The sequence below is a fragment of the Melospiza melodia genome, chromosome 4 (genome assembly GCF_035770615.1).
Source record: "Melospiza melodia melodia isolate bMelMel2 chromosome 4, bMelMel2.pri, whole genome shotgun sequence".
Classification (NCBI taxonomy): Eukaryota; Metazoa; Chordata; class Aves; order Passeriformes; family Passerellidae; genus Melospiza; species Melospiza melodia.
Window position 1 is genome coordinate 1,190,060 of NC_086197.1, and position 123,477 is coordinate 1,313,536.

At 51.5% G+C, this 123,477-nt stretch overlaps 6 protein-coding genes and 1 long non-coding RNA gene across 10 annotated transcripts; 2 read left to right on the plus strand and 5 right to left on the minus strand.

Moving 5' to 3' along the window:
* The first annotated feature begins 2,543 nt into the window (after positions 1-2,543).
* LOC134417898 (basic salivary proline-rich protein 3-like) lies at positions 2,544-4,695 on the plus strand. Its single transcript, XM_063155769.1, has 3 exons — positions 2,544-2,633; positions 3,653-3,756; positions 3,996-4,695. The coding sequence occupies exons 1-3, from the start codon at positions 2,544-2,546 to the stop codon at positions 4,693-4,695; spliced, it is 894 nt and encodes a 297-aa protein (XP_063011839.1).
* Positions 4,696-10,828: 6,133 nt separating this feature from the next.
* Positions 10,829-11,887, minus strand: LOC134416975 (uncharacterized). Its single transcript, XR_010027480.1, has 3 exons — positions 11,868-11,887; positions 11,781-11,823; positions 10,829-11,724 (listed from the first exon to the last, which is right to left on the minus strand). It is a non-coding gene; the product is annotated as an uncharacterized LOC134416975 (long non-coding RNA).
* A 939-nt stretch (positions 11,888-12,826) lies between these two features.
* Positions 12,827-62,258, minus strand: UBE2H (ubiquitin conjugating enzyme E2 H). 2 transcript variants are annotated; one of them, XR_010027479.1, is made up of 7 exons: positions 32,888-32,964; positions 32,321-32,395; positions 21,759-21,798; positions 21,440-21,492; positions 18,060-18,188; positions 14,301-15,025; positions 12,827-14,237 (listed from the first exon to the last, which is right to left on the minus strand). XR_010027479.1 is itself a non-coding variant. In XM_063153615.1 (7 exons), exons 1-7 carry the CDS (start codon positions 62,218-62,220, stop codon positions 14,901-14,903), a joined length of 552 nt encoding a protein of 183 aa, XP_063009685.1. In that variant the 5' UTR covers positions 62,221-62,258; the 3' UTR covers positions 12,827-14,900. The 2 variants fall into 2 exon arrangements, 1 of the variants encoding a protein (XP_063009685.1); XM_063153615.1 differs by adding an exon at positions 62,168-62,258 and having other exon boundaries at positions 12,827-15,025.
* Positions 62,259-65,363: 3,105 nt separating this feature from the next.
* Positions 65,364-82,216, minus strand: ZC3HC1 (zinc finger C3HC-type containing 1). The gene is made up of 10 exons (XM_063153617.1): positions 82,080-82,216; positions 79,485-79,596; positions 75,954-76,104; positions 72,938-73,021; positions 71,813-71,940; positions 70,503-70,663; positions 68,220-68,418; positions 67,284-67,490; positions 66,953-67,162; positions 65,364-65,492 (listed from the first exon to the last, which is right to left on the minus strand). Exons 1-10 carry the CDS (start codon positions 82,214-82,216, stop codon positions 65,421-65,423), a joined length of 1,461 nt encoding a protein of 486 aa, XP_063009687.1. The 3' UTR covers positions 65,364-65,420.
* Positions 82,217-82,634: 418 nt separating this feature from the next.
* Positions 82,635-100,536, plus strand: KLHDC10 (kelch domain containing 10). Its single transcript, XM_063153618.1, has 9 exons — positions 82,635-82,764; positions 90,281-90,502; positions 92,497-92,651; positions 94,177-94,325; positions 94,955-95,039; positions 95,629-95,695; positions 96,203-96,250; positions 97,847-97,986; positions 99,021-100,536. The coding sequence occupies exons 1-9, from the start codon at positions 82,635-82,637 to the stop codon at positions 99,228-99,230; spliced, it is 1,206 nt and encodes a 401-aa protein (XP_063009688.1). The 3' UTR covers positions 99,231-100,536.
* Positions 100,537-103,036: 2,500 nt separating this feature from the next.
* On the minus strand, positions 103,037-108,564 carry LOC134416978 (uncharacterized). 2 transcript variants are annotated; one of them, XM_063153620.1, is made up of 20 exons: positions 108,463-108,564; positions 107,957-108,103; positions 107,756-107,877; positions 107,548-107,656; positions 107,348-107,464; positions 107,141-107,208; positions 106,956-107,069; positions 106,638-106,823; positions 106,456-106,558; positions 106,232-106,373; positions 105,969-106,152; positions 105,786-105,885; positions 105,569-105,687; positions 105,393-105,430; positions 105,081-105,193; positions 104,598-104,746; positions 104,338-104,432; positions 104,034-104,112; positions 103,676-103,784; positions 103,037-103,348 (listed from the first exon to the last, which is right to left on the minus strand). In XM_063153620.1, exons 1-20 carry the CDS (start codon positions 108,521-108,523, stop codon positions 103,275-103,277), a joined length of 2,229 nt encoding a protein of 742 aa, XP_063009690.1. In that variant the 5' UTR covers positions 108,524-108,564; the 3' UTR covers positions 103,037-103,274. The 2 variants fall into 2 exon arrangements, with proteins under 2 accessions (XP_063009690.1, XP_063009689.1); XM_063153619.1 differs by having other exon boundaries at positions 105,975-106,152; positions 108,463-108,546.
* A 2,659-nt stretch (positions 108,565-111,223) lies between these two features.
* TMEM209 (transmembrane protein 209) lies at positions 111,224-121,668 on the minus strand. 2 transcript variants are annotated; one of them, XM_063153621.1, is made up of 15 exons: positions 121,559-121,668; positions 120,260-120,399; positions 120,087-120,145; positions 119,315-119,446; positions 117,824-118,062; positions 117,528-117,732; positions 116,857-117,032; positions 116,606-116,677; positions 116,120-116,216; positions 115,032-115,157; positions 114,111-114,208; positions 113,102-113,216; positions 112,894-112,991; positions 112,462-112,535; positions 111,224-112,345 (listed from the first exon to the last, which is right to left on the minus strand). In XM_063153621.1, the coding sequence occupies exons 2-15, from the start codon at positions 120,394-120,396 to the stop codon at positions 112,291-112,293; spliced, it is 1,683 nt and encodes a 560-aa protein (XP_063009691.1). In that variant the 5' UTR covers positions 120,397-120,399; positions 121,559-121,668; the 3' UTR covers positions 111,224-112,290. The 2 variants fall into 2 exon arrangements, with proteins under 2 accessions (XP_063009691.1, XP_063009692.1); XM_063153622.1 differs by lacking the exon at positions 115,032-115,157.
* Positions 121,669-123,477: the final 1,809 nt, after the last annotated feature.

A 123,477-nucleotide genomic window follows, 5' to 3' on the forward strand; every position in this document is an offset into this window, starting at 1 on the left:
GCTGGGATGGTGGTGTCACCCCCTCAATGTCACCACGCTGGGATGGACACATGGACACCCCCTCAGTGTCACCACTCTGGGACGGTGGTGTCACCCCCTCAGTGTCGCCATGTTGGGGATGGACAGACGGACACCCCCCCCCCATCCCAGCAATCCCAGAGGCGTTCCCAGCCCCCCATGCCAGCATTCCCACCCCGATCCCCGGCGCTGCTGCTCCGTCCCCGTTGCTGCTCTCCCCGCCCTCTCCCATATTGGCACTACACATAATTGCTCAAAAGCTACAAATCAAAGCAAAAATGTGCTAGTGCCAAAACGGGCCAGGCGGCGTCGGCGACGGCCCCGCGGCGCCCGCGGGTCTTTCTCTGCTCTGTTTATGGCCCTATGGTAATTCACTGACCGCGGGGTTGCACAGTGAATTCTACCAGTGCCATACACAGAACAGGAGTAGCGAGCTCGCACCTGCCCCTTTTCCCTGCAATTCCACCCAAATCCTCCACCAGCAGGAGCCCGACGCCCCCGGAACGGCGGCGGGAAAAGGGGAATCGATTGTTGTTGATTGGCAAAGTCATTTGGGAATGGCTGAGCGAGGGGAGATGCTCGCCCTGGTGGGGAGGACCCGGGCCCCAGCTCAGCTGGGGGATTTTTGGGATGGGGATGCTGGAAGCCATTTCCCACCCACTGCATTTCCAGGGTTATCCGGGAATCCCAGCCCCAGGTTTGCCACCCCCCGGGAAGGCTGCAGACCCCTAAAATGCTCCCAGACCCCCAAAATGTGCCAACCTCCCCCCGATGGCCACAAGCCCCCCCCAAAGCGGTCCCAGATCTCAAAATGTTGCAAAGTTTCTGGGTGGTTCCACAGCCCCCAGAACGCCACGATCCCTCCAATTAATTCCAAACTGTCCAGACGGCTGCAGCCCCCATAAAATGCTTCAACCCCCCAAAAGGTTGCAACCCCTCTGGATGACTGAAAGCCCCCCAAAATTTGCAGCTCCTCTGGATGGTTGCAAGCCCCCAGAAGGTTAAAACCCCCCTGAATGGTCATAGACACCCCCAAAGGTTGTAACCTCCCCTGGATGCTTTTGAAGCATCCAGATAAACTTGAATTCCCCTCCGAAAATCCTAGTGCAGCCCCTCTGAAAGGTTACAAAGCCCCTGAATGGCAGAACCCCCAAGAACATTTGAGAAGACTTTTGATGGCTTCGGACCCTCCAAAACTGCAACACCCCAAAAAGGATGCAGATCTCCTGGATGGCTGCAAACCCCCAGATGGCTGCGAGCCCCCCAAAATGCTGAACCACCCCCAGATGGCTGCAAGCCCCCCAAAATGCTGAACCACCCCCAGATGGCTGCAAATCCCCCAAAACTTGCAGACCCCCTTTGCTGCTGAAGATCCTCCAAAAGCACGAGCCCACCCAAGAGGATGCAGATCCCCTCGAGTGGTTGAGACCCCTGGATGGCTGCAGGACCCCCAGGAATTTCCAGCCCCCTCGGAGGGTGGCAGAGCCCCCCGGATGGAGCAGACCCCGGCTGGCAGCGACACCGTCCCCAGAGCCGCGGCGGCCGCGCCGCAGGAGGAGGAGGAGGAGGAGGAAGGCACAAAGTCTCCTTTGTGTGGCAAAGCCGAGGCCCCAGCAAGCCCAGAGGGCCGGGATGAGCTCGGATGCGGTGCTGGGAGCTGAACCCCCTCGAGGACACAGCCCCCGGCCCCTCACACCCATCCGGCCTCGAATTTGGGGACAAAGAGGGGCAGTGACCCTCGCTGGGCTCAGCCACCCCCGTGGCGTGGGAGTGTCACACACAGAGGGGTCAGCGCCAGCAGGGACAGTCCTGTCCCCAACCCACACCCACCTCTGGGGCTCCAGCAGCAGCACCCCCAGGAATCACCCAAAACTCCTGGAGAAACCCCAAATCCCCGTGGGGCTCGGCCAAGCAACCCAAGGGGAAGAGGAGCAGAGAACCCCCCATGACCACAGCTCGGTCCTCACCTGGGGGACACCGCCCTGGCGCCGCGGTGGCCTGGGGACAGGGGGACAGGGGGACAGGGGGACAGCAGGGACAGCGGGGACAGGGTCCCGGGGGACGCGGCCAGGCCGGGCCCGTGGCCATCCTTGGCCATCCTTGGCGTGACTTTGGGCGACGCCTCGGCCCCGATCCGGCCCCGGCCGCCCGCGTGGCCCCGGCACCGCGCCAGGCGGGACCCGGGCACTGCCCCCGGCCTTGGGGTGCCCCCTTTGTCCCCGTGCCCCTTTGTCCCCGCCGCCCGCCCCCGCCCCGGCCGCTGCGGCACCGGGCCGGGCTGAGGCGGCCCAGCCCCTCTGCGGAGCCGCCGTGACGTGCGAGGCCGGAGCTGCCGCATTGCGGATGGGCCCCCCCGGCCCCCCCGGCCCCGCTCCCGCTGCCCCTCCGGGGACCCGCACCTCCAGCTGGGGACAGCGGGGTCCCCCGGCCACCACCCGGGGGCAAAACGCCGTCCCCGGAGCCAAAAGGCCACCGGAGCCACCGGCGGAGCCGCCTGCGATGCTCACGGCACCGGCTGCGCCAAGATGGTGCCTGGGCACAGCCCTGGCACGGCGAGGGACGGGGACGCGGTGGTGGCTCCTGGATGGGGCTGCCCTGCCATGGGGACACTGGGGGTGGGCACCAGAGCGGCCTCGACACCCTGAAACCAGGGCTGGATCCATGGGAATGGGCAGGTGGGGATGGATGGGGACAGGGACAGGATGGGGATGGGGACAAGGACAGGGACAAGATGGGGATGGGGACAAGATGGGGACAAGGACAGGGATGGGGACAAGGACAGGGACAGGGATGGGGAATGTGATGGGAATGCGGACAAAGACAAGGACAGGGACAAGATGGGGATGGGGACAGGGATAAGATGGGGATGGCATGGGGATGGAGATGGGGACAAGGACAGTGACAAGATGGAGATGTCATGGGGACAAGGACAGGGACAAGATGGGGATGGGGACAGCGGCAGGGATGGGAATGGGGACGTGGATGGAGATGGTGGGGATGGGGATGAAGTGTGGGACAAGGAGAAAGAGGAGAAGGAGAAGAGAAGGAGAAGGAGACAGGGATGGGCACGGGGATGGGGACAGGGACAGATAAAGATGGGCACGGAAACGGGACAGAGACAGAGACAGAAATTTTTCAGGGGTAGAGACGAGGAAGGGGATGCGGCTTGAGCTGGGGACAGGGATGGAGACAGAGCAGGACAGGGACGGGGAGAGTGACGGAGCAGCCGGGAGCTCCATGTCGGGCCGAACCGGGCCGGTTTGTGCCGCAGTGCCCGCAGAGACACCGGGCACGGCCCCCGCCCAGCGCCCGGGGACGCCTCCTCAGCGCAGAGCAGCCCCAGCCCCGGGCAGGACCCACCCTGGCACCCCGGCCGAGGTTTGGGGTCCCCAGACAGGGCTGGGGGACAGCCTGAGCCCCCCGCAGCCCCGGGGGGGCAGGGGGTGCGCACCGGGGATCGGGGGGCTCGGACAGCCCCCCAAAGCAGCCCCGCCGTGTTCCGGGGTCCCCCCGAGCCGGGCTTTCGTTAGCGGCACAATTCGGGACGGCGGAGCCGCCCCCGGGGCTGCAGAGCGGGCACGGAGCGCACCGGGGGCGGGGGGGGCACCCCGGGACCCACAGAGAGCCCCCCCAGGGCCGGGGGCCGCGGGCGGCGCTGCCGCCCCCCGATCTCGTTGTCACCCGCGGCGCCCCCGGGACGGGAGCGCGGCGCCACCGCCCCGACGGGAGACGGGCGAGGTTGGGGGGCCCGGGCGGGATGGGGGGCGCCGGGAGCGGGGCAGGCACGGGGGGCTCGGCCCGGAGGGTTCGGGGACCCTCCCGTCGAGGACAGCGGGGACAGGGGGAGCGCAGCGCCGGGCTCGGGGCCCGCCGGGAGCGGGAGCGGGAGCGGGAGCGGGAGCGGGAGCGGGAGCGGGAGCGGGGGGGGAAGGGAGCGGTTCAAGGGGGGTCCCCGAGCCCCGGGGGGGTCCCGGCAGGACCCGAACCCCCCGGCCCGAGGGCCGCACTTACCTGAGCGACCATCGCTGCCTCGGCTCCGGGCGGCCCGACGGGGGGGTCCCCGCGGGCTGGGGGCACGGACGGGCACGGACGGACACGGACGGACACCGGACCCCCCCCCGGCACCCCGCACATCCCCGGGGGGGCCCGCCGCGCCCGCGGCCCCGGCGCTCGCACAAGTGGCGGGGAGCGGCGGCGGCGGCGGCCTTAGCCCGGCCGGGGGACCCCCCCTGCGGCTCCCAATTGGCCCAGGTGCCCCGGAAGGTGGAGCCGGGCCCGGGGCGGGGAGGGGGGGACGGGCTCACCTTGGGCCGCCCCCCCTGCCCCGCTCCCCACCCCCGGGGCCGCCCCGCCGGGGCAGCGGCGCTGTCCGAGCCCCCGCTCCGCCCCGGGGGCGATGCCGGGACCCCCCCGGGCTGGGAGCGGAGCGGGGGCTCCGAGCGGGCGGAGCCGCCCCCGCTCCATCCCGCGCTGCCCGCGCTCCGCGGGGCGGAGGCGGCGCCCGCCCATCCCCGAGCCCGGGGCGGCTCCGTCCCGGCGGGCAGGGCCCGGGCACGGCTGAGCCCCGGCCGGCGCTTCCTTCCCTTGGGGGGGCATTTTTATAGCCGGGGCCGGCCCGCCCCGGGGCCGCCGTCGGGGCCGCTCACCGGCTGTCGGACACCGGAGCCGCGCACCTGAGCCGCCCCGACAGCGCCGATCCGGTTTCCCGCGGCCGAGACTCCCCCCAATCCCCCCGCGGGGCCGGGGGGGCGAAGGAAACCGATCCCGACCCCCCCCCCCGCACCCCCGGGCACCGCAACCCGAGAGGCGCAGCTGCCGCCGCCCGCCCCGAGGGGCTGGGGCGGGATGGGATGGGATAATGGCATGGGATCCATGGCATGGGATGGGATCCATGGCATGGGATCCATGGGATGGGATAATGGGATGGGATCCATGGGATGGCATGGGATCCATGGGATGAGATGGGATGGGATGGGATCCATGGGATGGGATGGGATCCATGGGATGGGATGGGATGGGATGGGATCCATGGGATGGGATCCATGGGATGGGATGGGATCCATGGGATGGGATCCATGGGATGGGATGGGATCCATGGGATGGAATAATGGCATGGGATCCATGGCATGAGATCCATGGCATGGGATCCATGGCATGGGATCCATGGGATGGCATGGGATAATGGGATGGGATCCATGGGATGGCATGGGATCCATGGGATGGGATAATGGGATGGGATGGGATGGGCGGGGCTCGGGGGGCGCGATCCCCACTGTGGGTCCGTGATGGATGCCGGGGTTGGGAAGCGCTCCCGGTGGTCCCGGGGTCCCCTCCGTGTCCCGGCGCTGCAGGGATGGGGGACACGGAGCAGCCCGCCCCGAATCCTGCTAAAATCATATCCCACCCGCCAAATTCCGTTTCTGGTCCCCACATTAAACCCCCTCCCCCAAATCCCCCTCAAATCCCCCCCAGCGCAATAACGCAAGTTCAAACCATCTGTACAAATATAAACGAATAAATAAAAACACAAATTTATAAGGATAAAACTCTCTCGGGGGGGTCAGTGCCGCCCCCCCGGCAGGCGCGTGTGCAGCGCGGGCTCCAGCGCCGCAAACCAGCCCGACCAGTTTGGGGCCGGGCCCGCCGGGAGCGGATCGGGTTGCGGGGCCGGGATGGAGGCGGGAGAAGCCACCGGGGCTGCCCGGGGGTTCTGTGGGGTGAAACCCCCCGGGCGGGGGGGCACAGGGGAACCCCCCAGAGGGATGGAGGGGACGGCAAGGACAGGAGGAGGGGCTGGGATGGGAGGGGGATTGGCGGATCCTGGGATCGGGATGCCCTTGGGACGCTGCTCTGTGGTGCTGGGGAAAGGAGGGCCCTGGGATGGTCCCCAAACCCAGGGAGGTCCTGGAGCCTGGGGGCGCCTCTGGGGCTCCCCAAGACCTGGCGTGGCCCCCCCCCAGCCAGGGGTGGTCCCCAGGGGTGGCTGCCAGGCAGGGAAGGAGCTGGGACGGTCCCTGCATCCCATCGGATGCTTGCCAGGATTCCAGGAGGGTCTCAAGCCCAGAGGGAGCCAGGATGGTCCCAAGGCGCAAGGATGGTCCCCAGGAAGGTCCTGGAGACCTCAAGACACTTCTGGAGCCTCCAGGATTGTTCCCAAGGAAAGAACAACCCCAGATGGTCCCCAGAAGTCAGGATGGTCCTCGGGACCCCAGGATGGTGCCCAAGAGCCTGGGATGGTCCCTGAGACCCCAGGATGGTTCCTGACACCCCAAAACTGTTCCCAAGATGGGAAGCATCCCAGATGATCCCCAGAAACCAGGGTGATCCCTCCCCATGATCCTTGGAAGGTCTCCAAGCAAGAAAGAACCTGGAATGATCCCCAAGAGCCCGGAATGGTCCCTGAGATCCTGAAATGATCCCCAAGAGCCCGGGATGGTCCCTGAGACCCCAGGATGGTCCCTGAGTTCTGGGATGGTCCCCGAGTTCCTGAAATGATCCCCAAGACCTCAGGATGGTCCCTGAGTTCTGGGATGGTCCCCGAATTCCTGAAATGATCCCCAAGAGCCCAGAATGGTCCCTGAGTTCCTGGGATGCCCCCCTGAGGACGGTCCCCAAGACCATGGGACGGTCCCCAAGCCAGGAGGCTCCCGGGGCGGTGCCCGTGCCAAGGGATGATCCCGAAGCTGGGACACCCCCGTGCCCTGCACGGTGCCAGCCCCAGCAGGGGACGGGGCCCTCACTCGGGCTCATCCCTCTCCTGGCATCCCCAGCATTTCAGCTCCCCCGAGGAGCGGCCGGAATTTCCCCAGTCCTCGTCCCGCGTAAGCCGAGCGGAGCCAACGGCCCTGTTTAAAAATTTACATCTCCTTCTTGTGTTCCTGGGCCCAGGCTGGGATGGAGGGGCTGCAGGAGGCTCCGGGAAGGCGGAGGGGCCGGGCAGGGCAGCGCTCAGTGGGGCCGGGCTCGGGGATGGATGGATGGATGGATGGATGGATGGATGATGGATGGATGATGGATGGATGGATGGATGGATGGATGGATGGATGGATGGATGGATGGATGGATGGATGGATGGATGGATGGATGGATGATAAGAAGGATGCAATATTGATGTGCAGGGAGCTGCATCAGCCAGAGAACCCTCCCAGGATGTTCCATGGCCAAATCCTCCCTGCTCCATGAGATCCCTGCTCCAAAATGGGGTGGAAGCTCAGGGAGAGGCAGGGGGGAGCCTGGGTCACCCCGGTGGGCACCACCCCGGGCTGGGATGAGCAGGGATGAGCATCCCATTCCTGTGGGTTGGGGATTTTGGGGGGCTTTTGGTCTGGAGCTGTTGGATTCAGCATCACCATGCTCAGGTGGGGAGAGGAAAATGGAACGAAGGGAGGAGTTGGGGGAAAAGAGCTGAAAATTGGGAATGAGGGAGAAATGCCGGCTCTAAAAGGCTCAGAATCACCCGTTTGGGGAGAACAGAGACATTTGTCACCAAATGTGCCCTGAGCTGGGAGTGTTCTCTGCAGGAGCCCTCCTGGGTGGGACAGGGCCGGTGGGATCCATCTGGGAAGGTCCATCCTGGTCCAGCCCCACCATTCCAGCCGGGCACACACACGTGTCCCACTGGCCATGGCTCGCTCGGTTGGCACATCCCGAGCTGGAATTGGGGTCTGGATGGAGGAGGAGGGAGCCAAACCCTTCCCCACAGTCTGAGATGGAGCCAAACCCTTCCCCACAGCCTGAGATGGAGCCAAACCCTTCCCCACGGCCCGAGATGGAGCCAAATCCTTCTCCACGGGCCCGAGATGGAGCCAAACCCTTCCCCACAGGCCCAAGATGGAGCCAAACCCTTCCCCACGGCCCGAGATGGAGCCAAACCCTTCCCCACAGCCCGAGATGGAGCCAAACCCTTCCCCACGGCCTGAGATGGAGCCAAACCCTTCCCCACACCCCCCTGCCCTTCCCGGGTGGGATGGGGCCGTGTCCCTCGGGAATGTCATGCATTAGTAATGGCCACCGATCCGATCCGCCCGCGCTGACGGCATTTCTTCCAGGGGAGCAACAATCGGGCGTAACCGGAGCCGCACGGGGCCGGCGGGAGGCTCAGGTGTCCCCCGGGGACAGCGGGGTCACCACGCGGGGCTCGGTGCGGCTGGGTGCCTGCGGGGCTGGGGGCGTCCGGATGGACACACGGACGGACACACGGACGGACACAGGATGGACACAGGATGGACATAGGGATGGACACGGGGATGGACGCAGGGATGGACACGGGGATGGACATAAGGATGGACACAGGATGGACACAGGATGGACATAGTGATGGACACAGGGATGGACACACGAGTGGACACAGGATGGACACAGGATGGACACAGGGATGGACGCAGGGATGGACACAGGGATGGACACACGAGTGGACACAGGGATGGACACAGGGATGGACGCAGGGATGGACACAGGATGGACATAAGGATGGACACAGGGATGGACACAGGGATGGACGCAGGGACGGACACAGGGATGGACACAGGATGGACATAGTGATGGACACAGGGATGGACACAGGGATGGACACACGGGTGGACACAGGGATGGATGCAGGGATGGACACACGGATGGACACACAGATGGACACAGGGATGGGCACACGGGTGGACACAGGGATGGATGCAGGGATGGACACATGGCACCGCCAGCAGGGCATCCCTGAGATCCTGTCACAGGGGCTGGGGGGTGGCACCAGCCAGAGCCTGACAGGCATGGCACCCACAGACCCTTGGGGGTGGCATCAACCAAAGCCTGATGGTGGTGGCACCCAGGTCCCCACAGGGATGGCACCAAGCAGAGCCAGAGCCCAATGGAAATGGCACCCAAACCCCTTTGGGATGGCACCCAAAACTCCACAGGGAGAGCACCCAGATCTCCAGAGGGTCCTCGGAATTCCATGGGGATGGCAGCACCCAAAGCCCTGTGGGAACCCAGAGACCCGTGGGGATGGCGCCCCAAATCCCTTAGGGTGGCACCCAGGGAAATGGCCCCAGAGCCCCTCTGGGGTGGCACCCAGAGCCCAATGGGAGTGACACCAAAATCCCATGGGAACGGCACCCAAAGCTCCTTGGGGACAGCACCCAAAGCCCTGCGTGGTAAAAGCCAGAGTGCCATGGGAACGTCACCCAAAGTGCCATGGGAATGTCACCTGGAACCCCACAGGAATGTCACCCCACAGTGATGCTCCCAGAACCCCTGAGGTGTCACCCACATCCCCGGGAGCCCCAGGCTCGGGGCTTTGCCCTTTGACCCTGTCACAGACCGGGCACGGTGACACCTCTGGGTGTCCCCAGGGCAGGAGCAGCACCTGCCACCAGCTCTGTGTCCCTGTCCCCCCGTCACCCGAACACTGCCCCCCCAAACCACAGCCACGCCCCGAGGGGGACAGCGGGGACAGAGCAGCCACGGGGACACTGCCGGGGGACAGGGAGGGCACCGGGACCGCGCCCGGCTCTGCCCGGACTGGGCGGGCACTGGCGGGGCACGGGGGCCACCTGCCGGGCGGAGGGGACAGCGACAGTGCCACCCCCTGGCCCTGGAGCCCCCGAGGGAGGGGACACAGCCGCGGGGGCGGGACTGTCACCTGGAACCCCATGGGAATGTCACCCAGAGTGCCACGGGAATGTCGCCTGGAGTCACATGGGAATGTCACCTGGAGTCCCACGGGAATGTCACCCGGTATCCCATGGGAATGTCACCCAGAGTGCCATGGGAATGTCACCTGGAACCCCATGGTAATGTCATCTGGAGTCCCATGGGAATGTCGCCTGGAACCCCATGAGAATGTCACCGAAGTCCCATGGGAATGTCACCCAGAGTGCCACGGGAATGTCACCTGGACTACCATGGGAATGTCGCCTGGAGTACCATGGGAATGTCATCCGGTATCCCATGGGAATGTCACCCAGAGTGCCATGGGAATGTCACCCGGTATCCCATGGGAATGTCACCTGGAGTCCCACGGGAATGTCACCTGGTATCCCATGGGAATGTCACCCAGAGTGCCATGGGAATGTCACCTGGAGTCCCATGGGAATGTCACCCGGAGTCCCACGGGAATGTCGCAGGGGCACAGCCCGGGGACAGTGGGGGTGGCCCGGGCTGGGACGGTGTCACAGGAGGTGGCCCGGGCGGGGACAGTGTCGCAGCCCCGCTGGCAGCAGGTGGCACTGGCGTGACACGGAGCGTGTCCCCAGGCTGGTGACAAACAGCCCCGGGCTGGGGAGGAGGAGGAGGGTGGGGAGGAAGGTCGGGCTCAGCCCCAGCTGCGCGGCGGCAGCTGCAGGGTCGGGGCAGGTGAGCGGGGACAAGGGACAGCCCTGTCACCCTCCCCAGACACCCCTGGAGTCCCCGAGCTGCTCCCCCGTTCCCTGCACGCCATCACCCAGCAAACAGCCCCCGTGCCTAATTAGCACCGGTAATTAATGACCCACCTGGGACAGCTCCAGCTCCAAGGACACCTCGGGATCCAAGGAATGGAGCAGGGGGTGCCTCGTGGTGCCTCATCCAGCCCCAAAATCATCCTAAAAATCCTAAACCTCAGCTTGGGGGCCGTGGCTGTGCCTCAGGGATGGAGGGACATCATCACCTGAAGAGCTGCAAGAAGAATGGGTGAGGGTGGAGGAGACCCGCAGGACCTTCAGCCTCACCACCATCACCTCCAGGTGCCCATTCCAGGTGGTGCCTCTGGAGCTGCTCTGGGATGCAGAGCCCAGGATGGGGCCCAGGATGGGGCCGTCCCTGCAGCCCAAACACCAGGCACGTCTCAAGGTATGTACAGATTTTATTAAAAAAAAAAAAAGAAGTTTACATTTGAATTATACACAGCTATTGGAGAGGTTACACCCAGAGGAGAGGCAGCTGTGCCACTCTAGCAACCAACACCAGGAAAAAAAGAGGAGAAAAAAGGAAAAATAACAAAAACTCAACTCAACCCAAGGGCAAAACCAGATCTCTGATGTGCCAGATCTCTGCTCTCACCTGACAGAAACCCAGCACGGGGTGGGCATTGTGGCTGTGGCAAAGGGGCAGCAGGATGTGGAGGGGGAAAAAAGGGATAAAATAAGAAAAAAATATAAAATTGTGAAAGATCTCCCAGGTGCAGGGAGGAGGGAAGGGGCACGGCTGAGGGATGGCTCAGGCTGTGGCACAGCTCTGCTCCCTGTGCCACCATCCCCAGCTGGGGACAAGGCCAGCCCTGGTGGGGACAGCAGGGCAGAGGGGCCTGGCAGTGCCCACCCGGCCTCTCCTTCCATGGAAACCTCGGGGAGAGAGAGGAGAAACAGCGGGGGGAGAAGGCAAAGGCTGCCCCAAAGCAGCTCCAGGGCTGTGGCAAAGCCTGGGGAGCCCATCCCAGGGTGATGCCAACGCTGAGGGTGAAGGAGAAATCACCCTGAAAACGGGGAAAAAAAGGATTGGAGATGATCAAATAAAGCTCTTACACCTTTCCATCCACATTAGGTGGGTGAAGTTTTACATATTTTGGGGAGGGGAGATTTTTTGGGAGGAAAAGGGAGATTTGGGGTGAAAAGAAAGAGGTGGGAAATGCAGGAGGGGAAGCAGCAGTGGGGTCTGAGGGGGGACAGGAGAGACCCCAGCCCACGCTGAGCACCTTCACCTTCACCCAGCTCCTTCACCTTCACCTTCACCTTCACCCAGCTCCTTCACCTTCACCCAGCTCCTTCACCTTCACCTTCACCTTCACCCAGCTCCTTCACCTTCACCTTCACCTTCACCTTCACCCAGCTCCTTCACCTTCACCTTCACCTTCACCCAGCTCCTTCACCTTCACCCAGCTCCTTCACCTTCACCCAGCTCCTTCACCTTCACCTTCACCTTCACCCAGCTCCTTCACCTTCACCCAGCTCCTTCACCTTCACCTTCACCCAGCTCCTTCACCTTCACCTTCACCTTCACCTTCACCTTCACCCAGCTCCTTCTCCCAGCACTTTTGGCAGCTGGATTTTCCTCCCAGGACAAGAGCTGGGTTTTGGCTCAGCCTGGGAAGTGCTGGCAATGTTCATTTTTGGGGCTGAGCCACCAGCCTGGAAAGCTCAGTGAATCCATCCTGTTGTGTCTCACACAGCCAGCTGTGCTTCCCCAATTTTTGGGCATTATTATTTTTTTTTTTTTGGAATCCCAGCTTAGTGTTTCCCATCCAGCCCTAAATCCACATGAGGGGAATGATGGAGATGAAAAACCCTGCAAGGGAAGGGGGTGAGGGAATTAGAACACTGTTTTTATACAATATTGAAAAAATACAAATTTTTATTGTGATTTCTTTTTTTTTTTTTTTTTTTTTTTTTGGTTGCCTTTTTGTTTTTTTTGTTCTGGTTGTTTTTTTTTTTTTTTTTTTTTTTTTTTTTTTTTTTTTTTTTTTTTGTGTGTGTTTTTTTTTTCCTCATTTTTTGAAGCTTTTTAAACTGAAATCACCACCCAGCACTTGACTCTACTCCTAAGTAGCACCTACAAGTAAAGGTTTATAGCACAAGCAAAACTGCCAGGGCAGCAGGAAAGCGAGTTCAACGTGGCCCCTCCCTCCCCAAATTAATGAGCAAACAACGTGCTAGATAAGAGTTAATTACATCATTACATGTTAAATAATTAATATTACCCTCCAACAAGCCACAAATGCTAGATAGAGAACTTCAGCACAGTACTAGCCACAGCCCTACACCACTGCTGGGAGAGGATGGGGAGGAGGAGGAGGAGGAGGAGGAGAGGGAAATCCTTTGCTTCGTGCCCGCAATTAACAGAAAGGAAATTCATGGTAGGATTTTTATTAAGGAAATTCATGCCAAAGCCAAGTGGGACTTGATGGAGTTTTTTTGTTTTTCTCCCCCAAAAGCAACAGAAATAAAAGGAACTGATTGTGCTTTATGAATCAGAGGTGGGGTGGGCTCTGCCAGCCCCAGCTCGGTGGAGTCTCAAAGGAAAAGGAAACAAAGGCCAAGAATTCTGGGGAAATGGCAAATGTACCAGTCTGACATTCAACACTCTGCTCCAGAGTCGCTCAGGGTGGGTTGATTTCTTCCTGCAGGTCGCATCACAAACAAAAAGATCTTGTCCAAACCCCTCCAAAAATCCCCAAAAGAAAACAGCAGGTAACATTCAGCTTTAAAAATCCATCTCAGCTTGAAGCTCCGACGCACAATTATCCCAATTCAAGTATCCCAAGGAGACATTTACTTATCAGATTTCTAGGAACAACAGCAAAAAAAAAAAAAATTAAAAATCTCTCAGTTTGCTGCAAGACACCAGGAGAAATCCAACATTCCAATTCCCAAACATCCTGGAAAAAAACCCAAAAAACCAAAAAAAAACCTAAAAAAGAAAACCAAACCAACCAATGAAAAACCAAAGAGTGAATTCATTTGCTTCCTCAATTGGTGCTTTTTAGGCTTTTTTTTTTTTTTTTATTCAGCTCAAATTTTGTGTGGTTTTTTTTCCTAGATATTTTTCTTTGTTAACTCTTAAGGAATTTTTATCCTGTTGTACACACACACAAGCAGATGGGAACCAAGCTGGTGCAGAAGGGGGGAGGAAAGAAAGGTTTAAAAAGAGACCAAAAAAAAAAAACCCAAAAAGGAAAATGCAAATCGGTGCCGATGGATTAGTGGGCTTGGGCCAACGGGACAATTCCGTGGAGCTGCAGCTCTGGCAAGGCCAATCCATCTGGTCAGAGGAGAATTCCCAGGACACAGCCACGTCTGTCAGGTGTCTGAACCACACTTCCAGCACAAGAGGGAGCGGGGAAAAGAAAGGAAGAAAAAAAAACCCCCCAAAAATGGCAAAGCCAAGCGGGAGCCATGAAGGGCAGCAGGTTCCAGAGGGGCAGAGGAAGGAGCAGCTGGGCTCCAGGTGCATCCCAGCTCCAGGAGCTTCCTCCTCATCCGTGGTGGTGCTTCTGGGTGGTTCTTCCCTCGCAGGCAGGGAGCAGGAGCATGCCCAGCCTCTGCAGAGGGGGCAGCAGGGCAGCTCGGTGCCCACGGCTCGGGAGGGCAGGGGCACCCACGGCTGAAATCCCAGCAGGAGGCTCTGCAGGGCCCCAGAGCTGCACGCCCTGCTCGGGGCTGCTCTGGGCTCAGCCCCTCCGGCTCATTCTCTAAACACAGCCCGGGGGAGCCCCTGAACCCCTGCACCCCAAGGGCTGGACTTGGAGGGAACACCAACGTCTCAGGTGGAATCACCAACACCTCAGGTGGGAACACCAACACCTCAGGTGGGAACACCAACACCTCAGGTGGAATCACCAACGTCTGAGGTGGAATCACCAACATCTGAGGTGGAATCACCAACACCTCAGGTGGGAACACCAACATCTGAGGTGGCAACACCAACACCTCAGGTGGGAACACCAACATCTGAGGTGGAATCACCAACATCTGAGGTGGCAACACCAACACCTCAGGTGGAAACCTCGAGCCGACACCAAATCCTTCTCTTTTTTCTACCCTTTGTTTGGATTTTGGGGTTTTTTTGCTAATTCCCTCCCTCCCAGGGCAGCTGTTTGGTAGCACACCAAAGGTGACTTGGCCAAATGGAAAATCTCAAGGCATGCATCCTGCATATTGCTACCAGAATGGAATGTTGGGAATGCTCTAATGCACCTCGGGAACCGGGACATGACCGAGAAAATCAAGACCTAAAGGGTGATATATATATATTTATATATAAACACACACATATATATAAATATATATATATAGCTCAATGCTAGAATTCATAAAAACCTTGTTTAGTAATAAAAAAAATTGCTTTGTTTAAATATGAATATTATAGTCTGCTTCTCATGGTTAGGAAATTAGAGTCTCTCTGAAAAGCAGGTGCCTCCTCTACTACAACTCCATGTCCTGAGCCTCATCTTCAGAGAAGTCAGACATGGAGCTCTCGGATGAGCTGTCCCCGGTGCCTTCTTCCTGCTCTTTTAGTGCTTCTTCTGTTGCATATTTCTGGATGTATTCTGGAGGGGAGGGAAAAAAAGCAAAAAACGGGATAATTAGGGATGGGTAATCAACAGCTGTGGGATATTGGATAAATCAGATAAATGATTTCTTATAGAATTGTTGTAAAATAAATATCTATATCTATATATCTATATCTATATCTATACCTATATCTAACCTATATCTATAATATGTATAAAGTATATCATATATATTTAAATATATTAAAATACATATATTTAAATATAATATATATATTTATGTTCTAAAATATAATTGCGAATAAAAAGTATTATGCAATATGATAAACGACCATAAATAATCACAAGAATTAATACTGATAAATCATGTAAGTATATAAATTATAAATGGCATATTTGATAAATCAGATAAATGATTTCTTATATAATTGTTGTAAAATATATATGTATCTATATATACATACACACATATATATACATATATATATAATATGTATAAAGTATATAATATATTTAAATATACAAAAATAGATTATATATATAATATATATGTTTATGTTGTAAAATATAATTGCAAATAAAAATTATCATGAAATAGGATAAATGACCATAAATTATCACCAAAAGTAATAATGATAAGTCATGGAAGTATATAAATTATAAATGGCATATTTAATCAATCAGATAAATGATTTCTTATAGAATTGTTGTAAAAAATTGTATAAAAATATATAATATATATTTAAATATAAAAAATATACATTTATATATAATATATATAGTTATATTGTAAAATATAGTTGTGAATAAAAATTATCATGAAATAGGATAAATGACCATAAATATAACAAAAATTATTACTGATAAATCATGGAAGTATATAAATTATAAATGGCATATTTAATAAATCAGATAAATAATTTCTTATAGAAGTGTTGTAAAACATATGTATAAAAGAAAATCTATGTATAAAAATATAATATATATATTTAAATATATTAAAATATATATTTATATACTTTATATATATATATATACTTATGTTGTAAAATATAATTGTGAATAAAAATTATCATGAAATAGGATAAATGACCATCAATTATCACAAAAATTAATACTGATAAATCATGGAAGTATGTACATTATAAATGGCATGTCTGACAAATCAGATAAATGATTTCTTGTAAAGTTGATAATATAAAATGTAATTGTGAATAAAAATGATAAAAATTATTATGAAATAGGATAAATGACCATAAATTATCACAAAAATTAATACTGATAAATAATGTAAATTATAAATGGCATGTTTGATAAATCAGATAAATGACTTCTTGTAAAATTGATAATGAAAAACAGAACTGAATAAAAATGATAAAAATCATCATGAAATAGGATAAATGATCACAAAGTTAATACTGATAACTGATACAAGTACATAAAGGATAAATTTTTTTATAACAATTCTATAAGAAATCATTTATCTGATTGATTAAATATGCCATTTATAATTTATATACTTCCATGACTTATCATTATTACTTTTTGTGATAATTTATGGTCATTTATCCTATTTCATGATAATTTTTATTTGCAATTATATTTTACAACATAAACATATATATTATATATATAATCTATTTTTGTATATTTAAATATATATTATATGCTTTATACATATTATATATATATGTATATATATGTGTATATGTATATAAAGATACATACAGATTTTACAACAATTCTATAAGAGCCCTTCAAGCTTCAAATGTCACTTTTTATTAACCCAGGAAAGCTCCTGGGCTGGGTTTATTGGAAGGTTTAACTCAGGGAAAGTGAAATTTCCAGGGAGTTTCCATGCTGAGTGTCACATCCATTGGGATTTGTGTTGGGATTTGTGTTGGGATTTTCAATCAAGGGAAAAAAAAACCCCAAAATATCTAAATAGTGACAAAAGGTGTTCAGGAAGGGGAACCCTCATGGCACCAATTCCTGCCAGGAAAACCCCTCTGGGTTCCTGTGTCACGAGCTCAGCTCACACCCCAAGGGATCCCGCTGCAATTCCAGACACATGGAGTAGGACAAGTGACCCAGAGGTGTCCTGAACTCCAGCAGAAACTCAGCCTGGACACCTCCAGCTGTTCCTCACCCTCCCAAGGGAAATGCCCTGAGAAATCTCCCAGACAAGAGGAGCAATTACAAATTCTGGGGCACGCTCCGTGCCTGTGCCCCCTCCCCGTGCCCCAGGAACACTCCCTGTGCTCCCAGCAATGAAATCACCAGGAGCAGCAGCAATAAATAAAATATTGGATTTGCACTCCCAGGGCTGCCAGGATCCTCTGCAGCACGTTTAACATGTCCAAGGTTATTTTTTGGAACAGGGCATGGCAGAGTTTTATCTCCATCCCATCCCTGTCACGCAATCCTGGCAGGAGCTGCTGCACTCAGGACTCTGGGATTTCTGGAACGTTCCAGGCACTCCCAACTCCTTCCAGATCATCTGTACCTGGCTGCAGGGGTGGGAATGAGGGAGCAGGTTATCCCTTCATCTCCAGGATGCCCTCAGAGCTTCCTTGGTGAAATCTGTTTTCCTGGCTTTTTTCCAAGGGTATTTTTGGGTTCTAGGCTGTTTTCATGAAAGCCCAGAGGACTCTCAGTGCTGGCACTGGAGATTTTATCTTACAAATTATTGTTTTGGATGCAATTTTTTGCCCTTCCCTGGTATAAAAAAGCAGGGAATGGACTTTGGGATTCTGAGCAGGGCAGACCTGCAATGAAGTCTCCACAATCCTGTCAGAGGAATCAGCCAAGGGAGGCTGAACAATTCAATATTTAAATCAAATTTTGAGAGCTCTACCCTCAAAAAACAGGAAATTCACACCAGGATTTATTTTAACTCCTGGGTGGCAGAGCTGATCCCAGCTTTTGGGATTCCTGAGCTTTCCCAATTTCCTCACCCCTCCCTCCTTCACATATCCCATGGAAGGGGCAAAACCCTTCAGAACCTGCAGCCAAGAGCCATCATTGCCTCGGGATGGAATCCCAATTAACGGTGCTAATTAGGCCTCACCTTTAATTTTCTGTTTGTACTCTTCTGGTCGGTGGAGGTACATGGCTGCAGCGTCCCCATTGAGAGGATCTATGGGGTTGGGATAGGCCAGCAGCTGGGGCAGGAACGACTCAAAAATATTGGTGAGATCTGCAAGGCAAACACAACCCTGGTGTCAGTGTCCCCAGGGCAGAGCCACCCCAAAAACCCACCCTGAAACACCCAGACAGCAGCAAAACTCTGAGGGAAACGCTCTGGGAATGAGGGGAAATAAAGGGAGGAAAATCGAAAATGAAAATAAAGGTTGATGGGATCAAAAATGAAAATAAAGGGAGGAAAACCAAAAATGAAAATAAAGGGAGGAAAACAAAAAATGAAAACAAAGATTAATGGAATCAAAAATGAAAATAAAGGGAGGAAAACCAAAAATGAAAATAAAGGGAGGAAAACCAAAAAATGAAAATAAAGGTTGATGGAATTAAAAATGAAAATAAAGGGAGGAAAACAAAAAATGAAAATAAGGGTTAATGGAATCAAAAATGAAAATAAAGGGAGGAAAACCAAAAATGAAAATAAAGGTTGATGGAATTAAAAATGAAAACAAAGCTGATGCTGCAGCTCCTCACAACTCCTCATCCCTACACACACATGTTGATACCCATGGATGGTGCTGATCCCAACCCTAAATCCTGCCTGGATCTTTGGGGAAAAACCAAATGAAGGGTGGGGAACACACTGGGAATGAAACATCCCTTCCCTGACACTGCAGGAACATCCTCTCCCTGCATTCATTCCCAAGGATTCACCCCCAGCCCCATTCCATGCACACAAACTGCCCAGGCCAAGAGCAGCTCCATGGAAATTCTCCTTTTTTCCTGACCCAGGAAAAAGCACAATTCTCTGCTCCTTTACCTGAAGTGTAAATTCTCCTGTGCCAATGAAAATAAAACTCCTCACAAACTCCTCACGCTGATTTCCATGGGTTAAGCAAGGAGGGGGATGGAATTTTCCTGATTTTTAATCCTGGCTGGAAAAATTAGGAAAAACCCCAACAGACAGTGCTGTGCTTTGCCCTTCCCTGGATTCTTTACCCCTTCCAATCCTATTTAAATGGAAGTTCTCTGCCCATGGAGCAGGGCTGGAGCTCAGCCTCTGAGGGGCTTCCAGCCCAACCATTCCCTGGGAAGCACAAAGCTCTTCCAGAGCTTTCCATGATCTGGTTAACAGCAACCAGCACTAAAAATGAAACAATTAAACAATTCAGGGGATGTGCAGAGCTCCCAGGAACTCCTCAGTGCCAGCAGGAATCTGTCACCAAATAATCCACAGCCCAGGAGTGCACAAACCCCTCTTGGGAACCCCCAACTGCCCATTCCAGGGACAGGGACAGGCAGGAACCAGCCCTGAGCCATCACCCCTCCTGGGCAATGCTCCTGGTGTGGGGGTTCCTGTGGGAATGTTCTGGAAATCTCTGATCTGTCTCTGTTTCCTCGTGGCAGGGAAATCCTGGGGGTGAGCATCACCAGTGTGGCCACCTCCCCCTGTCCCTGCTCCTGGAAAAAAGCTGGATCCCATTCCTGAGCCACCACAGAGCTCCTGAATTTAATTCCAGAGCCCCCAACTTCCCCAAAATTCCCCAAAAATGGGGAAGGAGATCTGCAGGTGCTGTCCCTGTGCAAAGAGCTCCTCCAGCTCTGGGATGCAGTCACAGAATTCCAGCTCCAGCTCTGGGTGAGGTGTCCAGGTTTGACAGGAGCTCCTGGGATGGAGCAAAGCAGCACCTGGAGAAAGGATCTGAACCCCAAAAAGGATCCCAGGAAAGAGCAGGAGGGCTCTGGGTGGGAATTCCCTGGATCTGAACCCCAAAAAGATCCCAGAAACAGCAGGAGGGCTCTGGGTGAGCATTCCCTGGATCTGAACCCCAAAATGATCCCAGGGAACAGCAGGAGTGCTCTGGGTGGGCATTCCCTGGATCTGAACCCCAAAATGATCCCAGGGAACAGCAGGAGTGCTCTGGGTGGGCATTCCCTGGATCTGAACCCCAAAATGATCCCAGGAACAGCAGGAGGGCTCTGGGTGAGTATTCCCTGGATCTGAACCCCAAAAGGGATCCCAGAAACAGCAGGAGGGCTCTGGGTGAGCATTCCCTGGATCTGAACCCCAAAATGATCCCAGGGAACAGCAGGAGTGCTCTGGGTGGGCATTCCCTGGATCTGAACCCCAAAATGATCCCAGGGAACAGCAGGAGTGCTCTGGGTGGGCATTCCCTGGATCTGAACCCCAAAATGATCCCAGGGAACAGCAGGAGTGCTCTGGGTGGGCATTCCCTGGATCTGAACCCCAAAATGATCCCAGGAACAGCAGGAGTGCTCTGGGTGAGCATTCCCTGGATCTGAACCCCAAAATGATCCCAGGCCTGAGGGCTCCCGAGGCAGCAGAGCCCTGAATCCCCTGTGGCTCACAGGACACCCAGAAAATGAGTTTTTCCTGAAGGAACCTCTCTCAAACTCCCAAATGTGATTTCCATGTCCCAGCAGAAGGTGCCCCACACCTGAATCAAGAGATAAATTTTGTTTTCCAGCTGGTTGTGCAGGAATTTCACCCCCAGCACTGAGGAGCTGCTGCTTCCCCAGGAATGAGCAGGAATTGAAGGTGCTCAGGAATTTTTTGTGGATATTCCAGGTTTCTCCCACCTTGGTTGCTGCTGGAATTATCTCACCCAGATCCTTTACCAGCTCTGCTTTAAAGGAATTGAAAAATTCCTTTTTTTAAAGGCAAAAAAGAAAGGAATTATTCCCCCTTTTCCATTTCTTTGTGAGGTGCTGTTGGAATCTTGGGGCACAAAACCACTGGAATTATTCATTTTTATCCTTTTTGTGGAGAAGCCAATCTCCCACAACAAATCCATGCTGGGATCCTCATCCTCCACCACATGGCAATTCCAGAATTCCAACAAGGAATTCCAGCTAAAATCAGTTTTCTAGGGAAGAACCTGAAGGATGTGATGTGCACATTCCCCTGGATTCCTTCCACAAAGCAAACCTGGAATATCTGAAATTCCTATTTTTAAACAGAGACTCAGCTGTGTTCCTTCTAGCAATTCCAGCTTTAAGTTCTATTTTAAATTGATTTGGTTTTTAAATTGACCTGGGGCACTGTGGTAAAAGTTTATCCCTAAAAAGTAGATTTATCCCTAAAAAGCAGATTTTTTAACCAGAAATGAGCCCATGGAAACCACTCTGCAGCATCAGAGGCAACACCACCTCCTAACCTGTAAAAAATCTTATTTTTCTCAAGATCTTGGCTCAGGGAGGAGTTTCAAATTCAGTAAAAAAAGCCCAAAATCAAAGGGAAAAAACCTCCAAAAATGCCAGAAATCATCAGGATAACGCCCAACTCACCGTAGAGAGCTGTCCAAGTTTGATTGATTACATCTAGACATACAGTTCCTGACCTGGAACACATGGAAAAAATGGAATTAACACTGCAAAAACACTCTGGGAACTGATAAAACTGCCCCCCAACCCTTCCCCAGGGTTTGGGATAAACTCTGATTTATTCCTATTTATGGCCTTTAACCACCTCCATCTTCCCACTCTGCCCAGGAGAAAATAAATGGGAATTTTACTGCCAGGGAAGCTCCACACAGCCAAGAAATGATGGGGAAATATTTGAGATTTTGGAGGATTTTCTGCAAAGATGAAGGAAGGATTTACTCACGCTTCGTCAATGTTGGGATGGAAGATTTTATTCATGAATCCTGCAAGGAGAAACAGAGGGAAATCAGCAAAAAACCACAAAAATTCATTTTTTTACATGAGAAGTCTGGAATTTATGGACCAAGGACCCAAAGCCATCCCAGCCATAAGTAACCTTTAAAATGGTTATTTTAAATATTTTTAAATTTAAATTAAGTAGGCACCATTCTCATCCAGGGGTCCAAATTCCAGGGAATTCTGGAGTCAGGAAATCCAGGAAAAATCTGCAGTGCAACCACAAAGCTTTTGTTGGATCCTGAAAATTCCTGCCCAGGAGCCCAGTGGAGCTTCCCCATGTGATGAAGTGGGTTTAGAAGGGCAAATCTGAACACAAATTTTAGCTCAACATTTGATTTTTAAAATAAATTTTGTATCTATTTTCTATATATTATATACATAATATAAATATATTTTTCCCAACAGAGATTTTCTATAAGCTTGTTATCACAACATTAATCTACAATTATGAGCCAGAGAGGTAATAATTGAAATTTTCCATCAATACAGCAATTAATTCTCCTGTTGGTGCCTCTGGTCTCCTAAAAAACAGGTTCAGGAGGAGGGAGCTCACTGTGGCTTTGTCCACATTTGAGAGGGATTTTTTTTTTGTTGTTCTGAGTTGCAAATTAAATTTTGAAATAAATAAAATAAATTTTGAAATAAAAAATTAAATTAATTTATTTTGATTTTTTAAATTTTGAATAAAAATTTTTATTCAGAATAGATCTGGAAATGGTTTCAAGCCTGACAATGTCCCCTACACTTTTCCCTATTGTGCCACCTTTTGAATTGAGAATTTGCCATGAATCCTCCTTTTCCCTGTTGTGCCAACTTTGTGGATTGAGAATTTGCCACAAATTCTCCTTTTCCCTGTTGTGCCACCATCCCACAGCCCAAAAATCCTGACAAACACAGCCCAGGTGGGAATTTCCCTGAATTCTGCGGGAATCCTTTTAAATGTTTTATTAAGAATTCACCATAAATCCTCCTTTTCCCTGTTGTGCCACATTTTGAATTGAGAATTTGCCATAAATCCTCATTTCCCAGGTTGTACCACCTTTTGAATTGAGAATTCACCATAAATCCTCCTTTTCCCTCTTGTGCCACCTTTTTTATTGAGAATTTGCCATAAATCCTCATTTCCCCTGTTGCACCATGCTTCTGAATTGAGAATTCACCATAAATTCTCCTTTCCTCTGTTGTGCCAACTTCTTGGATTGAGAATTCACCATAAATCCTCCTTCTGCCTCTTGTGACACCTTTTTTTATTGAGGATTTACCATAAATCCTCCTGTTCCCTGTTGTGTCACCTTTCTGAAGTGAGAATTTGCCATAAATCCTCATTTTCCAGGTTGTGCCACCTTCTTGGATTGAGAATTCACCATAAATCCTCCTTCTCCCTCTTATGCCACCTTTTTTATTGAGGATTTGCCATAAATCCTCCTTTTCCCTGTTGTGCCACCATCCTAAAACCCAAAAATCCTGACAAACACAGCCCAGGTGGGAACTGCCCTGAATCCTGCAGGAATCCCTTTAAACCAACAGCAACCATTGCTTCTGACAGGGATAAAAACAGGGAGGGAATTCAGGGCTGGGATATTGCCTCCATCCATGGAGAAATCTCCTTCCAGGACCCAAAAAACATGCAAGTTTTCTTTTCAGAGCAGCCAAAAAAGGCTAAAAAAAAAAAAAATCCATATTTAACCACTGAAATGCTGCCAAGCTCCCCCAGCTCCATGTAAGACATCAGGGGAGGCACTGGGGTGTCCTCCTGCCCAAAGGAGGAGCGTGGAGCCCAGCTGGGGCTGAAATCCTTCCCTTGTTTCCCAGGAATTGGGACACAAACACAATTCCAGCTTTGCTTGGACTGGGGAATTCTGCACAAAGCCAAACCCGAGACAGTGGCCAAAGCCAGAACGAGCTCCACGAGAAGGAGAACTCCAAACATCCCCACGCTACCAAGGGAAAGTCAGGAAGAGCCTGGCAGGACTCAGCTGCAGGAGCTGAAGCGGATTTACCCAGGGAAGCTGGAGTTCCATCAAATATTTACATTCTGCAGCTCCCACAGGTTTAAATCGGGTCATGGATCCATTTTGCTGGAGCTGAGCTGCAGCCAGAGCTGATCCCGACCCCAAATCCTGCCTGGGCCTTTGGGGGAAAGCAAATGAAGGGTGGAGAGGGTGGGGAACACACTGGGAATTAAAAACAAACCCTAAGAGCTGCATAATCTGGGAAATGTGGGAGAGTCCCACCCTAATACCTCAATAATTGGGAAATGTGGAAGATTCCCACCCCAACAGCTCAATAATTTGGGAAACTTGGAAGATTGCCACCCTAATACCTTGATAATTGGGAAATGTGGAAGATTCCCAACCTAATACCTTGGGAATGGGGAAGATTCCCACCCCAATACCTGGATAATTGGGAAATGTGAGGGATTCCTACCCTAATATCTGGATAATTGGTAAATGTGGGAGATTCCCACCCCAATACCTGGATAATTGGGAAATGTGAGGGATTCCTACCCTAATATCTGGATAATTGGTAAATGTGGGAGATTCCCACCCCAATATCTGGATAACATGGAAGATTCCAACTCTAAAACCTGGATAATTGGGAAATGTGAAAGATTCCCACCCTAATACCTTGGGAATGTGAGAGATTCCCACCCCAACTCCTGGATAATTTGGAATGTGGAAGATTCCCAACCTAATACCTGGAAAACATGGAAATGGGCAAGATTCCCACCCTAATAGTTGGGATAACTTGTGAATGAGGAAGATTCCCACCCTAATACCTTGGGAATGGGGAAGATTCCCACCCCAAAACCTGGAAAATTAGGAAATGTGGAAGAGTCCCACCCTAATACCTTGGGAATGGGGAAGGTTCCCACCCTAATACCTCAATAATTGGGAAATGTGGAAGATTCCCACCTCAATACCTCGATAATTTGGGAGGAAACCTGGAAGATTTCCACCCCAACTCCTGGATAATTGGGGAATGTGGAACATTCCCACCCCAATACCTTGAGAAACATGGAAGATTCCCACCCTAATACAGGATAACTTGGGAATGTGGGAGATTCCCACCCCAATACCTGGATAACATGGATGATTCCCACCTTAATACCTGGATAATTAAGAAATGTAAAAGATTCCCACTCTAATACCTTGGGAATGGGGAAGGTTCCCACCCTAATACCTCAATAATTGGGAAATGTGGAAGATTCCCATAGAATCCCAGAGTGGTTTGGGTTGGAAGGGCTCATAAAGCTCATCCAGGTTCCACCCCCTGCCATGGGGACATTTTCCACATTTTCCTGGTTGTTTTCCACCATCCAGGCAGAACCCACAATCTGGGAGCTGAGAGGGAAGAGTGACATTCCCAAAGGGTCAGGGTTGGGTTGGGTTGGGTTGGGTTATCCCAATCCCAAAGGCACATCCATCCCAATCCCCCAGCCTTGCCCAGGATGACACCAATGTGCTCTGTGTTTATCTGGGCAAATAAACAGGACAAACTGAGCACAAACACCCATGAAAAATCAAATTCCAGGCGCAGTTTGGGATCAATTCAAGAGCATTTCCCACTGGATGCACCTACCATCCCAAACCCCCACAAACATCCATGAAAAATGAAATTCCAGGTGCAGCTGGGGATCAGTTCAAGAGGATTTCCCACTCTATGCAGGTTTCTATCCACTACCCATCACAAACCCCCACAAACATCCATGAAAAATGAAATTCCAGGTGCAGTTTGGGATCAATTCAGGAGGATTTCCCACTCTATGCAGGTTTCTATCCACTACCCATCACAAACTCCCATAAACATCCATGAAAAATGAAATTCCAGTTTGGGATCAATTCAGGAGGATTTCCCACTGGGTGCAGGTTTCTATCCACCCACCCATCCCAAACCCCCACAAACATCCATGAAAAATGAAATTCCAGTTTGGGATCAATTCAGGAGGATTTCCCACTCTATGCAGGTTTCTATCCACCCACCCATCCCAAACCCCCACAAGCACCCATGAAAAATGAAATTCCAGGTGCAGCTGGGGATCAGCTCAAGAGCATTTCCCACTCCATGCAGGTTTCTGTCCACCCACCCATCCCAAACCCCACACATGGATTTGCTCACGGATTGAGGCCAGCTGGACACTTCTCTCCCTCCCCAAACACCCAAGGGAATTTTTGTTTTTTAAGCTGAAATTTTGAATTTTTAGCCCCACTTCACACCAATTTCAGGGTTCCATCACAAGAAGGTTGAGGAGCCATGGCAGGAGGTGGGGAGAGGGCACCAGGACAAATGCTCTGTCCCAGTCCCAGCTGGTTCTGCCCCTGGATGTTCCCATTTCCCAGGGATGTTCCCACCCTGGAGCTTCACTCCCTGCCGGGTCAAGGAGCCCTCCTTGGTAGAGCACAAACTGATTTTTGATGGGATCTGAAGTGAGGAGCACTCACTAACACAAGGAGTTCTCATCCCTCAAATCCCAGCAGCTTCCCACAACAATAAATGAAGCACAAGCCAGGAGAAATCTGTGAAATCCTGGCTGGAATTCAATGAAATTTCAAAAAAAAAAATGGAATTAAATCCAGCTGCATTCCTGCACCAGCTGCCACAATGCCTCCTTCTACACAATATATATATTTATACATATATATATATTTTTATATATATATATATTTATATATTTCATATGTTCTGTGCATACACCAGGTGTTCTGTTTGGGAAAACACTTGGAAAAAAGGGAAAACAGAAATGCAAGGGAAAACAGAAATATCTGCACCTGCAGTAACTGGGACAGAGATGGAAGAAAATGAGAGCTGGGTGTGAAGATACAGAAAATATAATAATGCAGGTAATATAATATAGAAATGAAAATATAAAGTTTATAAATATAGAGAAAAATTATAAATGTAGATAAAATTTATAAATATATATAATTTATAAATAGAGAGAGAATTTATAAATACAGAGTTTATAAATACAGAGAATTTCCATATAATAATGCAGATAATATAATATAAATATATAAAATGTATAATATAGATAAATTTATAAATATAGAGAAAAATTATAAATATATATAATTTATAAATATAGAGAAAAATTATAAATATATATAATTTATAAATATAGAGATAATTTTTTATAAAATATGTAGCATATATAGAATTTATTTGAGATATTGAGGATGTGGGTGTTTTGAATGTAAATTTTCCAGTTGTGGTATTTGATTATTAACAAACCCTGTGCTGCCCTAATCTTCCTGCAGATTTTAAAATAAATAGTAAATAAATAGTAAATAAATAGTAAATAAATAGTAAATAAATAGTAAATAAATAGTAAATAAATAGTAAATAAATTCCAGGCTGCTCCTGTACCCAAGCCAGGCTGGACTGGATTTCCTCCTGTTTGTGCCATTAAAGGGAATTTATCTGCAGGAGCAGGGAGTGATTAAAACACCAAATTCCCACAAATTTCTGTGACCTGGGAGCTCCAAGGAGCCCCCCAGTCCTCCCCAAATCCCCCGTGGGAAAGCAGGAAAGGCAGAATTTCCCTGAAGATTTAAATCCCAGGGAAAGGAGAGAAACAGAAACCTCAACAGGGAAAAGGAGAATCCCAAACTGGGAAAAGGAGAGAAGAAAAATCCCAAACTGGGAAAAAGAGAATCCTAAACTGGGAAAAGGAGAATCCCAAACTGGGAAAAGGAGAATCCCAAACTGGGAAAAGGAGAATCCCAAACAGGGAAAGGAGAGAAGAAAAATCCTAAACAGGAAAAAGGAGAATCCCAAACAGAGATTTCCACAGGAGACTTCTTCCCCATTAATTACAATTATTTTCCAGAGCTCAGGCAGGGTTAGGAATGAGAGAATTCTCATTTCCATCACCCCTAGTCTCTAAAAATCAGAGATTTTCACAGAGAACTCCTTCCCTACTAATTATAATTATTTTCCAGAGCTCAGGAATGGGAGAATTCTCATTTCCAACACTCCCAGTCTCTAAAACTCAGAGATTTCCACGGAAAGCTCCTTCCTTATTAATTATAGTTATTACCCAGAGGTCAAACTAGGTTGGGAAGGGGAAAATTCTAATTTCCATCATTCCCAGTGCTCCCAGTCTCCAAGAATCAGATACTTCCACAGGAAACTTCTTCCCTATTAATTATAATTGTTTTCCAGAGCTCAGGAGTGGGATAATTCTCATTTCCATCACTCCAAGTGCTCCCAATCCCCAAAAATCAGAGATTTCCACAGAAAACTCCCTCCCTATTATTTATAATTATTTTCCAGAGCTCAGGCAGGGTTAGGAAGGGGAGAAATCTCATTTCCATCATTCCCAGCCTCTAAAAATCAGAGATTTCCGGATGTAACTCATTCCCTATTAATTACAATTATTTTCCAGAGCTCAGAGGCAGGGTTGGGAATGGGATAATTCTCATTTCCATCATTCCCAGTCCCTAAAAATCAAAGATTTCCACAGAAAATTTATCCCTATTAATTATATGTTTTTTTCCAGAGCTCAGGCAGGTTTAGGAAGGGGAGAAATCTCATTTCCATCATTCCCAGCCTCTAAAAATCAGAGATTTCTGGATGTAACTTATTCCCTATTAATTACAATTATTTTCCAGAGCTCAGGCAGGGCTGGGAATGGGATAATTCTCATTTCCATCATTCCCAGTCCCTAAAAATCAAAGATTTCCAGATGTAACTTATTCCCTATTAATTACAATTATTTTCCAGAGCTCAGAGGCAGGGTTGGGAATGGGATAATTCTCACTTCCATCATTCCCAGTCCCTAAAAATCAAAGATTTCCATAGAAAATTTATCCCTATTAATTATATTTTTTTTCCCCAGAGCTCAGGCAGGTTTAGGAAGGGGAGAATTCTCATTTCCATCCCTCCCAGTGCAGCTGTTATCAGCAGAGATAAGCAGCACCCCCAGGAGCCCTCACCCAGGCCTGGCTCTCCCAGATAAGCTTGGCTGGGCAGCAAAAAATGGGAAATAAAGGCAAAACCCCTTCCCTGCAGCCCCCTGGGAGCTTTTCCTGAGTTCCAGAACTTTCCTTGGGGCTCCCCAGCTTTTCCTGAGCTCTGCTCCAGCAGGGATTCGATCCAGCCCAACCCTTGTTTCCAGCAAGGGGAGATTTTTAGGGGGGAAAAATGGGGATTTTCAGCAAGAGCCTGAGGAGAAAAATTGAGTTTTTCAGCAGGAAGAAAATTTTGGGGAAGGAAAAAAGCAGATTTTTTCAGCAAGAGGCAAATTTTTGGGAAGAAAAATATGAGGTTTCAGCAAGATCTTGAGGAGAAAAAAGGGATTTTTCAGCAAGAGGAAGATTTCGGCAAGGAAAAAAGGGGTTTTACACCAAGAGGCAGTTTTTTTGGAAAGAAATAAAGGGATTTTTCCAGCAAGAGGAAGATTTTAGGAAGAAAAAGGGTTTTTTCAGCAAGAAGCAGGTTTTTTTTTTAAAGAAAACAATTAGGTTTCAGCAAGAGCTCAAAGATAAAAAAGGGGTTTTCTACAAGAGGAAGATTTTGGGAAGGAAAAAAGGGGTTTTACACCAAGAGGCAGTTTTTTGGGAAAAAAAAAAAGGGATTTTTCCAGCAAGAGGCAGTTTTTGGTAAGAAAAATATGAGGTTTCAGAAAGAGCCTGAGGGAAAAAATAAGGGGTTTTCTGCAAGAGGAAGTTTTTTGGGAAGGAAAAAAAAAAAGGATTTTCCAGCAAGAAAAATACTTTGGGAAGGAAAAAATGAGGTTTCAGAATGATTTTTAGGAGAAAAAAGGAGTTTTTCAGTAAGAGGAAGATTTTGGGAATGAAAAAGGGAGTCTTCAGCAAGAGGAAGATTTTGGGAAGTAAAAAAGGAGTTTTACACCAAAAAGCAGTTTTTTGGGAAGAAAAATATGAGGTTTCAGCAAGATCTTGAGGAGAAAAGGGTTTTTCAGCAAGAAGAAGACTTTGGGAAGGAAAAAAGCAGATTTTCCAGCAAGAGGCAGTTTTTCAGGTAGAAAAGAAAGGTTTTTCAGTCACTTGAACAGAGATCATAGGGTGAGGGAAGCTCCTCACGAGGTCTGGGATGAACCAGTGGAAACACAACAGATTTACACAAGAGAGGGATGGAAAACTGAGAGAAAAGCAGCAAAATCAACCTGAAAAGGGCCAAAAGAACTCAGAGATGTGAGCAGGAACAGCTCCCTGCACATGGCCCTGCCCCTGATCCCTGGGATGGCCAACCAGGCTGGACTGGGGCTGGAGCAGCCTGGGATGGTGGCAGGTGCTGGGGCTGAGGTCAAAATCCCATTCCCTGATTCCATCAGGTTTAAGATCCCATCCCATTATTTTATGAGCTTTAAGATCCCATTCCCTGAATCCATGAGGTTTAAGATCCCATCTCATGAGGTTTAAGATCCCATTCCATTATTTTATGAGCTTTAAGATCCCATTCCCTGATTCCATGAGGTTTAAGATCCCATTCCATGAGGTTAAAACCCCATTCCATTATTTTATGAGGTTTAAGATCCCATTTCATGAGGTTTAAGATCCCATCCCATTATTTTATGAGGTTTAAGACCCCATTCCATGAGGTTCAGGATCCCATTCCATGAGGTTTAAGATCCCATTCCCTGATTCCATGAGGTTTAAGATCCCATTCCATGAGGTTAAAACCCCATTCCATGATTCCATGAGGTTTAAGATCCATCTCATGAGGTTTAAGATCCCATCTCATTAGTTTATGAGGTTTAAGACTCCATTCCATGAGGTTTAAGATCCCATTCCATGGTTCCATGAGGTTTAAGATCCCATTCCATGGTTCCATGAGGTTTAAGACCCCATTCCATGAGGTTTAAGATCCCATTCCATGGTTCCATGAGGTTCAAGACCCCATTCCATGAGGTTTAAGATCCCATTCCATGGTTCCATGAGGTCAAGACCCCATTCCATGAGGTTTAAGGTCCCATTCCATGAGGTTTAAGATCCATTTCATGAGGTTTAACATCCCATCCCATTAGTTTATGAGGTTTAAGACCCCATTCCATGAGGTTTAAGATCCCATCCCATTAGTTTATGAGGTTTAAGACCCCATTCCATGAGGTTTAAGATCCCATTCCATGGTTCCATGAGGTTCAAGATCCCATTCCATGAGGTTTAAGATCCCATTCCATGGTTCCATGAGGTTCAAGACCCCATTCCCTGATTCCAGACTGGTTTGGGAAGGGGGAAGGACCAAGGACAGGCAGCAAACAGGGAATTCCCACGGGAATGTGCCTCTCCAAGAGGGAGTTCCAGAGCTGGCTCAGGAGGAAGAAAAGGCTCCTGCTGAGAGCTGCAGATTGCTGCGCTCTCTCTCAGAAATATCTGCACATCCCTGGGGTTCACAGAAGGCTCCAAACCAAAAAATAAAATTAAAAGAATGTAAAGGATGGTGTATGGACAGCAGCAGCCTCTCCCAAAAGGCACAATTCCCACTGGAACAGAGATTCCTCATCCCACAGAGCTCCCCAGTAAAATCTGAGCCTGAGGGGGTGTCTGAAGGAGGCAGCCAAAGGAGGATGATGATGTTGCAAAGGGTTTCAGCCCCTGGAATGGCACCTGAAGACACCTGAGGTGGTTTCCTGCTCCCCAGGGATGGATCCAAGCTCAAACCATCTCGTGATGGAATTTCCTATTCTCCCCAAGGAGAAACAGGCCTGGCCAGTGAAGCCAGCAGGTTTTTGGTGATAAATCCCTGATTTTCAGTTCTTCCACATGTGTATTCCCTGCTGCAAGAGCATGGAGGCTGCAGTGGAAGAACTTCCACCACTTTTGGACAGAAAACCCCAAAAGTTGGGTTCACCCCAACGCCAAGAACTGTGTGCTCCCTCATTCCACAATAAGTGGAGCTAATTATTAAATTTTAAAATTTAATATAATCAAATTTAATAAATAAATAAACTCATCTATAAATTTATATAAATTTTAAATAAAAATAAATTTAATAAATTTAATAAACTAAATTTAATACATTTTTAAATGTAGCAATTTAATAAATTTTTAAATTTAATTAATGTATTAAATTTAATAAATTTAAATTTAATTTTTTAAATTTAAAATTAAATTCTTTAATAATTAACTCCACAAAAAGTGGAGTTAACTACTAAACTTCTAAATTTAATAAAATTAAATTTAATAAATAAATTTATATAAATTTTAAATAAAAATTTAATAATTTTAAATTCAATAAAAATTTAAAGGTAATAACTTAATAACTTTAAATTAAATTTTTTTAATTTAAAATTTTTAATAATTAATGCCACAGTAAGTGGAGTTAATTATTAAAAAACCCCACATGGAACAGAGATTGAATTGATCAACACACATATATGCAGCCAAATCCCACTCCCAGCTCCTCCTCCTCCTTCCAAAGCCCAAAATTCCTTTCTTGAGATCTGAAATCCCATAAAAATCCTTGTATTACACTGGTACCACTCCAGCTGCAAAGCTCAGGCCCAAATCCCAGATTTTGATGCAAATGAGCATTTGTTACCTATAGATGGGGATTTGAAGGGGTATTTGTCAGGAAGGTCGACTCTAACTTTCCATACTCCACCTTCATAGGGTGCTGCAAGGGAGGAAAGCAGGAATTAGACATTCCACAGCCGAGAGAGCACAAACAGAACCAGAGAATTCAGGAAAATTATCTCTGGAATAACCCACAGCTCCACTGGGGGGAGATTTCAAAGCCTTTTTCCTGTTCTGCCCCACACATTTGAACAGATCCTGGGGAAGATCTCAGCACAGAGACACCTGATTAAAACTGAGGGATGATCTCCTTACCTTTGGAGATGGTGCTAAATTAAGGTGGAAAAGCCATTTTAATGACAAACTCCATGGAAACTGCCATGAGTGGGGCAGGTTTGGCTGATCTAGGAAAGCTCAGGGTGCTGAAGGAGCTTTCCAGAGCTCCCAGGGATGGGGTCTATCCATGGCCACGCTCCCACCCTCAGAATGTGGATTTCTCTCCATCCCCCTCAGATCTGCTCATCTGGAATGGCATTTCCCTATTCCCCAAGCCAGAGACTGCATTCCTGGAAGGGCAGGGACATGAACTTACTTCCTTGTGGTCCATAAAACTTCACAACAAATTCGTTGAGTCCTCCTAAGATTGTGACTTCGTGTTTGCTCTCGATCCTGGTGCAGCAAGTCAAGGAAAAACATCCAAACCAGGAAACAAAACCCAAGGAATGCACTCAGAGCCCAATGACCCAAATATTCAAATTATCCCAAGCCCCACGTGGAATTTGAGTGTCCTCAAACATCTGAGTGACCACAGTGACGTTGGCAAAGCCAATTCCCCACCCTCCCCTGCCCTGAGGAACCTTGGGGTGAACCCTCAGAGTTTTCCATTTTACATCCCCTCCTGCACAGAGCAAGCTCAGATTTGGGGGAGCACTGGGACGTGTTTGAAGTAAATCCACTGCTCCAATGAATTCCATTCTCCCATCCCTCAGCTCCCGTGGAAATCCTGGCAATCCCAGGTTAATCTGACTTGCAGGACCAAAAAACTCCTGAGTCTGGGGAGAAATGGGGGGAAAGAACAACAGGGAGAATCAAAGTGCTTTGGGAGGAAGGGAACACAAAGGGAAAGGAGGGAATAGAAAAGGGAAAGGCAGGTGGGAAAGAAGGGAATAGAAAAGGGAAAGGAAAACAGGGAAGAAGAGATTAGAAAGGGAAAGTGGGAAAGAAGGGAAAGACAAGTGGGAAAGAAGGGAATAGAAAGGGAAAAGCAAGTGGGAAAGAGGAAAATACAAAGGGAAAGACAAGTGGGAAAGATGGGAATACAAAGGTAAAGGTAAATGGGAAAGAAGGGAATACAAAGGGAAAGGCAAGTGGGAAGGGAACAGAAAAGGGAAAGGAAAATGGGGAAGAAGGGAACACAAAGGGAAGAGCAGGAAATCTTCATTCCAAGCCAGGCCCAGTTCAGACAATCAGTGGAGGTGTTTCAGCACTGAAGCTTGATAAGGAATTCTGCTGTAAATCAGGGTTAATGGATTGGGAATAACATCCTACAGCAATTCCCTTTCATCAGTGCTGTGGGTAGGAATTCCAAGGGAAGCAGGAGAAAATCAAAGGTTTGTTCCCAGCTGAACTCTGGCTCTGCAGCACTGAGGCTGCTCCCATCTGAGGGAAGGGACAGGGAATATTTCATATAAAGATCCTTCAATCACAGCAGGAATGTTCCAGCTGTAGGGAACTGCAGATTCCCCTTTTTCCCCTTTGGATGGAGAAGCTTTCCTGCTTTCATGGCACCAAGTTTGCCCAGGATTGCAGGAATTCCACAGACCCTGGGCACACACTGAGATGTTCCTAATCTAGGAATTCCCAAAAACCACCAGGAATAAAGAATTCCCACCTCAGAGCCCTCATTTTATGTGACGACCTATGAAATCTGCTGGATGTCACCACGGGCTGGGTGAGGCTCCTGCATCCCAAAGTGCCAACTCCACTCTGGCAGTTTTTGTGAGGAGATCCCAGTCTGGGATCCCTCAGGATTTACTGCGATTCCTCAGGCACAACAACTCCTGGATGGGGCAGACTTTTCCCACAGAGTCAGCTCCAAAAGGGTTTGGACATAGGAACCTCCTTCCCCTCATTCTCACAGGGAGAGGGAAAAGTTTACAGCTGTTTGTTTGGCTCTGGAATTTTCTGGGTTCAGCAGGAGCTGGCTCTGCCCTAAAACTCCACAGCAGGGAATTTCACTTGCTGCACCCACCCAGGAGCAGCTCCCAAAGGGCAGAAATGCCCTCAGTGCTGTGATTTTCCTGCTGAAACCCAATGGAATCTCTGGAAAAGCAGCATCGCTCCAGGTGTGTGGTGAGGAGCCTCCCAAGGAAGGGTCGTGCCTGAGGGACATTTGTCACCAGATCTTTCCATGGCACTCAAACTTCAAAACTTCCTGCAGTGGTACTCATTCCTCAGGAAATGTATCCCTGGATGACTGTTCCATGTTCCCAAAGCCCTGCACAGCCCTGCTGTGTGCAGTGATGGCCCAGAAAATGTTTAATTGTCTGGATTTTCACACTCACAGAAGCTTCATGGATCAGATTAAGCACAAATGGTTTTACTTTGGACTAAATCAAGTCCTGCTTAATAAAATCCAGCTCTCCCAGGCTGATCCTGGATGCTCCTCAGCTCCCTGAGTTAATGCCAACTGTAAATTAAAGCTGAGTTTCCCACACTCAGACTCAACCCTGGTGTTGCCAAATTCAAAAAATATTCATGAGCCACGCAGGGCCATATCTGAATATTGTCCTTGTTGTGGCAAAGATTTAAAATTCCTATAAAAAAATCAGTGAGTGAATTAGTTCATGAAAGGGAGAAACATTGGGATGAAAGGTTTGGGAACAACCACAGTGTTTATCAACACAATACCACAAATTCCTCCCTGTGAGGGAGGTGAGACCCTGGCACAAATCCCCAGAGCAGCTGGGGCTGTCCCTGCACCCCTGGAATGTCCAAGGCCAGGCTGGACACTGGGAAGTGTCCCTGCCATGGTCTGGGTTGGAATCCTTAAGGTCCCTTCCCACCCAAACCATTCCCTGAGTCCATAACTGAGGACAGACTGAAAATGAAGTGGATTTCAGCAACATCAGCACAGGGGAAAGCTCTGGAAACAGCAGAAATGAAGCTGGGAAAGGCCTCCTTCCTTGAAATGAAGTGAGTTCCACTTACTACCACAGCTGGGGTGAACCACCTGCCCTCACCCTTCTCAGCAAGGAAAAGATGCCCAGGAAAGTGAAATCTTGGAATGCCACCAACAAAAGAGCTGAGAGCACTCCTGGGAGAGCTGCATGGAGCTGGTGCAGAGAACATTTCCATTCTACAAGCTTCTTCCATCTCCAGGAAGCCCTCATGAAAGGGAGCAGCTACTGCAGGAGCTGGGAAATGCAGGAATCTGAGGCAGACCTTCCCACAGACTGCCCCAGCAGCACAGGGACCAGCAGAGGGGACTGGACCCCTCTGGAGCAGTGTCCAGACCACATTCCCACAGAAAGCTCCTCCATCCCTCCTGCTGATGTGTCTGGCAGTGAATCCAGGCTCTGCTCTCTCAGCTCACGCCGAATTTTTCCATAAAGCAAAAATCTCACAGCCCAATCCCAATGAATTCTGTCCCAAACACGGCAGGAATTCATCAGCAGGCTCACATCCAGGAGCAATCAGTCTGGAGACCCACAGTCCTGAAGGAATCCAGCTGTGGGATGTCCTCTCCTGCATCCAGGTTCTGCTGATGGATCCTGCAGTGATTCCAAGGAACTCCGGGAATGAGAAATGCTCCAGGTCTTCAGAGAGTGAGCACAGCTCCAGGAAACACCAGGAAAGGAGCACCAAGAACTTCAAGAAAGATTGCCACACAATTAGGGTGATCTCCAGAGGTTTCTGCTGGGATGTGTGTCCAGAATTGCCAGCCACCCCTTTCAGGGGATTTCTATCCCTGCAGAAAGCCCCCAGGAACTCAACCACACATCCAGCACTTTTTGGGAAGACCATTTTGAAAGAACATTTTTTAGTCCACCCTGTCCAGGCCAATCTCTCTCTCAGGGAGAAGCTGCAGGGGCTCCCCCCTGCCCAGGGAGAGCTGGGAATGTTCCCCTGGAGCAGGGCAGGCTCCAGGGAGAGCTCCCAGCACATGGCAGGGCCTGCAGGGGCTCCAGCAGAGCTGCAGAGGGACTGGGGACAAGGCCTGCAGGGACAGCACCCAGGGAATGGCTCCCACTGCCAGAGGGCAGCCATGGGTGGCATCTTGGCAATGAGGAATTCCTGCCTGGGCTGGCATTGCCAGAGCAGCTGGGGCTGCCCCTGATCCCTGCAGTGCCCAAGGCCAGGCTGGAGCAGCCTGGGATGGTGGCATTGGAATGGGATGGGCTTGAAGGGCCCTTCCCACCCAAACCATTCTGGGATTTGGGACACTCAGAATCCATCCCCAGGGATTTTTATGGAAGTTGGGGATGGAGAAGGGAAGGGAGACCCTTCCTGGAGTGCTGAGGTTCCCAGTGAAGCCCCCAGATCCCAAAATCCCTTCCTAGAGAGGAGTCGGGGTGGGGATGGATCCAATGGCAGGCTGGGAGAGCTGGGAATGGAGGGAATTCCCTGGAGAGGGAGCCTGGGGTGGGATTTTGGGAAGGGATTCCCAGAGCAGCTGGGGCTGCCCCTGATCCCTGCAGTGCCCAAGGTTGGGCACTGGGGCTGGAGCAGCCTGGGACAAGGGGAGGTGTCCCTGCCCAGGATCTTTAAGGTCCCTTCCAATCCACACCATTCTGGCATTCCATGAGTCTGAACTGGACATTTCCAGGAATCCCACAGCTCTGAAAGCCAAAAAACTGATTTTAATCCTACAAAATACACAAAAAGGACAGCAAAGCACTCCTGGAAAGCTCAGAGGACAAAAAGCTTTGCCTTGGCTCTCCAGCTCCCTGTGCCAAGTGAAGCAGGGACACCTCAGCACAGGGGGGTTCACTCCTTGTAAGACAACACCAGCTCTGCCTGCTGCCAAAAACGCCCTGGAAGGGCAGGAATTGTGAATTAATAACTGAGCAGCAACCTGTGCCTGCCTGCTGAGCTTTCATTTTACTGCACACAAGAGTTTCCTTGTTGGACATTCAGCTTTGCTGTGAAAAAATCCCTTCCTGGCCACCTCTCCACCAGGTTTTACCTGCCTGAGGGAACAAATCACACACACAAAAAAAGAATTCTTCAATTATTCCACATAGATCCCTCCCAATTTCACATAAGGATGGCAAATTTCATTTTACTGCACACAAGTTTCCTTATTGGACATTCAGCTTTGCTGTGAAAAAATCCCCTCCTGGCCACCTCTCCACCAGGTTTTACCTGCCTGAGGGAACAAATCACACACACAAAAAAAGAATTCTTCAATTACTCCACATAGATCCCTCCCAATTTCACATAAAGATGGCAAATTTCCTTTTACTGCACACAGGTTTCCTTGTTGGAATTGCAGCTTTGCTGTGAAAAAATCCCTTCCTGGCCACCTCTCCACCAGGTTTTACCTGCCTGAGGGAACAAATCACTCACAAAAAAAAAAGAATTTTTCAATTATTGCAAGGCATCCCTCCCAATTTCACGTAAGGATGGCAAATTTCATTTTACTGCACACAAGATTTTCCTTGTTGGAATTGCAGCTTTGCTGTGAAAAAATCCCCTCCTGGCCACCTCTCCACCTGCCTGAGGGAAGAAATCACACACAAAACAAAGAATTCTTCAATTATTCCAAAGCATCCCTCCCAATGTCACATAAGGATGGCAAATCTCCCCCAGACACAGCCCTTGCTCACCAGTGGCCCCACCAACTTTGCTGGGAAGCAAAAGGCACCTTCTGGATGAAAGCAGGGATCTGGGGAGAAGAAAATGCTGCTCCAGCAAAGCCTCCAGCCTGCCCTGCTTGCTTTGGAGCTCCTGGTGATTTACATCTGGCTCATTTCCACCAGCTTTGTGCCAAGAAACTGGAGTAATAAAGAGAAGGTAGAAGGAAAAGTCAGCTTTTCCCTGGAGACACCGTGCAGCCGGGCTGGCTGCTCTGACCCTGCACAAACCAAGTCAGCATTTTCCTCCAAAGCTGCTTTTCCTTCCCCAGAAGGAAGGTGCATCCCACTCCATGCTGGACGGAGCAGCACTGCCATTCTCCCACAGAAATAAATCCATTTTCTGCTTTTCCTTCCCCAGGAGCACCACAGAACACAAGGTGCATCCCACTCCATGCTGGACGGAGCAGCACTGCCCTTCTCCCACAGAAATAAATCCATTTACTGCCCTCCCAGCTCTCTGCTGCTCCCTTAGAAAGTTTCAACTGGAGAGAAAAAGGAGGCAGGGACATATTGGATCTTTTATGCATGGAGGGGCTGGGGGAGCTGGGAAGGGTCTGGAGAACCAGGAGAGGCTGAGGGAGCTGGGAAGGGTCTGGAGAACCAGGAGGGGCTGAGGGAGCTGGGAAGGGTCTGGAGAACCAGGAGGGGCTGAGGGAGCTGGGCAGGGGCTGAGCCTGGAGCAAAGGAGGCTCAGGGGCCCTTGTGGCTCTGCACAAGTCCCTGCCAGGAGGGGATGTTGATTTTCTTGGTTTTTGTAGAGATGGGGTAATTGAGAGGTGTTTTACAAGACTTAATAGTAAAACTAGATGTTGAGATTGATAACAGAATGATTACTATTATTACTATAATAAATAGTATTTATATGTAATATATATAATATGTATAATAAATATATATGTATAAAATATATAATGCATATAATAATGCATATAATGCATGTATAAAATAAATATATTATGCATGTATAAATATATATAATACACATATAATATGTATAATAAATAGTATTGATATTCTATTATATATAGAATATTACTATTTATTTAGTTTTACTATATATAATATACTATACTATAATATACTATAATATACTATAATATACTATAATATAATATACTATAATATACTATAATATACTATAATATACTATAATATACTATAATATACTATAATATACTATAATATACTATAATACAATATTATATTATATTATATTATATTATATTATATTATATTATATTATATTATATTATATTATATTATATTATATTATATTATATTATATTATATTATATTATATTATATTATATTATATTATATTATAATATATTATATTATATACCTAATTAGAGGCAAACTCCTTAAATGGATCCTACAGGGAGGATTCCTCTGGGATAACTGCAGAGGCAAAACCATCCCAGGATTCCACTGTGACCTCAGAGCTTCCCACCAGGAGAACTCCTGGAAAAAAATTCCTGGAACTTCCTGAGAGCTGGATAAATCAGGAACCAGAAGAATCCCCTAGTCTGAGTGCCAGCTCAGGGGAGCCAGAGCTGGGTCCAGGAGCACTGAGGGTGGAACTGGAGCAGTTCTGGTGGAACTGAGGGTGGGACTGGAGCAGTTCTGGAGGAACTGAGGATGGAACTGGAATCGTTCTGGTGGAACTGAGGATGGAACTGGAGCAGTTCTGGAGGAACTGGAATCGTTTTGGTGGAATTGAGGGTGGAACTGGAGCAGTTCTGGAGGAACTGAGGGTGGGACTGGAGCAGTGCTGGTGGAACTGAGGGTGGGACTGGAGCAGCTCTGGTGGAACTGAGGGTGGGACTAGAGCAGTTCTGGTGGAACTGGAGCAGCTCTGGTGGAACTGAGGGTGGGACTGGAGCAGCTCTGGTGGAACTGAGGGTGGGACTGGAGCAGTTCTGGAGGAACTGAGGGTGGAACTGGAATAGCTTTGGTGGAACTGAGGGTGGGACTGGAGCAGGGCTGGTGGAACTGAGGGTGGGACTGGAGCAGCTCTGGTGGAACTGAGGGTGGGACTGGAGCAGGGCTGGTGGCCACACGTGTCCCTGAGCTGAAGCAGCAGATCTGATGTTTGCACCACTCCAGGCTCCCACCCAGAGGAGCTGGTTTCCATGGAGATGGGACACACTGGTGGAACCGAGTGGTTTGTGTACAAATCATCAACTTCTCCAACAGCCAGAAATCTCAAGTGTGTTTTCAGAGAAACACCAGAAGGAGAAAATACAACCTTTGCTTTTCCCCAGGTGTGCTGGCAAGGCTTCATTTCCTCTTTGGGAGGATTCAGGAAGAGCTGAAGCTCTTGTGAAAGAGAAACCCTGGTTGTGAAACCACAGGACTGAGCATGACCCCAAACCTGAGCTAGACCTGACACCAAGCCCAAGATCTGAGTTTATTTTGGGGCTGGGGCTCATCATGTGATTTACAAGAATGCAGCAGATTGCTTTGACATATTCCAATATTTCTACAATTTAGTCTTCACAAGAAAAAAAAAAAAAAAAAAAAAGAATTATTTTAAAATGAGGCCTTTTCCCCCCAGGGGAGTTTGGGTTAGGTTTTTGTAGATTTTAGTGAAAGGCTTTTTCTCTTGCAGAAACCTCCCCAGTCATTCACAAAGTGCCTCAAAGCACCTCAGCAATGGTGACATGAAGTCCCCAAGGGACAAACATCCATCTCCTCCTGCTGGAGAACCCTTGGGATGAGATGTTTGCACTCACAGCAGATGTAGAGGAGGCCAAGAGCTGAGCTTTGGCAAGGGCTTATTCAGGGAAAAAAAAAATCTAGAATTATGTCAAGGTCTTGATTTTAAACAAGATAAAAGAGTTTCGTGGCAGGAAGGAGAAAGTGTCAAAGGGAATATTTTAAGCTTAAAATAAATGAAGCTTAAATTTAGCTTTGGCATGGAGCAGGTCCAGTTCTGGAGGCAGATTCCACATCCTCTCTGCTGCCCACTGCCAGGACCTTTCCCTGCCTGCCAGAGATGCTGAGTGGAGCACAGGGGGTGAGGAAGAGGATGCTGATCCTCAGCCCCAGCTCCAGCCTAACACTGATTTATGAAGTGTGACACAGAACTGCTTTAACAAACACTCCATGCTGGGATGCTCCAGGAAAAACCAAAAACCAGGCCTGGGAGAGGCTTCCAGGGAACAAACTGAGCCTTGAGCTCTGAAACATCACACGGGGAGCAAACCCCTCAAAATCCTGCTCAGGATCCCGAGAGATCCCAACAGGGCCTGCCTGGAGCAGAATCCAGGGGGGTTTTGCTGTCCTGCTCCCCAAGCAGCACCCAGGAGAACTGAGCTCTCTCCACGTTCTGCACAGATCATTCCAGCCCCACCAGAAACACTCAGGGATGCATTCCTGATCCCACTTACACCAGGTTTTTAACCCGTGGTTCCCAGAGCTCAGACAGCTCCAAATGCTGGGAATTCCAGCCTGGCCAAGCTGGGCCTGCCCTCTAAACCAGACTGAGAGCCCACAGAAATGGACAGTGCCCCTGGAAATGAGGCAGCTCTGGGCTCACAAAGCTGCTTCAACCTTAATTCCTCAATAATTGGCTTTTGTGCCTCAAATCCAAACTCCCAGCAGGAACTGCCTCCCCCCAGGTGTTTCCTGCTCCAACCTCAACAGCAATAAAGTCTCCAAAGATATTTTGGGGGTGATTTGTCCCCTGCTGTCTCACAGAACCATAAAATTTGGGTGAGAAGGGATCTCAAACTCCTCTAGTGCCACCCCTGCCGTGGCAGGGACACCTCCCACTGTCCCAGGCTGCTCCAGCCCCAGTGTTCAACCTGGTTTTAAATAATTCCAGGAATCCAGGGGAACCCCAGCACCCTCACAGGGAAGAATTTCTTCCTAAGATTTAATCTCAACTTATCCTCTCCAGTTTTGGGCCATTCTCCAGTTGTTTGTTCCAGAATTTTTGCTGCTTCAGCCAGAAGCTCCAGCAGTTCTGAGCCCTCCTCGTTCTTACCTGCCAACCCTCAAAGAAAAGAGCTTTAAAACAAATCTGCAAACCCACTGGGATTTCTCCAGCACAGGTGGAGGAACTAAAAGCCAACAGAATGTGGAAATTAAGCTTGAGATTAGAGCAATTAATCTAACCTAAAGCAACACAGGGGAAAATCTTGCTTTGCCCTCAGTGCAGATTTCCCAAACTGAAGGAATCCACCAGGTGGATTTTTCAGGGGGGATCATTCCTGAGGGATTTTTGTTCCTTTCAAAACACTATTCAAAATACACTTTTTTTTTCAAGAACAAATGAAATTCTGCTTTTCTGATTCCCAGATGCAGCAGAGAAGGCACAGAGCAGCTCACCAGCAGTGGGAAGTCAGGATGAACATCAAGCCTGCACCCCAAATTCTCTCCTAAGTGCTGAGGCAGCAGCCACACCTTGGAAAGGCTCATTGGGAACCCTGGTGAGGATCCTTTGGTTGGGGCAATGTTCACCACAGCTCTCCTTGCCCTGCCAGGAACACAATCCTGGGGGATTTTTCCTTTCCTGCTCCCCAGGCACCTCCAAACTCCATTTTCCTTGCTGCATGTCCACAGTGGGGCTGCTTTGCAGAGCTCCTCCCAGTCCCACATGGAAATATTCTGGAGCTGGGGGTGCTGTGCCTTTCACAGATCCCTCCCAAGCCCCAGAGGATGGCATTTGTTCCCTTCTCTCCCTGCCACAACCTCCAGAGGGATCAGATTTGCTTCCCCCCTCCTTGGCTTTGTTCAAAGTGTTTTAGAGGAGCAGCCCAGGCAGGATTTACACACAACTTCCTTGGGTTTTAGCACAAATTCCAAACCTGAATCACAGACCTGGTGAAGCTACAACAACCACAATTTCCCTTTTTTCTCTCACACCAAAGCAGAAAAAGCCCAAGTGATTCAGGAGCGAGCACCCTGGTTACACACAGCTGAAGTTTACAAAGTTTCCCTTCTTTCCAGGTCACCCGGCACATAAAACCACCCCAAAGCCACCCGGCAGGAAAGGGCAGCCCAGTGGTGCCACAGGAAAAGGGGCAGGAGCTTCCTGCACGCCAGGGTTTGCACAGAAATCCCTGCAGCAATGCAAGGTGCCACTGTCACAGCCATTAACCCAATTATCCTCCTCATCCTCACGGTGGAATGAGGGCAGTGGGGCACTGAGGCTTCCCCACAACCACATCCAGCACCCCAGGGCTGCCTGGGCACAGCCAGGCTGCACAAGTGGCCCTGTGCCTCATTTCTGTCCAGGGCATGTGGCCACTTCTATTTAAAGAGTTCATGAATAAATGTGAGTTCATCACTCAGAGCTTTCCACTGCTGGATCAGCCCTGAGAAAACACAAATGCACAATTTCCAAGGCTGGGTCAGAACAAGGAGTTCCCATCCAGCCATTCACTCTGGAAAAGTGCAGTCACAGGCTGGTTTGGCTTGGAATGGACCTTCAAAGCACCCAGTTCCACCTGCAGGGACACTTCCACTGCTCCAGGTTCAACCCAGCCTGGCCAACTCTGCTCAGAACCTAAATTAAAGACTGACACTGGGGCAGGTAATCACCAAACCACCTGCAAACAGTTCATTTCATCACCAAACCACCTGCAAACAGTTCATTTATGGGCCCAGGAAGTTCAGGAAATCAGGCTGGCGCTTCCTCTAATCCCAGCAATTCCTCCTGATCACAAAAAAAGCCATTTTCAGGCTGGAGCTTTGAGGGGTTTTTGGCCTTTCCCAAGGGATTCTTTGCACAGGACTGTCCTGCAAGCTAAAGGTCCAAAGATACAGGAAAACAGGAGAGAGCCAGGCTGGGTGAACAATGATCCCCAAGGAGGGAACAGCACAGCCTGGGAGCTCTGTGTGCATCTGGCAATGCTGAACTGAACAAACCTGGAGCTCTGTGGGCATCTGGCAATGCTGAACTGAACAAACCTGGAGCTCTGTGTGCATCTGGCAATGCTGGCACCACCAAACCCAGGGCCAGCCAGGGCTGGAGGGTGCCCAGGCCCCAGGACAGCTGCCATGCTGAAGGCTGCCATGGCAAACACCTATTTCTTATTATTTTTATGGTTTGCAGGCTTTGGAGATGCTCAGCAGAGGGAGAAGGAAGAGGTCCAGGATGTTCTCAAGCACTGGGGATTTCCCTGACTATGGGAAGCCTCTGGTGACAGGGATTAAAATCGTGGAATGCTTTGGGTGGGAAGGGATTTTAAAGATCATCCACACCCACCCCAGGCTGCTCCAAACCCATCCAGCCTGGCCTGGGACATTCCAGGGATGCAGGGGCAGCCCCAGCTGCTCTGGGAATTCCATCCCCACCTGCCCAGCCAGGAATTCCCCCTCAATTCCTGCCCTACAACTCCCCTCTCTCAGTTTATGGCCATTCCAGACCCCTCTCCCTCCCTTTTACAACCCCCTTAAAGCACTGGGAGGGTTCATTAAAGCCACTTTGGCACAGGTGACACCAGCACCACCCAATGAAAGGAAAAAGGGAATTTTTTTTTTGCAGCAGCAGAGGGTGTTGGTGGAACACAGAACACAAAGTCCTGGTCACAGTGGCCAAGATTCCTCCAAAACAACCTCCAAGATGTGAGTGGGAGGGCTGAGAAAGATTGGGAGGTTTCCCTGGGGGAGTCGGGAAGGTGCTGTCACTGCTGGAAGCTCTGGGAATTAAATCTCCCACCCAGAGGCACCAAACCCACCTGGAGAGGGAGAGCAGGACACAGGGGTGGGATTGCATCTGCTGGGATCAGGAGCAGCTCATCCTCACCCCGATCCAGACCCTGCTCTGGCACAGCTGCTCAGCTGAATTATCCCAGCTCCCTCCCAAGCCAGGCCCAGGAGTGTCACCAATCAGCCATCCCTACATTTATATCCTCCCATTTCACAGAGCTGCACGACAAAAACTCACCTGGAGCTTTCCCCACAGCAGCAACAACACCTGGGCTTTGCTGTGGGGATCAAAAAGGAAAAATGCCAGCAGTGAGTTTAAAATGGGAGCTGAGCTTTGGGGTCAGGCCTGGAACACACCCCACACGGGCAGGACACTGCAATCCCCAGCTTTCAGGCTGTGCTTGGAGCGAGGGCAGAGCTTCCTCGTAATTAGTTAAATTCAGCTGAAACAGAAGATTCCTTGACATCCTCCCTTTGAATCACCACTATAGCAGAGACAAAGGAACACCGCTGCAACTGCACTAAAAACTAATTAACAGCTCAGTCGTTAGCAGGTGCAGCTGCCTGAAAAGTGGGATTTTGTCACCGAGTCTGAAGTGTCTCCTCCTTCAGAGAGGAGCTGATAAAAACCCGCCGAGTTTTCCCCAGCCCAGCACAAAAAGCCTGGAGCCGACCTCTGCCAGATGCTCAGAACTGCAGGTGACCCCCGGCAGAGGCAGGCAGCCTTTCAAAGGCACAATTTGTCACAGAAATCAGAATGAAGCAGCCTTGACACACTTGAAGCCATTTGGAGGACAATATTACTAATCCACAAATAAAAAAAAAATCCCAATTAAGCAGCGTGCTGGTGCAGCAGAGAACCAGGATGCTGCAACAACCAAGGAAGTTCAAATAAAGACAGCTTGGAATTCCTGAAGCAGCACACACAGCTCCCACAATTTTCCCTTTGCTGCCACAGTGACTTATTTTCCTCCCCTTTACTCATCTCTGCCATGTGACAATTTTAGCAGAGATGTGGGGCTTGGAGAAAAAATAAAAAAATAAAGTGGGAACATTCTTTCCTTGAGATAAATGTACAGGGTAATGAGAGAAGTGGTTTTCTCCCTTTCCCACCCTAAACCTACACAAATCTCCAGCAGCAAGCAGAGTTCAGCCAGTCACAGGTTTTGGGATGTGGAGCTGCTCCATGCACAGAAATGGGCCAGGATTCTCCTCTTGGCCACCCTGGATGGGACTCAACCCTTATCCACACAGAATTTCCATGTCCTGTTACCTTTCCCTGCAATTCCACCTCCAATTCCTCCTCCAGGAGCTTCCCAAGCCAAGCTCAGGCTGTCCCTGCCCATGGGATTAAAACCCCAGGGATTCCAGCCCAGAACCAGGGATGGGGCAGGAACTGGGATCCAAACCCTCCCTCCTGTGGCTCACAGGCTAAATTTAGCCCGGTGTGGTAATGACCTGAAAAGCAGCTGATGTGGGTTTCTGTGACGCCTGTGGCAGCTCCAGCCACGTCCTGAGACAGGGATGGGCACGTGGCAACGTCCTGCTGCCTCCAGGAGCCCCAAAACGGGAAATGTGGGCAATATCTCACACCACTCAAAGTCCTGCTGCCTTCTGAGGGAATTCAGGAGCCCCAAAATGGGAAATGTGGGCAATATCTCACACCATTCAAAGTCCTGCTGCCTTCTGAGGGAATTCAGGAGCCCCAAAATGGGAAATGTGGGCAATATCTCACACCATTCAAAGTCCTGCTGCCTGCTGGGGACTCCAGGAGCCCCAAAATGGGAAATGTGGGCAATATCTCACACCTGCACCCAAAGTCCTGCTGTCTCCAGGAGCCCCAAAATGGGAAATGTGGGCAATATCTCACACCTGCACCAAAGATCTGCCTCCTGGTGCCTCCAGGAGCCCCAAAATGGGAAATGTGGGCAATATCTCACACCTGCACCCCGAGGATCTGCTTGAGCCAAGTGGTTCCTGCTCCTGATCCATCCTGTATCCTGACAGGATTAGGGGAAAGTTCCCCTTTCAGGTTTTTTTTTTTTTTTTTTTTTGCTGTTTGAAGCACCTTGGAAAAGAATATCAAAGCTTTCAGCATCACAGCTTTGCCTGGGATGCCCAGCAGCACAATCCCAGCTGCCCCTGGAAATAAAACAGAATCTGCAGAGGATTGTGGAGCTCACCCATCCCAGGTTTCACCTCTGGAGCTTTCCAAGGCTGGAGAAAACTGGCAAGAGAAACTCACACAGTACCACAGAATATCCTGAAATGCCTTCATGACACTGAACTTCGGGTGGCACCAGAGAAACCTGGGACTCTGCAAGCCACCAAGAGCCACAGAGGGCAATTAAAGGACTCAGTGGTTACTGAGCTGAAAAAAACCTCCAAAACTCTTTTTAAAGCCCCACTAATGCATCTAAAACTCTTTAAAAAAACCCATTAATGCATCTAAAACTCTTTAAAAAAAAACCCATTAATGCATCTCAAAACTCTTTAGAAAACCCCACTACTGCATCTCCTGAGGCTGCAGAATCCTGCACAGCCACACCAGGAAGGAAAGGCCTGCAAAAATTTGAAGTCCAAAAAGAAAAAAACTCCAGCAAATTCAACATTTTATCAGCACAGGATTAAAATTTGCCTCTCCCAAGGCAGAGATGCTGGTTCAGGCTCAGAGCAGGCAGTTAATGTGGGATTTTGGGGTGGAAAGGACCTTAAATAGATGATCTGATTCCCACAGCTTGCCTAGACCAGGTTTGCTGTGCTGTAACACAAACTCTCCTCACACACAATTCCCACTTATCCAACCAACTCCAAAGAAAAATTAATGGGAAAAAAATCCCCAAAGCCACATTGGGAAGAGGCACCAGGGCTCTCTCAGCACTCTGCCACAAGAGAATCCCTGCACAAACCCACAAACCCATTTCTTGCTACATTTAAACAGGTGAAACAGCCAAATCTTTGCTTACCCCTCACTCTTTTCCAATAAATGCTGCCGAAGAGAGGAAAAATTCTGATTTTTTCCAGAGAAATGACATTGAAAAAGCTGTGGCAGTTTGGGATCACACCTGAGGAGCTGCAGGGATGGTTGGGATGCAGCTGAGGAGGATCTGACCCTCTGGGACACATCAGAGACCCAAACACACCCCTGTCCTCCACCATCTACTCCCTACGTGTGTAAAATTGGGTTTAGCACCAGGATGTGCAGATGCTTTAAATACAGGCCAGCCAATTTCCCGATCTCAGAGCAAAACCAAAGTTGTGGCAAACCTTGAAATGCCAAATGGGGCCCACTGGGGGCACATTATTGCTCACCAGCTCATTTTAGGCCATCTTTTGTCTCATCTGGCAAGGCTCAAGCCTCCATTTTATTCTTGATTTTACTTGACCAGTGACTCAAGCAGGGCTCACAGTTTAACTGTGAATTTGCTAAAATTATGTGAGAATATTTCCTCAGTCCTGCCAAACTGGGGTCTGAGGCATTCCCACCCCTGTCACTGCTGGTTTTGGGTTTTCTCCCCACTGGTTTTGCCTCCTGCCCAGTTTAAAGAAGTTGGTGATTTTCTGGGCAATTTTTGCACCAAATCAGGCAAGCATCTAAAAGATTTTTGCTCCAAGCTGGGCAAGCATTTAAAAGAGAATTAAAATTACCTTTTCATGGCAACACCAAACAAACCATGGAGTAAAAAAAAAACCAGTGGATTCTGAGTAACCTGCAGCTTTCTCGGCATTGCGAGCCTGACAAAATGTGTTAAACTCCCCGAGCCGGGAGCCTCCCAGGAGGCAGAGGAGCTGCAGAAAGCGTGGAGCAGCTCCAGGGGCAGCAGGGCGAGTTAACACCTCCTCACATACCTTCCCTTTCAAGGAACGCGGCTCTGCCTCTGACTTAGCGGGATCTGATTTCTGACATCCCAACTTCTCAATCCAGCCCCGGCGCCCCTTCCCCAGCACATTCTCCTGCTGGATCTGAGCTTTCTCCAACAGCCGGGCACGGATTCCTGCCCTGAGCCGCGAGGATTAAATTACCACCGGTGTGAAACAAAGCACCGATCTCGGCTTCCCCATTGCCACTGCTCCCCTCAATCCAACACCGACACAGCCTCCTAAGGAAAAAAACATAAACAAAAAGCAGGAGGTGGCTTCGGGAGCAGCAAGGAATACATCAGGGTAAGCACGCTGAGTCACCTCAGAGATGTGACATTCCCAGGTAGCTGCTGCACTCCTGGAAGGATTCTTCCTTTATTTCAGCCCTGTAGACTTTGGAATTGAGGATTCCCAAGCAAGGCATTTCCAAAACTAGCAAAAATCAGCCCCTGATGTCTTCTTATCCAAACAAAATCCCTGCAAAGACCTGACATTCCCAGGATAGCTGCTGCACTCCTGGAAGGATTCTTCTTTTATTTCAGCCCCCCTGAGCCTGGAATTGAGGATTCCCAAGCAAGCCTGTCCTGGTTTGAGAGGAAGTGAGTTTTTTTGGATGCTGTGGTCAAACCAAAACTAGTGAAAATCAGTCCCTGATTTTTATCCAAACAAAGCCCCTGCAGAGATGTGACATTCCCACACTCCTGGAAGGACTGGTCCTTTATTTCAGCCCTGTAGACTTTGGAATTGAGGATTCCCAAGCAAGGCATTTCCAAAACTAGCAAAAATCAGCTCCTGTCTTTTCATTCAAACAAAGCCCCTGCACAGACCTGACATTCCAAGATAACTGCTGCACTCCCAAAAGGATTGGTCCTTTATTTCAGCCCTGTAGACTTTGGAATTGATGATTCCCAAGCAAGGCCACTTCCAAAATTAGCAAAAATCAGTGCTGATGTCTTCTTATCCAAACAAAATCCCTGCAAAGACCTGACATTCCCAGGTAGCTGCTGCACTCCTGAAGGATTCTTCCTTTATTTTGCCCCCTTGACCCTGGAATTGATGATTCCCAAGCAAGGCCATCCCCAAACTAGCAAAAATCAGTCCCTGACTGTTTTCTTATCCAAACAAAGCCCCTGCACAGATCTGACATTCCCAGATAACTGCTGGAAGGATTATTCCTTTATTTCAGCCCCCCTGACCCTGGAATTGAGGATTCCCAAGCAAGGCCATTCCCAAAACTAGTGAAAATCAGCTCCTGACTGTCTTATCCAAACACAGCCCCTGAAGAGATCTGAAATCCCCAGGATAACTGCTGGAAGGATTGTTCCTTTATTTCAGCCCTGTAGATTTTGGAATTGAGGATTCCCAAAACTAGCAAAAAATCAGTCTCTGACTAACTTTTTATCCAAACACAGCCCCTGAAGAGATCTGACATTCCCAGGATAGCTGCTGCACTCCTGGAAGGATTCTTCCTTCATTTCAGCCCCCCTGACTCTGGAATTGATGATTCCCAAGCAAGGCCATTGCCAAACTAGCAAAAACCAGTCCCTGACTGTCTCCTTACCCAAACACAGCCCCTGCAGAGATGTGACATTCTCAGGATAACTGCTGCACTCCCAGAAGGACTGGTCCTTCATTTCAGCCCTGTAGACTTTGGAATTGAGGATTCCCAAGCAAGGCATTTCCAAAACTAGCAAAAATCAGCTCCTGAGTGTCTTTTCATTCAAACAAAGCCCCTGCACAGACCTGACATTCCAAGATAACTGCTGCACTCCCAAAAGGATTGGTCCTTTATTTCAGCCCTGTAGACTTTGGAATTGATGATTCCCAAGCAAGGCCACTTCCAAAATTAGCAAAAATCAGTGCTGATGTCTTCTTACCCAAACAAAATCCCTGCAAAGACCTGACATTCCCAGGTAGCTGCTGCACTCCTGAAGGATTCTTCCTTTATTTTGCCCCCTTGACCCTGGAATTGAGGATTCCCAAGCAAGGCCATCCCCAAACTAGCAAAAATCAGTCCCTGACTGTTTTCTTATCCAAACAAAGCCCCTGCACAGATCTGACATTCCCAGATAACTGCTGGAAGGATTATTCCTTTATTTCAGCCCCCCTGACCCTGGAATTGAGGATTCCCAAGCAAGGCCATTCCCAAAACTAGTGAAAATCAGCTCCTGACTGTCTTATCCAAACACAGCCCCTGAAGAGATCTGAAATCCCCAGGATAACTGCTGGAAGGATTGTTCCTTTATTTCAGCCCTGTAGATTTTGGAATTGAGGATTCCCAAAACTAGCAAAAAATCAGTCTCGGACTAACTTTTTATCCAAACACAGCCCCTGAAGAGATCTGACATTCCCAGGACAGCTGCTGCACTCCTGGAAGGATTCTTCCTTCATTTCAGCCCCCCTGACTCTGGAATTGATGATTCCCAAGCAAGGCCATTGCCAAACTAGCACAAATCAGTCCCTGACTGCCTCCTCACCCTGCTGGCTCCCAGAGCTGGCTGTGTGCTCAGGGAGCTCCCACAGCTCAGCACGCAGCCCAGGGGGATGAGGTGCCCTGGGCAGGATCCCAGCGCTGCTGAGCCACGGCACAGGCACGTCCTGCACACAGCATGAGCTCAGCACCAAAGCAGCCTGGCTTTGTGAGCTCTGAAACCTGCCTGGCTGCCTGGGAGAGCAGGGCCAGCCCTCCTGGCCTTGGGCAGCTCGGGGGGAAGGTCACTGACTCCCAACTAATGGCAGCAGACACAAGAAAAACAAAGCCGGCGTCAGGAGAAAGGCCAGGGCGAGGGAGAGGTGGGTTCTCCTGATGGAGCAGCTTCCACCTGATTCAGCAGCAGGGAAAATCCTCCCAACACTCCCAAAAAGGGAGGAAAATCGGGGAAATAAAAGGAGAATTTAAACAAAGATGGATTAGAAAAGGGTTTTGCTTTTTGGGAGCAGCCGGGAACCAAAGGCAACTCCTGGGTTTCATTTCTCCCCAGGTCCAGCTCACGTTCTCCCTGCCCCTGTGTGGGGCTCCCAGCCCTGGCAGTGCCCCAGGCTGGGCTGGACGGGCTGTGGGGCACCCTGGCATGGTGGAGGTGTCCCTGCCCATGGTCTGGCTGGGAAATGGATGATCTGAGGTCCTCCCCACACAAACACCCCACGATTCCACGTTCTGCTCCTCCAGGTTCCTCTCAGTGCAGACCTCCCAGTTTTATGTTTTAAAAGCCAAAAACTCCCCTGACAAATGCACCTGAAAGCTAAAGTGGCCCTTTGAAACTAAAGAGAGATCTGGCTTCACAGCACTCCCACTCCACTGAGCAGGGCTCAAAGGAGCAGCTCCATTCCCTACAACCCAGAGGAGCTTTAACTCCTAAACCATGGCCATGCTGCTGATCCAAGAGCTTCGAGCCCAGTTTTAAACCAGCATTTTGATTTAGAAACTCCTTTAAGAGCAAAATCACTTCCAGCCTCTGCTCAGACGAGGCAGGGATGTGTTCCCATGCAGCTTTCCTGGGCACAGCTCGGGTGTCTCCTCGGACACAGCCTCAGAGCAGGCCTGGGCCTGCCAGCACCAGCACTAAACAAAGCTCACAGCCCACAAAAAAAAAAAAAAAAAATAAAACTGCCAGCGTGGTTAAGTTAATAATTTATCAATCTTTTCAACTTTGCATCCATTAATCTGCCACGGTGGAGGTTAATCCAGGACACTCAGGCTCAGTGTCACACACTGGTTTTTACTTTTTCAGGGGGTTATGCTTGGTAAATTGTGTAAAGAGCTGATCCTACCCTCATTTAAAATATAAAATCCCATATTTTACAGCCAGCCAGTGTCTGTCCCTGGTGCTAACATGCCCAGGCTCACCTTCCCATGCCATTCCTGGCTCCTCCTCTCCCAATCCCAGCACCTGCCCCCTGTCCTTCCCTGCCACCCACAGCCCATCGCAAACCAGGATTGGGGAAAGATCCCCCAGCAGTGCCCACAAACTGGGCTATGACACTGAGAGAGCAGCCAGGACCTGCACAGCTCTCACTTCCACCCCTGCCACTGCTCACAGCCAGGTAAAACCCCCTGGAACTTGGCAAATAATGCAAAATTTATTGAATAATCAACTGGCAGCTTTTAACCTCAGCCACTCACAGGGAATGACACAAAGCCTCCGGGGTGAAGCTCCTCTAAAAGGCAGCAACTGTCATCAATGCAGACTTTGAAAACATCAACAAATTCAAAACATTTTCAAGTAAATAACACCAAAAACCCCCAAACAATTAAAGCCAGAGATTGCAAAACCTTTCAGAATTATCCACTCTATTTGTACAATCCTTAATACAAAAATATTTTCTGCTGTTTTCTTGTAGTGATTCCAAGGGAAGCAGGCACGGGGAAAGGCACCAATTTCTGCAAAGCAGCATCTGACCCTGAGCAAAAGCAATCCAAAATGGCTCTGGCCCTTGCTGAGGCTGAGTCAGGAATATCTGGGAGCCTCCATCACCTCCTGGATGTGCATCATGGATCATGCAGGATGCCCAGCCCTGCTCTGCAATCCCCAATTCAAAGGGATTCAAGTTCAGAGCACCAGCTCAGTTTACAGACGATCCACAAACGATCCACAAATGATCCACCCCTCCTCTGCTCTGCAGCACCTCCTGCCAAGTGATTTGGGAGTGATTTGGCCTCTCCTGGAAGGCTGCATCAATCTGCTCCAGGGAATCAGTGAAGTGATTTAAGATTAGAGGATGGCTCTTGGAAACTGCAAAATAAAGCAGTGTCCAAGCCCTGAATCCAGGAGCAACCCTATCATTACTGGATACACAAGAAGCAGCAAATCACTGTTTTCCAAGAGATTAAATCCACCCTGAAGCTCAGGCAGATCTTTAGGGAGGCTGAGGAGCTGGGAAAAGATGGGGAGTGAGGATGAGGAGGGGATGAGTGTCACAGACATCTTTTATGGAAAATCCTTTCCTTAGGATTTTTCCTCCTGAGAAGCTGAGAGGCCTCAGGAACAAAATGCAAACAATGATTGTCTGCTGCTGTGGAATGCAACAGGTGCATCTGGGATTGGTCTCACGGGGTTGTTTTCAATTAATGGCCAATCACAGTCAGCTGGCTTGGACTCTGTCCGAGACACAAACCTTTGTTATCATTCCATTCCTTTTCTATTCTTAGCCAGCCTTCTGATGAAATCCTTTCTTCTATTCTTTCAGTGTAATTTTAATATCATATATATCACAAAATAATAAATCAGCCTTGTGAAACATGAGAGTCAGATCCTGATCCCTTCCCTCACCCTCAGACCCCTGTGAACACGGTGACAGATGAGGGGGACAGCAGAGGGACATCCTGGGATGAGACTGCCTGGTGATGGGGCAGTGAATCCTGCCCTGCTCTGCACTGCCAGCACCCAGGGGCACCCACACCGAGGCACAGCCAGCTCTGAGCACCCCGAGGAGGTGCAAAAAGGAATGAAAGCAGCAGGAAAAGCAAAGCAACAAAACCAAGTGAGCCCATGTCCCTGGGCTGTGCTGGGGGATCCATCCCATGCAGAGCTCACCTGTGGGAGCCCAGCACATCCCTCTGGCTGTCCTGGGCAGCCCAGACCCTGCCAGGGGCTCACAGACCCTGGCACAGAGCCCACGATGCCCCTGTGGTTTGGATATGACCCATGGAGCAAATTACCAACCTCAGGTGAAGATCTGCAAGCCATGACAGTTAAGTAGAATTATAGTGAATTTATCATGGGGTGGAAAAGGAGATTTTGGGGTTTCTAGAATGGGGGTTCAGGGGGCAAGATGGAGGGATCTGGGTGTGTCCAGCCCCTTTCTCCTTCTTCTTCTTGGCCTCCATCTCCTGCTGTGATGGTGGCACTTTGGGATTGGTTTAGAGTGGAAGTTCACTGTCTGACATGGGTGACAGGAATTGGGAAGTTATGGTAAATACTGTACACTTGTTTTTAGTATAGAAAGATAACACCACCCCAGGGCAGGCAGAGTGCCTGGAACTGTCCTGCTGGATGGAACTCAGCAGGACAGGAGAAAGAATTTCATAGATAAGAAACAATGAACAACCTTGAGACTGAGAAATGAAGAGCCCTGACTCCCTCTTCAAGCACCGGGCTGGGAAAAGAGACTTTGTGACACATCTTGGGGTGACTGTGACCAGCAGAGACCCCAACACTGACCAGAGGCTCTGGGGGGACCCACAGGGGCTGCACAGCACAGGTGCCAAGGCTGGGTGATCCCTCAGTCACCAGAGCTCTGCTCTGCTGAGGAGGAACAGGGAGCAGGGCTGTGTGCCCACGGCTCCAGAAATGCCAGGACAAACCCCCCAGGGACAGGGAGGCACTGAGGGAGGGCAGTGACTGCACACAGGGACTCACAGGGAAGGGCTGAGCTCTGACACTCACACCCACATCTATAATTCACACCTCACATTTAGGAAAATAATGTTATTCAGCATTTTTGCTGCAGGAATAAAGCCCAGGACAGCAGGAAAACTCAGGCACTCGTGCCTCAGTGTGGGATCACCTCTGACTTGGGCAGGCAGGGAAGGCAGGAGGAGTTTGGCTGGCAATCTGCTCCATGTGGGAGCCTGCCACTTTATCTGGGGGCTCTCTCCTTCCTTCCCAACACCCTGTTATGAGTTTATCCCAATTAAATCACCCTTCAGAAGGGCACCGAGCACCAACAGGTGCTGAGAGCATTTGGTGCCACTGCCCCCAGCTCTGGGGGCTGCCAGAGGCCCCTTCCCTTCCCAAGAGCCCATTCCTGTGCTCTGCCCCCATGGAAAACCAACAGGGGAAAAGTCTGTCAAGGCTCTCAATCTGGGAGTGAAACCTGGAATAAATAATAAATAAATGTCTCATAGAATAAGGAAACAAAGAGGGGGAAAGTCTATCAAGGCTCTCAATCTAGGAGTGAAAGCTGGAATAAATAATAAATAAATGTTTCCTAGAATAAAGAAACAAAGAGGGGGAAAGTCTGTCAAGGCTTGAAATTTAGGGGAAAACAAAGAGGGGGGAAAAGTCTATCAAGATTTGAAATTTAGGGAGAAAAAAGAAGCAAACAAAGAGGGGAAAAGTCTGTCAAGGCTTTCAATCTGGGAGTGAAACCTGGAATAAATAATAAATAAATGTTTCCTAGAATAAGGAAACAAAGAGGGGAAAAGTCTATCAAGGCTTGAAATTTAGGGGGAAAAAAAACCCAAAGAGTGACAAATTCTATCAAGGCTTTCAATCTAGGAAAAAAAAAAAAAAAAAAAAACAAAAAAAAACAAGGAAACAAATGGGGGAAAGCCTACCAAGACTTGAAATTTAGGGGAAAAAAATAAGAAAATAAAGAGGGGGAAAGTCTGTCAAGGCTTTCAATCTAGGAATGAAACCTAGAATAATTAATAAATAAATGTTTCCTGGAATAAAGAATCAAAGAGGGGAAAAGTCTGTCAGGACTTGCAGTTTAGGAATAAAACCCAAGGAAACAAAGAGGGGAAAAGTCTATCAAGAGCTGAAATTTAGGGGGAAAAAAGAAGAAAACAAAGAGGGGAAAAGTCTATCAAGACTTGAAATATAGGGGAAAACAAAAAGTCTATCAAGGCTTGAAGTTTAGGAACAAAACCCGAGGAAATAAAGAGGGGGAAAAGTCTACTAAGAGTTGAAATTTAGGGGAAAAAGAAGAAAACAAAGAGGAAAAAAGTCTATCAAGGTTTGAAGTTTAGGAATAAAACCCAAGGAAACAAAGAGTGAAAAAGTCTATTAGGACTTTCAGTTGAGGAAGAAAAAAATCCAAGGAAAAAAGGAAAAAAAAATCCATCCAAACTTTCCTTTGAAGCCCTCCTTTGCTTTTGGTTCCCCCAGAGAGAGGGCAGGGATGCTGCCCAAGGTGTGCCAGCTGAGCAGGAATTGAAAGCCCTGATAGACTTTGTCATTCTTTGTTTTCTTCTTTTTTTCCCCTAAATTTCAACTCTCGAGAGACTTTTCCCCCTCTTTGTTTTCCCCTAAATTTCAAGTTTTGACAGACTTTTCCCCTTTGTTTTCTTCTTTTTCCCCTAAATTTCAAGTCTTGATAGACTTCTCCCCTCTTTTTCTTCTTTTTTTGCCCCTAAGTTTCAACACTTGATAGACTTTTCCGCTTTGTTTTCCCCTAAATTTCAACTCTTTATAGACTTCCCCCCCTCTTTGTTTCCTCACGTTTTATTCCTAAACTTCAAGCCTTGATAGACTTTTCCCCTCTTTGTTTTCTTCTTTTTCTGCCCCTAAGTTTCAACTCTTGACAGTTTTCCCCTCTTTGTTTTCTCCTAAACTTCAAGTCTTGATAGAGTTTTACTCTCTTTGTTTCCTTGGGTTTCATTCCTAAATTTCAAGCCTTGACAGACTTTTCCCCTCTTTGTTTTCTTGTTCTTTTCCCCCTAAATTTCAAGTCTTGATAGACTTCTCCCCTCTTTTTCTTCTTTTTCTTTTCCCCCCTAAATTTCAAGTCTTGACAGACTTTTCCCCTCTCTGTTTTCTTCTTTTTCCCCCCTAAATTTCAAGCCTTGACAGACTTTTCCCCTCTTTGTTTCCTTATTCTATGGGACATTTATTTATTATTAATTCCAGGTTTCACTCCCAGATTGAAAGCCTTGACAGACTTTTCCCCTGTTGGTTTTCCCCCTTCCACGGGCTGTTGGGAAGGGAAGGTGCCTCTGGAAGCCCAAGGAGCCACTCCAGGATTTACTCCCTCAGACTGCCTGCTCCTCCAGGAACAGGAATTAAGGGTGAGTTTGAAGGAGAAATTAATTTTAAAACCCCAAAACATTAAAAAAAATAAAAACCCAATCATCATTTAATGCCAGTGCACAACAACGAGCAGAAGCAGGACAGAACAGCCCTGTGCAGATTAAATGTAATTTTCCCCTGGCAAATGAAACAATGCAGGGCCTCACTGAGGGGCATCTCCTGCTGGATCCAAACTCTGGGAGCTCAGCTCCCATTATCAGCTCCTGCTGCCCAGAACTGCCCAGCACGTGGGAGTCACTGCAGGAGATGTTTCCAAAAGCTCACAGGATTGTACAACGTTCATGGTGACACCTCAAAACAATCCCCCACCACACATCCTGGCACAGCTTCCCCAGGAAAGGCAGGAAAAGCAGCTGGCACAACCTCCTGCACCCACTGGCGGGGAGAGCCAGGAGACCATTTCACAGGGAATGTTTGCTTGCCTGAAATCCTGCCTTCACTTTTGGGGTTTTTAAAGAAAAGGCCTCTAGAATTTGTTTGATCAGCATTTAGTGCCCTAATGCCACCTCAGAACTGGCAATCTGGGCAGTATCATCCTGCCAGACTCCTTAGTACTCCAAAAACTCTGAGTCTGGGGAATGAGATGGGGAAATAAATTAAAATTACCCCTATTTTTTATGATTTTAAGCAGGGTTGGGATGTCAGGCTCCAACAGGCACTCTGCTCCAAGCAGCCCTAAGCAAATCCACATTTCCCAGTTTAAACTCCATGGTTAAACAGGTGCACTTGGCTTTCAGGCAAGTTCCCAAATCCTTCCCATTCCAGCTACAAAGCAACAAAGAGAGAGGGAACTTCCAGCTCCAGCCAATTTTTTGGTAAAAAAAAAACCAACATCCAGCAAAGACTCTGAATTCTGCTCTAAAAGCAGCAAGATGATACCCTTGGAAGTTGTCATTTAGGCAACAAAGATTATTTATTTTCCTCCAGATGGTTTGGTTTGGGCAGAGATTTATGGATTTCGTGTTCTCCTAAAGACAGGCAGCACCTCCCAAGCCACGTTTACCTGATTTGATTTATAAAGCACCACCTGTGACAGCATTTCTGGGGAAAGGGGGGCTCTCACCTCTGGGAAGGGGCTGCTGCCACGTCTTTGTGCATTCTGAAGCATCACCACACCATTCCCCTCATCCCTGGAGACCTCATTAAAACAGAGCCCCAGAAGTGGAGCAGAAAGAAGCTGTGGCGTGACATTGGCAAATTTACATTCAAAGTTTCCAGAAATATCCGTGCTTTAAAACAAAACAAAAAAAAAAAAAAAAACCCCAAACAAAACCCCAGCAAAACTACAAAGCCCCACCAAACCCTACCAAAACAAGACATTCCAGTGCACACGCTCTTCCCTGGGGACAGGCCAAAGAGAACAAAGCCACGTGAGGCCGCGATTGCTCAACGCCGCTCTTGGAAGGTGTTCAAGAGCGATGAGAAGCGCCGTGTAAGCCCATAACGAGCAGAAAAGGGAATTTATCCCAAATGTAAACTCTGTCCTACCCTTTGCCTCCGCGCAGCAAACACGGCCGGGGGAGTTTGGAGATTACAAAACGCTTTGCAGGTAAACTAAGGAGCTTTGGACCTTTATTCTCCTTGACTCAGGACGAGCCTAAAATTAGCAGGGAGTGCAACGCTCCGTGAGTTACGCTCCCAAAGCCCGGCCCTGCGAACCGGGCAGCACCGGGAGACTCACACAAAGCTGGCCACTATTTATAATTCCTTTCAGGCACAAAACAGGGCGACACTTCCCTCTTCCAGCTCTGACGCTTAAAAATAGAGCTCGGGGACTACAAGGCGGCCAGCAGCGTTTCTCCACAAAAGGAGGAAAATAAACCAGCACTGAATAAACTCCCGGCCAAGGGGAAGCTGCGGGCGCAGCGGGACAATGAGCCCCGGGGCTGGAAGGGGAAACACCCCGGGGCTCTGGGGGCACGGGGAGCGGGTGGGTCCCCCCTGGGGCAAACAGGCGGGCAGGGGCACCCCCGATCGGCGGCGGCCTCGCCCCGCCCCGGGCCCGGTTTCCGGGTAGTAACAGAGCAGCCAATCCGCGGAGTTGCGGAGCTCGAGGCCTTTTCCCTGCGAGCGCCGCTCCGGGGCTGGCACTGCCCCAAAACCGGGGGGCACCACAAAGGGGAGCCCCCGCTCTGCTGCCCCGGGGTGGGAGATACACACAGAGAGGCCTGACCTGGAGCCACAGGGCTTCCCAGAGGGAGAATCCCGCACTTGCAGGCCGCTGGTGAGCAGGCTCGGAGGTTTTGGGGAGCACAGCGCCTTCCTGCAAAGCCCGCTCTGAAGGGTCACGGTCACCCCTTTTGGAGCCCCCTAAAAGGGAGAGGAGGGATTTTCTGGCTCTCTGTTCCCAGCCCCAGCAGCACAAACCCGGCCTGCAGGGAGACAATGAGTGCCGGGCAGTTGGAGCACACCCCGGCCCGGGGGATGGTCGAACATCAGCTGCGCACATTCCCGCAGAGCTCTGCCCTCCCCGAGCCCCGCCGAGAGCGAGCAGGCACCTCTCCCCTTCCCTCCTCACAAAGAGGCAGCCACAAAAGGACACGGACGTGGCAGGATTGAAAATAGGAGCCGTGAAAAGGCCTCGCTCGGCTCCTAAACCTGTCAGAGCAGGAGAAGGCAGGAGTGTTGTTCGCCCTGCCCGTGCCCCCTCCCTACTGGGAAAGGTAGCCATAAATCCATACTATTATTCTCCGCTGGATGAAGGGGATGAAAAGGGAAACTGTAATGAAAATGGCAGCAAAAAGGGGCACTAAAAAAAAACCTCTCCACAGCAACAAAACCCTGAAAGCCCCAGGAGGAGATGCCCTCAAGCACATTCCTTCAGTCCTCCCCTGGCCAGCAGCGAGCCCCTCCGTGTCTCAAAGCAGAGGCTGATTCCAGAGCGGCTTCCAGAGGGGGAGATTCCCCAGGGAAGCTGTCGGGGCCTAGCGAGCTGCTCACCCCGAGCGAGGCGAGCCAGGCAGACAAACAAAAAAGGCCGGGGAGGGAGGGAGGGAGGGAGGAGTGCTGAGGAGTCATCTGACACATCCAACTTCCTAAGTTTGTTGTCCGCAGGAGACCGACTGCTCTAACCCTCACCCCTCGCAAAACAAGGAGAGCAGAGCCGACAACACGAGCTTTGCTTTTGGAAAAGCCATCGGGGTTCCTTTTGTCAGGGGGCAGAAAGAGCAGGGCACAAAGTGCCCGGCCCCGAGAGGAATCCCGGATATTCGGGGCTTTCTACCTACCCAGCTCCTAGAAACACACAGCAAAGGCACTTCGCAGGGAAAACCTGCTCTTTGTCCTCCAAAATGCTGCGATCGCTGGAGAAGCCGGCAAGGAACCGAACAAAAAGGGAAAGAAAAAAAAAAAAAAAAAAAAAAAAAAAGGAAAAGAAAGAGAGGGGGAGGGGAAAGGGAAGCAGCAGCCGAGCAGGTCGGGCCTCGGCCCCTCTCTCCAGGGTATCCCCAAGAAAGGTTTTCCCCCCTGGCCCAACAGCTGGAATTCCCGACCCTCCTCCCGGTGCGATCGAGCATCGATCGCAATTGGCGGAGTCTGACATGTGTGTAACTTTAAACCCCCGGATAAAAATAGCTCCGATTCGAGCACCATCAGGACTCATTTCCTATTTGCTTCAAAACAGGGCGAAAAATACACCGAGAGCAGCTTTGTGGGGAGCAAGGCGCTGCGAGAACGTCAGACAAGTTTCCTTCGATAAGCCACAAACAGGAGCGCTGCTGCTCCTCCCTCCCCCCTCCCTTTCCAAAAAAACACCACCAAATCCAGATAAGTTTGTTTATCTCCCTCTGGGAACTAAATCAGACCCGTTTCTCGACCCCTCGAGAGCAGCAGGGCAGAGCCAGCAGCCCCGAGTCCTGCTGAGAGAGGTCGGGCACGTTCGGGAGACAAATCCGAGAAACATTTCATCCACTCGTGTCATTGCTACCCTTTCCCGGCTCGCACCGCCACCTTGTAAACAAAAACTATTAATAAAACAATCCCAGAACCGAATTCCCAATGGTATTTTTCAACGCCACCCACTCTCCAGACAGAGAGAAAAAAGGGATTCACCGCCCCGTAAAGGGCCAGGAATAAAAACAAGGAGGAAAAATATAAACAGATCTATGTAGGAAGGAGGGGAAAAATAAAAAGTAATAAAGCCTAACCAAACCTGGAGGGTTACATAAACCTCTTGGGAGACGGGCTCGGGCCCTGATGCCCTTCACCCACCCCTGGGTCTGCTGAGCCAGACCCCGAGGGACCCCCCCCGTCCTCCCCAAAAAATCAAATCCCTACGCCGGCACCAGAAGCTTCATGAACTGCGGGGTGAGATGGGGGAATAAATAATAATAATAACCCCCACAAAAGCCTTTCTTTGGGCTGTGGCTGCTGGAACTGCTCTCCCCCTCCTGGCCCTCCCCAGGGCAGGCGAGGGGGGTTCGGGGCACCCAGACTGGGGGGGCACCGCCGAGAGGGGTCGGCAGAGACACCCCCAGCACCGCCTCTCACGCCACAGAGGGGATAAACCCCCCAAAATAGGGCAGAAGGGGGGGTCAGGCCTCCCCTGGTGAGGGGGAGAGGGCAGATCCGACCCCAGCTCCGGGAGCGGCCGCGGGGCTGCGAACGGAGGGGTCTGGGGGGCGACCCCGGCGGGGTCCCCGGTGCCCCCCGCCCTCCCACCCTCTGCAGGCCCGGCCCTGGGGGGGGAGGGCAATCCTGGTCCCCCGTGGGCCCGGGGGGGGGGCACGGCAAGGATACAGCTTGACCACGTCGGTGTCCATCCGCCTCTTGCCCGGGCTGGGGGACGACATGGTGGCCGCGGCCGCCCCCGGGGCTCCGGGCGGGCTGTCAGCGCCGCCGCCGCCGCGGGCCGGGGCCGCCCGGCGCCGAGCGGAACGGGGTAACGCCTGGCCGCGAGGCGCTGGGAGCCGCCGCTGTCGCTGCCGCCGCTGCTGCTGTCGCCGCTGTCGTCGCTGTCGCCGACAGGGCCCCCCCGCGCCGCTCGCGCTCCCTCAGCCGCTCCGGCCGCCTCTGCCCCAGCCTCTCTCTGGACCCCTGACGTCACCCGCGGTGACGTCACCGCCCCGCGGCGCTGCCATTGGCCGCGCCCTAACGCTCCGCCGGCCCCGAGGCACGCCGGGAGTTGTAGTTCTGAGCGGGGAGGGGAATGACGGATGGGCCGCGGGTTCGAGGCCCCGCTGGGGCCGTGAGCTCCAGTTCCTCCTTTTCCAAGGTTTCCCGAATTCCCCAGGCTCCCGATATTCCCCATGGATTGTGACACTCCTCTCATTCCCCCATTTCCGTTTTGCCCGTTCCCACCACAGCCAGGGAACCCCCTGATAAAATACGGGGCGCATCTATGTCAGGGCCTTGCAACTCCCCATGGCTCCCCCATTCCCACTGGTTTTCCACAATTCTCCACAGCTCCCGCTGTTCCCAGTATCTCCCTTGTTCCCCGTGGATCCTGGAACAACAAACCCCTTTATTCCCCTATTTCCTATCCCCACCATGGTCAGGGAACCACCCCACAGAATATGGGGTTTGCCCATATTGAATATGGGATTTGCCCACAGAGCATATAGGGTTTGCCCATATGGAATATGGGATTTGCCCACAGAGCATATAGGGTTTGCCCATATGGAATATGGGGTTTGCCCATATAGAATATGGGGTTTGGCCACACAGAATATGGCGTTTGCCCATCCAGCATATGGGATTTGCCTATCCAGAATATGAGGTTTGCCCACAAAGCATATGGGGTTTGCCCATCCAGATTATGGGGTTTGCCCATCAGCATATGGGGTTTGCCCACACAGAATATGGGGTTTGCCCACCCAGAATATGGGATTTGCCCATCCAGATTATGGGATTTGCTTACACAGTATATGGAGTTTGCCTTTGGCAATCCCATCCAATCCAGGCAGCGATGTGGCAGCTGGCCAGGCCCCAGAGCAGGAGTCACCACCCCGGATTTCCGCTGGGACATCACCAGAGCATTTCCCTGTGCCTCAGTTTCCCCAGCCGGATGATGACAGCACCAATGGGTGTCTCCCAAACGGATGGGATTCCTGTGTGGAACCTGCCCACCCCACATTCCTGACCCCGGCATCATCCCATAAATCTGCCCTGGTGCTTCCTCCCCCTGTGGGGAGGAGACACGGCCAAAGAATCCCAAAAAAGCTCCTCCTTTAATGCCCCAACATGCCCCCAGTTTGGCAGGGGCAGGAGGTGACATCACCTGAGGGGACTCACATCCACACCCCACATTCCAGGGAGGAATTTGGCAGGGAACAGGGTTCTGTTTGAGCAGAGCAGCTGGAAAATTTGGGCTAGAGGATCCTGTGTTTCCCAGGCCACAATATTCCCTGACTGGAGAACTGGACAGGGAAAGGGAAAACCAGGGATTCTCCCATCATTTCTTGGAATGCTTCTATCCCATCTGTGAAACAGCAGCTTTGAAACACCAGGGATTATTCCAGGATGTCAGGGACTACAGCAGCACCCTGATCCTTTTTGGAACACCTCAACCCCACTCTTACAGCACCCAAGCCCTGGAATGGTTTGGGAAAATAACTGAGGGAATTTTGGGGATCCTCTGAGCACTCCTCAGTCCGGAAATCAGGATGGAGGGGTTGTGGCTGGGCTTTCCCACCCCGGGATGGGAATATCATCCTGCCTGGACTGGGTGCATCCCATGACCTGTGGGGTGGGATCAGAGATGAGGGGGAGCCAGGAGAATCCATGGACAGGGAGTGTAGGGAAGAGAGGGAGCCAAAGGGAACTGCTGGAAACCACTGGAAATGGGGAAAGCAGAGTTCCAGGCAGATGTAAGGAATGGGGAAAGCATGGGGGACCTGTGGGTCCAGGCAGCTGGAAAAGGGAATCCCACCCCAGGTAATTCCCAGCCCACCCTGTCCCTCTGGATTTGGGGTATCCCCACTTCCACCCCAACTCCCAGCCCAGCAGGGTGTGGGTGCAGCAGCCCCTCGTTAGGGCCCTTAATTAGGGAGAGGAAGGGAACCCACCCAAATTGAGGCCCTGCTGCTTCCCATGGGATCCCAAAATGCTGGATCCCAGGAGAAGCCCCCACGTGGGCAGGTGCACCCCCAGGTTTTGGGGTTCAGGGAGAGCCAGGATCAGCCCTGAGCAAGGCAGCCACTGCATTGCCAGGCACAGGGTGGGAAATCCCAAAATCCCAAATCCCCAAATCCATCCAAGGGCACAACACAGGTGAAACCTCAGAGATGGAGCTGGGGAAATGGAGGCAGGAGATCCTTTCCTCACAAAAAACCCCAAAAGGAATGACACATCCCTGTGCCCCCAGCCACAGCACACACCTGGAGGGAGGAGATCCAACTGTGCCAGGCTGTCTGTGGGATCCCAACCCTTCCCAAAGCCCTTTCCCCAATATCCTCAAGGATGGAGATGACACCATTCCCTTCCCAGCAGCCCAAACTCATCTGTTCCCAGGTTTTGGGAATCCCACCCTCCCACCAGGGGGATTCATCACCCCAAACTGGCCACGGAAAAACAAAATGTGGAGTAGGGAACAGGGGGCAGGGGGATGTTGATCCCATAAGGACCAGAATCCTGAGGGACACAGGAGCCACACCAGGTCCTGACCTCCTCCTGCCCTGGGAAAAAGCCAGCAGGAAGGAAAAAGAAAAAAAAAACCAACAAAAAATGAAATGTTTATTCCCACCTGGCGTCACTTCCTGGGGAGGTGACAACGTCCCCTTGTCACCCCACGGGCCCAGGCAGCCCTCAGAGGGACAGACAGACACAGCAGCAGCTGGGGGAGGCTCCAGCAGGGCGGGCAGGGAGGGGATCCCAGCGTGGCTGGAGCCGCCTCGGGACACGGAGCTGTGGGTGTGTCCCCGTGGGTGTGTCCCCGTGGGTGTGTCCCCGTGGGTGTGTCCCCTGGGTGTGTCCCCGTGGGTGTGTCCCCGTGGGTGTGTCCCCTGGGTGTGTCCCCGTGGGCGTGTCCCCTGCCCCGGGCTGGCTCCCGTGCTCACGAGGAGGAGTTCATGCTCTCCCACTGGCGGAAAATGCGGAACACCTTGCAGGACTTCTCCGAGAGGCTCTGGAAAAGACGGGAACAGAGAACAGCCACGGGTCAGGGCACTGGAGCTGCCACTGGCAAAGGGGCACCAGGGGAAACTGCAGCAAAAAAAACACCCAAAATGTCCCAGCTGGCTGCCAGGACAGTGCTTGGATCCTTGTCTTCGTGATCCCAATTGGCCAGTGCAGGGGAGAACAAGGAGACTGCGAGCAAGAAGCAGGAATGGAGCCCAAAATGCAGAAAGGGAACCCAAAAAGCAGGAAGGGAATCCATACCACAGGAAAGGACCCCAAAACACAGGAAATTTGCCAGCCAGACAGGAGAACAAAGAGACTACGAGCAAGAAGCAGGAAAGGACCCCAAAAAGCAGGAGGGGAATCCAACAAGAAGGAAGGGGCTCCATAAAACAGGAAAGAACCCCAAAAGGCATTAAAGGATCCCAAAAGACAGGAAAGGAGCCCAAAAGGCAGGAAGGGACCCCAAAAAGCAGAAAGGGGACTCCAAAAAGCAGGAAATTACTCCAAAAAGCATGGAAGGAGCCCAAAAAGCAGAAAGGGACCCCAAAAAGCAGGAAGAGACTCCATAAAACAGGAAAGAACCCCAAAAGGCAGGAAAGGAACCAAAAAAACAGGAAGGGACTCCAAAAAGCAAGAAAGGAACCCAAAAAGCAGGAAGGGAATCCAAAAAGCAGGAAGGGTCTTCAAAAAAGCAGGAAGGGACCCCAAAAAGCAAGAAAGGATTCCAAAAAGTAGAAAAGGATCCCAAAAAGCAGTAAGGGACCCCAAAAGGCAGGAAAGGATCCCAAAAAGCAGGAAGAGACCCCAAAAAGCAGGAAGGGACTCCAACCATCCCCTGCTCCAGCTGGGTCTGGTGCCTCTGACTTGTGACTGGTCTTGCTGGACCATCTGGAGCTTTGCTGGCACACAGCAGAATCACAGAATCAGGGAATGGTTTGGGTTGGAGGGACATTAGACATCAGCCAGTTCCAACCCCCTGCTGCAGGCAGGGACACCCCTAGAAGGGACCTGTTGGGGACACAAATCCCACAAAGCCCCAGGACAAATGGTGAAGGGGGAATGCTCCATGCACTGCTCCCCTGAGCCCCAGGTGAAGCAGGAAGGAGCTGGCAGGAGCAATCCAAGTGGACAATGAGATCCAGGGAGGCACAGCCACACGGGGAGGGAGCTGTGGCCTCAGCAAAGCTGGCACCCCAAGAGCCTGGAGCTGGGATGGCTGCAGAGAGCAGCTCTGGGGACACTCTGGGGAATGAAACCAGATCTTGGAAATTTATACTGTTATTTATAGCAGCCCTGGAGCAGCTCCAGCCCAGCCCAGCCTTGGATGGAGCCTGCCTGTGGGCATGCCAGGGCTCACAGGGCTCTGCAGCCTGGTCCTTGTCACCTGGCTGGGATTGATCCCACACAAAACCCACCCACCCCAAATGTTCGCTGCCTGGAGGGGTCGGGATGCCCCAGGCTCACCACCGGCTCCGTGTCGGGCACCGTGTCACATTTCTGGATGCCAAGGAGCCTCTTCAGCACCACCTCCCAGCCTGGCTCAGCCTTGCCGGGCTCCTTGTCCGCGTGGGGCGCGGCGTCCTCCGGGGGCTCCTGTCCCTCCCCGGCGCTCACCCAGGGACACCAATCGCGGTGCTGGGAGCTGGGGTGAAAGAAGCTCCTCAGGGAGGTGTCCTGGGAACGGGGAGGTGACAGAGAGGGGACACAGCAATGGCACGATCAGAGACACCAGCAGCCCCTCTTTGTGAGCAGGGGCTGCCACGCCGAGCCCCGGGCGAGGAGCAGGGTCACTCACCGAGCTGCTGGAGGAGCAGAGGCGCGCGCGCTTGGCGCGGCGCACGGGGCTGGACGGCACCTCCATGGTGTCCCCCTGGCCCATGCTGCGCGTCACGGGCCGGCTCCTCGGGGCGGGGCCGCTCACGTCCAGCTCGCCCCTGTCCATGGAGCCCGGCGAGTCCCAGCCCCGCGGCCGCGCCACGGCTGGGGACGGGCTCTTCTCGTGCTGCGGGGGGGAACGGGGTCACGGAGCTGCTGCTCACCTTGTCCGGCTCCAGCCCTCCCTTCCCACCACAGAGATGTGTCCATTGGATGTGGGTGAGGGATCTGGAGCTCCTGCTCACCTTGTACGGCTCCAACCCTCCCTTCCCACCACATGGAGTGTCGGCTGGATGGGGTGAGGGACCACGGAGCTGCTGCTCACCTTGTCCTGCTCCAACCCTCCCCTCCCACCACATGGATGTGTCCATTGGATGTGGGTGAGGGATTTGGAGCTCCTGGAGCTGGCCAGGTGTCCCTGCCCAGAGAGGGATGTCCCTTGGGTGTGGGTGAGGGATTTGGAGCTCCTCTGCTCACCAAGGGGCCTTGTCCAGCTCCAATCGTCCTCAACTTCCCACAGGAGCCCTTCCCACCACATGGATGTGTCCACTGGGTGTGGGTGAGGGATCTGGAGCACCTGGAGCTGCCAGGTGTCCCTGCCCTGCCCAGAGAGGGATGAAGGATGTCCCTTGGATGTGGGTGAGGGATTTGGAGCTCCCAGAGCTGGCCAGGTGTCCCTGTCCCACCCAGAGAGGGATGAGGGATGTCCCTTGGATGTGGATGAGAATTTTGGAGCTGCCAGGTGTCCCTGCCCTGCCCAGAGAGGGATGAGGGATGTCCACTGGATGTGGATGAGAATTTTGGAGCTGCCAGGTGTCCCTGGCCTGCCCAGAGCCCCAGGACAGGATGGAGGTACCTGCTCGGAGGCTGGGTCCTGGCTCCGTGTCAGCATCCTGCGAGGGGAGGTGGGCACGGGCGGGGTGGTGCTGCTGGAGCCGCAGGAATCCAGCTCTGGAGCTGCAGCAGACTCCAGCTGGTGGAAGCCCCAGAGCCCCACCTTCCTCATGCAGCGGGAGCAGGTGATCACCGACAGGTTCATGGAGCCCGAGGCGGCGCTGCAGGCACAGACACAAGGCAGGGGACCCTCGTGGGATCCGTGTGGGACCCTCGTGGGATCCTCGTGGGACCCTCGTGGGATCCTCATGGAATCCTCATGGGATCCTCATGGAATCCTCATGGGATCCTCTCTAGGGTCCTCATGGGATTCTCATGGGATCCTTGTAAAATCCTCATGGGATCCTCATGGAATCCTCACAGGGTCCTCATGGAATCCTCATGGGATCCTCAGAATTTTCATGAGATCCTCACAGGAATCCTTATAGGATTGTCATGGTATCCTCATGGAATCCTCATGGGGTCCTCATGAGATCCTCACAGGGTACTCATGAGAATCCTTGTGGGATCCTCATGGAATCTTAATGAGATCCTCATGGATTCTCATAGGGTCCTCATGGAATCCTCATAAGGTCCTCATGAGATCCTCATGGAATCCTCATGGGATCCCCATGGAATCCTCATAGGAACCTCATGGGAATCCTCATGGAACCCTCATGGGATTATCATGGGACCCTCATGGGATCCTCATGGGATCCCCATAGGGTCCTCATGAGATCCTCATGGAATCCTTATAGGCTCCTCAAGGGATCCTTGTGGAATCCTCATGGAATCCTCATGGGATCCTCATGGAATCCTTGTGGAATCCTCATGAAATCCTCAAGGGTCCTCATGGGATCCTCATGGGATTCTCATGGGATCCTTGTGGAATCCTCATTGGATCCCCATGGAATCCTCATAGGGTCCTCATGAGATCCTCATGGAATCCTCATAGGCTCCTCATGGGATCCTCGTGGAATCCTCATGAAATCCTCTAGGGTCCTCATGGGATCCTCACGGGATTCTCATGGGATTCTCATGGGATCCCCACGGAATCCTCATAGGAACCTCATGGGAATCCTCGTGGGTTCCTCATGGAATTCCCATAGGAACCTCATGGGAATCTTCATGGGATCACCATGGAATCCTCATGAGATCCTCATGGGGATTCTCATAGGGTCCTCATGGAATCCTGATGGAATCCTTGTGGGATCCTCGTGGAATCCTCTTGGAACCCTCATGGGATCCTCGTGGAACCCTCATGGAATCCTCATGGAATCCTCATGGGGATTCTTATGGGACCCTCATGGGATCCTCATGGGACCCTCATGGGATCCTTGTGGGGATTCTTATGGGACCCTCATGAGATCCTCATGGAACTCTCATAGGATCCTCGTGGAATCCTCATGGGGATTCTCATGGAATCCTCATGGGATCACAGGGTGGGTTGAAAGGGATCTTAAAGCCCATCTCATTCCAACCCCTCATGGGCAGGGACACCTCCCACCATCCCAGGCTGCTCCAAGCCAGTCCAACCCAGCCTTGGACACTTCCAGGGCTGGGGAAAGTCTGGAGAGGTGCTCAGGGATAGGCCTGGGCTTGGAAAAGTCAGGGAAATAAATCCATTAAATCCCATTTATGATGATGATTTAAACTGGCCCAGTTGTGTTTTGCCTTGCCAGAAAGCAGGAACAGAGCGGGAAAAGAAGGGGAAGAGGGGTAAAATAAGGGAAGTGGGAATGCAGTGGAAAAGTGAGAAAATAGTTTAAAAAGGGAAGAAGGATCCTAATGAAAAATAGGGAAAAAAGTGGTAAAATAAGGGAAGTGGGAATGCAGTGGAAAAGTGAGAAAATAGAGTAAAAAGGGAAGAAGGATCCTGGTGAAAAATAGGGGAAAAAGTGGTAAAATAAGGGAAGCAGGAATGTAGTGGAAAAGTGGGGAAATGGTTAAATAAGGGAAGCAGGATCCTAGTGAAAAAGAGGGAAATTTGGAAAATTGTAACAACAAAGGAAGCAGGAGAATAGTGCAAAGAGGGAAAGCAGGAAAATTGTGACACAAAAGGAAGCATGAAAATAGCAAAAGAGAGGGAAAACGGGAAAATAAAATCAGGTAGGCAGAAGCATGGTGAAAAAGAGGGAAAACAGTGAAAAAAGGGATACTGAGCATTCCCCAGGAGGAACATCCCACAGCCCTGCAGCCCCCAGGAGCTTTCACGGCCAGCCCAGAGCTGAGGCACGTGCAGGCCCAGCCCTGCAGCCCTGCCCACCTGCAGGTCCAGCCGCACAGCGCCAGGATGCAGGCAGGAACGTGCACCTGCAGCATTTCCGTGGGGAACCTCCCAGGAGGCTTCTCCCCCTCTGTGCCTTTGTGCTCCAGCTCCTCCCCGATGAGCTGCAGCAGCCGAGTGATCCTCTCCTCTGTCAGGGACTGCAGGGACAGAATGCACTGCTTTTACCCCAAATCCTGTCCCACGTGGGGAATGATCCCTTTTGCACCCCCAGCTCTGGGCAACGGGGAAAAGGCACTCAGAGCACCCCTGAGGAGGAGCAGCTCCCACTCCCACCGGGCCTTTCCCAGCTCAGCCAGCTCTAAACCACCCCTGGGATGTGGAATCTTCATGGGATCCTCATGGGATCCTCGTGGGATGCTGATCTTGAGTGACCCAGAAGGAAAGGCTCGGTATTCCCACATGGCAGCAGCAATGTGCTCCCTCTTCACTGCCAGGGCAACTGCAGCCAGGAAAATTGGGAAATGGGGGTGACACTGCCTTGTGGGATAATAAATTCATTAATTAAGGCACTCAGAGCAACCCTCCCTGCCTCTGGCTCCCCATTCCATGCCATGTCCCCAGCTGCTCCCTGAGGAGGAGCAGCTCCCACTCCTGCTGTGCCTTTCTGAGCTCAGCCAGCCCTGCACCACCCCTGGGCTGTGCTGAATGGATGAAGATTCCCTGGATCCCACACAGCTCCTGCCTGCCCAGAGCCATCTGTTCCCTGGCAAAGGAGTGTCCCAGCAGCCAGAGCTGGCTGCAGCAGAGCAGGGCCACCACAGGTCCCTGCAGGGTGACAATCCCTCATTGTTCCTGGCTTTTCCTGCTTTTCCCTCCTCGGGCTCCTCCACCTTCCCAGGTCTCTGCCCACACCTCAGGTTCAGGGGGGCAGCCCCTGGCATCCCAAATTCCTGTCTGCAGACATCCCAGCTAATGAGTGATCCGTGTAATGAGTGATCCCTTCCCACGGAGTGCTGGAGCCGCCAGGGAGATCCCAAAGGATCCCAAATCCCCTCTCCCAGGCACCACAGGGCAGCCTGGACACTGGGAAAGGTCCAGACTGGGAACCAGACACATTTCCCAGCTGATGAGCCATTCCAAACTCCTCTTTACAAGTTTCCATGGTGGAATGTCCAAGGGGAAAAACCAGGTGGGAGCAGATCCCTCACACACACACACACACAGAGGCTGAAATCCCTGACTTTGGGTGGGCCCAGGCTCATCCCTGGAGCTGGAATGCTGCAGATTTTGGGAGCAGGAGGGAACTCACCACGTTCTTCGGGTCTTGGGAGCAGGAGGGAACTCACCATGTTCTTGAGGTCCTCTGGTTTGAGGGAGGGCAGCTGCAGCTCCAGCTGGCACAGGCTCTGGAAGCGATCCAGGAAATCCTGGAGAAGAACTCGGGGCTCATCCACCAGGAGCCTGGCAAAGCGATCTGGGGAGGGCAGAGCTGTGCTCAGCATTCCCAGCCCTCCTCAGCCCACAGGGCAAGGCAGGGCACAGCCCAGCCAGGCTCCCCAGGTGAATGCAGGGATGGGGTGAGAGGGAGGGACCTCAAGGTGAGGGGGGAAAAGTTTAGGTGGGATCTTGGCAGTGAGGAATTCCTGCCTGGGCTGGCATTGCCAGAGCAGCTGGGGCTGCCCCTGATCCCTGCAGTGCCCAAGGCCAGGCTGGAGCAGCCTGGGATGGTGGCATTGGAATGGGATGGGCTTGAAGGGCCCTTCCCACCCAAACCATTCTGGGATTTGGGACACTCAGAATCCATCCCCAGGGATTTTTATGGAAGTTGGGGATGGCAAAGGGAAGGGAGACCCTTCCTGGAGTGCTGAGGTTCCCAGTGAAGCCCCCAGATCCCAAAATCCCTTCCTAGAGAGGAGTCGGGGTGGGGATGGATCCAATGGCAGGCTGGGAGAGCTGGGAATGGAGGGAATTCCCTGGAGAGGGAGCCTGGGGTGGGATTTTGGGAAGGGATTCCCAGAGCAGCTGGGGCTGCCCCTGATCCCTGCAATGGCCAAGGTTGGACCCTGGGGCTGGAGCAGCCTGGGACAGGGGAAGTCCCTGGAGTGGCACTGGAAGGGCTTTCATGTCCCTTCCAACCCCAACAATCCCATGATTATTTTCCTGGCTTTTAAAGGAAAAGCTCAGCACACATTTTTCCCTTCACAGCATTCCCAAGCAGCTCCCAAGACAGGATCCACCCCTCTCTGAGCACTCCATGACACCCAACCTCCCCTGTCCCCTCCCAGGTCCAACCCAAAAACAATTTAAGTGCTCCAGAGGCACCCAGAGCTCAGGACAAGCTGGAAACAGCCCTGGGGCTGCTTTCCTTATGTTCCATCATTCCCACAGGAAAAGGAGAGTGTGATGGCAGGAACAGCATGGAAAGGAGGGGGAAAAAAAATGGGAATAAAGCAGGAATCTGAGGCACCCACCTGGGCAGGGGCTGTCTGGCCAGAAGCAGAACTTCTCATGGGCAGTGCTCAGAGCCTTCCTGAGCTCCTCACAGCGCTCCTTGTCTGCAGGGGAAAACTCTGGGATATTCCCTGCTCAGGGAATGGGCAGGAAAAGCAGGGAATGGGCAGGAAAAGCAGGGAATGGCCCCAGGGAATGGGCAGGAAAAGCAGGGAATGGGCAGGAAAAGCAAGGAATGGGCAGGAAAAGCAGGGAATGGGCAGGAAAAGCAGGGAATGGGCAGGAAAAGCAGGGAATGGGCAGGAAAAGCAGGGAATGGCCCCAGGGAATGGGCAGGAAAAGCAGGGAATGGGCAGGAAAAGCAAGAAATGGGCAGGAAAACCAAGGAATGGGCAGGAAAACCAAGGAATGGGCAGGAAAACCAAGGAATGGGCAGGAAAACCAAGCCAGGAGGTGGCAGAGTTCCCTGGGATGATTTCCCAGGATGGAGGCTGCACAGCCTGAAGCTTCACCTCAGACTGTTCATATCATTTTAATAATAATTTTAAATTTATTTGAATAATAAATTAATTTTAAATAAATTATTATTAATTAAATTTAATAATAATTTTTTTAAAATATATTCTCAAAAAACCAAAAAATAAAGCGTCCTAATTTAAAAAAAAAAAAAAAAAGTTTTTATAAAATACTCTAGTCAAACCAAGAAGCACTGAAATTTAAATATTAACACCTACTGTAAGCACTAATGGATGCTGGAAATTCTAAACTCTATGTTCAGAACTCTGAGAATTTTGAACTCTTTCAGCACAGCAAGTTTAAAATTCTCAGCATCCAGGATTCCAACCTCAGACCTGCCCCCTGTTCCCACCAAGAGGAATTCCAGGCTCCCTCCCAGAACACAAATGTCACCTCAGCAGCTCCCCCTGCCCACAGCCCAAATCCCTCCCTTTCCCATTCCCAGGAGCAGGAGAGCCCAAGCCAAGCCTGGGCACAGAACCTGCTGCACGCTGCCAGTTCCTCCTCCTGGGATGCTGCCAACCCCTGGCTGAGCTGATCCCTCCACCCCAAATCCCAGCCATGCCTGCAAATCAAACTTCCCCCCCAAAAAAAAAACCCTCAAAAATCCTGACATTTAATTTCACTTACACTTTCAGAACCAAATAATTCCTTTTTCACTTTGCTTTTCACTGCCTCTTTCCCAATCTTTGATTATTTTGGGTTTTCCTAACCTGGTGTGATTTCCAATGGGATAATTAGGCCAAGGTTTATTTAACAGAGATAATCTGAATAAATAGGGAATGTTGATCTTGAGTGAGCCAAAAGGAAAGGCTCAGTATTCCCACAGGCAGCAGGAATGTGCTCCCTGTCCACTCCCAGGGCAATTGCAGCCAGGAAAATTGGGAAGTGGGGATGGCACTGCCTTGTGGGATAATAAGGAGTTCATTAATTAAATCTCACAATGGAATTTCTGCCTGAATGGTTTTGGTGAGCAGCAAGCACCAATCAATTTTTCCATGCTGGAAAAATTCAGTGGAGGATCAGGGAAGCAGATCCAGGAACTGGGAAAGAAAAGGGAAATTTTTAAAAAGGATTTTCAGATCCTTAAATGCATCCAGAGGGCAACGAGGCTGGAGGAATGGATGGAAAACCTGGAAAGAGGCTGAGAGCCTGGGGATTGTGTGGAGAAGAGGAGGATGAGGGGTGAACCCTGCACCTGCTGGGGGAGGGAAGAGCTGAGCTCTGCCCTGGAATCCTGGGGCAGGACTGGCAGGGAATTCCAGCATGGGAATGGCTCAGGGCTGCACCAGAGGCTCAACAGGAGGAGCTGTTTCTGTACCAGGATGATCCAACTCTGGAATATCCCAAGAGGTGATCACTCCCCAAACCTGGAAGTGTTCCAGATGTTTTGGGATCATTCCCTTGGGTCTGGTTTGAGGTTTGGAACCTCTCTGGGGTTTTCCAGTCCTTAAAGGATGGCTGCAAAGAGGATGGGGAGGACAAGGACCAGTGGGGACAGGGTGTGCTGGGAGAGGTTTAATCCCAGCATAAAAAAGGAATTTTTTTCAGAATTCCATCATTCCCTGGAACCATCATTCCTTGGAATCATCATTCCCTGAGATCATCACTCCTGGCACCACCATTCCCTGAAACCATCATTCTTTGGGACCGTCACACCCCAAAACCACCATTACTAAGGAATATCATTCCCTGGGAGCATCATTCCTTAGGACCATCTCTCCTGGCATCATCATTGCCTGGAACCATAATTCCTTGCAATCATCATTTCCTGAGACCATCATTCCCAGAAAATGTAATTCCTTGAACCATCATTCCCTGAGATCATCATTCCTGGCACTATCATTGCCTGGAACCATAATTCCTTGGAATCATCATTTCCTGGGTTCATCATTCCCTGAAACCATCATTCCCTGGGATCATCATTCCCAGGAACCATAATTCCTTGGAACCACCATTCCCTGGGACCAGCATTCCTTGGAACCAACATTCCATGGGACCATCCTACCTTAGAACCACCATTCCCTGAAATCATAATTCCCTGGGACCATCATTCCCAGAAACCATAATTCCTTGGAAACCATAATTCCCTGTGACCACCATTCCCTTGGACCACCATTCCCAGAAACCATCCCTCCTTAGAACCACCATTCCCTGAAACCATCATTCTTTAGGACAATCATTCCCTGAACCCACAATTCCTTGGAATCATCATTTCCTGGGTTCATAATTCCCCGAAACCATCCCTCCTTGGAACCACCATTCCCTGGACACCAGCACAGAACAGGAGGACCTTTAAGACCCCTCCCAGCCCAAACTCCCTACAATCCCATGACCCCTCCCAGCTGGAATTCCCAACACAAACCAGGATTGATTATCCCACCCCACAACCAAACACCACCCATTGGCCCCGAGCTGCTTTCCCACCCTCCCCGCCCCCGGGAGCCGCTGCGCCCCGCGACCCCACAATCCCAAAATCCCCAAATCCCAAATGCCAAGCTCTGGGCCGCCCCCACTCACAGTTGCTGAGGTCCAGGGTGAGCTGCAGGCTCATGCACAGGTAGGCCTGGCAGCTGGAGCACCTGAGCATGTCGCACTCGACGCTGACCCAGCCGAAACGCGCGCACACCAGCGGGGACAGCGCCGGCGGCTTGCCCGCCCACCTCAGCGGGTCTGCCTGTCAAGGAGACACAACAGCAGCACCATTCTGGGCTTTGTGGGATGGGAAACGTTCCCTGGCACGGAGAGACGGGGGTCTGTGGGGTGGGGAAACGTTCCCAGGGAGGGACAGCTCGGGGTTTATGGGGAAACATTACCAGGAACGGAGAGCTTGGGGTTTGTGGGGAAACATTCCCTGGGAGGGAGAGACTGGGGCTTGTGGGGTGGGGAAACATTCCCAGAGAGGGAGAGCTCGGGATTTATGGGGAAACATTCCCAGAGAAGCAGAGCTCAGGGTTTGTGGGGAAACATTCCCTGGGAGGCAGAGATTGTGGTTTGTGAACTGGGCAAACATTCCCAGGGAGGGAGAGCTCGGGATTTATGGGGAAACATTCCCAGGGAGGCAGAGATTGGGGTTTGTGGGGAAACATTCCCAGGCAAGGAGAGCTTGGGATTTATGGGGAAACATTCCCAGAGAGGCAGAGCTCAGGGTTTGTGGGGAAACATTCCCTGGGAGGGAGAGACTGGGGTTTGAGGGGTGGGGAAACATTCCCAGGCAAAGAGAGCTCAGGGTTTGTGGGGTGGGGAAACATTCCCAGGGACGGAGAGCTCAGGGTTTGTGGGGTGGGGAATCATCCCCAAAGAGGGAGAGCTTGGGATTTATGGGGAAACATTCCCAGAGAAGCAGAGCTCGGGGTTTGTGGGGGAACATTCCCTGGGAGGGAAAGACTGGGGTTTGTGGGGTAGGGAAACATTCCCAGGGAGGGACAGCTCAGGGTTTGTGGGGAAACATTCCCAGGCAAGGAGAGCTTGGGATTTATGGGGAAACGTTCCCAGGGAGGGAGAGCTCGGAGTTTATGGGGAAACATTCCCAGGGACAGAGAGCTCGGGGTTTGTGGGGTGGGGAAACATTCACAGGCAAGGAGAGCTCAGGGTTTGTGGGGTGGGGAATCATCCCCAAAGAGGGAGAGCTCAGGGTTTGTGGGGAAACATTCCCAGAGAGGGAGAGCTTGGGGTCTGTGGGGAAAAATTCCCAAAGAGGGAGAGCTTGGGGTCTGTGGGGATGGGGAAACATTCCCAGAGAGGGAGAGTTCAGGGTTTGTGGGGTTGGGGAAACATTCCCGAGCAGGGAGAGCTCAGGGTTTGTGGGGAAACATTCCCAGAGAGGGAGAGTTCAGGGTTTGTGGGGTTGGGGAAACATTCCCGAGCAGGGAGAGCTCAGGGTTTGTGGGGTGGGGAAACATTCCCAGAAAGGGAGAGCTTGGGGTCTGTGGGGTGGGGAAACATTCCCAGAGAGGCAGAGCTCGGGGTTTGTGGGGTTGGGGAAACATTCCCGAGCAGGGAGAGCTCGGGGTTTGTGGGGAAACATTCCCAGGGAGGCAGAGATTGGGGTTTGTGAACTGGGGAAACATCCCCAGGGACAGAGAGCTCGGGGTTTGTGGGGTGGGGAAACATTCCCAGGCTGGATTTTAGGAAAATGTTGGATTTAGGAAAAGCTTGGATTATAGGAAAAGGCAAGATTTTAGGGAAAGGCTGGATTTCAGGAAGAGGTCGGACTTCAGGAAAAGGTTGGATTTAGGAAAAGGCTGGATTTTAGGAAAAGACAGGATTTTAAGAAAGGGCAGGATTTTAGGAAAAGATTGGATTTGAGGAAGAGGCTGGATTTAGGAAAAAGTTTTATTTAGGAAAAGCTTGGATTATAGGAAATAGTTGAGATTTTAGGAGAAGGCTGGATTTCAGGAAAAGGTTGGATTTAGGAGAAGGCAGGATTTTGGGAAAAGGTTGGATTTAGGAAAAGGCTGGATTTTAGAAAGAGGTTGCATTTAGGAAAAACTCAGATTATAGGAAAAAGCTGGATTTAGGAAAAACTTGGATTATAGGAAGAGGCTGGATTTTGGGAAAAGGTTGGATTTTAGGAAAAGACAGGATTTCAGGGATTGGCGGGGGTTGAGGAAGAGGTGGGATTTTAAGAATAGGCTGGATTTCAGGAAAATGTTGGATTTAGGAAAAGGCAGGATTTTGGGAAAAGGTTGGATTTAGGAAAAGATGGGATTTTAGGCAAAGGCTGGATTTCAGGAAAAGGTTGGATTTCAGGGAAAGGCAGGATTTTTGGAAATGGTGAGTTTTAGGAAGAGGTTGGATTCTAGGGATAGGCAGGATTTCAGGGAGAGGCAGGAATTTATGAAAAGCTTGGATGATAGGAAAAGGTAGGATTTTAGGAAAAGGTTGGATTTCAGGGAAAGGTTGGATTTCAGGGAAAGGCGGGATTTTTGGAAATGGTGAGTTTTAGGAAGAGCTGGGATTTTAGGGATAGGCAGGATTTCAGGGAAAGGCAGGATTTCAGGAAAAAGCTGCATTTCAGGACAAGGCTGGATTTAGGAAAAGGCTGGATTTTAGAAAGAGATTGCCTTTAGGAAAAGCTTGGATTACAGGAAAAGGCAGGATTTTAGGAAGAGGCTGGATTTAGGAGAAGGCAGGATTTTAGGAAAACGTTAGATTTTAGGAAAAGCTTGGATTATAGAAAAAGGTGGGATTTTAGGAAAAGGTTGGATTTCAAAAAAAAAAAGCTGGATTTAGGAAAAACTTGGATTATAGGAAAAGTAGAGATTTTAGGAAAAGGTGGGGTTTCAGGAAAAAGCTGCATTTCAGGAAAAGGCTGGATTTTAGGAAAAGGCTGGATTTAGGAAAAGGCAACATTTTAGGAAGAGGTGGAATTTGAGGAAGAGATGGGATTTTATGAAAAGGCTGGATTTTAGGATGAGCCTAGATTTTAGGAAAAGGTAGGATTTAGGAAGAGGCTGGATTTTAGGAAAAGGTTTGATTTAAACAAAGGGTGGATTTCAGGGAGAGGTTGGATTTAGAAAAAGGCTGGATTTTAGGATGAGCCTAGATTTTAGGAAAAGGTAGGATTTAGGAAGAGGCTGGATTTTAGGGAAAGGTTTGATTTAAACAAAGGCTGGATTTCGGGGACAAATCCAGGATTTCTCAAGGATTTTCAAGGATTTTAGGAAGAGGTTGGATTTAGAAAAATGCTGGATTTTAGGATGAGCCTGGATTTTAGGAAAAGGCATGATTTAGGAAGAAGCTGGATTTTAGGAAAAGGTTTGATTTAAACAAAGGCTGGATTTCAGGGAGAGGTTGGATTTAGAAAAAGGCTGGATTTTAGGAAAAGGCTGGATTTTAGGATGAGCCTGGATTTTAGGAAAAGCCTCTTCCCCAGAGGGTGCTGGGGCACTGAGCATTCCCCAGGCAATGGCCACAGCTCCAAAGCTCCAGGAGCTCCCAGGGCCAGGGAGGAACTTTGGGATGTCCCTGCAAGGGCAGGATGGATCAGTGACCCCTCTGGCTGCTCCCCCAGGATCCCAGCTGGAACCCCAGCATCCCAAAGGATATGGTGAACGTTTCCACCCTGCTGAAGTAGGCCTCCCTGCTGGCAGACTCCAGGGAAGGAGCCTCCAGCTGCGAGGGTCCATTGGCGCGCTCCAAGCAGTCCGACGTGTCCTTCCTGAAAGGGACAGCAGCAGCAAACTGGGAAAGGAGGGATTGGGAACAGCCTGGGACTGGGAAAGGGTGGAGATGGGAACAGGCTGGGACTGGGAAAGGGTGGGATTGGGAACAGGCTGGGACTGGGAAAGGGTGGAAATGGGAACAGCCTGGGACTGGGAAAGGAGGGATTGGGAACAGCCTGGGACTGGGAAAGGGTGGGATTGGGAACAGCCTGGGACTGGGAAAGGAGGGATTGGGAACAGGCTGGGACTGGGAAAGGGTGGAGATGGGAACAGGCTGGGACTGGGAAAGGAGGGATTTGGGAACAGCCTGGGACTGGGAAAGGGTGGAGATGGGAACAGGCTGGGACTGGGAAAGGATGGAGATGGGAACAGGCTGGGACTGGGAAAGGATGGAGATGGGAACAGGCTGGGACTGGGAAAGGGTGGAAATGGGAACAGGCTGGGACTGGGAAAGGATGGAAATGGGAACAGGCTGGGACTGGGAAATGGTGGAGATGGGAACAGGCTGGGACTGGGAAAGGAGGGATTTGGGAACAGGCTGGGACTGGGAAAGGATGGGATTGGGAACAGCCTGGGACTGGGAAATGGTGGGTTTAGGGACAGGCTGGGACTGGGAAAGGATGGATTTAGGAACAGGCTGGATTTAGCGAAAGGATGGATTTAGGAACAGGCTGGGCTTTGGGAAAGGATGGATTTAGGAACAGGCTGGGACTGGGAAAGAATGGAGATGGGAACAGGCTGGATTTCAGGAAAAGGTAGGATTTTAGGAAAGATTGGGTTTAGGAAAAGGCTCAATTTAGGAAAAGGCTGGATTTGGGAAAAGGCTGGGTTTAGGAACAGGCTGGATTTTGGGAAAGGTTGGGTTTTAGGAGGAGGTTGCATTTAGGAAAAGGCTGAATTTAGGAAAAGGCTGGATTTCAGCAAAAGGTTGGATTTTGGGAAAGGTGGGATTTGAGGAAAATGCTGGATTTTAGGGAAAAAATGGATTTAGGAAAAGGTTGGATTTGAAGAAAAGGCTGGATTTTAGGGACAGACTGGATTTCAGGAAAAGGTTGAATTTAGAAAAGCTTGAATTTAGGAACAGGCTGGATTTGGGGAAAAGTTGGGTTTTAGGAAGAGATTGGATTTTAGGAAAAGGCTGGATTTTAGGGACAGGCTGGATCGTAGGGAGAGATTGGATTTTGGGAAAATATTGGATTTTAGGAACAGGATTAAAAAGAAAGCCCAGAGCACTTCCTAACCCCACCCCCCAGGCTTGTCCTGACAAGGATTTTCTCCAGAACTCCCCATTCTCAGCTTTTAATTTTAATTCCCATTAATTAATTCCTAATAAAACAACAAACAAATAAAACCCCAAGGGTGCCCTGACTGCGTCCCCAGTGCCAGCTGGGCATTTGGGACAAGGAGGGGACAGGGTTTGTCCTGTGAGCCCAGCAGGGGCAGAGTGAGCACTGGGGTGTCCCAAAACTGCAGTGTGGGGCTGCAGTGTCACCCCAAGGCTGCCCTTGGCCCCCTCCCAGGGCCTGAATCCAGCCCAAGGTCAGGGAGGGCAGGGACAGGGGAGCCCTGAGACACCCCAAAGCCCAGCCCCCACTGCTCCCAGTGCCTCCCAGTGCCTCCCAGTGCTCCCAGTAACCCCAGTGCCTCCCAGTGCTCCCAGTAACCCCAGTGCCTCATCAAAGTGTGACCCCTGTGACCAGGACGGGGCCACTTCAGCCCATGGGGACTCCAAGGGTCACTGACCTGGGCTGCCCTCCCAGTGCTCCCAGTATCCTCCCAGTGCCCCCAGTTATGCCCCCAGTGCCCCCAGTACCCTCTCAATAACCCCAGTACCTTCCCAATGCCCCCAGTACCCTCCCAGTACCCCCAGTGCCTTCCCAGTACCCTCCCAGTGCTCCCAGTATCCTCCCAGTGCCCCCAGTTATGCTCCCAGTGCCCCCAGTACCCTCCCAATAACCCCAGTACCCTCCCAATACCCCCAGTGCCTTCCCAGTACCCTCAGTACCTTCCCAGTGCCCCAAGCATCCTTCCAGTAGCCCCAGTGCCCTCCCAGTAACCCCAGTACCTTCCCAGTGCTCTTCCAGTGCCCCCAGTACCCTCCCAGCGCCCTCCCAGTGTCCCAGTATCTGTTTCAACTGCTGCCTTCTTGTCCTTGCAGTATCCCCAGTGCCCCGAGTCCCTCCAGTATCCCCAGTGCCCCTCCCAGCTCCCCGGTTCCCAGTGCTCCCAGTGCTCCCAGTTCATTCCTGCGCTCTCCTTTCCCGCTCTCCCTCCCCAATAACAACCCCCAGCACCGCCCAGTCCCCTCCAGCCTCGCTCTCTCCGACTCCAACCCCGCTCCAGGACCCCAGATAACCCCGAGGGGTCCCCGATTCCCTCACGGGTCCCCAGCGCTCCCCTCCCCTCACACGGCCGGGCCTCCCCCCGGCTCCCGCCCGGTGTCGGCGGGTCCGCCGCGCCCGGTGCCGCTGCCCCTCACCCGCCGGGCCCGGGCCCCTCGCTGGCGATGCCGCCGTCGATGAGGTCGCGGATCTGCCGGGGGGTGACGGGGGGCGGCCGCCCTCGGTTCCCCCCGGCCGCCGCCGCCGCCGCTCCCCCGGCGCTGGGCGCCGCCATTTTGGTCCCTCCCTCCCGTCAGCGCCCGGGAAACGCGGGCCCCGCACGAACGTTCCGCTCGCGCACGATCGTTCCGCCCGCGCCGCTGTGTCGCTCATGGCCTCGCGCAACCCCCGCGCGGCCTCCGGAACCTCGCGGAGGGCTCGGGGGGCGCCGGTGCCCCCGAGAAAATTCCCGCGAATGTCCCCGTGGGTGTCCCCGTGGGTGTCCCCGTGGGTGTCCCCGCGAATGTCCCCGCGCCCCCGCTCTCGGCGCTCTATTGCTCCAGCCTGGATCGATCGCTCATCTCTCCCAACAGCGGCGCTCTAGCCGCAGCCTCCCCCCACCTGCCAACAAGCCCGCAGCTGATAGGCCGCGGCCGAAGAAGCTGGGCGCTGATTGGCGGTTGGCGCTCCGTCCCTCAGGCAGCGGACGGGCCATGTCGGCGGCGGCCGCGGCCCGGGACGGGCTCGGGGAGGGCGCGGGCGGCGCCGCGGGCGGCGGCGATGGCGGCGGGGGAGGGATCCTGAACCGCTTCGTGCAGCTGCCGGGCAGGCCGCGGGCGGCGGGTGAGTGGCGGCCGGCGCCGGGGATGACCCCGAGCCCGAGGCCCTGAAGCGTTCGGGAGCGGGGCGGCCCCGACCGTAAGGGCTCCGAGGGCACGGGGAGCGCAGCGTCCGCATCTCAGGGTACCGCGACCGGGACAACCCCGTTTGTGAGGTCCTGAGGGGTTCGGGGTCGGGGCATCCCCGTGTCTGGGGGTCAGGAACCGGGACAGCGCCGTCCCCAAGGCCCTGAGGGACGGGGACACCGCGGGGACAGCTGTCCCTGCCTCTGGGACATCCCCGGGGGGAGCAGAGCGGGAATAATGGGGTGTCCCTGTCCCCACAGCCGGGAATGCTGTGGGGGGAGCTGGGCTGCTCCCATCCCCAGGAGCCTGCAATCAGGGACGGGGGCAGTAATCCTTTTACAGGGATTTGGGGTCTGTGGGGTTCCCCATCCCAGCGTTCCCCAGGTGCTGGGAGGGGCCTGGGTGCCCCCATGGGTGTGGGGACAGGGGCACCCACAGGGATCGACCCCATTTCAGCCACCCTGGGTAAACCTGGGGTGACCCTGGGGTCCCCCCAGTCTGCAATCCCACTGGATTGGGGGTTTGGGACATCTGCCCCACTGGACTGGGGGTTTGGGACATCTGCCCCACTGGATTGGGTTTTTTGGGGATATCTACTCCGTTGTATTGGGGTTTTTGGGATATCTGCCCCACTGGATTGGGTTTTTTGGGATATCTGCCCCATTGTATTGGGGTTTTTGGGGATATCTACCCCCCTGGATTGGGGTTTTTGGGATATCTGCCCCACTGGATTGGGGTTTTTGGGACATCCTGCCTGGGGTGTGACATCAGCTCAGTCCCGGTCCCTGGGAAAAATGGGGAATTTTCCCTGGGAAAATTGCACCTCTCTGCTAGCAAGGCTGGATGCTGAAGGGTTATTCCATCATTCCTGGGTCTCTGTCACCCCAAAACGCCCAAACCTGCCAGGGAGAGGCTGAGGTCACCCCAGGATCACAGGACTGGGGAGCACTGGGGGCTGTGGGACACCCTTGCCCTGTGACACCCCCAGCTGCTGTGGGACACCCCATTGTTCCTGATCCCTTTGTCTGCTCCTGGCCTGCAGCTGCACATCCCAGGGCCAGGGATCCTTTGCTGCCTCTCCCGTGTGGGACAAGAAGCCCCTCAGGGCTGGCAGCCCCAGGGAAGGGCCTTTCCATCCACGTCCCCAGCCCTAAACCTGCCCTACCTTCTCCCTCCACATCCATTTCCCTCACTCCAGGCTCTGCTCAGCCTCCCAGCCCCTTCCAGCAGCACTGGGGGTTTGCTGGGTGCTTCCACACCTTCTGGTTTTGGGCAAGTGCTCAGCCCCATCTCCCTCCTGGCCTGGAAATCCTTTTTAGGCCCCCCAGGCCCTGCTGCTCTCCCCTTGCTGGGTTGGGATGTTGGGAATTGCCCCCTCCTGATCCTGCACGGATCCTGCCCCTCCCTGCAGCTCCCCTGGACACCCAGACCAGCCCAAACCCACCCCAAACTGCCTGCCAGCCCCCCAGAAACTGCATTTTTGGAGTCTGACACCTGTGAGGCCCTGTTTATAGAGCCCTTACATAACCCTGAGAGAGGAGTTTTCCCCCTCACTCCATTCCCTCCCACCTGATTCGTTCCTGAGCTCCCAGTTCTCCTCCAGGGTTCCCAGGTTTGTTTCCTGAGATGGAACCTCTGGGGTTTCCAGGCCCTAAAGGATGGATAAAGAGGATGGAGAGGACAAGGAGCAGTGGGACAGGGTGTGCTGGGAAGGGTCATCCCAATGGAAAAAGGACATTTTCCAGTGGGAACCAGCATCCCCTGGGACCACCATTCCCTGGGATGTGCTGGAGTCCCTGGAGGGATTCAGGATGTGGCTGCTCAAGGTGCTGAACACCCTCACCCAGCTCCTTTTCCCTCAGAACATTGGGCCAGGTGATCCTTCCAGCTCTGTGCTTTTCAATCTCCAGAATTCCTTTATTTTCCTGTATGCTCCTTGGAAACAGCAACTCAAGGATCACCCAGCTGTGGTGTAAAATCCCTTAAAACACGGTGTAAAAACCCTTAACATCAAGGTAAAATAAAGGATTAGTGATTGCCCCAGAGATTTTGGACACAAAGCCTGGGAGAGCCAGAGCTGTTCACACAATCCCTGGGCTGGGAGAGCCCTCCAAGGCCCCGGAGCCCAGCCCAGCCCCTGGCACCCAGTGCCACCTCCAGGCTGGTTAAACACCCCCAGGGATGGTGACTGCACCCCCTCCCCGGGCAGCCCTTGCAGAACTTTCTCCCCCTTGCTGGAAAAGCTTTTTGCTGCTCTCCAAGCTGGATTTCCCTTGGCCCAGCTCAGGCTGTGTGCTCTGGGTGTGCCAGTGCTGCTGGGGACAGAGCCCAGGGGCAGCTGGGCACAGGCACCTTTCAGGAGCTGTGACAGTGCTGGGGGCACCCTGAGGCTCCTTTCCTGCAGGCTGGGCACCCCCAGCTCCCTCAGGGCTCCCTCAGGGGTTGTGTTCCCTCTCCTGCTCCTCTGGACATTGCTCCAAAGCCAGGAGCTCTCCCAGGATGATAACTCTGGAGCTCTCAGCAATATCAGGAAATCCCTTGGCTGTGCTGCAGGTTGTGTTTGGCACCCCTGGCTGGACCCTCTGGCTTCTCCCATTTGCCCTCAGAGCCATTGTTCAGGGACCCAGCCACAGCTGGGAATTTTTCCCCTTTGGAGTTTTTCCCCTTTGGAGTTTTTTTTGGAATGGAATGTCTCAGGCATGGACAGCCTGCCCAGGAAGGGGAGGGTGGGATCTGAACACAGCTGGATGAACAAATCAATTTTAAACCTCACTCTCAGCAGTGCATTCCCAATCCTGCTTATCCAAACATTCCTGAGGGACTCCAATTCCACGAGCTCCACTCTTACTTTGTCCTGCTCTTGTGGAAAAGATGAAACTTTGAAGATGGGAGTCAAAGTCAATATTGACTTGTCTTGTCCTGAATGTCCTCCAAGATCCTGCAGGGATCAGAAATGGAAAGGGAGGGATTGAATCCTGCTGTTGTGGATGTTGGAAATGCAGGCAGGAGGAAAAATAATCACAGAACCATCTTTGGAAAGCTTAAAAAGCAGAGAAAAGGACACATGCACAGCCCTGGGTACTCACCGTGGATGTGGCACTGCCAGGGGTGCAGGGGCAGCCCCAGCTGCTCTGGGAGCTTGTTCAGTGCCCCATCATTCTCACAGGAGAAGTTTTCCCTCACACCCAGCTGGAATTTCACTTTGTGCCCTTTGTCCCTTCTCCTGTCACTGAGCAGCCCAGCCCCGTTCCTCTCCACACCCATAGCAATGAATTTGTTTGGGGTTTCTGACAGCCATAAGGAAAAGGATGGTTTCAGGAGGCTCTGAACAACCTCACGTCCACGGAACCATGGAATGTTTGCAGAGTCCAGCCATTCCCAGCCCTGCCCCACGTCCCCAAGTGCCACATCCACAGGGCTGGGGACTGCACCCCTGCCCTGGGCAGCCACTGCCATAACTGGAAACCCTTTCCATGAGGGAATTGTCCCAGAATTCACCCAGCCCCTGCCCTGGCCCAGCCTGAGGCCGTTCCCTCTGCTCCTGTCCCTGTTCCCTGGAGCACAGCCCGACCCCCCCGGCTGTGCCTTCCTGGCAGAGCCACGAGGGCCCCTGAGCCTCCTTTGCTCTGGTGTCACCTCTGGAAACACCCTCTGGCCCCATCCCTGCCCTGGTGACAGCTCCTGCAGGAGAGGAGCTCAGTTAGGAGCAGTTTGGGGTTGTCAGAGCAGCAGCTCCCTCAGAGCTCGGGGGTGAGTCACTGCCCGAGGGGAATGGAGCAGGAATTGAGCTGGCTGTGGGCAGGGCAGTGCCCAGCCAGCCCCTTGCTGCTGGATGGCTCATAAGGGTAATTAGGATTTTCCTTAATTATGTCCCTGTGGTGACGCTTCAGCCTGGAACCACTGAATCCCTGAGGCTGGAAAAGCTCTCCCAGCCCATCCAGTCCCAGCTGTGCCCAATGCCCCCCTTGTGCCCAGCCCAGAGCCCTGAGTGCCACCTCCAGGAGCTGCTGGGACACCTCCAGGGCTGGGCACCCCAAACGCCCCTGGGCAGCCTCACCCCCTTTCCATGGGGCAATTCCTGCTGTGCCCACCCTGAGCTCCCCTGGCACAGCCTCTCACCCTGAGGGCATTTCCAGGGCAAGGCTGCCCCAGGACCCACCTTCAGCACGTACAGGGGCCGCTGCTCGTAGCTCTGCCCCACCTGGACCTTGCTGACCAGCTTGGGGTCCATCCATCCATCCATCATCCATCATCCATCCATCCATCCATCCATCCATCCGTCCATCATCCATCATCCGTCCATCCATCCATCCATCCATCCATCCATCCATCTCTGTCCATCCATCATCCATCCATCCATCCATCCATCCATCCATCCATCCATCCATCCATCCATCCATCATCCATCCATCATCCATCATCCATCCATCATCCATCCATCATCCATCCATCATCCATCCATCCATCCATCATCCATCCATCCATCATCCATCCATCCATCATCCATCCATCCATCATCCATCCATCCATCCATCATCCATCCATCCATCATCCATCCATCCATCCATCCATCCACCATCCATCCATCCATCATCCATCCATCCTCTGTCCATCCATCCATCCATCCATCCGTCCATCCATCCGTCCGTCCATCATCCATCCATCCGTCATCCATCCATCCATCATCCATCCATCCATCCATCCATCTCTGTCCATCCATCATCCATCCATCATCCATCATCCGTCCATCCATCATCCATCCATCCATCCATCCATCCGTCATCCATCATCCATCCATCCATCCATCCATCATCCATCCGTCATCCATCCATCCATCCATCCATCATCCATCATCCATCCATCATCCATCATCCATCCATCCATCCATCATCCATCCATCCATCATCCATCCATCATCCATCCATCCATCCATCCATCCATCCATCCATCCATCCATCCATCCATCCATCATCCATCATCCATCCATCCATCATCCATCCATCATCCATCCATCCATCATCCATCCATCCATCCATCCATCCATCATCCATCCATCATCTATCCATCCATCCATCATCCATCATCCGTCCATCCATCATCCATCCATCCATCCATCCATCCGTCATCCATCATCCATCCATCCATCCATCCATCATCCATCCATCATCCATCCATCCATCCATCATCCGTCCATCCATCCATCATCCGTCCATCATCCGTCCATCATCCGTCCATCCATCCATCCATCATCCATCCATCCACCCATCCATCCATCATCCATCCATCCATCCGTCATCCATCATCCATCCATCCATCCATCATCCATCCATCCATCCATCCATCATCCATCATCCATCCATCCATCCATCCATCCATCCATCCATCATCCATCCATCCATCATCCATCCATCCATCCCTCCATCTATCCATCCATCCATCCATCCATCCATCATCCATCATCCATCCATCATCCATCCATCCATCATCCATCCATCCATCCATCCATCCATCCATCCATCCATCCATCCATCCATCCATCATCCATCCATCATCCATCCATCCATCCATCCATCATCCATCCATCATCCATCCATCCATCCATCATCCATCCATCCATCCATCATCCATCCCTCCATCATCCATCCATCCATGACCAAACTCATAAATCCTGGGATTTCCCCATCTAAAAGTTCCACCTGTGGCATGGGCAGCAAAGCCAGCTGCAAACCTCTCCTGAATTCCAGAGGAGCTGTGAATCACCCAGTGAGCTCCAGTGACATGGAAATGCAGCTCCTTATTGGAGCTGTGGGGTTTGGCTGCTGAGGGAACTCAGAATTCACCCTTGAGCAGGGTCAGTTCTGTGCCAGGGTGCTCCAAGCCTGGCCTTGGACCCTTCCAGGGATGTGGGATCCCTTCCTGATGGAAATTGATCCCCTCCTGATGGAAATTGATCCCCTCCCGATGAAAATTGATCCCTTCCTGATGAAAATTGATCCCTGCCTGTTGAAAATTGATCCCTGCCTGTTGAAAATTGATCCCTTCCTGTTGAAAATTGATCCCTTCCTGTTGAAAATTGATCCCTTCCTGATGAAAATTGATCCCTTCCTGTTGGAAATTGATCCCTTCCTGATGAAAATTGATCCCTTCCTGTTGAAAATTGATCCCTTCCTGTTGAAAATTGGGATTTCTGGCAAGGTCAGGTGCCTTCCCTGTTTGATTTTGGGAGGTGGATGGCAGTGAAGGCCTCCTGGTTGGTGTGTTTTAATTTATTTTCTTGGAATTACTCCTCTCACCTTTAGTTTATTGGCTTTATATAAAACTCAGCCTTATTCTCCTCTTTTTCCTCTGGAAAATTCTCATGGCAAGTGTTAGAACTGGAGGGAAATAAAATCCATATTTAATATATCTGAACTCCTAATTCCTTCACACCTTTTAAATTAGGATGTGGAATATCCCCCTCTCCTGTGCCCACACATCCACATTCCCACTACAGATTTTTCCTCTTAATTCCTTTACTTTCTTCCCCTCTTTTTTTTTTTTTTTTTGCAGTGTTGGATTCACTGCTGGGAATTATAACAGAAGAAAACATTCTGGGTCCTCATTAGATGCTTTCCTGGCTCCTTTTCCATCCTAAAATCCATAAAAAAGCCTGTGGGAGCAGGTGGGAGGTGAAGGTCACTGATTTGTTTGGGTTTGTTTTGGCCAATTGTCAGCCAAGACCTTGATTTCTGTTACCTTAGAGTATTCCTGGTTGGTTTTTCCTTGGCTGAATCCATCTTTTTATCTATTCCAGTTGAGAGCTGAGCTGGAATTGTCCTCCCTGCTTTTATTTCCACTGAGTTTTAGGGGTGGGCAGGCAGAGGATTCCTTTGGGGATGGATCCTGCCTGTGGGATCCCAGCTGGATTCCCTGCTCCTCCCAGTGCAAATGCCTTCATTCAGGAGCAGATTTCCCTGTTCTGTCAGACCTGTTTAGGGACAAAAATCACCAAATTTTCTGTCACTAAACAGAACTAAACTGAACTGAAGTGTTCTGTTTAGTGACAGAAAATTGAGTGACTTAGACAAAGTCTTGAGATCCAAGGAACAAAGGGGGAAGTCACTGAGAGGTTTTTGTCAGAGGGAAAGCAAATCCTTGATTTTTTCTCTATTGGGCAGCTCTAAATACAGACATTTGGAATTGTTTCTAAGTGAACTTTGCCAGACAGAATGAAAGAAGAGGGATTGTCTCCAATCCCTCAGAAGGGCTGCAGTGGAAGGATTATAGTGGTCCAAGGCTGAGCTGGTGACACACACAGTGTCCCTTTCCCAGCTTGTCCTTCCACAGCCATTTCCTCCTGCTGCAGAGACCCTTCCCTGTGGATCCCCAGTGGAATCCAGCCCAGTGGGTGCCCTGCTGAGCCTGGCACACCCTGAGCCCTTGTGGAGCTGTTGTTTCTCCTCCTCCTCCTGCAGGCCACCGGTGCCCCCCGGCCAGGAGCGGCCATCGCTGCGTGGCCGACAGTTCCAACCTCTACGTCTTCGGGGGCTACAACCCCGACTACGATGAGTCTGGGGGCCCAGAGAACGAGGACTACCCCCTCTTCAGGGAGCTCTGGAGGTACAACTTTGCCACAGACACCTGGCACCAGATGGGCACCGAGGGCTACATGCCCAGGGAGCTGGCCTCCATGTCACGTATGTACGGAAATCCAACTCCTCCTGTGCCTGCTCCTGGAGCTATTTTCATCCTGCCTATTTTAATCCCAGCAGGAATTGGAAATCTGGATGCTACTTTTCCAACTGGGCTCTGAGGTTGGGTTGGGTTTGGGATATTTCTTTCCATTTTTGCTCAATTGAGGCAAAAGGAAAGAAAAAACGGGAAAGCAGGAGGTGTTTTCCAGGTGTTTACCCTGCTGTGCTTTCAGCAGGAAGGTGCCTCATGCAGACATCTCCCAGCATCCAAAAATAGCTGTCTTTGTTCACTTTTCAAGGCAGACCTTTGGTTACCATGGTTTTAGTTGGGATCCTTTCTCCTTTAGAGCCTCTCAAAGCCATCAATGCACGGGGTGGGTTGTAGGGAACTTGAGCAGCACTGAGCACTGCAGGGAAACCTGGAATGGTTTGGGTTTGAAGGGAGCTGAAAGATCATCCAGTCCCATGGAGCAGGTTGCTCCAAGCCCAGCCCAGCTTGGATAAATGATTTTGGAATGGTTTGAGTTGGAAGGGAGCTTAAAAATCATCCAATTCCCATACCATGGGCAACCTTCCCTAGAACAGGTTACTCCAAGCCCGGCCTGGAAAAATGATTTGGGAATGGTTTGGGTTGGAAAGGAGCTTAAAGATCATCCAATCCCATGGAGCAGGTTGCTCCAAGCCCAGCCCAGCTTGGATAAATGATTTTGGAATGGTTTGGGTTGGAAGGGAGCTTAGAGATCATCCAATTCCCTTACCATGGATAGGAACACCTTCCCTAGAGCAGCTTGCTGGACAAATGATTTGGGAATGGTTTGGGTTGGAAGGGAGCTTGAAGATCATCCAATTCCAATACCGTGGATGGGGGCACCTACCCTAGAGCAGGTTTCTCCAAGCCCAGCCTGGAAAAATGATTTGGGTTGAAAGGGAGCTTAAAAATCATCCAATGCCATAGCATGGATAGGGACACCTTCCCTAGAACAGGTTGCTCCAAAAGCCCAGCCCAGCCTGGAAAAATGATTTGGGAATGGTTTGGGTTGGAAGGGAGCTTGAAGATCATCCAATTCCCTGGTTTGGGTTGGAAGATCATCCAATCCCATACCATGGATAGGGAGACCTTCCCTAGAGCAGCTTGCTCCAATCCCAGCCTGGAACAATAATTTGGGAATGGTTTGAGTTGGAAGGGAGCTTAAGGATCATCCAGTTCCCATACTGTGGATAGGGACACCTTCCCTAGAAGAGGTTACTCCAAGCCCAGCCTGGAAAAATGATTTGGGAATGGTTTGGGTTGGAAGGGAGCTTGAAGATCATCCAATTCCCATACTGTGGATAGGGACACCTTCCCTAGAACAGGTTGCTCCAAGCCCAGCCCAGCCTGGAAAAATTATTTGGGTTGGAAGGGAGCTTAAAGATCATCCAATTCCCTGGTTTGGGTTGGAAGAGAGCTTGAAGATCATCCAATTCCCATACCTTGGATAGGGACACCTTCCCTAGAACAGGTTGCTCCAAGCCCAGCCTGGAACAATAATTTGGGAATGGTTTGGGTTGGAAGGGAGCTTAAAGATCATCCAGTCCCATGGAGCAGGTTGCTCCAAGCCCAGCCCAGCTTGGATAAATGATTTGGGAATGGTTTGGGTTGGAAGGGAGCTTGAAGATCATCCAATTCCAATACCGTGGATGGGGGCACCTACCCTAGAGCAGGCTTCTCCAAGCCCAGTCCTGGAAAAATGATTTGAGTTGAAAGGGAGCTTAAAAATCATCCAATGCCATAGCATGGATAGGGACACCTTCCCTAGAACAGGTTGCTCCAAAAGCCCAGCCCAGCCTGGAAAAATGATTTTGGAATGGTTTGGGTTGGAAGGGAGCTTGAAGATCATCCAATTCCCATACCATGGGCATGGGCAGCCTTCTCTGGAGCAGCTTGCTCCAAGGCCAGCCCGGGCTGGATAAATCCTGTTCTCCCAGCAATGAGCCCCCCTGTTTTCCCTCTCCCCCAGTTGTTTTACATGGCAACAACCTGCTGGTGTTTGGGGGCACCGGGATCCCCTTTGGGGAGAGCAACGGCAACGACGTCCACGTGTGCAACGTCAAGTACAAGAGATGGGCTCTGCTCAGCTGCCGCGGCAAGAAACCCAACCGCATCTATGGCCAGGTACGGGGCAGGGAGCCCCCAGAGCCCCCCAGTGCCCTCCCTGTGCCCCGCCAGAGCTGCCCCCAGAGCCCCCCAGTGCCCTCCCTGTGCCCCACCAGAGCTGCCCCCAGAGCAGCCCTGTCCCCTCTCTGTGCCCCACCACAGCTGCTCCCAAAGTGGGACAGCACGAGGGAAAGCAGGTGTGCTTCGTAAAGAAATGAAGCAGCTTTGGTTCGTGGAGATTTCAAAGGAAAGGAGGTTTACTCCTGGTTAGAAGGGGCAGAATTTGTTCGTTAATGCCTGGTGCAGCTGAATGAGGAAAGTGTGATTTAAGGAGGGGTTTGTAGTCAAAAAGCTGCAAAATCCAAAGTTCTAAATGAAAATATAAAAAGTGATTTAAGGAGTGGTTCGTAGTCAAAGCCCTTAAAGCACAAAACTCTAAATGAAAATAAGAAAGTGATTTAAGGAGGGGTTCATAGTCAAAAACCTTCAAAACACAAAACTCTAAATAAAAAAGTGATTTAAGGAGTGGTTCATAGTCAAAGCCCTTAAAGCACAAAACTCTAAATGAAAATAAGAAAGTGATTTAAGGAGGGGTTCATAGTCAAAAACCTTCAAAACACAAAACTCTAAATAAAAAAGTGATTTAAGGGGTGGGTCATGGTCAAAACCTTCAAAACCCTTAACTTTACATGAAAATTTAAAAAGTGATTTAAGAAGGGATTTGTAGTCAAAACCTTCAAAACCCAAAGATCTAAATGAAAGTATAAAAAATTATTTAAGGAGTGATTTGTAGTCAAAAACCTTCAAAACCTAAAACTCTAAATGAAACTGAAAAAGTGATTTAAGTAGTGGGTCATAGTCAAAACCTTCAGAACCCAAAGTTCTAAATGGAGATGGAAAAAGTAATTTAAGGAGTGGTTGGTAGTCAAAGCCCTTAAAACACAAAACTATAAATAAAAATTAAATGTGATTTAAGGGGTGGGTCATGGTCAACACCTTCAAAACCCAAAGTTCTAAATGAAGATGAAAAAAGTGATTTAAGGAGTGGTTGTTAGTCAAAACCTTCAAAACCCAAAACTCTAAATAAAAATAAAAAAGTGATTTAAGGGGTTGGTATGGTCAAAACCTTTAAAAGCCAAAACTCTAAATGAAAATTAAAAAGTGATTTAAGGAGTGGTTGGTTAGTAAAAAACCTTCAAAACACAAAATTTTAAATGAAGATGAAAAAAGTGATTTAAGGAGTTGTTGGTAGTCAAAACCTTCAAAACTCAAAACTCTAAATAAAAATAAAAAAGTGATTTAAGAAGTGGTTGGTAGTCAAAGCCCTGAAAACCCAGAACTCCAAATGTAAATTCCCAGGGTCCCTTTATATTACAATTGCACCTTTTGAGACTTTCCCTAGAGTGGATGAATGAGGTGGACAGGAAATGAACTGACAGTACAGGGCTGACCCTTGTTGCTGGTGCACCCCTGCTTTGGAGGAGCAGGAATTCCTCTCCTGCAGCCCCAGGTGTCCCCAAGTGCTCTCTGGTGTCTCTGCCAGGCCATGGCCATCATCAATGGGTGTCTCTACGTGTTTGGAGGAACAACTGGCTACATCTACAGCACTGACCTGCACAAGCTGGACCTCAACACCCGGGAATGGATCCAGCTGAAGCCAAACAACATGTCCTGTGACATGCCAGAGGAGAGGTGAGCACCTGGGCAGCCTCAGGGGGCTTTCCTGGGAGGCAGGGAATGGGAAGCTTTGGGATACCTTGCTCTGGTTGCCATTTCCAGCCCTCCTTTGCCTGGCACTTGTTGTGGCATTGGCAGGAAGGAGTTTGGTCGCTCACATCCATGGTTTGGTATCCAGCTGAGAGCAGGGAGTTGGGAATGGAAGAATCCCAGAATGGTTTGGGTTCATAGGAATCTTAAAATAAATGTAATTCCACCCCCCTGCCATCTTAAAATAAATCTAATTCCACCCCTCTGCCATAGACAGGGACACTTTCCACTATCCCAGGTTGCTCCAAGCCCTGTCCAGCCTGGCCTTGGACACCTCCCTTAGAAGGGGCTGGAATATTGCTGGCTGTCCTAGTACTCACTAATCCTTGCACTTAATTATTTAATAATTGCTCTGCAATCAGAAAATGCCTTTCAGACTTCTGGGGTGCTGCTTGGAGGGCTCAGGAAAGCTCCCACATCTCCTGAGTGCTCCCAGCCTGAGGGGCTGATGCAGCAGAGCCAGGCTTGGCAGTTTCTGCTGAAATCCCTGGAATCTGATGGTGATTTCTTGAAAGTTTTCTATTGTTGCTGATTGTGCTGCTCTGCACCTTCAGGTACAGACATGAAATTGCTCATGATGGTCAAAGGATTTATATCCTGGGAGGTGGAACTTCCTGGACAGCTTATTCCTTGGATAAGGTGAGGCATTTGGAACCCTGCACAGGAACCCTGCACACACCCTTTTCCACACTGAGGAATTACCAGCACAGCCTCTCTATCTGGCTTGGCCTAGAGAGCCTGGTAAAAAAAAGAAAAAGAAAAAAAAAAAAAGATAATTGGGAGCAGATTGTTCTCCTACTCCTGTAAAACCTGAATTTGCCACAAGTGTCCTGGTGATGAATCTGTGGTCACTTTAAATAGTGCTCTGCTTCCAAAAAAGTGGAGTCTGCAGCACTTTATGTGACATTTCATCTCTCTATTGTCCTATTTTTCTCCCTGTGTGCAGCAGGAGAAAGGGATTTCTAAATCCTTCTGAGAGCTCAAGGGTGTGGATTTTAATTGGTCCAGCTCTTTTCAAAAGCAAAATTCTTTTCTTTTTTTCAGCTGTGGGGCTGAAATAGCAAAGCTGGGATGGAGCTTGAAAGGTGATTTTAGACCTGCTTAGTCACTGGCTGGGATCAGCTATTTTGGGTTTCCACTTAAAGAACAAAAGGGATTTATTTATAGAGGGTCAGAGCCTGTGGCTGCAGCACCCTGGAGGATCTCATGGCTCCTGTTCTTCCCCCAGATCCACGCCTACAACCTGGAGACCAACACCTGGGAGGAGATCACCACAAAGCCCCACGAGAAAGTCGGTGAGTTTGGGCTTTCCCTCTTTCCCTGGGAGCCAGAGTGGCCAGGGTGGTGAGGGTGCAGTTTTCTTGTTCAATATCTGGGTTTGAGAGCCTGCTTGTGCTGCAGCACTGGGATGAACCCATCCAGGGGAGTTGGGCAGTCTGGCTCCCCTCCCTCCCTGCCTGGCAAGGGTGGCAGTGCCTGGATCTGCTCCCAGAGGATCCCAACCATCCCTGCTCCCTTTGAGGCCCTGGGCTTCCCCTGGAGTCCCACAGCTGCTTTTCACCAAGCCAGATTGGAGACTCTGGGGAACAAAATTCCAACATTTTCTTCCTTCCCTAGAGAGAAAATAGGACTCAAACCTGAAACAGCTGCTTAAAATTGCACCTTTTATACCTGGGCTAGCAGGAAAGCAGAACCTCTTAACAACGAAAGTCCATGATTAAATGTTGAGACAAAATCACCGCTTGCACAAGCACTTTAAAGCAATTATTCCTGATATAAATTTTTAAATTTATTGTCCCCAGGCTTCCCAGCAGCCAGAAGATGCCACAGCTGTGTGCAGATAAAAAATGGTAAGATTTACCTCTGGAAAATTGGTGTGTCTTGTACAACAAACAGGGGGGAGTTGGAGAGAGCTGCAGGGAGCACGTGGCTTTTCTGGAAGAGGATTTTTCCTCACTGACAGGCTTTAAGCTGCCCACTTGGCACCATTCCTTCTTCTGCACTGAAAAACCAGTTACAATCTTGATCCCTCTTTTCCAAACCCCTCAGGTCAGTGGCTGAATGCTCTCTGTTGAAGGGTGGAGGGAAATGCTGGATTGTATTTCCTGGGAGTGTTGATTGTGCCAGTAAAAGTGAGGCAGGAGCTGGGAGGTGCTTCCAGCCCACCAGGAGGATTTGGGAGCCCCTGAGCTGAGAACTTGGGCAAAGCTGGGAGCACGGCAGGGCTGGGAGCTGGGGCTGCTCCCTGGGGTTTAAATTCCCTGGAATCTGATCAAGCCCAGGTGTCTGGGCTATGAGAGGAGGCAATGCTCTCCTGCCTGCAGTGGCACTCAGCCCTGAGGCTGCCATGGTGGGCTTGGGGTCGTGGGCAGGCTGGGGAGGGGGACATGAGGCAGAAATCCTCCCTGACCCCCAGTGTGGGCAGCAGGGGATGGGGGATTCTGCCCCTCTCAGTGAGACCCCACCTGCAGGGCTGCCCCAGCCCTGGGGACAACATCAGAAGGACCTGGAGCTGCTGGGGAGAGCCCAGAGGAGGCCCTGGAGCTGCTGCAGGGCTGGAGCCAGGCTGGGGGAGCTGGGAATGTTCCCCTGGAGCAGGGAAGGCTCCAGGGAGAGCTCCCAGCACATTGCAGGGCCTGCAGGGGCTCCAGCAGAGCTGCAGAGGGACTGGGGACAAGGCCTGCAGGGACAGCACCCAGGGAATGGCTCCCACTGCCAGAGGGCAGCCATGGGTGGCATCTTGGCAATGAGGAATTCCTGCCTGGGCTGGCATTGCCAGAGCAGCTGGGGCTGCCCCTGATCCCTGCAGTGCCCAAGGCCAGGCTGGAGCAGCCTGGGATGGTGGCATTGGAATGGGATGGGCTTGAAGGGCCCTTCCCACCCAAACCGTTCTGGGATTTGGGACACTCAGAATCCATCCCCAGGGATTTTTATGGAAGTTGGGGATGGAGAAGGGAAGGGAGACCCTTCCTGGAGTGCTGAGGTTCCCAGTGAAGCCCCCAGATCCCAAAATCCCTTCCTAGAGAGGAGTCGGGGTGGGGATGGATCCAATGGCAGGCTGGGAGAGCTGGGAATGGAGGGAATTCCCTGGAGAGGGAGCCTGGGGTGGGATTTTGGGAAGGGATTCCCAGAGCAGCTGGGGCTGCCCCTGATCCCTGCAATGGCCAAGGTTGGGCACTGGGGCTGGAGCAGCCTGGGACAGGGGGAGGTGTCCAACCTGGCCATCAGGCTGGATCTGGAGGGGCTTTGAGCTCCCTTCCCACCCAAGCCAGTCTGGGAGTCTTTATGTGGCCTCTGCTTTGTGGTGGGCCTGATCTGGGAGCTCCTGGGAGCCTTTGTTGAGGTGCAGCAGTTCCTGATCCCAAACCTGTGTGGGAGGGGGATCCCTGAGCTGTCCCCAAGCTGTCCCTGGTTCCTGGCAGCTCCCCATGTCCCCTCTCTTGCAGATGTGTTCGTGTGTGGGGGCTACAACGGGGAGGTGATCCTGGGAGATGTTTGGAAGCTGAACCTCCAGACTTTCCAGTGGGTGAAGCTGCCAGCTGCCATGCCAGAGCCTGTGTACTTCCACTGTGCTGCTGTCACCCCAGTAAGTGACTCCTCTTGTTCCTCCAAGCACTCTTACCTTGCTGTGGGCTGCAGATGGAGCTGCTGTTCCCAAGGAAGTGACCTCCACTGCATGCAGCAGCTTTTGGGAGGCTCCTCTTCCTGCTGCTCTTTGAGGAGTGCAACCACACTGTGGATTTTGCTTTCTGAAAGAAATAATGCAGAATTTGAGCTTTTAAACTCTCTGTGGGAACAGCAATTCCTGCTTGTAAAAGGAAAAAAAAAAAAAACAAAACCACAAATACTCCCTGAGTGAAGTGATTTTATCCTAGTGAGAGCAGCCTGAGGTGAAGGATTGGATGAGGCTGTTTCCAACCCTTTGGAAGCCAGTAAGGAATGTTGGTATTGCCAGAGCTTTTGGCCTTAAGTAGAAGGCTGGAGACCTAGGATTGCTAATTACCAGGCAGCAAGAATTTCCTTTGGCTGTGCCCTCACCTCCCTCAGCTCTTCATCTCCTCAGGGCAGAGATCACATTCCTTGGTGTCACTGCATTTGGGGAATGTTACAAATGCAGCTTTTCCTGGGAAGGCTGATAAAGGTGTTTCCCAGGCAGCTCAGTGTTCCCTGGACAGCTGGAATGTCCTTTCTTTGCCAGCCTGTGGAAAAAAAAAACCCCACTCAGCAGCTGAGTTATTCCCATCTCTGTGTTCCTGTCATCCCTGGAGCAGGCTTGTGCTGAGCCGAGGGAATGCAGGATGTCTGTGTGAGGTGGGTGGAGTTTAAAAATACATTCTTTTTAGCTGGAACACGAGCAGGGCTCTGTACTACTTTATTAACACTTTGCCACACTCCTAAAATGGATTTCTTGGGATGGAAATCACCCAAACCTCAGAGCAGAGCACTCAGAGAGTGGATTAGGATGAGACATGGCCCCTCCAGCAGTGATTCCTCCTTGACTCAGAGGATCCCAGAGTGAGTGGCTGAGGCAGTGCCAGCCCTGCTGAAGGGTGGGAGGTGGGAATTAATGCCATTCCTGCTTTCCTGCCTCTGTAACTCCTGTCCCCCTTCCCCTGCCAGGCTGGCTGCATGTACGTGCACGGAGGGGTGGTCAACATCCACGAAAACAAACGGACTGGCTCCCTCTTCAAAATGTGGCTGGTGGTGCCCAGCCTGCTGGAACTGTGCTGGGAGAAGCTCCTGGAATGTTTCCCTCACCTAGCAACTCTGTCCAGATCCCAGCTTTTGCACCTTGGACTGACGCAGGGACTCGTGGAGCGACTAAAATGAGCAATCTCCCACTTCTGTCCAAGACTCACCACGTTGAAGAACTCCCCCTCCCACCCCCTATTTATGGATTCCATGGATGCTCTTGCTAAGAACATGGAGGAACCTGCTCAAGGCCTTACTCAGCAAATACATCAATGCCTTTCCAGACATGGTTACTTTTAGTCATTGGAAAAAAAGAAAGTCCCCTTTTTTTTTTTTATGGAGCTCTGTTAAGTAATCCAAAAGTATTTTCTGAGACTAAGCAGCCAACCAGCAACCTGTCATCAGCACACGCTTGTAATTAATTGGGGAGCTTAATGAGCCACTGAATGTGTGAGCCCGTGCTCAGCGTGGCACCTTCACCTTGGTGCTGCCAGCGTGGCATCCAGCGAGGGACACGACGCAGAGCTGGCACCAAGCTGCCCTTTGGCTGGGGCTGCCCCATCCCTGGCAGCCAGCTGAGCTCCCTGCCCAAAGCCAGCCCGTTCCTCCAGCCCTGCATGTGTCCATGGGCATGTTCCCACCATGTTCCCACCACGATCCCACCCCGAGCCTCTGGAGACGGCTGGAACGTCGCCCAGGCCAGCCCAGCCCAGCCCTGCAGCTCCCCCGGTGCAGTGTCTGTGTCCTCCCCTTCCCACACTCTAAGGTTTGCTTGGAAGACTGGGAAAAAGTTGCCACTTAAGGGATTACTGTGTAGTTTACTGGGGGTGGGGAGGAAAAGGTTTTCCTGAAGCTTTTTGAACCCTTTTGGCTCGCTTTGCACCCACAATGAGCTGCAGCAAAAACTTACCCTGTGGATTTCAGAGCTCTTTGAACGTGCTCAGCCAAGCCGTGGCTCTCAGCATCTCCCAGCTTTTGGTTTTCCTTCCTCCCTACACACCCCAAAAATTGGCTTTTTTCTTCTTGTTTCACGTTCCCCTGAGGGTGGGAGATGTGATTCAAAGCTGGTTTGGGAGTGGCTTTGTGGGCCACTCAGCCCAGGAAATACAGCATCCAAAAAGGGGAGAGGGAACAACTGTCCCTCCTTGTGGGGACAGGCATTGTCTGTGCACAGGAAGGGGTGGCTCTGGTCCTCTTGTGCTCTCTGCACTGCATTTGTTTAAGTGGCCACTGAACTCTGAACAGCTCCAGGCATGAGGTTTGTGCAAAATCCTTTTCAGTTGGAGCCCATTTTTAAGTGCCTTTTGTTTTTAAAATCAGCTTTTCCCAATGCTTTCTTCTTCATCAGAGGCAGAGGTTACACTCTGAGGTTTTAGTTTCTTTTTAAGAAATTGCATTTATGTTTAAATAAACCATAGCATTATCTTCATGTTGTTAATCCAAAGGTGCTGCCTGCTGGAGTCACTGCCCCCACGTAGGGAACTCAGCCCTTGTCCCAAAATTAAGCTTCCCCTGGTGTTGAGAATAGATTTTCCTCTTTCTCCAGCTTCAGTTGCTGCTTTTTTTCCCCCCCAAGGCTCAGAAAAAGTCTGGACCTCACAGCTGAGGCTTTCTCAGGTGCTTGGACCACAGGAACTGGTGGGAGCTGCTTGGAGCTCTGCTGTCTCCATGCCCTGCATTGCACCTTCACAGGAGTTGTGCATTTCAACCCCTTGCTGGCCTCCCTGGCTGCTGAATGCAGACCCTGCTGGCAGCTGTGGGCTGGGAAGGGCTCCCTGCTCTCCTGCCCTGGCTTGCAGTGACCTGCAGGACCACTCCTCCAGCTCCTTCTTCCATCCCAAACTGAGGCTGAGTATCCACACTTCCATGTTTGCCTTGTGGACCTTTGTCCTGGAGCAGCCTGGCCATATCTGTGCTGGTTTTTCTCTCAGCTGCTTGAAAGAGCATCTCCCCTCATCCCCAGGGTGATCCTGGAGCCGTCCAGGATCTCTGAGCAAGCACATTCCTCAGGTCCTTAGGTTGTCCTTACTCTGGAGCTTCTCTGAGGTTGTCACAAAGCCTCTGTCGGTGATTTTGGAGCAGTCTTGGGACTCTGGAGGGGTCTCAGCTGGCTGGAAGCTGCTCCCCGTTTTCAAGGGATGACCATGGAAACCACAGGGCTGTCAGTCCCACTTCAGTGCCTGGTAAAACCCTGGAAAAGATTATTCTGGGAAATACAGAAGCACCTGAGGTGGACAGCACAGCCATGGGTGACAGCCAGCACAGCCTCAGGAGAGGGAAGTCCTGCTTGGCCACCCTGTTCTCCTGCTGCTTCAGCACAACCCACCTGGATGGTCCTGGAAAGCCAGAGGTGGAACCTTCAGGCTCCAGCAAAGTGCATCCAGGACAGGCTGGGGAGCAGCTGTGGGAAGGACCTGGGGGTCCTGGTGATGGGACAGCAGCGCTCTGGAGCCATGAGGGACACCTCTGTCCTGGGGACAGCAGGGACAGCAGCACGGATGGGCAATGTCCTGCACAGCCCAGGCTCCCCAGGAATGGGCACAGCCCAGGAGTGTTTGGACACTGCTCTCAGGGCCAGGGGGGATTGTTGGGGTGTCCTGGGCAGGACCAGGAGCTGGATTTGGTCCCTGTGGATCCCTGCAACCCAGCAGCTGGGAAAGCATCACCAAGAAAACCACAAAGCTGCAAGGAGTTCCCTTTTGCTGATAAATCTGTACAAGCAACACCCACGGATGGATTCCAGGGGTCTGTCCCATTCCATAACCTCCCCTGGCTGCTGCAGGAGGGACACCAGACCTTTGGAGGCTGCTCCTCCTGAAAAAACAACCTGGTTTAAGCACTGAGCTCACAGCTCCTGCTCAGGGGGCTTTAATTGCTGCTGGGCTCTGCCTGTGGGGAAAAGCTTTAATTAAAATTCCCTGAGGAGAGGGAGAGGATCCAGCACCTACAGCAACTGAAGGAGAGGGGTAGGAGCAGCCACAGTGCTGCAAGGGACAGGGAAAGCCAGCTCAGAACAGAATTCCTGAGCAGGTTCTCCTACAGCTCCTGCCCTCCCATCCCTTTTCCCTGTCCTGCCACTCACCTGGCAGTGCTCCCAGATGTCCCAGGCTGAGGACAGCAGGACTGGCCCTGCTGCTGCCTCCCTAGGAAAACAAAAGGCTTAATAAAGCAGCTTCATTAATCACTAACGAGCTGCTGCCTTCCCAGGCTGCTCCTGCCTCACTCAGGGCTGTCTGTCCATCCTGTCAGAGCCCAGCACTGCTGTGACAGCACTCCCTGGTTATCATGCTGAAGGAACAGGAGAGGGAAGAGGCACCAGAGCCTCCTGCCTGTGTTCATGGATCCGTCAGTGTTTTGCTTTGGGATTGTTTTTGTTTTAAAGATAATAAATATATCCAAGCCCCAACTTTGTCCTCTCACTTCATCCACCAGCATTTTCCCTGCATGGAGTGAGATGTCCCCAGCCTGTCACACCCTATGGACAACACCAGGAGCATCCCTGAACCTTCTCAGGAGTGTGGGACAGCCTTCAAAGCCAGGAGGACCAAAGACAGTCAGAGAAGAGCAGGCTAGAGATGAGCTGGAGCTCTGGGAGGGTCGTGGAGAAAGCTGGAGCCCACAGCCACCCTGCTGGGGCTGAGGTGACAGAGGACAGGGAATGGTGGCCACACAGGGGCCCACGCTGGTGCCTGAGGCTCATTTAAGGAGAAACAAACTTGTTTCTGATTTGTACAAAAGTGCTTTAATGACAAAACAGCTGAAAATCCCTTTGGGTGCTTTTCTGGTGCCATCAAACATCCCGTGTGCGATTCCCAGGCCCTGCCAGGCCCGGGAGGATGAGGGACTTGTCAGGCACCTCCTCCCAAGTGCAGCACATCCCCAGGGAGGGGACACGCAGAAATCCCCTCCAGACCCTCCTCTAAGGACAGTTCTCCTTGCAGCCACTCCAGCGTGGGCTGGAGCTGCCCGTGTGACGTGCTCTGCCTTTGAGGCTCCTCATTTGGGAGCCATCCATTGCCACCACCCTTCCATCCCCGAGGGCCCGCGGGGAGCCCAGCAGCAGCAGGAGCTCCGGGAACGGCGCTTCCAGACCGGAGCCAGCCCGGCCAGGTCCCTGAGACACTGCAAAAGTCCTGATGGGTGCAGATCCCAACGAGGGGCTGGAGACAGAGAATCCAAACCTCAGCAGCCGCTGGGCGACGGGGCGAAGAAATACACGGCCAGCAGGATGAAGTAAACCATCACCAGCACCGTGCCTGGGGCAGAGAGAGGGGTGGAGGGAGTTACTCCCTGGAGCAAGGAGGGATGTGGGTTTAGACCTGGTGTGGTCTGGAGTAGCCTCCTGTAGAGGCTAATCCATGGTTCTCTACAAAATGTCCATTAAAAGGGAGTTTGAAAGCTTTTAAAGGGGGAAATGGGAGTGATCCCCTTGGAGCTGCTGCAGGGGAACAGCTCCAGGATTGCTCAGGTCACCACACACCAAGAGCTCCAAAAAGCAGATGGAGGCAGGAGCCCCCCATGCCACATCCCAGGGAATGCAGGGGTGCTCCAAGCCCCACAGCAGCCCTCTGGGAGGTGCTCACCTTGGAAATAGTCACATTTGCCATCCATGAAGATGTAGTTCATGAGCACCACGCTGAACATGCTGGCATAGACGTGGAGGTCGCTGAAGACGAGCGTGAAGTTGGTCGGCTGCGAGGAAGAGGATTTGGGGTTCATGGCCAACCAGGACAACCCCACGCTGACTCTGTCTGGGGACGTGTGTGTCACCCCCTAATCCCCCTCTGCCCCACGTCCCCAGGGTGGGGACAGCGCCAGGAGACACCTGAGCCCACTTTCCCTGCACTGAGCAGAGGGGACAGTGGCCAGGGCAGCTGTGTCCTCTCCATGTCCCTCACACACCATGGGACAGTCCCCCGGGGCTGGCCTGGGGCTACTCACGTAGAAGATGGTGAAGAGCACCAGGATGGGGATCTGGAGCATGCAGACCTGCACCGCAATGCAGTTCCCAATCTCGATGCTGGGGAGGAAGGACAACTTAGGGGCTGTGTCTGGGTGAGAAAATCCCAAAGCACAGAGCCCTGCCCAGTTCTGACACCGTTTTTTGGGTGACTCGGCTCCTCGAGGACAAGCTGGCACAGACTCTGACCCACCAGTGCCTGGGCAGCCCATCATGGCACCAAGGCAGTGGGCCTGGGACGGGGCACAGGAACCACCCCAAACCTCCCCCTTGGAGCCATCTCACCTCAAGCTCAGATTATTCTGCAGGGCAAACTGGATGCCATTGACAATCTCTGGCAGCTCAGGCACCATTGCCAGCACGGTGACACCGATGAAGTACTGCAGGGAAGAGGTGACATCAGCCTGACCACATCCGGGCCCTGGCCAACTGCAGAGCATCTCAGCACCTTTCCCCCACTCTTTTGGGGTTCCAGCTGCAGCCAGGGCAGGTCCCCATCCCTGGAGGGCACATCGTGGTCCTCAGGGCAGCCAGAGGCAGCTCACCTGTGAGATGGTGGAGTTGGTGAGGATGGGGCTGATGTGCTCCGTGGCCAGGTCAGCACAGGCCGACATGCAGAGGGTGGAGAGCAGGAGGATGACCAGGGCCCGCCAGCGGGACCAGTGCACCACGGCACTGTGGTGGTGGCCAGGCACTGGGGAGAGAGCAGAGACGTGTGGGACACTCCAGAGCAGTGACAGGAGCCAGCCCTGCAGCCAGGATGTCTGGGGACACTCCAGAGCAGTGGCAGGAGCCAGCCCTGCAGCCAGGACATCTGGGGACACTCCAGAGCAGTGGCAGGAGCCAGCCCTGCAGCCAGGACATCTGGGGACACTCCAGAGCAGTGACAGGAGCCAGCCCTGCAGCCAGGACATCTGGGGACACTCCAGAGCAGTGACAGGAGCCAGCCCTGCAGCCAGGACATCTGGGGACACTCCAGAGCAGTGGCAGGAGCCAGCCCTGCAGCCAGGACATCTGGGGACACTCACTGTGGCAGTCGCTGATGTGGATGTCGTAGATGTGCGTGTGGGTTTTGAGGGTGAAGAAGAGCCCGACGAGGTAGGCAGCAGGGAGCAGGATGGACACCGTGTACACCAGGGGTCTGTGGGACACAGGGGACACTGTCAGTGCCACCAGGGTCCGGCATGGACACCCAGGGGACTTGCCCTGGGGATGAGGAAAAGGGGCACAGGATCATTGGGGTGGAGAGGGGCCCTGGGATGGATGCAGGAACGTGACCAAACCCAGGAGGTGCCACCCCAGTGTGGGGACAGCCCTGTCCCCACTGCATGGACACTCACTGGACGTGGCTGTAGTAGAGGGTGCCGTTGTTGTCCATCTGCAGAGAGAGCACTTGTCAACAGGGATACAGGGGACAAGGGACAGCCCCGCTGCCACCACCCAGCACGAGAGCCAGGGGGGCTCAGAGCATCCCTGACCCCAAATCCCCCTGTTGGGGGTCTGGGTCCCCACTCACCAGGTCAAAGTGACAGTTGTGGCAGAGGTAGTGGCCCAGCGGGTTCTGGGTGACGTTGTGGCACTCGCCACAGACCAGCTTCCCATAGACCTTGGAGAAGAGCGTTGGGGCAAAGACACCTGCAGGGACAGCACACGGAGCAGGGACAGCACACGGAGCAGGGACAGCACACGGAGCAGGGACCCACCCTGGTGGGACAGCCCTGTCCCCAACTCACCTCCCACGGAGAGGAAGAGCAGGGCCGAGCTGACGCCCGCAGAGCGGCTGTTGAACCGCTGCTCCTGGTGCCGGATGCCCCCGATCACCATGCACAGACCCTTGGGGACAGAAACACCCCCACAAACCCCCGTCAGCGCTCTGCTCACAGCACCCTGCCAGCCGCGAGTGCCACCCGTCTCACCGGCACAAAGAGGACACAGCCCACCAGGGTCCCTGTCAGCGCTGACTTGACCACCTCGGCGTAGCAGCGGTTGCCCTCGCGCGAGCCCTTGATGAGGGCGGTGATGTAGAAGGTGAGCTCGGTGATGGAGCCGAACGTGGCGTTCACCACCGCCCCCACCGCGAAGTTGCTCTGGGCCGAGATGCTGCAGAGGAGCAAAAGGGTGTCACGGCAGGGCCGGAGCGTCCCCACTTGGCCACCAAGCGTCCCGTGTCACCGCCCACCTGGCGATGGCCATGCCGATGTAGTAGGAGAGGGGCATGATGGAGAGCAGGGCCAGGGTGAACTTCACGGCGGAGCCCGTCAGGTGGTTGGGGCTGTCCACGTAGCCCAGCACCAGCGTCACCAGCACCAGGGGCAGCAGGTCTGGGACGGCCAGTCAAGGACACGGCAGAGGGGAGGATTTGGGGTCACCCCCACCCGTCCCCTGCGGCTCCCAGAAGGATACTGACAGCAAAGACGTTGATGCCATCCACGGCGTATTTGTAGTAGTAGGGGTTGGCAGCGCGGTAACAGCAGAGAATGACCTCTCCCTCCAGAGGCACCTCTGTCTGCAGAGGGACAGGAGGGTCACCCCCCGCCCAAAATCCCCCTCAGAGTGGGGTGTGGGCCCTGCCCAGAGCCACTCACCATCCTCAGGCCCCGGATGAGCACGCGCTCCGGGGGCAGCGGCAGCACGCGGGAGGCGGCACGGGCGCTCAGCTTGGCCACGGGGATGAGGACGATGAGGAGCCAGGCGGTGACACACACGAGCCCGTGGGCCAGGGCCAGCAGCGGGTACCCCAGGCACAGCCACAGCGCAGCGCTGGCACGGTGCTGTGAACAGGAGGGCACCTTCAGGGCCTGACCCCCAAACCGCTGCCCAGGGAGGGAAGGGCCCGTGGGCACCTTGCCCAGCACACTGGGGGCTGCAGGGGAACGGCACTGGGGCAGCAGCACGGGGCTCACCCAGGATTCGGTGCCCAGCCGGCACCGTGGGCTCCAGCGCGGCGCCGTGGGACCCCCGAGCAGGGCTGAGCTCTCCCCCACGCCGGCCTCGCACGCCTGCTGGGATTTGGGCACCTGGGGAGAGGGGGATGTCAGGCTGTGCACGGGGCACCCCAACACCCCCCAGGGTTCCAAGGCACCCTCACCTCCACCTTCTGGATCACTTTGCCAAAGGGCCAGAGGAAATACCCGGCCAGGTCCCAGCAGAGCCTCCCTGCGGGGACACAACCGTCAGCGTCCCTTGCACCTACAGGGACATTCCGTGGAGAAGGGACCCAGGAGACCCCACCACCCATGGGTGCAGTTCTGAGCTCATCCAGCCCTCACATGGGGGTCCCAAATTTGGAACTCACCATAAGGAGCCCCCATGACAGTGATGAACATCATGGTAGCCACGAGGACGTAGAGGAGCGAGAGCCACCAGCCAAAGAGCAGCAGGTAAAGGACATTCCCACACGTCAGCGTGGACCCTGCCGGAGGGAAGGCACCAGGTGGGACCATTGTCACCTGCAGCTGCCCAAACCCACCCTGGGTTGTCCCCAGGGCCACCCACCTGCAGGGCCTCTGACGATGTTGAGGTCAGAGTAGAGCTCCTTGACAATCTCTGACCGGTCCTCCCAGGGCCGTGCCGTCACGTGGCTCTTCCATTTCTTGAAGCCAAACTGCAGAGAGAAGAGGGGGTTTTTGTGGGATGAGTGAAGAGGAAGAAAGTTAAACCCCATCACAGCCCTCCAGGAGCACCCATGGGTGCCCCCACCCACCTTGTAGTTGTTGGAGAGCTTGTTGGCCTCCACAGCGTTCTCGGCCGTCAGGGTGGTTTTCACCAGGCAGCTCTCGCACACCTCCTCCGAGTGCTGCTGGCAGCAGGACGGGGTGGACGTGGCTGTGGGTGACACACGGGGGAGTCACAGCGGCTGTGGGACCCCCAGGGCCCCACCCCAGCCCAGCCCAGCCCAGCCTACCTGGGGGGCCGCGGGGCCGGTGCAGGTGGCAGCCTAGCTCCCCCAGGTCGCCCTGCGCGTTGTTGATGGCAGCGCAGTGCCGCTCGCAGAGGGAGCCCCGGCGGGGACCGTCGCTGTCACCGCGGCAATCCGGGACCTTGGGAGCATCTGCGGGAGCTGCCGGAGTCACCCTGGGCCACATCCCCGCCCCGGGCCCGGGCTCCGCACGGCGGGACAGCCGAGAGCCGCTGGGCTGGGGTGTCACCTTGGTCCCCAACCCCGCCGGGGGACACAGAGCGGTACCCAGGGATGCTCGGGAGGGGGGACCCCACCAGTGCACGGTACAGGGCGGGGAATCCCGCTCGGTGCCCGGTGAGTGGGTCGGGAGGGGCGGGACCCGGTGAGGACCAGGGATGGGGGAGCCCCGGTGGTGCCCGGGGATGGGGGAGCCCGGGGATGGGGGAGCCCGGGGATGGGGGAGCCCCCTCCGGTGCCCGCCCCGCTCAGCTCAGCTCAGCTCAGCTCACCGGGCGTGTCCTGCGCGCAGCAGCGGCGGTGGCGGCGGCCGGGCTCGCTGTCGGTGGCCATGGCGGGAGCAGCAGGTGCAGCGGGGGCGCTCCCGGCCCGGCCCGGCCCGCCGGAATTTAACGGGCGGGGCCGGACATGCGCGCCCCCGGGAGCCGCCCCCGCTGCGGGGGATGCGCCGGTAACGGGGCGGGGATGGGGAACGCGGGGAGCGGGGCGGGGATGGGGAACGCGGGGAGCGGGGCGGGCCGGGATGGGGAACGCGGGGAGCGGGGCCGGGATGGGGAACGCGGGGAGCGGGGCCGGGATGGGGAACGCGGGGAGCGGGGCGGGCCGGCGCTTTGGGGCGCGCAGGGGAGGGGACGCGGACGCTGGGGGGGAACGGGGTGCGCAGGGATCGAGATGCGCGGGGACCGCGGTGCGGGGAATAACGGGGGGCAGAGAGAGCGGGGTGCAGAGAGAGCGGGGTGCGCGGTGTTTTGGGGTGCAGAAAGAGCGGGGTGCGCGCTGTAACGGGGTGCAGAGAGAGCGAGTGCGCCGTATTTTGGGGTGCAGGGAGAGCGGGGTGCGGGGTGTTTTGGGGTGCAGAGAGAGCGGGTGTGCCATAATTTGGGGTGCAGAGAGAGCGGGATGCGCGGTGTTTTGGGGGGCAGAGAGAGCAGAGTCCGTGGAATAACGGGGTGCAGAAAGAGCAGGGTGCACGCTGTAAGGGGGTGCAGAGAGAGCGAGGTGCGTGGCGTTTTGGGGTGCAGGGAGAGCGGGGTGCGCGGTATATGGGGGTACACAGGTGAGAGGACGCAGATATTGGGGTGCAGGGTAACCAGGGGGCACAGTGATATGGGGTGCGTGGTATATCGGGGTGCCCGGGAATTGGGGTGCACAGTGTGTGGGGCGTGCCCAGGGATCAGAATGAACGAGATCTGGGGTGTGCAGTGTTGGGGTGCACGGGGATGTGGGGTGCAGAGTCAGGGCCTGCAGGAACAGGGGGCTGTGATGTATTGGGGTGCACGGGGAGCAGGGGCTGTGCAGTGTTGGGGTACACGGGGAGCAGGAGCTGTGCAGTGTTGGGGTACACAGGTAGCAGGGGGTGTGCAGTGTTGGGGTACACAGGGAGGGGGTACATGGGGAGCAGGGGCTGTGCAGTGTTGGGGTACACAGCTAGCAGGGGCTGTGCATTGTTGGGGTGCACAATAAGGGAGTGCACAGGGAGCAGGGGCTGTGGTGCAGAATGTGAGCAGGAATGGGGTGAACAATGAATTTGGGGTGCACAGGGTGTCAGGGGGCACCAGGACTGGGGTACACAGGAATTTGGGGTCTGTACTGGGGTGCAGAGTGCTTTGGGGTGTGTGATGTGCTGGGGTGCACAGGAGCAGGGTGGGTGGGTAATAGGGGGTACAGGGCCTGACTGGGGTGTGGGATATATTGGGGTGCACAGAGTGGGGTTTGTGATGTATTGGGGTGCACGTGGACTGAGGGGTGTGATCTCTTGGGGTGTGTGATGTGCTGGGGTGCACAGGGAGCCGGGTGGATGGGAATTGGGGGGCACAGGGCCTGACTGGGGTGTGGGGTGCACAGAGAGTGGGGTTTGTGATGTATTGGGGTGTACAGGGAGCAGAGTGTGCCGGGTATTGGGGTGCACAAAGACTGGGATGTGTGATCTATTGGGGTGCACAGGGACTGAGGGGTGTGATGTATTGGGGTGCACAATGTATTGGGGTACAGAAGGACTGAGGGTTTGATGTATTGGGGAGTGTGACACAGTGGGGTGCACAGGGGCTGAAGGGTGTGAAGCACAGAGTATTGGGGTGCAGAGGGATTGGGCTCTGATCCTTTGGGGTGCAGGGGGATGGGCTCTGTGATCCTTTGGGGTGCAGGGGGATGGGCTCTGATCCTTTGGGGTGCAGAGGGATGGGCTCTGATCCTTTGGGGTGCAGGGGGATGGGCTCTGATCCTTTGGGGTACAGGGGGATTGGGCTCTGTGATCCTTTGGGGTGCAGGGGGATTGGGCTGGGTGATCCTTTGGGGTGCAGGGGGATTGGGCTCTGTGATCCTTTGGGGTGCAGGGGGATTGGGCTCTGATCCTTTGGGGTACAGGGGGATTGGGCTCTGTGATTCTTTGGGGTGCAGGGGGATTGGGCTCTGATCCTTTGGGGTGCAGAGGGATGGGCTCTGTGATCCTTTGGGGTGCAGGGGGATGGGCTCTGATCCTTTGGGGTGCAGGGGGATTGGGCTCTGATCCTTTGGGGTGCAGGGGCACTGGGCTCTGATCCTTTGGGGTGCAGGGGGATTGGGCTCTGACCCTTTGGGGTGCAGGGGGATTGGGCTGGGTGATCCTTTGGGGTGCAGGGGGATGGGCTCTGTGATCCTTTGGGGTGCAGGGGGATTGGGCTCTGATCCTTTGGGGTGCAGGGGATTGGGCTCTGATCCTTTGGGGTGCAAAAGGATCCATGTGGGGGCTGTGCAGGATCTCGGGAGCACAGAGGGATGTGGGGTTCTGGGCACCCCAAAACCGTGCAGGGTCCTGGGGCTGCAGAGCCCAGGCACCCAAGGGTGCCATATGGGATGGATCCCCACTTTTTGGTGAAAGAAGGAATTTCTGCACTTCAAGTTTTTAGAATGTGGGACTAATGAACCTCATGGGGCTCTGTTGCCCTTGAGGAGGGGAATTTTGGGGTGAAACCCAGCTAAATCTGGTTCTTGAGCATTCCTCTGTGGTACACGGATGGATGTGGTCATGCTGAGCACAAGAAAAACCCCAAAAAGTGTTGGATAAACCAAACTCATTTAATACAAGAACCAAATGAGCCATTTTGTTACCAGTTCTTGGAAAAACCCAGGTCCCTCAGGAAGGAGAGACAGAGTCCCCAAAAGCAAAGTTCCAAAAATTCCTCTTTCCCTCCCCTCAGTAAAAAATACAGTACAATGATTCCATGTGTTCATGGTCCTATATACACCTCTAAAATACTCATTGACCAGAATTTACAACAAATCCTCCTCCTGCCCCTTGGAGACATTTGACAAATATTGATTGATCCTTTCTTTGAAGCAAATCCAAGTGTTTTTACCAAAAAAGGGACATTCCCAAAAACCTGTGGGTGTGTAGGGCCTGGTGTCCCACCTAGGTGCATAAAGCTCCCAAATCAGGTGGTGATCAGTGAAAAAAGCTGAAGGAAAATGAAATCCAAGAGCAAAAGCTGGGTGAGAGTTGGTGGCAGTGAAGGCACCTGGGGAGTTCAGAGCTCTCAAGGCCTCTGAAGAGGGGAGGCCACGCTGGTTTTGTACAAAACAATGAAAACAAAAATTAAAAACAGAAGTAAAATTCTTATTTGCTGAACTCAGCAAGACAAACATGGTTTTGTCTTTCCTCTTCAGCTGCAGGAACATCTTGAGGGGTCAGAAATCACAATTCCACCAATAATCAGGGATAAAATGAATTGGTTTTTATCATGCAGAATAAAATGAAGCAAAACTGAGTCTGAGCTTCCAGACTGGGGATTTCTTGGATGCTGAAGTTGTCCAAGTTGTTTTATCCCTCCAAGTGCTCACAGCTGTGCACAGCCTTGGGGGGGCTGTTCCAGCTGCACCTTCAAAGGTTTGGTTTGGTTTGGTTTAGTCTGAGACCAGCAAAGCTCAGTTTAAACAGGACTGGCTGGGGTGAGGAGCAGGAAGGAGAACTCCTGCCCAGTGAAATTCTCTTTGTAATGCCCTGACAAAATCCACAGAGGAATCACAGGCACTTCCTCCCTGCCCACACAGCTGAGCTTTAATTGTCCTGCTTTGCAGCAAATCCACCATTCAGTCCCAGCTGATCCCTCCAGGGCTGGCTCCCATTATTCCCCAAAGATCCACAGGACATTGACTCCTGACAATCCCAGATTGACACGCCTGCAAAGCCAAAGGGATCACAATTAGTCATTTCTAATTAAAAGCTGCAGTTAATTCGATTTTAGCACCGTTAATTATCACCCCACCATTCCCATCTTGTTCCATGGGATACCTACCCCAGCATCCCAGATTCCTTTGTCTTTATGATGTACAGGAACATCAGCAAGGTGTGGAACATGTTGTTCCTGCCCTGGAGCCACAGAGACACAAGGATTTAGAAATCAAAACAATTCAAAATTTCAGAGTTTTCCTAGGCTGGAACTTCCCCTTGGAACTTGCACTGGCCTCAAGGGGTGACATCAGTGACACCAGGGATTGTGATTTGGGGTTTTACAATAAACTGGCAGAGAATTCATAAGAGGAAGATCCTGTCTCCTAAACAGACAGCAGAGGCAGAATTCAGCAGAGGAAGCACCACGTGCTGGGCAAAGACCAAGCTGGAGCAGTCCCTGTGTCAATGGACAGGAATGTGTCCAGGATTTAAAAAGAGAGCCCAAATCAGCCCTGGGAGTGATCCCTGAGAGCAGCAGGAGCACCAGGCCCTGTACCTTGGGCAGGCTGTAGACGTGGCACTCGTAGATCAGCTCGTAGTGGGGAGGGTTGATGCTGCTCTGGTAGATGCAGAACACGTTTTCGTTTGAAGTGTCTGAATTCAAAATTAATTAAAAAAAACCAAAAAAACAACAAAAAAAAAAACATATTTAGAGGTGCTGCTGTGACCCCAGAGGAACAGAGCAGCTGCAGGGCAGCCCATACCTGGCTTGTCTGGAGTCTGGATGAAGTGCTGGGAAGTGAAGGTTTTGCCATCGGGGTACTTGGGGTGAGGGGGCAGCCTGGAGTCCAGGTAGGTGCAGAACACGTGCATCAGGATCTGGGCAAACACGGCCAAACCTCAGTGCCACGGCCCCAAAACCCAGCAGAGCTTCTCCCCGTGGCCCCAGGGGTTAATCCCAGTCTTTGCTAACCCAGGGTTACAATGCTGCCTTAGCCCCAGGCTTAGGAGCAGCTTCAGCCTGAATCACCAATTTCAGACTGGCTGAGACAGCAGAGGAGCTCCAACAGCAGCTCTGCCCACCCCAAAGCCAGCAAGGAGCCTCCCCCTTTCCCTCATGGAAACCACTGCAAACTCTGGGCTGGCCACAGTCTCAGCAATGCCAGAACTGTGAAACAAAGCCCTGGCATGAGCATCCAGAAAACCAGGGGCAGCCTGAGGGTTGTCCCAACCCTTCCTGGAGAGTTCTCAATATTTTACGTGGGTAACACCAGCAAATTATCTGTGATCTGGTGCTCTCTGTGCTCCTTATACCCAACAGGAGCTGTTTGACAGGAAGAAGAACATTTGCTAAAGAAAAAGCCACAAATCTTAAAAAATCTGTGAGATGCACCTTGGAGCTCACAGCATTGTATCGCCCACAATTAAGAAAAATGTGGGTGATACAATGTGAAATTGTCTTTTTTTTTTTTTTCCTAATAGCCTTAAATTAATGTCAAAACTTCACTTGCACTTTTGAGCTGCTCCTTTTTATCAGAACACTCAGAGCTGCTCCACAGCTGGAAAATTCCAAATATTTAACCATTCCAACCAGAAAATCAAATCCTATTTCAAGGCTGATTTTCCACTTCCAGCAATGGAATCTCTTTCACCATCCAGCAGCAAAGCCCCATTTTCAGATTTCCCCACGCTGCTCAAAGGCTTCCTGGCTGCTCCCTCCAAACCCTCCCCAAAATGCAAACACCCCTGGGATCCGGGCGTGCTGGAGCTCACCGCTGAGTCGGTGGGAAGGTCCGTGTCCCATTTGCGGCCCTTGAAATCCCCGCCTCCGTTCCAGCGGAAGGAGCTCATGCACCCTCCCTGGGAGAGCTCTGCAATTACAGCATTGGCACTTCATTGCAGTTACAGCAGTTTGCATTTCACTGGAATAGCAACAGTTACTCCACTGCAATTACAGCACTTTTCATTTCACTGGAATCACAACAGTTACTCCACTGCAATTACAGCAGTGTGCCCTTCCTGGGGGCTGCAAGTGCCTCTAAACAAAGGGGGGTCTGCTGAAATGGGAACAATTCAAATTGGGAGGGAAGATATTGATCCAAGGGGTGAAGCTACAGGAGGATTTTTGTTTGTGGATACTGAAGTGATGGTTTTTGTCTGTGGATACTGAAGTGATGGTTTTTGTCTGTGGATACTGAAGTGATGGTTTTTGTCTGTGGATACTGAAGTGATGGTTTTTGTCCGTGGATACTGAAGTGATGGTTTTTGTCTGTGGATACTGAAGTGATGGTTTTTGTCTGTGGATACTGAAGTGATGGTTTTTGTCTGTGGATACTGAAGTGATGGTTTTTGTCTGTGGATACTGAAGTGATGATTTTTGTCTGTGGATACTGAAGTGATGGTTTTTGTCTGTGGATACTGAAGTGATGATTTTTGTTTGTGGATACTGAAGTGATGGTTTGTGTTTGTGGATATGGAAGAGATTCAGCTTCACCCTGAGCAGGCAGGAGGAAATCATGGACTGGTTTGGATGGGAGGGACACTGAAGGATCAGGGAGTGCCAGCCGTGCCATGGCAGTGCCACCTCCCACTGTCCCTGGACACTCAGGGATGCAGGGACACTCTGGGGTACAGAACCAATGGATTCCCTGCAGCATGGCCATGTTTGGCCATCAGAGCAGCAGCAGCACAAACCTCTGATCCTTTCCACCAAGTACTCCTGGTTTGGGCTCAGATCCAGGTACTGCACCAGAGCGTTGAGGGTGGGGATGAGCGGAGCCTTCACCAGGGCTGCCTGCTTCAGGCTGCTGATGCTGGCCTCTGACAGACACACGGACAGACAGACAGACAGACAGACAGACTCAGCCTCAGGGGGCACTGCCAGCTCCCTGCCCAGCCTGGGCACACCCCAAACACCGCCCAGGCACAACAAAGTAGCACAAATCCCCTCCACATCAGCTACAAGGAAGCAACAGGAGCTTAAAGAGCAGCAGGAGAGAAACAAAGTGAAAACAAAGTGAAAACAAAGTGAAAACAAAGTGAAAACAAAGTGAAAACAAAGTGAAAACAAAGTGAAAACAAAGTGAAAACAAAGTGAAAACAAAGTGAAAACAAAGTGAAAACAAAGTGAAAACAAAGTGAAAACAAAGTGAAAACAAAGTGAAAACAAAGTGAAAACAAACAAAAGCAGCACCGACAGTTCTTTAAGCACTTGCAACAGTAGCTTTGGAGGAAACACTCCAAGAACAACCCAAAAAGAATCACTTGATTCAAAGCCAGCGCATCAAATCAGTTAATTTAAAACAACAGGAGAAGCAGCTGCTACAGAATCCTAACCTGACATGGAAAAGAGAACCCCAGTTCATCAGAATTTAAAAAAATTACAGAATTTTAAAAACCCCAGTTCTTTCAGGAGGTGGGTGAACTGAAGGAAGAACTTGGGAAAGCACATAGCAGTGGAGACAGTGAGACTTTTGGGAGACACTGAGAATTTACAGCACATCTGTCTTTGAAATGCTTTCTGCATGCTTAATGATCAATTTTTATTGATAATTTGAGGTGTAAAATTAAATTTATGGGAGAAAAATAAGAGGAATTTAAGAATTGTACCCAAATGTCCAAGCATTGATATTTATAGAAGTATTACAGAAAACCTTCCCAGCTTAAAGAAATGCTGGAGGTGGAACAAAGCACCAAAAGAGAGCAGAAATGGAACAAAAATATTTCCCAGACCTAATTTATGCACCACCCATTCCAAGGAATTCCCAGGCTGCTGATCCTACCTCCAATCTGCAGCTCTGGACAGCCCATCCTCCTCAGCTGGGTGCTCACAGATTCCATCTCTTCCACCAGGGGCACCAGGATGGTGTCATTGATCCACTGCGAGGGAAAAGGGGACAATGTTTAATAAACCCCTCAGCTTACACCCTGCCACCATCCCCACCACAACCACGAGGCACTTCAACAGAAACACTGAAGCAAATCAAAGAGAGAAATAATTTAATTGTCAATTTAAGTGACCCCTTAACAGCTTCTGCAAAGGCAGAAAATTCAATGTTTAGGAGCTGGGAAACCCATCTGTGTCAGGTGGAGCTTTTCTGGACAGTGAGGAAAGGGGACTGATGCAGCCCCTCTCCTGTTTGGCTCGGGACAGCAGGAGATGATGAACGTGAGGGGTTTGAGTGTGACAGAGCAGCCCAAGCCTCCCCACCTCGGGCACACAGCACAGGGAGAATTTCCCCCTTGGAACCCCTCAGAGAGGCACTCACATTCCTGAATTTCGCTGTCCAGGAATCCATGTGCTCCAGGAGCTGCCGGTTCATTGTCACCCGAGCCCAAACCTATGGAAAGGTTTATTAAATCCACAGGAGAACTCACAGGGGTTTTAGGGTCTGTGACAATTCCTGCTGCTTGCAAAAGGCAGGAGCTGGCTGAATGCTGGAGCACTGACCCAGCTCAAATCCAAACCTTTAAAATCCCATTTCTCCTTCTTTACTTCTTTTATTTTTGTGGAATTTACCTCCTCTGCAGCCTGTTTGGAGGTGAGATCAGCTTCATCCTTGTGTGCAGAGGGAGCCTGGGACCTGCAGGCCAGCTGATACTGGAACTTCCTCAGGATCTGTGCATGGTCTGCCATGGAACGGCTGTAATTCCAAAACGTTGGGCTGCTGGAGGGAGAGCTGGAATCTGAGCTCCCTGGAAAGGTCAATTAATTAATTAATTAAGGAATTAAATTCAATTATTGCCAAGTGATTCTGGAGAAACAGCAGGGGACAACAGGTCAGTGTGAGTGAATGCACTGAAGTCACTCTGCAAAAACGCTGCATTTACCCTTATCTTGATTGTCCTCCCCTTATCTTCACTGACCCAGGAGAAAATGCCCTGGATTCGGCCCCTTATCTGAAACCACTTGGACAAGATCCCCCTCTTATCAAGGTGATCTTATCTCAGTCCATTACAGCCTCCAGCTGCTACAGAGATAACCCAGCAGCATTCCCATGCTGAGATCCTGCTCCAAGGAATAACTGGAGGAAAACTGCCTGAAGGGGAACAACGGGGCTCTGCCTCCCAGGTGATCCAGAATTGAACAGTTCCTTTTCACTGGTGCTTCTCCCATCCCAAAAACCAACACTGGATAAAACCAACACCTCTTCCCTGCCAAGCTTCTCCCAGCAAACCCCCCCAGTTTACCCAGCTGAACTCGGTGCTGTTTCTCCTCCTCGTTCCTCAGGAAGGTGTCCAGGGATTTGACATCTGTGATGCAGTCATCTTTGTAGGTGGAATTGTTGTACAGGATGGGAGAGAACCGGTAGTGAGACCTGATCCCAGCGCCGTCCACAGGCCCCACACTCACGGAATAGGGAGATCCGTTGGGAGAGTGGCTGAAGCTGGAAACCTCGGGAGAAAACAACAAAAACAACGAATTCATTTTCATTCCCCAGGCCGAGGCTGCGGCGCAGGGAGGCGCTGGTGACGGGGTAGCTTACCTTGGTGTAGCTGCCGCCGGGTGAGAAGGCGCCCGGGCTGCTGTGGGAGGGGCTGGCCCCGGGCAGGGGCTGCAGCTGGGGGCTGAACCCGCTCAGGCAGCCCGCGGAGAACTTGGGGCTGGCGCTGGGCGAGCGCGAGGGGCTGTAGCTGAGCACGCACTGGCCCTGCAGGGGCGGCGACGGCGGCAGCGACAGCACCCGCTTGGGGCCCGCCTCCCGGGGAGGAGCGACCGGCACGGCTGCGAGGGAAGCACCGCAGTCACACACACCGCCCTTCCTCACTGGAAACGCAATTCATGCAATCTGAGGCACTGCAGTCACACACACCGCCCTTCCTCACTGGAAACGTAATTCACACAATCTGAGGCACCGCAGTCACACACACTGCCCTTCCTCATGAAAAATACAATTCATGCAATCTGAAGAACCGCAGTCACACACACCGCCCTTCCTCACTGGAAATGCAATTCATGCAATCTGAGGCACTGCAGTCACACTCACCGCCCTTCCTCACTGGAAATGCAATTCATGCACTCTCAGGCACCGCAGTCACACACACTGCCCTTCCTCACTGGAAATGCAATTCATGCACTCTCAGGCACCGCAGTCACACACACCGCCCTTCCTCACTGGAAATGTAATTCACGCAATCTGAGGCACCGCAGTCACACACACTGCCCTTCTTAATGAAAAATACAATTCATGCAATCTGAGGCACTGCAGTCACACACACTGCCCTTCCTCATGAAAAATACAATTCATGCAATCTGAAGCACCGCAGTCACACACACCGCCCTTCCTCACTGGAAATGCAATTCATGCACTCTGAGGCACCGCAGTCACACAAACCACCCTTCTTAATGAAAAATATAATTCACGCAATCTGAAGCACCGCAGTCACACACACCACCCTTCTTCATTAAAAATACAATTAATGCAATCCTAGACATGCTCAAAGCTGGTCCTACAGAACTCCCATAAAACTGAGACCTGTGAGCCCAACCTGCTGGGGGATTCTCTAATATCCCATCAGCTCCCCCATCTGTACCACGCTAATTAACCTCTCAATTATCTAAAACACAATTAGTTTTTTCCGGGCAACAACAGACAGAACAAGAGGACACAGTGTCAAGCTGTGCCAAGGGAGATACAGGCTGGAATGTGGAGTCACCAGCCCTCGATGTGTTTAAGGGAAGACTGGAGTGGCACTGGGTGCCATGATCTGGTTGAGCTGTCAGAGCATGGGTTGGACTCGATGATCTCAAAGGTCTCTTGCAACCCAGCAATTCTGTGATTCTGTGATAGCTCCACCTCAAATGGCACAAACCAAAGCAGAGCGTGGAGCCCAGCTCCTGGCCCTGCACAGGACAACCCCAAACACCCAGCTCAGCTCACAGCCCTTGTCAGAGGAGAGAATTCAGAATAGAGAGCCCAGGGCTGCAGAAAGCACAATAAACCATGGAAAGGAGCAAAAGGAGGTTTCTCCCCCACCTGCCCTGCGCAGCCAGCCCACGACGGGCTGGCTGGGACTCGTCCCCAAGCTGCCTGGTGCTGCTGTGTAGGTGAAGTACCTCCAGAAGTCAAACAGGGCATTGAGGCTGAACAGGGCTGCCAGGGCGAATTCTGCAAGAAGCACACGAGTTTCTGTCATGGCTTGGGCAAAAATTACATCATTGGCAAAACCAGGCTGTGTCTGTTTAAAGCAGGTCATTGTTAGTGCTGCCAGTTTGGGGAAGTAGCCGAGATTTCTTCACTTCCTTAGGCAAGAACCATTGGAGATCATTTTCCTCACTGTTGAAATTAATTTATACATTTAAAATTTTGATTTTCAAAATGGGATTGTTATTTTCCAAATAAGAAATCTCACGATTCTTGCTTCTTTCCATCCTGTTTGACAGAGCTTAGAGTCTCCTCTGAAACCAACTTGAATTGTTGTAAAATTCCACCCACACCCAGAGCACAACACAGCGGGAAAATAATTCTAAAGCTCTCTAAAGCCTTAATGCACACATTAAGAAAGATTTCACACATTAATTAAGTCCTCCCTGCCCATTTCCCATAGAGAAAAAGCTGTTAACACTCCTTATCTGCCCCTGAAAACAATGCAACTCCAGCAGTTTCAAGGGAGATCACAGAAAACAAAACAAAGTTTTGGTTTAAAACTCAAACAGAAAAAAAAACCCCACCTTCCAAACAACCTCCCAGCAATAAAAATGAGTAAAAATCAATCCTGAAATTTGATTTAAATGCTGCAACGACTCACCAATGTACCAGAGGGGAAAGCAGGTGATGTTGTAGTATGTGCTTAGGAGCTTCCCAGTCCTGAAAAGCAAAACAAGAAGGGAGAATTTAGCTGAAATTCCGTCCCGGGGGACATTCAGGGCTGCAGACGGTGGAATCTTTGCTGGTTTGGATCAGGTGGAACAGTTAACTCACATTTCAGTGTAGATCATGCCTGCTACAGATATATTGAGGAGCCCCCAGGCCAGCACCACCTTCCTGGTCTCAGCCTGTTTCCTCATCTTCACAGCCAGGTCGATGAGGGACGTGTCTGGACTCCTGTTCGGTGTCATTGTCTGTGAGAACACTGGGAAAAGGCAAAGTCTGAGAATTTTTAATCAACAGGAAGATTTCAGCAGGTTACTGAGGAACAGTGTCCATCTTCTGCCTCATTTTTGAATAATGTCCTTCAAAAGGAGGAGGGAAAGCTCCTGCCTCCTGCAGGCAAGACTGATGTTTTTAGTGAAAATTCTCACTTATTTCAGTAGCTAACAGAGTATTTTCTGTCATATGAAACCCACAGATTTTATTTCCTCCTCTACGCCCAGTAACAACTTACATGAAGGAAATAACCCTGTACCAGGCAGGCTGCCCTCACACCACCCCCAGACTCCAACCCCTTCCCTGAACTTCTCCTGTCCCCTCCTCAAACTTCACCTTTCCCCCACCCCAAAGCTCTCCCCTGCCTTAGCACAAACCTCTTCGATGATCCTCCTCATCCTCAAAGTTCTCTGATCCCCTCTCCAAATTTAAACCCTCCCGCTGCTCACACTTCCCTTCTTTCCCCGCCCCAAACCTCTGCTCCTCCACTCCCCAAACCCCTCTGATTCCCCTCCTCACATTTCATCTGTGCATTGTCCTCCTCCCAAACCCCTCTGATTCCCCTCCTCACATTTCATCTGTGCATTGTCCTCCTCCAAAACCCCTCTGATTCCCCTCCTCACATTTCATCTGTGCATTGTCCTCCTCCAAAACCCCTCTGATTCCCCTCCTCACATTTCATCTGTGCATTGTCCTCCTCCCACACCTCTCTGATCCCCCTCCTCACATTTCTTCCCTGCAGACCTCAATGTCCTCCTCCCCAAACCTTCCCTCTCCTCCTCCCCAAAACCTCTGATCCCCCTCCTCAAACCTCACTGTCCCCTTTTCCAAATCTCTCTGATCCCCCTCCTCACATTTCATCGCTGCAGACCTCAATGTCCTCCTCCCCAAACCTCTCTGATCCCCCTCCTCACATCTCATCGCTGCAGACCTTTCTGATCCCCCTCCTCAAACCTCCCCTCTCCTCCTCACACCTCTCTAATCCCCCTCCTCCCCAAACCCCTCCGGTCGCCTCTCCCCGAACTCCCTTCCCCCCTCCCAACCGCCCTCCCCGAACCTCACCGCTCCCCCTCCCCACAGCTCCCGGTCCCCCTCCCGAAGCTCGGCGGTGCCCCCCGCCGTGTCCCACCTCACCTCTCGGCAGATCGCTCCCGTTTTTCCCTCGGCCCGGGCAGTTTTTTCCCCTTTTCCCGCCGGGCTCTCCGCTCCCCTCACGCCGCCGCGGCCTCGCGCTCAGTGCGCCTGCGCGGGCGCTCGCGCCGCGTCACCGGCCGCGCCGGGGGAGGGGACAAAGGGGCGGGGGCTCGCGCGCGGGTTTTGGCGGGAAGAGAGTGAGGGGGCCGCCATGTTGGGGGGGGCCGGAGGAGCCCTCACAGTTTCGCTCTGGGGTTTTTCACTTGACTTTACCGCTAAATTGTTTAGTTGCTGTGAAAAACGCCAGTCATTTGTTTTTTTTTAATGCTAAAAGTTTGATAGTAATAAAATGGTTATAAAAATAGTAATACATTTAGAGTAATAATAATTTGGACAATTGGGATTAGGACAATATGAGACAATAGAAACAAAGAGTTACAGACGGTCCGGGTACCTTTTCTGGGCAAAATAAGCCCGAAAAAGGACCCACGTTAACAGAGGATTAACCCTTAAAAACAATAACCTGTTGTGTATTCATACACCTCATACATGATGCATAAATTCCATTCAAACACAGGATTCTGTCTGGGCAGTGTCAGCTTCTTCCTCTGAATCCTGACAGCGCCTTCGAGGTGGGAAGAAGTTCATTTCTCCTGATAATGGATGGGGCAATAAATTCTTTTTCTCTGAAAGATTCGGGTGTCCTGTGGCTGCTATCTGGCTGCGAGTCCTTTCTTTAAAAAAGTATCCTACATAGCATAGTTTCTATTTTAACATTTTTTATAACCTAAAACTATATTAAATCCACTACTCAGAAGAATTAATAGAGCATTACTTTCTAACACAACACATATAATATTCATTTTAATACTTGCGAAAAGCCAATCATCAATACGCATTTTTGACATTGTTTATGCATTTCAACAAACAAATTAATGTTTATTGGTTCTAAATTGCACAATCCTCTTCATTAATTACTATTGTAATAAATGTTCCCTATTTGCTTCCTCACTTTTTATACTGATCTCATACAAATTATTTAGTAATTTTGTTATCTTTTTCTCAACATAAAGTCTCCAAGCTTTCAGGCCTTAATTTCCTCTATTTTCTGGTTACTGCAATATCCTTGAAGTGCCATAAATTTAAATTCCCACATGTACAGCCTTCAAATTCTTTGAGTCTGTTCATTGAAATTTGTCAGGGTTCATTTTAACAGACTTATTTGATGATTTCATGATCAGAGTAATAATAAATGTCTGTGGAGAAGCTTTCTTAGTGCCTTAAAAGTGGGTGCTGCTCATAAATAATTAAAATGACCAATTAAAAATTAGGAAAGTTGTATCATTTCCAACACATGCATGACTTCAAATTTTTGTCCAGGTGTAGCTTCACATTTCTGCTCTGAAATGCTGTAAATGGAAAGGGTTGTGTGAGGATAACTCCTCCAAATTTGAGGGTCTTGATTTCCTAATTTAAGGAGAACTGAGTTGGAAATACACGGCTCCATTGCAGCCAGGGTTATTACACTGACATAAACTCAGATTTTCCTGACATAAAGCCTAAAGATTTTCCAGAAACATCAAAAATACGGGCTCTGCTTCTAAAATGACTTCTCAGTGTACAAGTGGTGAAGCGCATACTGAAAGCCCTACTCATTCCTTATCCAGGGCATTTCCAAGGGGGATTGGGGACATGGAGGCAATCCATCATTTACAGAAATAATAATTCCCCCATCGGTAATCCAAAATAAATTGGCTTTATAGCCAATTAACTCTGATTATCCCGGGGATGAGCTGCCAGGGGAGCCCTTTGCCGTGCCGGTGAAATATTTCTATCCAAAGTTTCTGGGATTTTTTTCCCTAAAAATCACAGGAGAGGCTACAGCACTGGATCTTGGTTTGCATCATTTGGGGCAGCAA

Coding starts and splice junctions, on each gene's coding strand:
- ZC3HC1 (XM_063153617.1), bottom strand. CDS start 82,216: ATGGCGGCGCCCAGCGCCGGGGGAGCGGCGGCGGCGGCGGCCGGGGGG. Junction 70,664..71,812: donor CAGAGGACCTCAAGAACATG/GTGAGTTCCCTC, acceptor CTGTCCCTGCAG/TCCCTGACAGAGGAGAGGAT. Junction 65,493..66,952: donor TGCCCGACACGGAGCCGGTG/GTGAGCCTGGGG, acceptor CGTCTTTTCCAG/AGCCTCTCGGAGAAGTCCTG.
- TMEM209 (XM_063153621.1), bottom strand. CDS start 120,396: ATGACACCGAACAGGAGTCCAGACACGTCCCTCATCGACCTGGCTGTG. Junction 117,733..117,823: donor CCGGCGGCAGCTACACCAAG/GTAAGCTACCCC, acceptor TTTTCTCCCGAG/GTTTCCAGCTTCAGCCACTC. Junction 114,209..115,031: donor CTTGGTGGAAAGGATCAGAG/GTTTGTGCTGCT, acceptor CTGTAATTGCAG/AGCTCTCCCAGGGAGGGTGC.
- KLHDC10 (XM_063153618.1), top strand. CDS start 82,635: ATGTCGGCGGCGGCCGCGGCCCGGGACGGGCTCGGGGAGGGCGCGGGC. Junction 82,765..90,280: donor GGGCAGGCCGCGGGCGGCGG/GTGAGTGGCGGC, acceptor CTCCTCCTGCAG/GCCACCGGTGCCCCCCGGCC. Junction 95,696..96,202: donor AAAGCCCCACGAGAAAGTCG/GTGAGTTTGGGC, acceptor TATTGTCCCCAG/GCTTCCCAGCAGCCAGAAGA.
- UBE2H (XM_063153615.1), bottom strand. CDS start 62,220: ATGTCGTCCCCCAGCCCGGGCAAGAGGCGGATGGACACCGACGTGGTC. Junction 32,965..62,167: donor GACACCGACGTGGTCAAGCT/GTATCCTTGCCG, acceptor TTGCTGCACCAG/GATCGAGAGCAAACACGAAG. Junction 18,189..21,439: donor AACTTGGACAGCTCTCTACG/GTGAGTTGGGCG, acceptor TTTGCCTTGCAG/ATCTCACCAATATTTTTGAG.
- LOC134417898 (XM_063155769.1), top strand. CDS start 2,544: ATGGTGCCTGGGCACAGCCCTGGCACGGCGAGGGACGGGGACGCGGTG. Junction 2,634..3,652: donor CTGCCATGGGGACACTGGGG/GTGGGCACCAGA, acceptor GAGCCCCCCCAG/GGCCGGGGGCCGCGGGCGGC. Junction 3,757..3,995: donor CCCGACGGGAGACGGGCGAG/GTTGGGGGGCCC, acceptor GGGTCCCGGCAG/GACCCGAACCCCCCGGCCCG.
- LOC134416978 (XM_063153620.1), bottom strand. CDS start 108,523: ATGGCCACCGACAGCGAGCCCGGCCGCCGCCACCGCCGCTGCTGCGCG. Junction 106,374..106,455: donor CATCAACGTCTTTGCTGTCA/GTATCCTTCTGG, acceptor TGGCCGTCCCAG/ACCTGCTGCCCCTGGTGCTG. Junction 103,785..104,033: donor TGCTCTTCACCATCTTCTAC/GTGAGTAGCCCC, acceptor TCTTCCTCGCAG/CCGACCAACTTCACGCTCGT.